The 132,069-nt window shown below is 40.5% G+C and overlaps 1 protein-coding gene, 1 long non-coding RNA gene and 1 other non-coding gene across 5 annotated transcripts; 2 read left to right on the top strand and 1 right to left on the bottom strand.

Moving 5' to 3' along the window:
- Window positions 1-58,149: 58,149 nt before the first annotated feature.
- LOC128565487 (uncharacterized) lies at window positions 58,150-76,657 on the bottom strand. Its single transcript, XR_008374267.1, has 4 exons — window positions 76,403-76,657; window positions 72,269-72,422; window positions 67,492-67,560; window positions 58,150-58,640 (listed from the first exon to the last, which is right to left on the bottom strand). It is a non-coding gene; the product is annotated as an uncharacterized LOC128565487 (long non-coding RNA).
- Window positions 68,567-68,671, top strand: LOC128566163 (U6 spliceosomal RNA). The gene has a single exon (XR_008374457.1). It is a non-coding gene; the product is annotated as a U6 spliceosomal RNA (small nuclear RNA).
- Window positions 76,658-76,834: 177 nt separating the features above from the next.
- Window positions 76,835-126,053, top strand: NUCB2 (nucleobindin 2). Of its 3 annotated transcripts, XM_053561890.1 has the most exons (16): window positions 76,872-76,959; window positions 81,046-81,244; window positions 81,865-82,018; window positions 91,707-91,897; window positions 92,460-92,603; window positions 93,774-93,881; window positions 97,726-97,852; window positions 111,879-111,982; window positions 113,540-113,725; window positions 113,910-114,000; window positions 114,850-114,908; window positions 115,012-115,104; window positions 120,811-120,900; window positions 123,747-123,917; window positions 125,460-125,538; window positions 125,946-126,053. In XM_053561890.1, the coding sequence occupies exons 5-16, from the start codon at window positions 92,460-92,462 to the stop codon at window positions 125,951-125,953; spliced, it is 1,260 nt and encodes a 419-aa protein (XP_053417865.1). In that variant the 5' UTR covers window positions 76,872-76,959; window positions 81,046-81,244; window positions 81,865-82,018; window positions 91,707-91,897; the 3' UTR covers window positions 125,954-126,053. The 3 variants fall into 3 exon arrangements, with proteins under 3 accessions (XP_053417864.1, XP_053417865.1, XP_053417866.1); XM_053561889.1 differs by lacking the exons at window positions 81,046-81,244; window positions 91,707-91,897 and having other exon boundaries at window positions 76,835-76,959; XM_053561891.1 differs by lacking the exons at window positions 76,872-76,959; window positions 81,046-81,244; window positions 81,865-82,018 and adding an exon at window positions 90,570-90,686.
- Window positions 126,054-132,069: the final 6,016 nt, after the last annotated feature.

Raw genomic sequence — 132,069 nt, 5'->3', positions numbered from 1 at the left:
CCAGCGTTTGCCGAGTCCACGCGGTGGATCAGGTGCTGTAGAGTGTGTAATTAGTAGCCTAACATGGGTTGTGTAAAGTCCTTGATAGCATGAAAAGCGCTCTTGGGTCGGTATCTCACTTGATCCTCACAAGGAAGATAGCTCCGTAATAACTCACACCTAGACGGCTCTTTCTGTTACAAGGTACTTTAACATGGAATCTCCATAATTACATAATTATAACAACTTCACGAGAATTTAATGAGATAATGCTTTTGAAGCGTTTACCCTTCAAGTGTTGGATTTAAAAATTACATAACCATGGGAAGTATATAGGAAAATTATACTTACAGAGGGTGACGCTGGGGCACAAAAGTGTTAGGGGCAGAGGCAAAATTCCTAGAGTTTTCCAACAAATGTTCATTAAGCAGTAAGAGAATGAGGCCCACATCTTCCACAGGCTCACAGCCTAATGTGGTAGAGTGCTTTAGGCTGCAATTCTCAGTTAAAAATATATATATTTTTAAATATATATTTATATATGTATATAAATATAATATATATTAAATATATATTAATATATATTTTTTCGGGAGGGTGGCACCTAGGGACGGAGAGAGAATATCCAGTGAATATGGAGTGAATGAAGCCCTCTAATCGCAGCAATAAGCATGCCTCCTCAGAGATGGGAAGATTAGATGGAGTTTCTTTTCTTCTTTTTTTTTTTTTTTACTTTGGATGAGTTTTTTTTTTTTTTTTTTCCTTTTTTTTTATTGTTGGGGATTCATTGAGGGTACAATAAGCCAGTTACACTGATTGCAATTGTTAGGTAAAGTCCCTCTTGCAATCATGTCTTGCCCCCATAAAGTGTGACACACACCAAGGCCCCACCCCCCTCCCTCCCTCCCTCTTTCTGCTTCCCCCCCCATAACCTTAATTGTCATTAATTGTCCTCATATCAAGATTGAGTACATAGGATTCATGCTTCTCCATTAGGAGTTTCTTTTCTAAAGAAGTATAGAAGCACGTATCTGAGTATTCCTTATGGCTGTGGGCATCAACTCTTGTATACCGACCCTTCCTACTCCTAGTTTTCTACCACCACCATCACCAGCACCACCCATCCTTTCCAGGCACACACTTTTCCAGGCAAGTTTTACACAATGTAGAAGAATGTCCCTTAGAAATCCACTTAGTTCCATAGCATTGTTCTGCTTTATCTTCTGATCAAAGGAGGAATTCCTGGAATTGGCAGTACTTTCACAAGATTAAAAGGGGTGGGGAAAGCGATTTATCTCAGGGTTGTTTCCTGGCTTCTGCTCCGGAACTGAGTGTGCCTTCAGGAAAGAAGGAAGAGGCCTTGAGAGAGAACACTCACGTCTTTTGGGAAGATTAGCTGTTTGACTTTTTTGTATCTTTCTTGTTTCTTTCTTTTCTTTTCTTTTCTTTCTTTCCTTTCTTGACTTTCTTTCCTTCTTTCTTTCTTTCTTTAGAGCCCTCGTCCTTGAATCAGTTCCTTGTTGCAATTCTGACTTCATTCTTTCATTATGGCTTTTGAGCATCTGATAGATACTTGGTAGGTTCTAATCAACTAGAAGGGTCCTTATAAGGTAAAGAGAAAGAAGTTTAATGATTCTTAAAAGCTGCATTCACAGATTTCCAGGTGTCAAGAACCGTGCCGTGGCTCACTCCTGTAATCCTAGCACTCTGAGAGGCTAAGGCAGGTGGATTCCTTGAGCTCACGAGTTGGAGACCAGCCTGAGCAAAAGTGAGATCCCATCTCTACTAAAAATAGAAAAACTGAGGCAAGGGCGGCGCCTGTGGCTCAGTGAGCAGGGCGCCGGCCCCATATACCGAGGGTGGCGGGTTCAAACCCGGCCCCGGCCAAACTGCAACAAAAAAAATAGCCGGGCGTTGTGGCAGGCGCCTGTAGTCCCAGCTACTCGGGAGGCTGAGGCAGGAGAATCGCCTAAGCCCAGGAGTTGGAGGTTGCTGTGAGCTGTGTGACGCCACAGCACTCTACCGAGGGCGATAAAGTGAAACTCTGTCTCTACAAAAAAAAAAAAAGAAAAACTGAGGCAAGAGGATCACTTGAGCCCAAGTTGGAGGTTGCTGTGAGCTATGACACCACAGCAGTCTACCCATGGTGGCAGCTTGAGACTCTGTCTCAAAAAAAAGAACCTAACAGGTAGGCCTCCCTTAGCGTATTTTATCTGTCTGGCAATAGCTTGTGAAGAAGATACTTGTGTAAGCAATAGGAACACAGACTTCTGGGAGACAGTTCAAACTGATACCATTGTCATTTGGAGCCTACTAGAACATAACTAGCAGCCTTTCTCCTATTACCTGTCTTCCACTGGTTTCAATTAATTGTAAGACTTAAAGGTAGAGAAAATGAATGAGGAAAAGGCATACAATTTTAAGTGTTCTAATCCTATCTTCCCACAGAGAATTTCACTGTACCACACAAGAAATGGGCAACCTTTTATTTCACTACAGGTAAAAATAGTGGCTGACATTTATTGAGTATCTGCTAAGGCCAGGCCTTATTCTTAGTGTTTTATGATTATTATTTCATGAATCTCTCTAACAACTTTATAATAAAGGTGCCATTATTATATCCCCATTTTGGTTCTGGTTTTTTGAGACAGAGTCTCACTCTGTTACTCAAGATTAGAGGGCCGTGGCATTAGGCTAGCTTCACAAGCAACCTCATATTGCTAAGCTCAAATGATCCTCCTGCCTCAGCCTCCTAGAATGCTAGGATTACAAGCATGAGCTACCTTACTCAGCCTTATATATTCATTTTATAGCTGAGGAATTTGAGGAACAGAAAGGAGAATAAATTGCCCAAATCACACAGCTTCTAAATAGTGGACCTGGGATCCAAACCTGGGTCTGAATATGGTATAGTCCATGTTCTTTTAACCTCACAATGCCCCAAAAAGACCATGGAGATTTTTTTTTTTTTTTTACTATTTAACTTTTATCTCCTGGATTTCTTTTTTTTATTATTGTTTGGGATTCATTGAGGGTACAAAGAATTAGGTTATACTGATTGGATTGGTTAGGTAAAGTCTCTCTTATAATTGTGTCCTGCCCCAGACCAAGGAGATTTTAACAGCTATAAAATACTATTGATAATTAGGGCGGCGCCTGTGGCTCAATTGGTAAGGCGCCAGCCCCATATACCGAGGTGGTGGGTTCAAACCCAGCTCCGGCTGAACTGCAACCAAAAAATAGCTGGGCGTTGTGGCAGGTGCCTGTAGTCCCAGCTACTTGGAGGCTCAGGCAAGAGAATCACTTAAGCCCAAGAGTTGGAGGTTGCTGTGAGCTGTGTGATGCCATAGCACTCTACAGAGGGCCATAAAGTGAGACTTTGTCTCTACAAAAAAAAAAAAAAAATGCTATTGATAATTAGCATTCCTTTTTTTCTTTCCCAGTGCTGTTTTCCCACCCCAGTAGGACTCTGCTCAATATTATACCACACAATGTAAAAGTGTGGTCTCGTGATATTTATTTATATACATATCAAATGTGATATATATATATGCCATGGAGTACTACTGAGCCATTAAAAAACAATGATCTAGTACCTTTTGTAACAACCTGGATGGAACTGGAGACCATTCTTCTAAATCAGTGATTCTCAACCTGTGGGTCACAACCCCTTTGGGGTCTCCTGTATATCAGATATTTACATTGCAATTCTTAACAGTAGCAAAATTACAGTTAATGAAGTAGCAACGAAAATAATTTTATGGTTGGGGGTCACCACAACATGAGGAACTGTATAAAAGGGTCGCGGCATTAGGAAGGTTGAGAACCCTGTTCTAAATGAAGTATTGTAAGAATGGAAAAACAAGAATGCCACATGTGCTCAATACTAACTTAGAACTAGTTGATCAACACTTACGTGAACATATGCAAGTAAAATTCAAGGAAAATCAAGTATGTGGGAGAAGGAGGAAAAGTTGGGTAAATTCACACCTAACTGATATAATGCACACATTCTGGGTGAAGGGCACACTTATAACTTTAACTTAAAATGTGCAAAAGCAAATTATATGACCAAAATGTGTGTACCCCTATAATATTCTGAAATAAAAAATGGATAAATTTGTGAAAAACGAAAAAAAAAAGTTGTGGTCTTTTGTGACCCCTAAGGCAGAAAGGCAGATCATCAAGAAATGACACTCAGATTCTTTTTTTTTTTTAAGAGACAGAGTCTCACTCCGTCATCCTCCGTAAAGTGCTGTGGCGTTATAGCTCACAGCAACCTCCAGCTCTTGGGCTTAGGCGATTCTCTTGCCTCAGTCTCCTGAGTAGCTGGGATTACAGGCACCCGCCACAACACCCGGCTATCTTGTTACAGTTTGGCCGGGACTGGGTTCGAACCTGCCATCCCCGGTATATGGGGCTGGTGCCTCACTCACTGAGCCACAGGCACTGCCCAACGCTCAGATTCTTAAATGTGCAATGATGAAAGGATGTAAAGTTTGTAAAAGTTTGTAGAAGAAATATGAAACGTTTGCCTTATAATTGATTCAAGGAAAAAAATACAGGGCTGCACCTGTGGCTCAGTGAGTAGGGTGCTGGCCCAATATACCTAGGGTGGTGGGTTCAAAGCCGGCCCCAGCCAAACTGCAACAAAAAATAGCCGGGTGTTGTGGCAGGCACCTGTAGTCCCAGCTACTGGGAGGCTGAGGCAAGAGAATCGCCTAAGCCCAAGAGCTGGAGGTTGCTGTGAGCTATGACGTCACAGTACTCTACAGAGGGCAACAGAGTGAGACTCTGTCTCTAAAAAAAATAAATACATACATTGAGCTCCTTTCTATATATGTCAGGCACTGTGCTCTGTTCTAAGAATACAGTGGTGAACAGGACAAGGCATATCTGCCCTCATAGAGCTTACAGTCCAATGGGGGAGAGAAACATTAAATACTTCATTGAACAATCATTTAATCTCAATTGCAATAATCGGTATGAAGGAAAACCATGGTGTTCTTTGATTTAGAATGGAAGGCAAGAAGGCCTTCCCTGAAAAGGTGACAGTGAACTGAGATCTAAATGAAGAATATGCTTATATTAATAAATTGAGTGAGAAGCCAGGCAACATGGCTCATGCCTGTACTACCAGAACTCTAGGATGTCGAAGCAGGAGGATCCCTTGAGCTCACGATTTCTATACCAGCCTGGGCAAGAGTGAGACCCCTGTCTCTACCAAAAATAGAAAAAATTGGCCAGAGTGGTGGCTCATGCCTATAATTCTAGCACTCTGGAAAGCTGAGACTGGCAGATTGCCTGAGCTCATGAGTTTGAGATGAGCCTGAGCAAGAGCAAGATGCCATCTCTAAAAATATAGCCAGGTGTTGTGGCAGGTGCCTATTAGTCCTATTTACTTGGAAGGCTGAGGCAAGAGGATTGCTTCAGCCCAAGAGACTGAGGTTGCTGTGAGCTATGTGATGCCACAGCACTCAACCTTGAGGGATCAGAGAGAGCTGGATATTGTGGCTGGTGCCTGTAGTCCCAACTTACTTGGGAGGCTGAGGCAGGAATATTACACCTTGAACCCAGGAGTTTGAAGTTGCCGTGAGCTAGGCTATGCCACGGCACTCTAGCCTGGGTAACACAGTGAAACTCTCTCTCTCAAAAAAAAAAAAAAGCCATAATAATCATAATGAATAAATAAATTGAGTGAGGATGGGAGAAAACCATACCAGACAGAGGGAACAGTGTGTGCAAAAACAGTGGGGGAGGAAGGAGCATGGTTCCGCTGAGGAACTGAAAGAGCAGTGTTACTGTCATACCAGGAATGGGGGGAAGTGACTTTAGAGCCTGTGGTGAGGAAAGCAGATCATGGTAGGCCTGGGAGGCTGACTAAGAATTGAGGTCTTTATTCTAGGAATGAAGATAAGGACTTTAAGTTCTCAAATGATCAGAGTTGCATTTTAAAAAGGACCGGGATGATAAGAGATTAGAGAAGAACCCAGTTTGGAAGTTATTACTGCTGTGTAGGGAACTGATGATGGTAACTTGAACTTTGGGTAAGACACAATAAATACATCCTGCCCTTGGAGATAGTCAAGTAGGGGAGAGTGACTTAGAAATAAGAATACTGTAGTGTGTTACAAGCATTACTATTAAGCCCAAATAACTTTGGAGGCTCAGGGGAAAAACAGAGGGAAGATGGCAGGTATTAGTTACCTATTGCTGCAAATCAAATTACTCCAAAATTTAGCAGCTTAAAAATATTTACTACCTTACAGTTTCTGTGTGTCAGGAATGCAGGCATGGCTTAGGTGGGTGTTTCTGCTTCAAAGTCTTGTATGAAAGCGCAGTCAAGATGTCAGCTGTGTCTCATCGGAAGCCCTGAATGAGGGGAGAGCCACTTCCAAGTTCACTCATGTGGTTGGTAGAGGGTCTTGATCACTCCCAAGCCCTCTCCTTAGAGGTGTTTCACAATGTGGCTCCTGGTTTCCTTCCTTCCTGAGTGACGAAGAAAAAGACCAGAAACAAAAGAGTGTGAGAGAAAGCGCCCTTGGTCTTTTTTAACTTAATCTCAAAAATGATGTCCTATCACTTATGCCATACTCTATTCATTAGAAGTGAGTCATCAGATCTAATCCACATTCAAGGAAAAAGGAATGCACAGAGGTGGAGAATACACAATGCTGCGAATACGAGGAGATGGAGATGGGTGGAGTTCATGCCAGTGGCTGCCTACCACGGAAGGTTCCACAGAGGAGGCAGCACTCGGAGTAGTTGTATTGGAGTTTTTTAGAGGCTTCTCAGTAGGAAAGGCGCTCCAAGAAAAGCAAAGGGCACGTGCAAACATGTAGAAGCATGAAAGGACGTCGTGTGTGTAGGGGTCTTCTATTGACCATTCCATGACCAGATGAAAGGGGCTTAGAGAACATCATTGATTTAGTTAAGGAAACTTTGAAAGTTTTGTCATTAGTTAAAAGGCAATACGTTTACTTCTTAAATTCTACCAACATAATTGTACCTTTGTGAAAAAATATGTATGTATAATACATACACCAGAACATTCACGGAAGCATCATTGTATTAGTTGCTAGGCCTGCCATAACGAAGTATCATGGCTGGGTGACGTAAACAATCATTTATTGTCTCAAATTTTGTATGAGATGAAGGTGCTAGCAGGGATATTTCTTTCTGAAAAATCAACTCTTTTTTTTTTTGAGACAGAGTCTTATTCTGTGGCCCTGGGTAGAGTGCCGTGGCATCACAGCTTACAGCAACCTCAAACTCTTGGGCTGAAGAGATTCTCTTGCCTTAGCCTCTGAAGTAGCTGGGACTACATGTGCCTACCACCCAGTTAGTTTTTTAAATATATTTTTAAGTAGAGATAGGATCTTTCTCCTGCTCAGGCTGGTCTCCAACTCCCAAGATCAAGCAATCTACCTGCCTCAGCCTAGAATGCTAGGATTTTTTTTTTTTTTGAGACAGTCTCAAGCTGTCGCCCTGTGTAGAGTGCCATGGCATTATCAAAGTTCACAACAACTTCCAACTCTTGGGCTCAAGAGATCCTCTTGCCTCAGGTTTTTCTACTTTTAGTAGAGATAGGGTCTCGTTCTTGCTCAGGCTGGCCTCAAACCCATGAGCTCAAGCAATTCACCTGCCTCGGCTTCCCAGAGTACTAAGATTACAGGTGTAAGCCATCGTGCCCGGCCTAAGGAATCAACTTCTGAGGACTGTCAGGGAAATATCTGTTCTAGGCCTCTTTCCTTGGCTTGTAGATGGGCACCTTCTCTTTGTGTCTTCGTATTATTTTCCCTCCTTAAGTGTCTCTGTCCAAATTTCTTCTTTTCATAAGGACACCAGTCGTATTCAATTAGGGCTTATGCTAATGATATCATTTTATCTTGATTACCTCTGTAAATACTTCGTGTCCAAGGCCAGGAGTTGGAGGTTGCTGTGAGCTGTGACGCCATGGCACTCTACCGAGGGCAATAAAGTGAGACTGTGTCCCAAAAAAAAAAAAAAAAAGTTTATCTCCAAGTAAGCTCACATTCTGCATTATTAAAGGGGTGGATTTACATGAATTTGAAGGGTTGGGGGACATAATTCAACCCTTAAGCATCACATGACAGAGAAAAGAGTGAAAATAACCTAAGTGTTCATCACTAGGGAATGTATTAAATAGGTTATGAGACGTCATAAAATGGAATACTGTGCTGCTGTTAAAAAGATGTACAAATAAGGAAAAATTTCAAATATGGAATAATCTCCAGTATATTTTGTTAAAGGAAAAATCTTAGTTGCTAAATAATCTGCAGCATGCCAGTGTTTATGTTTAAAAAAATAGAATGTGCTATAATAGTATAGGATACCTCTAAATAAATAAATAAAAGCAAAACATAAAATTAAGTTTAAAAAATCTCAAGGAAGGACTATCAACTTTCTTTTATGTGCTTTAGAAAAGAATATCAATTTGTGCATTATAAAAGTAATGTGGGTCATTACCCCATAGCTCAGGGGGTAGGGCGCTGGCCACATACACTGAGGCTGGAAGGTTCGAACTCAGCCCGGGCCTGCTAAACAACAATGACAACTGCAACAAAATAATAGCTGGGCATTGTGGCAGACACCTATAGTCCCAGCTACTTGGGAGGCTGAGACAAGAGAATTACTTAAGCCCAAGAGTTGGAGGTTGCTGTAAGTTGTGATGCCACAGCAAGCTACCCAGGGCGACAGCTTGAGACTCAGCTTAAAAAAAATAAATAAATAAAAAAAATAAATAAAAGTCATGTGTAGGATGAGATTCACAAGAGGAATAATCAACCTACTCTTTTCTCTTTCCACCCCAGAAATATCATAAAGAAATAGCTGTATCAGGTACTTGGAAGAGCAGCTAACATTTGCTGAGAGCTTGCTATATGCTAGACACTAAGAGATTCAAAGAACTGACTCATTAATCCTCATGACAACCTTATAAGCAACACTTATATCTCCCATTTTATAGATGTGAGGCACGAAGAAGTTAAATTACTTGCTGGTAGAGCAAGGCAAGCTGACTCCTGAGCTCTTAATTATCTTACCAGGCTGTCCTGGGGAATGCATTTCAATGGGTCTGATCATTTGTCACCACTTTAGACCTTTGAGAGTACAGACAAGAGTGAATAAGAAAAAACATACAATGGTATAGAGGTGAGTGTCAAATCCAATAACCAGGGATTTTCTTTTTGTCCAGAAAATCCTTCCTGGAGGTTTTTGTTGTTTTTTTTTTTTTTTTATTTTGGCCGGGGCTAGGTTTGAACCCACCACCTCTGGCATATGGGACCGGCACCCTACTCCTTGAGCCACAGGCACCACCCTGGAGATTTTTTTAACTTTTGTCCTATGGACCCTTTTGGCAGTCAGGTGATCTATAGATTACCTAATAAGAATAATATATTTATATACAAAGGTGAAATACAACTGGAGACCAATTATGTTAAAATATAGTTCTCAAAATATTAAATCAGCATTTGAGATGTAATATACATGCATCTTTCTTTTTTTTTTTTTGAGACAGAGTCTCACTCTGTCACCCTGGGTAAACTGCCGTGGCATCATCATAGTTCATAGCAACATCAGTCTCATGGGCTCTCATGGGTGATCTTTGTGCCTCAGCTTCCCAAGTAGCTGGGACTACAGGTGCCCACCACAATATCCAGCTAATTTTTCTATTTTTAGTAGAGACAGGGTCTTGCTCTTGCTTGAGTTGGTCTTGAACTCCTGAGCTCAAGTAATCCACCCATCTCAACTTCCCAGAGTGTCAGGATTATAGGCCTGAGCCACCATGCCAGGCTCATGATTTTTTATTAATGTATTCAAAATAAAAAATATCTAATCACAGGTTTAATGACTATCATAATTTCATAGTTGCATAGCCATAACTGATATTTCAAGGGTTTTTGTTTCCTTTTTAGACATGTTCTCACTCTGTCAGGCAAGCTGAAGTACACTTGTGCTTATGGGCACAAGCACTCTTCCTGCCTTAGCCTCCTAAGTAGCACCACAACAGCCAGCTGATTTTTAAGTTCTTTAGTAGAGGTGGGCTCTCACTATATTGCCCAGGATAGTCTCAAATTCCTGGCCTCAAGTGATTCCCCACCTCAGCCTCCCAAAGTGTTGGGATTATAGAGATGAGCCACTGCCCTTGACAGTATTTCAGGATATTTTAAATTGCTATAATGTAACATAGAAATACCTAGGATAGGATAGGCACAGTAGTGGCTCACACCTCTAATCTTAGCAGGAGGACTGCTTGAGGAATTCCAGGTTGCAGTGAGCTATCATGATGCCACTGTATTCCAGCTTGGGCAACAGAGCAAGACTTTGTCGCTAAAAAAAGTAACTAAATAGGGTGGTGCCTGTGGCTCAAAGGGGTAGGGTGCCTGTGAGCTGTGACGCCATGGCACTCTACCGAGGGCAATAAAGTGAGATTTTGTCTCTTAAAAAAAAAAAAAAAAGTTTATCTCCAAGTAAGCTCACATTCTGCATTATTAAAGGGGTGGATTTACATGAATTTGAAGGGCCGGCCAAAAACTGCAAAAAATAAATAAATAAATAAATAAAAGTAACTAAATAAAAAAAGAGAAATATCTGGGTTATCTGTTGGTGACAAAGTAACAGCTACTGTTAGTACAACTATGACTTATTTCCTACATTTGTGATGAATGGAATTGTTAAATTCCTTTTAGAAGTTAGTAAAAACGAAGATGTGACTTTTTCTTTCCATCCAAGAACATAGGCTCCCTGAATTCTAATCATGGATTTCTTAAGGGCAGAAGAGAGACCTGTGGACCCTGGGTTATGAATGCCTGCCAGCCAGGTAGGAGCAATTTCTGGGTATACTGCAGTGACCCAGTATAAGGACAAAAAAGTAGGTAAAGAAGAGACCCAGGAAACCGTCCAGGAAATCCTAGGAAGAGGGATTCAACAGCATTAACCAATCACCTCTTCCCTTAAGACTGATGATTAATAAAGGAAATGGAGAAATAAATGAATTAAAATTATTTCTGTGATATCTGAGTTAATTCTTTAAATGTATTCCTAACATTTCTCCAAATGCTGTGTACTAGTACATAAATTTTAAGAGTTAAATCATGGGCTGGGCACAGTGGCTCACACTTATAATCCTAGCACTCTGGGAGGCTGAGGCGGGTGGATTGCTTCAGCTCAGGAGTTTGAGACCAGCCTAAGAAATAGCAAGATGCCATCTCTACAAATAGAAAAACTGAGGCAAGGCAATTGCTTAAGCCCAAGAGCTCAAGGTTGCCGTGGGCTATGATGCCACAGCACTCTACTCAGGGTGCCAGAGTGAGACTGTCTCAAAAAAAAAAAAAAATTTAAAGCAAATTTGGAAAAACCCAGTTACAAGTAGATAGAAGTTTAATTTGATATCTTGAGGGTTTATAGCTTTGGGACAATGAGAGTCAGGGACCCCTTCTTTATTCTGTCACACCCCATCCCTAGTAGCTTCAAAAATGGTTGTCAGACAACAACAAGGACATCAGAGAAGAAGAACAATTTCAGAACATGTGTAAGATAACCCAAGGTGCCTGAAAATATCCTGAAGGTCTACAGTGCTGAGGGCCTGGATTAGCCCAGGCAGATAGTAACATAAGTAGTCTAACCAGAAAGTTTGCCAACTCATCCTAGAAAAAGTGCTATATATCTCATTGCTGAATATCCCTATAGTCACCTTCAAAGTACTCCCCTTGGGAAGCTATGCACTGATGCCAGTGCCTGGTCCACCCTTCAAAGTAGTTTTGGAATGCTTTTTCTGCAATGACCATCAGAGCTGTCATCCTTTGGCACACAAAAACATACAACAATAATATTCATGGAAACTGCACCTTAATACCACTAGGAAGGTTTGTAATAAAGACAATGATAGCTAACATGAATTGAATGTTTACTATTTATCAGCCACTGTTTAAAGTATAGTACTTTATATGCATTAACATATTTAATTCTGAAAGCAAACTTATGAGGTAAGTGCTATTAATATCTTCATTTTGTAGGCAAGAAAACTGATATGCTGTGACAATAAACTTTGAAATGTCAGTGAGTTAACACAATAGACATTTATTTCTCTATCACATTATAAGCCCAATAAAAGGTTGGATGTTTAGAAACCCAGACTGATGAAACAAGTCTGCTCTCTTCGTTACATCCAAGGTCACTCTGAAGTTTCTTGCACCAGGGCTGAAGGTGAAATATATCCAGTTCCACTGACCAGAACTCACTTGCCCATGCCTAACTACAAGGGAAGCTGGAAAATGTAGTTGAACTGTGGTCCCACAGAGAAAGGAAAATGGCTTGGTAACTAGCTAGCTAGTCTGTCATGCTAACAGATAAGATAAGATAACTTTATTGATTTAAGAAGAAAGTTTCAGTGGCACCCTTGGCACAGTGGGTAGGGTGCTGGCCACATATACCAAGGCTGGCAGGTTCAAACCCAGCCCGGGGCCTGCTAAACAACAATGACAACTACAACAAAAAAATAGCCAGGCATTGTGGTGGGCGCCTGTAGTCCCAACTACTTGGGAGGCTGAGGCAAGAAAATAGCTTAAGCCCAAGAGTTTGAGGTTGCTGTGAGCTGGGATGCCACAACACTACCCAGGATAACAGCTTGAGACTCTGTCTCAAAAAAAAAAGGAAGTGTCCTTTCTTTTTAAAATGTGCTCATTAGTGAACTGAAACCACTTTTATTTTATTTTATTTTTATTTTTTTTTGAGACAAAGTCTCACTCTGTTGCCAGGCTAGAGTGCTTGTAGCAACTTCAAACTCATGGGCTCAAGCGATCCTCTTGCCTCAGCCCAGCTGGAACTACAGGCGTGCACCACCACGCCCGGCTATTTTTTTTTTTCTTTTCTGTTTTTAGTAAAGACAGGTCTCATTCTTGCTTAGGCTGGTCTCCAACTCCTGAGTTCAAGGAATTCACCCACCTTAGCCTCCCAGACTGCCAGGATTACATGTGTGCCACTGTGCCCGGCTTTTGCAACTACCACTTTTTTTTTTTTTTTTTGAGACAGAGTCTCACTTTGCCACCCCCCATAAAGTACTGTGATACCACAGCTCACAGCAACTTCAAACTCTTGGGCTCAAGCAATTCTCTTGCCTTGGCCTCCTGAGTAGCTGGGACTACAGGCACCCACCACAACGTCTGAAACATCTTTATTTTTAGAGACAGTGTCTTACTATTGCTCAGGCTGATCTTGAACCCATGAGCTCAGGCAATCCACCCGCCTCAGCCTCCCAGAGTGCTAGGATTCCAGATGAACCTAGCCCTGAAACCACTTTTAGATGAACTTAGTTCATGCTCTTTTGTTAGGAAGGAAAAGATACCTATTTCTCTTTATGCTGTGGATATGTTATTATTACACTCAGCAGGCACTTGGTTCCTTCTACGTAATTACTATGTAATTATTGTCAGAAAGCATGGGTTGAGAGCAACTCTTGTTGCATTCAAATATTGTATATGGTAATTGTTCTTCAAAACTTAGTTGATTTATTGCCAAAAAATTTGGACAGCACATAAACTACATAATTATCTGGAAAGCAAATTTCTTTCTTTCTTTTGAGACAGAGTCTCACTATGTCGCCCTCTGTAGAGTGCTGTAGCGTCACAGCTTACAGCAACCCCAAACTTTCTTGCCTCAGTCTCCCAAGTAGCTGGGACTACAGGCACCCACCACAACACCCAGCCATTTTTTTGTTGCAGTTGTCATTTTTTTCCAGCTGGCCTGGGCTGGGTTCGAACCTGCCAGCCTCGGTGCATGTTGCCGGCACCATAACCACTATGCTATGGGCACTGAGCCTGGAAAGCAAATTTCTTAACTAATTTATTAAAGTGGTCTCTTAACTACTGGGGCCTAGAATGATCTTGACTACACTTGTATGGAAGAACTTTGGGGTCTGAGACATCTGTCCATATGTGTAAGCAGGTGCAGATCTATTTTCAGAAGAAATTCTTGACTTTGCACATGTAAACTTAGGCCCATTTCCAAATAGCAACAGGATGACTTTCTTTTTGAACTCACAATGTTAAGACTCCTCACTGCTCTGAAAGAATGTTAGTCCTACCTTCAGCTCCATTGACTGTCAAAACAATTATTAATCAGCAGCAAAAATCATTTCCATTCTAGTCTCTCTCCCTTCCTCCTCTCTTTCTCTTCCTTTTCTTCTTTTCTTTCCTTTCTCCCTTCCCCTTCTCTCTCCATCCTTCCTTCCTTTTTTCTTTCTTCTTTTCCTTTCTTTTAGATAGCATCTCACTCTGTTGCCCCAGGCTACAGTGCAGTGAAGTCAGCCTAGTTTATAGCAACTTTAAACTGGAGTCAAGGGATCCTTCTGCATCAAGCCTCCCAAGTAGCTGGGACTATATGCCTGGTTAGGTTTTTTAAACTAATTTATTATTATTATTATTTGTTTCAGAGATAGGGTCTTACTATGTTGCTAAGGCTGATCTTTAATTCCTCACCTCAAATGATCTACCCACCTCAGGCTCCCAAAGTGCTGAGGCCACCGTACCTGGCTTCTCTAGACATTTTATTTTATTTTATTATTTTTTGTTGTCGTTTTATTTTTTTGTTTTTTTTTATTTTTTCTTGTTTGTTTTTTTCTTTCTTTTCTTTTTTTTTTTATATTTCACTCTCTAGACATTTTAAATGTTATTCCTGATTTATAGTTGCTAGTGTATGCTGTGTAGCTGGATTGCCTTTGGACCCTTGTAAAATTGTTTTTGCTGAGTTTCATTTTTGTCTTCACTGAAGTTACTCATAAGAGATATCCCCAGGAATCTTGCTGTTGTGGTTATTGTAGGGATATTATGGAGGACTTTGACCATGATGTCACAGACTGATTCATAATTACAGACAATTTCTCTCAGATTTTATTATCAGGAAGCTGTATTTCTCTTCAGAAGTACTTTATATTTATCATAGACACAATGAATTTCATCACTGTTCAAATTTCTCTATTGCTTTATCCCAGGAAGCTCAGAATCAAATTAACAGCCCAAATCTAGCTATTGTCCAGGTCTGTATATCAGGCATTTTTTTTATATCATTGTAATAGATGGCTTTAGCTTATTTTCCTTCTCCTGCTTGCCTTTACTTCTCCGCTCCACCCCAATCACTTAACCCATTAATTTACTTCATTTTACATTTCTATAAATTACTTTTAAGCCTTTGGAAACACATAAGCTATATGTTTGAGCATGTGTTTGGGTGTATGTGTTATATATAAATGAATGCTCAAGGATTTGGAATAACAAATAAAAGGTATTGAACTACATTTCCTTATTGAATAATTTTCATAAAAATAAGTTTTGCTTTGGAATTCATGTTTGTTCCTTTCCTTATACTCTACTGCTTCTAACATTTGTCCTCCAATTCATTGCTTTTTCTTCAGCTATTCCCTACTCTTTCCATTCCTTATTGCCAAATCTTCTTCCAAGGGCCTCAGTACTTGCTGCTCTGCCAGCTTGAGTATTCTTTCCTGATGGGCTGTTTCTCATCAGCTCCTTCTTTTTTTTTTTTGAGGCAAAGTCTCACTCTGTTGCCCTGAGCAGAGTGCCATGGCATCATCATAGCTCACAGCCACCTTTGAGGCGCTGAGTTTGCTCTTGGGCTCAAGTGATTCTCCTGCCTCAGCCTCCTAAGTAGCTGGAACTACAGGTGCTTGCCACTACACTCGGCTGGTTTTTCTATTTTTAGCAAAGCCAGGGTCTCACTCTTGTTCAGGCTGGTCTCAAAGTCCTGAGCTCAAATGATCCACCCGCCTTGGCCTCCCAGAGTGCTGAGATTACAGGCGTGATTGTACCATCACACTCGACCTCATTAGCTCCTTCTTGATGGCTTCTCAGAGAGGGTTCCTAACCACTTTCTCTCTAAAGCTGACTTGTGTCCCTCACCTACCCTACTTCATTATTTTCTCTCTCAGTACCCTGCTTCTTTTCTTCCTGGCACCACCTCCTGTCATTGTTTTATTAGGGTAGAACCTCCACAGTTGACCATTTCCCTACATTGACCATCTCCTTAAGTGGACCTAATTTGCATGGACTAGACAGGCACCACATGTACATATCAGTACAATAGGCCTAATTCTTTATGTTGACCACCTGCATGTGTTGACCAGTTTGTTACAATGCCTTGGCTGGTCAACTTACAGAGGTTCTATTGAATTCACTTGGTACATATCTGTCTCTGCTACTACAGGGTGAATTCTTTTTTTCTTTTTTTTTGGGAAGAATCACTTTCCTCTTTTTTTTTTTTTATTAAATCATAACTGTGCACATTGATATGATACAGGGTGAATTCTTTGAGGGTAAGTACCATGTTGTTTTCTTCATCCCGGTCTTTAGATCCATAAATAAAGGGTCCAGCCTAAGAATTTCAGAAAATCTCTGCTGGCTCTTTTACATCCTAAGAAAGTCCCCTCCCCCCTTTCTTTGTTGTTATTGTTGAGACAGAGTCTTACCCTGTGGCTGGAGCAGAGTGCAGTGGTGTCATAGCTCACTGCAACCTCTCAGACTCAGGCTGTGGGCATCCTGCTTCCTTAGCCTCCTGAAGCCGCTGGGATTACAGGTACTTTCTGTGGTGCCTGGCTGGGTTTTTCATTTTTTTTAATGAGTCAGGGGTCTCACTCTTGCTCAGACAAGTCTCAACCTCCTGAGCTCAAGCAATCCTCCCACCTCAGCCTACCATAGTGCTGGGATTACAGGCACGAGCCACCTTGTCAAAGCAAAAGTTTCCTTTTCTGAACTCCCTGCATTTACTTCTATCTGACCACAATCACTCAGCACATTTAAAGGCTATCATTCCTCTTTGTTTCATGTTTTGGGATAGATTTGTTTTCTTTTTTCTTTCTTTCTTTTTTGAGACAGAGGCTCAAGCTGTTGCCCTAGGTAGAGTACCATGGCCTCACAGCTCACAGCAACCCCAAACTTTTGGGCTTAAGTGATTCTCTTGCCTCAGCCTCCCAAGTAGCTGGGACTACAGGCATCCACCACAATGCCTGGCTATTTTTTGGTTGTAGTTGTCATTGCTGTTTGGCAGGCCCAGGCTGGATTGTAACCTGCCAGTTCTGGTGTATCTGGCTGGCACCCTAGCCGCTGAGCTACAGGCGCCAAGCTTGGGATAGATTTCTTCAATTACATTGTAGGTTATTAATTACTTGGCTAATTGATTAGAGGAACACTGAAGGTATAGACAGTCAAATCTAGATTTTAGTAAGGAACTTAAATTGTTTCTTGTGATATGCAGAAGAGTGTAGAGACTTACTCAGAACTCCACAGTTGGTATAAAGATTATTATTATTTTATTAATTTTATTTTTTTGAGACAGAGCCTCAAGCTGTCACCCTTGGTAGAGTGCCGTGGCATCACAGCTCACAGCAACCTCCAAATCCTGGGCTCAAGCGATTCTCCTGCCTCCTCCTCCCAAGTAGCTGGGACTATAGGCGCCCGCCACAACACCCGGCTATTTTTTGGTTGCAGCCATCATTGTTGTTTGGCAGGCCCAGCCTGGGTTCAAACCCGCCAGCTCAGGTGTATGTGTCTGGCGCCTTAGCTGCTTGAGCCACAGGCACTGAGCCTGTATAAAGATTATTTTAATCTGAGGACATTTGAGATTCAACAGATACAAAAGGAAGCCTTCTCAGAAAGACAGAAAGAACACTAAAACCTGTATGGACAAATGTTATCACAAACTTCCTTTCCTCTCCTCTCCTGTTTCTTTTCTTTTTTTTTTTGAGACAGTCTCATCCTGATGCCCAGGCTGGAGTGCAGTGACATCATCATAGCTCACAGCAAACTCAAACTCCTGGGCTCAAGCAACCCTCCTTCCTCAGCCTCCTAAGTAGATGGGATGACAGGCATATGACACCATGCCAGGCTAATTTTTTTTATTGTTTTTCTAAAGACAGGGTTGGTCTCTAAACTTCTGGGCTTAAATGATGAATCTACCAGCTTTGGCCTCTCAAAGTGCTGGAATTAAGGTGCCCAGCATTATGACAGACTTTCTTATCTCCCATTTGTTCCTCCCTTACAAGTGCAATGATGACAGAAGGGCAAGAAGTAGAGATAGGAGGGGAGCCTACATTCCTGGAGAGAACTTCTCTAGGAATGAGAACTTCTTAGTTTAGGTATAAGAACTAGTGAATTCATGTCATGGGAAGGTATATTTCAGCTCACCCCCATATTTTTATTGAACAGTGTGAGAGAGACAAAAGTAGAATTAGTTTCCTTGAAAGGGTCATTCACTCAGCAAAATGTATTGGAGCATATTTAATCCCAGGTATCCTAAGAAGTAGGGATGGAGCATGAGTAAGAGTTGGTCCTGGCTCAGTGCCTGTAGCACAATGGTTACAGTGCCAGCCACATATACCTAAGCTGGTGGGTTTGAGTCCGGCCTGGGGCTGCTAAAACAACAATGACAACTACAACAAAAAATCACCAGGCACTGTGGTGGGCTCCTGTAGTCCCAGCTACTTGGAAGGCTGAGGCAAGAGAATCGCTTAAACCCAAGAGTTGGAGGTTGCTGTGAGTTGTACTGTGAGGGTGACATAGTTAGACTCTGTCTCAAAAAAAAAAAAAAAAAAAAAAAAAGAGTTGGTTCTTAGGCCTGGCACTATGGCTCACACCTGTAATTCTAATACTTTGGGAGACCAAAGGTGGATTGCTTGAGCTCAGGATTTTCAGACTGGATTGCTTGAGCTCAGGAGTTTGAGACCAGCCTGAGCAAGAGTGATACCTTCTAAAAAAAAAAAAAATAGCTGGGCATTTGGGCATGGTGGTGGGTGCCTATAGTGCCAGCTACTCTGGAGACTGAAGCAAGAGGATCACTTGAGCCCAGGAGTTCAAGGTTGCTGTGAGCCATGATGATGCCACTGCACTCTACCCAGGGCAACAGAGGGAGACTCTGTCTCAAAAAAAAAAAAAAAAGAAAAAGAAAAGCAAAAAAGAGTTGATCCTTGTTCTTATGTTATTGACAATTTAGTGGAAGCTGGGGAGGAATCCCTCTTAAAAAATGTTCTATCAGGCCTAGAATCAGAGATTCTAGCCCTGGATAGAAGCTGGACTCAGGGGTGGAAAAGAAAGTGAGTGAACATTTGTAGAGGGCTTACTGTATGTCAGACACCACACACGGGATTCATGTTCCCTTAAGACACTCAGATCCTCCAGGGGAGGAACATCATAGTGCTCTTGGGTTCCCCAGGGATCTGAGTACTGCTGTATAGCAAAAGACAATCAGTATTCCAAGTGGTTACTGGTATCATTCAAGTGACTCAATAGTAAAGAGAAGCTAGTATAATTCCTATGCTTATAAAAATTAATAAGAAAACAAAACTAAGCGAAATTATTTGCCAGAGGCTACTTATTGCAATTGTCGTCAGATCTGGATTTACACCCGGAATTTCCTGGTCTTAGATTCCAAAGCCACACCTCTCACTCCAGATACTTGACGTAACTGTAATTGTTATGTAGCCAGTCACGTAGGAGCGCTGGAATATCATAGCTACAACTATGTCACGTGTGATATGTAGTAAGAACCTTGATGAATGCTCTAGAAACTATTTTAAATATGCCACAAATTTTGTTTTCCGGACCTTACATTTGAATTGATTTTTAAAGCAGCATTTCACTTTAGATCCAGCAGGGGGAGCCAGGTCCATGTTGATTACATGCAAAACAAACCCCCATCCCCCCACCCCCCCATCCAAAACATTGAAAAAAGAGCAAACACAGCAAGGTGGCTCATACCTGCAATCCTAGCACTCTGGGAGGCGGAGGTGGATGAATTGCCCAGGCTCAGGAGTTCAAGACCAGCCTGAGCAAGAGAGAGACCCCATCTCTAAAAATATCTGGGTGTTGTGGGCGCTTGTAGTTCCAGCTACTCAGGAGGCTGAGGCAAGAGAATCATTTGAGCCCAAGAGTTTGAGGTTGCTGACACCACGGCACTCTACCCAGGGTGACAGAGTGAGACTCTATTTCAAAAATAAAATAAAATAAAAAAGGAACAAACAAAAACTGGAGGGGGGATGGGCAATAAATTTAAAATAATTTATCAAAGAAAAATATCTTCTAATTTCCAAAGTATTGTATTTCCACCTTCCTTTAGTGTTCCTAAGCAGCTCTTTCCTCTCTGAGACTTTAGGGCATAAATATGAAATCGACACAGGTCACAACACAAACGTTTCACTTTCCTGAATCCTTTTGACTGCCCAAAATGTCAGTGCAATTCATTTATTAAGCATTTATTGTTACCTACCCTGCCTTCTGGGCTGGGATGGGAGGGAAAATAGCCAGAGTAGGAAAGGGCCAGACTTGAGGGTGGGGGACAGTCAGGAGAGAGCAGCCATCTTGAGTAAGGGAGAAATCTTTGGATCTTGAACAGTTAATATTCCCTCAATCATGCGGGAACCTGGATTACAGACTGTGAGAATCATGTGTGCAAATAACAGATGCTGTGTGTTTGTAGCATTATCAATAGTATAAGAGAACATTTGAAATTAGGTAAGATAATTCTGGAAAGGTAATCTGATGATATGGGGTTTATTTCAAGAATGCTGACATCATAATATTAATAACTAGTTTTTGTGTAAAATAAATGAATATCTAGTATTTAACAAACACTTACAGCACTTGCTATATCCCACATGCTGTTCTAAGCATGTTACAAGGGTTAACAATTAATTGAATCTTTACACAGTCTGATTACTATCCCCATTTTCCAAATGAGAAAATTGAGGGAAAGTCAGGTTGAATAACTAGCCTCTCACACAACTTAAGAGGAGTGGAGTCAGGATTGGAATCCTGCCAGTTGAGCTCCAGGATCTCTGCTGTGGATCTGAATATTTGAAATGTACTTTCTTTATTTTTTATTTTTTTGAGACAGAGCCTCAAGCTGTCGCCCTAGATAGAGTGCTGAGGCATTACAGCTCACAGCAACCTCCAACTCCTGGGCTTAAGTGATTCTCTTGCCTCAGCCTGGGTAGCTGGGACTACAGGCGCCCACCACAACACCCAGCTATTTTTTGGTTGCAGTCGTCATTGTTGTTTGTCAGGCCCGGGCTGGATTTGAACTCGCCAGCTCAGGTGTATGTGGCTGGCGCATTAGCTGCTTGAGCCACAGGCGCCGAGCCTGCACTTTCTTTAATTCTCATCACTCTGAAGTCAGGGATTATACCAATTCTGTAGATGAGGAAAGAAACACAGATTAAGTAATTTGTCCAAGGTCACACAACTAGCAAGTGATAGAGAAAGGTTAAAACTCAAGCAGTTACACCCAACAGGTACAATGCGCTCATTCTGGGCGAAGGACACACATATAACTTTGACCTAAACTGTACAAAAGTGAATTATGTAACCAAATGTGTATACCCCTGTAATATTCTGAAACAAACAAACAAACACCCTCAAGCAGTCTGACATCAGAGCCAAGTTTTTGTTGTTTGTTGGTTTGTTTGGTTTTTGTTTTTATTTTATTTATTTATTTGTTTATTTATTGAGACAGGGTCTCTCTCTGTTGCCCAGGGTAGAGTATAGTGGTATCATTATGGCACACAGCAACTTCAGACTCCTGGGTTAGAGCAATCCTCCTGCTTGAGCCTCCCAAAATTCTAGGATTACAGTCATGAGCCACTGTACCCACTTGTTTTGAATTGTTGATAATACATTCAAAATGGTTCAAAATTCAAAAGAACTAAAAGATTTGTCTGCTACCAGAAATCTTGCTCTCTCCCTGAAACCAATATTAATGATTTTTTATCTATCTTTCTAGACACAAACAAAAACATGTATACATTATTTTCCCACTATTACATAATCTGTGGTGTATTACATACACTGTTCTGCTTTTAAAACCTAATGACAGGGCAGCACCTGTAACTCAGTGGGTAGAGCACCAGCCACATACACCCAGGCTGGCAGGTTCAACCCCGGCCTGGGCCAGCTAAACAACAATGACAACTGCAACAACAACAACAAAAATACAGCTGGGTGTTGTGGTGGGCACCTGTAGTCTCAGCTACTTGGGAGGTTGAGGCAAGAGAATCGTTTAAGCCAAGGAGTTTGAGGTTGCTGTGAGCTGTACAGAGTTTCACTCTATTTCAAAAACAAAACAAAACAAAACCCTAATGGTATATCTTTTGAATAGCTTCATATGATTTTTGTGTATGAATAAAACTTCTATTTTTTAACTAGTCCCTTACTATTAAGGTGGTGTCCAATCCTTTTCTATTATAAGCAACAAATAGAAACTCTAGTGTATATGTTATTTCCCAAGTATGAGCCTATCTGTAGGGATAAATTCCTAGAACACATTTGCCAGTGAGAGATATCTAAATCTGTAATTTTGATAAAAGTCATCAAATGGCTCATAGAGCCAGTACTGATATACCCTCCTGTGATATAAGAGTATCTATTTCTCGGGCGGCGCCTGTGGCTCAGTGAGTAGGGCGCCAGCCCCATATGCCGAGGGTGGTGGGTTCAAACCCAGCCCCGGCCAAACTGCAACAAAAAAATAGCCGGGCGTTGTGGCGGGCGCCTGTAGTCCCAGCTACTCGGGAGGCTGAGGCAAGAGAATCGCGTAAGCCCAAGAGTTAGAGGTTGCTGTGAGCCATGTGATGCCACGGCACTCTACCCGAGGGCGGGACAGTGAGACTCTGTCTCTACAAAAAAAAAAGAAAAAAAAAGTATCTATTTCTCCATCCTTTCTCCATCACAGTGTGTTAAGTGAAAAATTGTTATCTCAGTGCAGGTTTAACTTTCCTTTCTCTTATAATGAATGAGATTGAACATCTTTCCATGTGTTTAAAAATCATTTACATTTCTTTGTTTTTCTGTGGACCATTTGATCACAATCTTTGATCATCTTCCTACTGTGTTATTGAGATATGTGTGTGTGTGTGTGTGTGTGTGAGTCTATGAATAAGGAAAGAGCTGGGCATAGTGGCACACCCCTGTATTTCCAACTACTCATGAGGCTAAGACAGGAGGATTGCTTGAGGCCAGGAGTTCAAGATTATCATGCGATATAATCATGCTTGTGTATAGCCAATTCCCTCCAGTGTGGGCAATAAAGTGAGACCCTATCTCTAAAAAAAAAAAAAAGAAAGAAAAAGAAAAGTACTAAGTGTTTGAATGAGTGTCTAGCTCTTGGCCAAAAAGCTATGTATGATTTTTCAGGCACAACTATAGGCAATTACAAAGGCTTTACCTGGCAGGCCTCACAAGCCACACTGCTCCCACTGGCATGATCCACAGCCACTGCACTGTAGTCTCTGAATGGAGCTGCCTCAAGGACTCCTCTGGCTGGCCATGGTCTTAGCCTATCTGCAGTGGTAGACCAGGAAGCTTCTTTCAGAGGGTCTTATTTGAGGCTTCCTTTAGGGGCCTCTGTGGAGGACTCCTTATTGGCAGAGATAAGTCCCCTCCACCCCCTCCAGGGAGAGGTTGGAAAACTTCAAGACACTTTCTGGGCTAGGCATAGTGGCTCATGCCTATAATCCTAGCACTCTGGATTGCCTGAGCTTACAGGTTCCAGGCCAGCCTGAGCAAGAGTGATACCCCATCTCTAAAAATGGCACTCTACCGAGGGTGACAAAGTGAAACACTGTCTTTTTTTTTTTTTTTTTTTTTTGTAGAGACAGAGTCTCACTTTATGGCCCTCGGTAGAGTGCCGTGGCCTCACACAGCTCACAGCAACCTCCAACTCCTGGGCTTAAGCGATTCTCTTGCCTCAGCCTCCCGAGTAGCTGGGACTACAGGCGCCCGCCACAACGCCCGGCTATTTTTTGGTTGCAGTCTGGCCGGGGCCGGGTTTGAACCTGCCACCCTCGGTATATGGGGCCGGCGCCTTACCGACTGAGCCACAGGCGCCGCCCGAAACACTGTCTTAAAAAAAACAAACAAACAAACAAACAAAAAAACAGGAGAAGACATTTTCTGGTACTGAGTACTTTCCCACTCTGACTCAGTACTTTTCTACTTCTAGCCTGCCCTCCCTCCCAGGGTCCATAAAACCGCAGAAGCCATTATTCAGGTTTCCCTTGACAAGGAGACAAGCAGACCCCCCCATGTCTGTGCTGATTTCCTGTGGAACAGGAGGAAGGTGGTGCTTTCTCCGGCTTTCTCCTCTTGCTTACACTGACCTGTAAGTGATTGAAGGCTTGACTGGTACTTTCATTTTTGGCTTATTGCTTTTTCATTGGGTACTCATATCCCTGGCAGCTCAGTTCTCTCCAGCTGAGCCGAGCCTGCGTGCGTGCATGAGTGTGTGTGTGTGTGTGTTTAGGTCTCCAGGACACAGCACTTACACTGTTAAATCAGGTTTGCTGGGCTCTTAGTTCTAAAATAGAAAGTTTCACATCCTGAGAATCTCCTCAGTCCTGGGGAAAACCAGGACAGTTAGTCACCGTATGTGAAATTATACTCCTGGAGTGAGCACATCAACCCCTGACCTCTGCAATCAGGAGGAAATATGAAAAAGGAGACTCAGAAACTATAAGGCAGAAAAGTGTGATGAAAAATGCATGAACAAAGGGCTGTGGGAATTCAGGTGGAACCGAGGGTGGGAGTTACAAGGAAAATTGAAGCAGAAGCTTTCAGCAAGAAGGTTTTTTATTTGTTTGTTTGTTCTTCTCTGTTTGTCTTTTTTTGAGACAGTCTCACTCTGTTGCCCCAGACCAGAGTGCTCTGGTATTATAGCTCACAGCAACCTCAAATTCCTGGGCTCAAGCGATGCTCTTGTCTCAGCCTCTCAAACGGTCACAATACCTGGCTAGTTTTTCTGTTTTTAGTAGAGACAGGGGTCTAGCTCTTGCTCAGCCTGGTCTCCAACTTGGTGAGCTCAAGCAATCCACCCACCTTAGCCTCCCAGAGTGTTAGGATTACAGGCGTGAGCCACTGCAGTTGACCCAAAGGTAAACGTATTAAAATAGAAGTGGTTTGAAAAGAAAGATGAGTGTACCTAGATAACATTCTTCAATTGCAGACAAACTCATTCTGTGCTGACTGGAAAAAATAAATATCATGGGTATGTAGGATGCTTACTTCATAAAGTAATTGGTTTACAGTTTGACACCTAATTAAAAACGCATCATCATTTTCCAGGCTGGTGTGCACCTTAGTGGACAAAATGTATGTAAAACTGTCATGGTGCTCTTCCTGGATCAATCTCTTTTCTTCTTGAACTTTGTTCTTTTTTTCTTTATTTTATTTTATTTTTTTTGAGACAGAGTCTCAAGCTGTCGCCCTGGGTAGAGTGCTGTGGTGTCACACTCACAGCAACCTCAAACTCTTGGGCTTAAGCAATTCTCTTGCCTCAGCCTCCCAAATAGCTGGGATCACAGGTGCCTGCCACAATGCCTAGCTATTTTTTTTTTGTTGTTGTTGTTACAGTTGTCATTGATGTTTTAGCTGGCCTGGGCTGGGTTCGAACCTGCCAGCCTCAGTGTATGCGGCTGGCTCCCTACCCAATGAGCTACGGGTGCCACCCATTGAACTTTGTTCTTGAATCAAAAGGTAGTTTCAATGTCCAGCATAGTGCCAGGCACGTGCTTAGTGCTCAATTAACATTTGTTGAATGAGGCCAGGCATGGGGCTCACACCTGTAATTCTAGCACTCTGGGAGGTGGAGATAGGTGGATGGCTTGAGCTCAGGAGCAAGCACCAAGATCCTATCTCTAAAAGTAGATGGGTGCTGTGGTGCGTGCCTGTAGTCACAGCTACATAGGAGGCTGAGGCAAGAGGATAGCTTGAGCCCAAGAGTTTGAGGTTGCTGTGAGTTATAACACCTGCCAATCAACCTCAGGGCAACAGAGTGAGACTCTCTCCAAAAAAAAAGAAAAAAAAGGAAAAAAACCCAAAGAACCAAGACAATGATACATTAGGAGTCTGATCAACAACATTTTAACATACCCTCAGGTTCTATAGCTATTAGAAGTTTTACAATGTGCTGCTTTGAAAATGGGGAGAGAGAGAGGGAGAGAAAGAGAGAGAGAGAGAGAGAGAGAGAGAGAGAGAGAGAATGTAACTAGCATTAGCCACCTGCCAGGCCCTATTGTCTTGGTTCTTAAACCCTTCACCTTTCAGGCTGAATTGCTGGCTCTAACAAAAGGCTAAAACTGGCTGGTGCCTGTAATCCCAGCACTTTGGGAGGCCAAGGCAAGTGGATTGCCTGAGCTCATGAGCTTGAGACCAGCCTGAGCAAGAGCGAGACCCTGTCTCTAAGAAATAGCTGGGCATTGTGTCGGGCACCTGTAGTCCCAGCTCCTTGGGAGGCTGAGGCAGGAGAATTGCTTGCGCCCAAGAGTTTGAGGTTGCTGTGAGCTGTGACGCCATAGCACTCTACCCAGGGCAACATAGTGAGACTCTGTCTCAAAATTAAAAAAAAAAAACAACAACTCTCCTTCTGCCCTCCCCCAACAAAGTGAACAGGGCATCGCTTTAATAATAAGTGTCCCAAGGGTGGTAGCTATCATTTATTCATCTTTGTTTTCTCAATTTGAGGCAGGAAGCTAGACAGCACTCAGTAAATGGAGACTCATACAACTGGATGAAATCCTACAAATCCTTTTCTCAGGACAGGATTTGTTTTTGTATCCTCCACCAGGAGAAACAACTCTTCTGATCTAAGAAGGCTATCTCTATGGAGACAAACCATTTATTGAGTATGCACGGTGTCCACATACTATGTTAGACTCTTTAAAAAACATTATCTCATTTAATTCTTTTTTTTTTTATAGAAGTTACTCAGTTCTTTCAGCAACATTTATTGTTATGCATCCTGCTCATTTAATTCTTATTGGTACCCTATATAGTAGATATTGATTATTATCCCCAGTTTAAAGTCAAAGTACTCGAGGTATAAGAGGTCAAGATTCTTGTGTAAAAATACAGAGTGAGAAGCATAGCTTGGATTTGAGAGAGTAAAAGTCTACCCTACCATTCATCAAGCTGAGAAGACAGACACAGAAAAACTAGATAACACTAGCTGCAAAATTGGCAAGAGTCTTAACGTTTCTTTTTTTTTTTTTTTCCAGCTGGCAAGAAGCTTAACGTTTCTTTCTGAGGCACACTGAGCTCATAATCTTTTTTTGAATGACGACCACTTTCTTACTGATAAACCTAAAATCACAGGCTATCAGAAAGTTGAAATTGTGAGTAAAAAGGAAATTTCCTATTTTTGCCTAAAGATTCTAGGTCACTTTGACATTGAGGAGCTGTCTTGATTTCCAACCCTTTAGGTACAGACTTTCAGATAAGTTCTGGACACAACATTCTCTATCTTTACTTCGTAGTATCCAAGGAAACAGATCCCTTGGTCTATTTTTTTTTTTTTTTTTTTTTGCTGGGGCTAGGTTTGAACCCACCACCTCTGGCATATGGGACTGGCGCCCTACTCCTTGAGCCACAGGCGCCACCGATCCCTTGGTCTATTAACAGTCTCAACCTAAGTAACTGGTTTACAAATAGCCCTGTTTCACTTCCCTCAATTATACCTTAATTTTACCCTTTCCCAAATGCTTTGTCTGATGAGCTACCCCTGGCTTCTGTGGCGCAGTGTCTCTTTGGTAGCAAGAAGTCAATTAACCTGACTTTGTCATCTATTGGCTTGATCCTGGTGGTCTTAGGTTGATTGGGCCAGGACAAATTTGAATCCAAATTTGCCTATAGCAGAATTTCATGTTTAAATGCCAGGTTATACTGGCAATTAATTTATACGTCGTATATATTGTCAATGCCCTTCAGCCAAAGACCACCAAAAACAACTCCTGTAGTTGAACAAGTTTGATTTATTACTCACTACAGTACACAACACAGGACATTATGAGGCAGCTCAGTAAAACCAATGCCCTTTTACTAATGGATTCATTTAAACTCAAGCCTTGGTTGGGTAATTTTGAGAAAGGTACAAAGAAGAGGTGGTTCACTCTGGATTGGGTGTTGTCAGAAAGCAGGGACAATTCAGTGATTTGATATCTCAATCAATCTTACCCCTGGACAAGCCAGATTAAAATGAGGCTGGAGCTGTAATTAGTAAGGAGCTCTGGTCACTCATTGGACAAGAGAGGAGGATGTTTGGTGTTTTGTGCCTTGGACAATGTTTATACTTTCTCTGTGTTCAGACATGATTATGGAGTCACTAAGGGGTTTGGCGGTATACCCAGAGATGAGACCAGCAGAGGTTCAGGCCAAGCTTTTTTTTTAAGAGACAGAGTCTCCCTTTATAGCCCTGGGTAGAGTGCCGTGGCATCACACAGTTCACAGCAACCTCCAGCTCCTGGGCTTAAGCGATTCTCTTGCCTCAGCCTCCCAAGTAGATGGAACTACAGGCACCCACCACAACGCGCGACTATTTTTTTTTTTTTTTTGCAGTTCGCCGGGGCTAGGTTTGAACCCATCACCCTTGGTATATGGGGCCGGTGCCCTACTCACTGAGCCACAGGCACCGCCCAAGGCCAAGTTTAATGAAAGGGAACTGAGACACACGTGGGCAAAGGTGGCAGCGGTACCGAGAGTGGTTGGGGGCTTGTTTTTATAGTGGGCGTAGGGGAAGGGAGATTCCACAGGTTGCTGGAAGGCTTTGGCAGGCTTGGGCCTTTCTGGTGGAACTCTTAGGGCAGAGCCAGGTAGGCCTTTTGTTCTGGGAGGGGAAGCGGGAGGAGAAGGGTTTAGGCACCTAACAGCCTTGTTTTTGTCTTAATTTGTCATGGTCACAGGGTGGCCTTGTCTGCTGTTGACATTTTGTAAAATAGTGTGTGTTCAATTGGAGAACATCAAGACCTACCTATGAATACCAGGCCAGCTCACAGTGACACAAGGTCCAGCAACTGCATATACCAGGCCACTTCCTGAATATCAGAGGATGATTTTTTATTTCTCAATACCTACATATATGTATGTATGTATGTGTGCACATTTGTGTACATGTATACTGTTTATCTCTATTAAAAATTACCCTGGATCGAGTTGGAGGACATTACACTTAGTGAAGTATCACAAGAATGAAAAAGCAATACTAATACTAATATGAACCAGTAGACAAATACATGCCCACACAAGAGGAAAACACAATTAAACTCAAGTTGGGGGGAGGGGTGAGAGGGGAGGAAGGAGGAGGATTGGAGTGCTCTCACCCAATAGGCACAAGGCAGGGAATATGGCTCACCTCCTGGGTGAGGGGCAGGACTACAACTTGGACTCTAAATAACCTAATCACCTGTGCCCTCATATTAATCTACAAAAATTTCTTTTTAAATTCCAACTCTAAAATTCAAATAAAAGCAAACTGATACTCGGAATGTTTCCATTTAATTTGGAATGGTATATGTATTTGCGGCTTGGGCATGGGCTATATTTTGTTTTGTTGTGTGTTTATATATTTATGCGATAAATTCACATGGTTAAATATTTTTTTATACAGAGAAATGTCCTCTGTTCTCATGGACAGAAATGTCTGCTCTCTCTCATCTGTTCAATTCCCACACTCTCACAATAGGTAACTATTATTCTTAGTTTTTTAATATCTTTGCAGAGATATTATTTACATAGATAATACATAGGAATGTGAATACGTTCCTTTCTTGTTTTTCTTAAACTTCAGGAGAACAAATAAGTGCACAGTTTTGCATCTTGCTTTTCTGTTAATACATCTAGAAGATCTTCCCGTATCAGTTCATAAAGAGCTTCCTCTATCACATCTTAGTTTCTTGGATAAGATCAAGTGCATAAAAAGTTTCATCATTCTCAGGGTAGTTTTGTTTAAACTGTAATTTGTTTAAAATGTACATTTTATCTGTTTTTAGTCTTTTGCTGGCACAAACATTATTACAATGAATACCTTTGTACAGACATCACTTCACACATGGAGGGGCATACCCTTAGAATAAGTTCCAAAAAATAAATTCTTGTACCAAAAAGGCATGTATTTGTAATTTTGATAGATATTGCCAAATTAACCTCCAGTGGAGGTATAGAAATTTTCAGTTTTATCAGTGGAGTAAGCAAATGTCTGTTTTCTTACAGCCTCAGCAACGTTGTGTTATCAAACTTTCTGTTTTCTTCTAGTCAGGTGCTAGAAGATAATATTTCAGGGATCTTAATTTGTATGTCAATTATGTGTGAGGATGAGTTCCTTTTTTTTCCAAATCAATTTTGTGCTTTTATTTATTTTATTATTATTATTATTATTTTTTGAGACAGTCTCACTTTGTTGCCCTCAGTAGAGTGCTATGACAGTCACAACTCACAGCAAGCTCAATCTCTTGGGCTTAAGCTATTCTTCTGCCTCAGCCTCCCAAGTAGCTGAGACTACAGGCGCCTGCCACAAGGCCTGGCCATTTTTTAGAGATGAGGTCTGGCTCTTGCTCAGGCTGGTCTCGAAATTGTGAGCTCAGGCAATCCACCCATCTCAGCCTACCAAGTGCTGCGATTATAGGCATGAGCCACCGTTCTTGGCCCTGTGCTTTTATTTATTTATTTACTTTGAGACAAAGTTTTGCTCCATCACCCAGAGTAGAGCTCAAACTCTTGGGCTCAAGTGATTCTTTTGCCTCAGAGTCTCATGCACTTGAGACTACAGGTGCCAGCCACAATACCTGGCTAGTTTTTCTATTTTTAGTAGAGACAGGGTCTCCATCATGCTTAGGCTGGTCTCCAGCTGAGTTCAGGTGATCCACCTGCCTCAGCCTTCCAGAGTGCTAGAATTACTGGCATGAGTCACCTCACAAGATCCTCAATTTTGTTCTTCAAAGGTACTCAGGGATTCTCCTACCCTGCAATTATTCCAGTCTGCCTATGTTTTTTTTTTTTTGTTTGTTTGTTTGTTTGTTTGTTTTGAGACAGAGTCTCACTCTGTCACCCTTCATAGAGTGCAGTGGGCATCATAGCTCACAGCAACCTCAAACTCTTGGGCTCAAACAATTCTCTTTTCTCAGCCTTCCAAGTAGCTGGGACTACAGGTGCCCACCACAATGCCCAGCTATGTTTTTTTAGAGATGGGGTCTCTGTCTTGCTCACGCTGGACTTGAACATGTGAGCTCAGGGAAATGCACCCACCTTGGGCTCCCATAGTGCTAGAATGACAGGTGCGAGCCACTGTACCTGGCCTGCTTAAGGTTTTTTAAATTTTATTTTTTATTAACAAATAATAATTGTACATATTTGGAGGTACATGGTGATGTTTCGATACATAGAGCAATAAGATCAGCCTACAGATCTAACTCAGGCAAGTTTACTTAGAGATTCCTACAGTACAGCTAACTTTCTCTCTTTTTGTTGACTTTTTAAAATTTCGTATGTCAGGTGACTACCCTTTGCTTTCTAGAAATAAGCAATTTTTTCCCTTATATTTAAAATGTTTTCAACCTGATGCACCCTTATTTGATTAATTTAGGATTTCTAATTTTGTATCCCTATGAGTCCATATGCTTTTTTCTTTCTTGTTGAAAATAAAAACCAAGGTACTATTTGACAGAATCTTGAAGGAAAAAAAAAAGAATCAATGGAAAAATAGCCACTCCAGATTTTAACTTCCACTCCCATACAACTGTGATACACTTGGGCATTTTTCTTTTTTTTTTTTTTTTTAAGTTTTTTTTTTTTTAATTGCAGTTTTGATTTGATCGGGCGGGTTTGAACCCACCACCTCTGGCATGTGAGGCCCGTGCCCTACCCCTTTGAGCCACAGGCACCACCCTGCCTTGGGCATTTTTCTTTCTCTCTTTCTCATATGTGTCAGTATTTGTCCAGATGCATAATATTATTTACAAATATTTGAAATAATGGTATATATTCATTTTCATAGTCTGTTCTTTTTTTTTTTTTTTCAAACAGGGAACAGTGTCTTGCTCTGTACTCCCAAGTTGGAGTACAGTAGTGTGATCATAGCTCACTGTAGGCTTGAACTCATGGATTAAAGCAATCCTCCTGCCTCACCACCACACTTAGACTTGGATAATTTTTTTTTTTTTTTAGAGACAGAGTCTCACTCTGTTGCCCTTGGTAGAGTGCCATGGCATCACAGCTCACAGCAACCTCCAGCTCTTGGGTTTAGGTAATTCTCTTGCCTCAGCCTCCCAAGAAGCTGGGACTACAGGCTCCCACCACAACGCCCAGCTATTTTTTTGTTGTAGTTTGGCCAGGGACAGATTCAAACCCACCACCCTCAGTATATGGGGCTGGTGCCCCACTCACTGAGCCACAGGCACCACCTTGTTATTTTATTTTTGTAAAGACAGGGTCTTGCTATGTTGTCCAGGCTGGCCTCAAACTCTTGCTCTCAAGCGATCCTCCTGCTTCAGCTTCTTGAGGTTATAGGCATGAAAGCCATAGCGCTCAGCCAGTCTGCTCTTTCTGTGTAACTTTATATGATGTCCCTTCCTCTGTTAAAGTGTAATTTTCAAAGATTTAAAAGTTTGACTCCATGCAATTGTAAAACATGTGTCATGGTAGGCAGCCTCTAAGATGGCCCCAGTGATTTCTACCTCTTACTGTTCTTGTTCTTGTGTGAATCTCCTTCCTTTGAGCATGGGCTGCATTAATTGACTGGTTTCTTAATCTGATTTTTTTTTTTTTTTTTTTTTTTTGCAGTTTTTGGCCTCTGCCAGGTTTGAACTCACCACCTCTGGTATATGGGACCAGCGTCCTACTCCTTTGAGCCACAGGTGCTGCCCTATTGACTGGTTTCTAATTGTCAAAGAGGAAACACTTTTCCTCTACCCTTTTGGATTCCATACTTGGGTATAGAAAATTAAATTGACAAAAGAGAGATTAATAGGAAAAAAGACAACTTTTTATTCACATATATCCATGAAAGCACAAAGACAGATGCAATCCCAAAGCCTTCAGCATTGAAAGCTTATATATCATCTTAATAGAGAGAAAGAAGATGGAGAAAAGGTATCTGTGGGAAAACAAATGACTTTTAGAAAAGATATGTGAGCCCTTAAGGGACAGAAAAATGATAGTTTTGTCATAATCATATTTAGGACATCTCTTATTCTAGTGCCCACTGCTTGTCTCCAGTGATAAAGGTCAATCTTCTCTGGTTTGAAAACTCCTCAGGAGAGAGTATATGACAGTTTAGTTCTTTTGGGAGGCTCTGCTTGTAGGCAGATAAAGCCGCTCCTTTTATCTGTGGATTCTCAAATTTCTTCAGGTCAAAATAATTTATATGCCACATAATGTATTCCAGACCCCTTTATAAAAATAGGACTTGGCAAGCCGGGCGCGGTGGCTCACGCCTGTAATCCCAGCACTGTGGGAGGCTGAGGAGGGAGGATTGCTTGAGCTCAGGAGTTCGAGGCTTGTCTGAGCAAGAGTGAGACCCCGACTCATGAAAAAAAATGGAAAAACCCAGCCGGGCGCCGCGGCGAGCGCCTGTAATCCCAGCGGCTTCGGAGGCTGAGGCAGCAGGATGCCCACAGCCGGAGTCTGAGGTTGCAGTGAGCTACGATGCCATTGCCCTCTGCTCAGGGCATAGGGTAGAACTCTGTCTCGACAAAAAAAAAAAAAAAAATAGGACTTGGCAGAATGACTATGCCACTCTGGCTTTTGTCTGGCACATTCTCTGTCTCTTTCTTTCTTGGATCTCTCACTTCTTAGAGAGGCCAGCTACAGTGTTATGAGGCAGCCTGTCACCCCGTGGACAGGCCACATGAGTGAGTTTATGGCAGATCTGGGCCTGCCAACAGGCATGTGAGTGAGCTTGGAAGCAGATCCTTCCTCAGAGGAGCCTTGAGATGGCTGCTGCCTCATGAGCCACCCTGACCCAGAACCACCCAGCTAAGCTATCTGCGGTTTCCCTGGCTCATAGAAACTACGAGGTAATAAATGTCTCTTGTTATAGCCATTAAGTTGGGGTGTTATTTGTTATGAAGTAATAGATAACTAATATAGTTATTAATAAGACTCATTAATAAGAGAATCAGGGGCGACGCCTGTGGCTCAGTGGGTAGGGCACCGGCCCAACATACCCAGGATGGCAGGTTCAAACCTGGCCCCGGCTGAACCGCAACGAGAAAATAGCCGGGCATCATGGCAGGCGCCTGTAGTCCCAGCTGCTTGGGAGGCTGAGGCAAGAGAATCGCCTAAGCCCGGTAGTTGGAGATTGCTGTGATCTGTGATGCCACGGCACTCTACCGAGGGCCATGTCCCTTCCTCTGTAACCTCTGCCTGTGACCTCTGTCTCTACAAAAAAAAAAAAAAAAATCAGTAAGATTTTAAGGAACAATTCAAGTGAGAATTTGAAGAACAAATAGAGAGAGGAGCAATTAGGAATGCGGAAATGAATTTGCTGAAGATGCAAATGTGACTGATATAGGGCAATAAAATGTAATGTTTTCTACAGAGTAGAAATCAATTATATTTCTATCAGACAAAATTTACATGCATTTCTATGGACAAGAATCATTTGCATTATCCTCAGTTTTCTACAGCTTAATACTTGAAGTAAAATAGCCCAGTTAGAAGAAGATAATCCAGGGTGCACATCCTTGTAGAATCAAATTATCCCCAGATGGTCTGCTAGATGATGCCCAGCATTACACTGAAAGGACACCAGTAATCTCTTAGGCCCATTTTCAAAACTTGGCCGATTTGTCTAGACACCTCATTATGCAAAGGCTTTACAATGACCATAGTTAATAGCTGTCTGCTACTGAAGTAGCCTAATTCTAAATACAGTAAAACCTCTGTAAGTTGACCACCCCAGGGACGGTAACAAACTGGTCAACACACGGAGGTGGTCAACATAAGGAACTAAGCCTACTGTACTGATCCATACATGTGGAGCTTGTCCAGTCTATGAAAATGAAATCAGCTTAAGGATGTGGTCGACATGGGGAGGTGGTCAACTATGAAGGTTCTACTGTATTTTTGTATCACTAAATGTTAGGTTGTTTCCAGGTATTTTAGTTTGTTTACTATGTTAGAAAGCATTTTGGTCTTATTTTATGTAGATAATTGTACTTTAGTGTTGCAAATGATGATTATATGAATTTTTCCTTAAGATATATCCCCATGGTGGATCAAAGCATAAAAGCAGCGTACCCTTCAGTGTCCTCCAGAGACTAGTTACCACTCTCTCCCCTGCCTGATTTCCATCTGGGTTCCATCCTGGTTTCCATCCATGCACTAGACTACCAGAAGATTTTCTCTCCTGGTCTTCTCTCTCCTGTTCTTCTTTTTATTTTTTTAATCTTTTTTATTATTATTTTTTTTTTTGTAGAGACAGAGTCTCACTTTATGGCCCTTGGTAGAGTGCCGTGGCCACACACAGCTCACAGCAACCTCCAACTCCTGGGCTTAAGCGATTTTCTTGCCTCAGCCTCCCAAGTAGCTGGGACCACAGGCACCCGCCACAACGCCCGGCTATTTTTTGGTTGCAGTTTGGCCGGGGCCGGGTTTGAACCCACCACCCTCGGTATATGGGGCCGGCGCCTTACGGACTGAGCCACAGGCGCCGCCCCCTCTCTCCTGTTCTTCTTCTTCCTCCTTCCTCCTTCCTTCTTCTCCTCCTCCTCTTCCTTCTTCTTCTTTTATTGAGATAGAGTCTCACTATGTGGCCCTGGATAGAGTGCCGTGGCGTTACAGCTCACAGCAACCTCAAACTCTTGGGTTCAAGTGATTCTCTTGCCTCAGCCTCCTGTAGCTGGGACTACATGTGCCCACCACAATGCCTGGCTACTTTTTTTCTTTCTTTCTTTTTTTTTTTTTTACCAGGCCTGGGCCGGATTTGAACCCACCAGCCCCGGTGCATGTGGCCGGCACCCTAAACACTGGGCTATGGGCGCTTAGCCCTGCCTTTCTTCTTCTAATTGTTCTGTGACCTCTGCCTGGAATGTTCTTTCTTTTCTTACCTAGGCTGAAGTTTCACTGACGGCTTTCAAGGGGTTCACAAGCCTCTTGTTATGGAATGCAGAAGTTTATGTATGCATATATGTGGTTTCTCTGGGGGAGAAAATCCAGAGATTTAATTAGCTGCTTAAAGGGAGCCTCTGGGATTCTGAAGCTCCAGGTCCATCTCTTACCCCTTCGAGCCTTACTAATCTTTTCCTCTCTGGGAAATACATGTATTTTACCAATTTAGCTTTGTACCAATACATCATAATGGCTTCATGGGTGTTATTTTGTTTCTCTAAGTTTTAAGACAATTTTTTTTTTTATTGTTGGGGATTCATTGAGGGTACAATAAGCCAGGTTACACTGATGGCATTTGTTAGGTAAAGTCCCTCTTGCAACCCTGTCTTGCCCCCAGAAGGTGTGGCACACACCAAGGCCCCACCCCCCTCCCTCCATCCCTCTCTCTGCTCTTCCTTTCCCCACCCCTCCTTCTTTCTCTCTCTGCTCTCTCCTTCCCCCACCCCCACCGTGACCTTAATTGATGTTAATTATCCTCATATCAAAATTGAGTACATAGGATTCATGCTTCTCCATTCTTGTGATGCTTTACTAAGAATAATGTCTTCCACTTCCATCCAGGTTAATACGAAGGATGTAAAGTCTCCATTTATTTTAATGGCTGAATAGTATTCCATGGTATACATATACCACAGCTTGTTAATCCATTCCCGGTTTGGTGGGCATTTAGGCTGTTTCCACATTTTGGTGATTGTAAATTGAGCTGCAATAAACAGTCTAGTACAACTGTCCTTATGATAAAAGGATTTTTTCCTTTCTGGGTAGATGCCCAGTAATGGGATTGCAGGGTCAAATGGGAGGTCTAGCTTGAGTGCTTTGAAGTTTTTCCATACTTCCTTCCAGAAAGGTTGTACTAGTTTGCAGTCCCACCAGCAGTGTAAAAGTGTTCCCTTCTCTCCACATCCACGCCAGCATCTGCAGTTTTGAGATTTTGTAATGTGGGCCATTCTCGCTGGGATTAGATGGTATCTCAGGGTGGTTTTGATTTGCATTTCTCTAATATATAGCGATGATGAGCATTTTTTCATATGTTTGTTAGCCATTTGTCTGTCGTCTTTAGAGAAGGTTCTATTCATGTCTCTTGCCCATTGATATATGGGATTGTTGGCTTTTTTCATGTGGATTAATTTGAGTTCTCTATAGATCCTAGTTATTAAAATTTAGTCTGATTCAAAATATACAAATATCCTTTCCCATTGTGTAGGTTGTCTCTTTGCTTTGGTTGTTGTCTCCTTAGCTGTACAGAAGCTTTTCTGTTTAATGAAGTCCCATTTGTTTGTTTTTGTTGTTGTTGCAATTGCCATGGCAGTCTTCTTCATGAAGTCTTTCCCCAGGCCAATATCTTCCAGTGTTTTTCCTATGCTTTCTTTGAGGATTTTTATTGTTTCATGCCTTAAATTTAAGTCCTTTATCCATCTTGAATCAATTTTTGTGAGTGGGAAAAGGTGTGGGTCCAGTTTCAGTCTTTTAAATGTGTATATCCAGTTCTCCCAACACCATTTATTGAATAGGGAGTCTTTCCCCCAAGGTATGTTCTTGTTTGGTTTATCAAAGATTAGGTGGTTGTAAGATGTTAGTTTCATTTCCTGGTTTTCTATTTGATTCCAAGTGTCTATGTCTCTATTTTTGTGCCAGTACCATGCTGTCTTGACCACTGTGGCTTTGTAGTACAGCCTAAAATCTGCTATAGTGATGCACCCAGCTTTATTTTTATTACTAAGAACTGCCTTAGGTATACGGGGTTTTTTCGGGTTCCATACAAAACGCTGAATCATTTTTTCCAAATCCTGAAAGTACGATGTTGGTATTTTAATACGAATGGCATTGAATAGGTAGATTGCTTTGGGAAGTATAGACATTTTAACGATGTTGATTCTTCCCATCCATGAGCATGGTATGTTCTTCCATTTGTTAATATCCTCTGCTATTTCCTTTCTGAGGATTTCATAATTTTCTTTATGGAGGTCCTTCACCTCCTTTGTTAGGTGTATTCCTAGGTATTTCATTTTCTTTGAAACTGTGGTGAAGGCAGTTGTGTCCTTAATTAGCTTCTGATCTTGACTGTTATTGGCATACACAAAGGCTACTGACTTGTGGACATTGATTTTATTTATTTATTTATTTATTTGTTTATTTTTTTGGTTTTAGGCCAGGGCTAGGTTTGAACCTGCCACCTCTGGCATATGGGGCGGACTCCTTGAGCCACAGGCGCCGCCCTATTTATTTATTTATTTATTTCTGTATTTATTTTAATAACTACTTTTTATTTATTTTTTTTGTTGTTGCAGTTTGGCCGGGGCTGGGTTTGAACCCACCACCCTTGGTATATGCGGCCAGCGCCCTACCCACTGAGCCACAGGCACCGCCCTGGACATTGATTTTATATCCTGAAACATTACTGCATTTTTTGATGACATCTAGGAGTCTTGTGGTTGGGTTTTTGAGATTCTCTAAGTATAAGATTATGTTGTCAGCAAAGAGGGAGAGTTTGACCTCCTCTGCTCCCATTTGGATTCCCTTTATTTCCTTGTCTTGCCTAATTGTATTGGCTAGAACTTCCAGTACTATGTTGAATAGTAAAGGTGACAGAGGACAACCTGGTCTGTTCCAGTTCTAAAAGGAAAAGCTTTCAGTTTTACTCCATTCAGTAAAATATTAGCTGTGGGTTTGTCATAGATAACTTCAATCAGTTTTAGAAGACAATTTTTTTTTTTTGAGATGGAGTCTCCCTTGGTCACCTGGGTTACAGTGCCATGGCCTCAGGTTAGTATATGGCAACTTCAGACTTCTGAGCTCAAGGGACCCTCCTGCCTTGGCCTCACAGAGTGCTGGGATTACAGGCATGAGCCACTGTGCCCAGTCCAAGAACAAATATTTTTAAATGGTGAGCAGAAGGAATGAAAGGAAGAGGTGAACAAATTAGAGACAACATAGAGAAGGCACTTACAATGCTGTTTGATAGATTTGGAACACAAAAAATGGTAAATGTTATTGTTAATTATTCTAATGCTTATCAGATAGAGGCCAACTAAGGTTTGAAACCTGGCTTTGGTATTTCCTAGCTGTGTGATCTTGGGTGAGTGGCTTAGATTCTCTGTGTCTCATTTCTTTCATCTATAAAATAGGGATAATGAAAATACCTAATTCAGCTCCACCCTGTAGGGTGGAGAAATCAGCAGAGTCCTCCAGTTTCCATCTCATATAGCTGTACCAGCATTGTGATTAACATCTCATACCCCAGAAGATCGCCTGTTGCCCAGACAATATCCAGCAAGGTATATATACTGCGTTGTTTTTGCTTTTGGTTTTTTGCTTTTTTTTTAATTTCAACATTTGCCCTATAGATTTTTCTTTTCTGTTTTTTTCTCTTTCTTTTCTTTCTTCATTTTTTTTAGTTTAAATATAATTTTCCATTATTGCCCTTTTCAACAATTAGAATTTCATTTTTGTTAGTGTTTCTACCCCTACTATTTGGTTTCCCCCGCAATTTTATCCCATAAAGCTTTCTGTTTGCTTGTTTTGGTTTGATTTATAGCATTTTTGCCTTTTCTCTCTACTTGGTGGGGGTGGGGTACTGTGTTCGAACAGATTAGCAAAGAGCTGCTGACCTCAAGGGAACCACCCAACCCAGCACCCCTGGAGGTTGGAGTTTTTTAAGGTTGGGTCAAAGTACCCTACTCTACACCTATATTGCTTCTGTCTTCCTCTTTCTGTGCCTCTCTTCTTTTTGTCAACATTCCCCTTTACCTACCCCTTCTTTTTTCTCTTTTTTCTTTCTTTTTTCCCTTCTTGCTCTTCAACTTTGTCATCCATCTGGTCCTGTACCAAAAGGACTCATCAAATCCCTAGTCCAGAGGCATGGCAACTTAGAGATCAAGGGAAGTGAAAGGAAAATTAGGGCAAGGAAACAGATAAAGGAAATCACTCATGAGTAAGAATCTCCAGAAAACTCCTGGCAACATGAAAAACCTGTCCAGAGCAACTGCCCCAAAGGACGGTGAGGTAGGTACTGCAGAGGATTCCACCTATAAAGAAATGTTGAAAATGACAGAAAGGAAATTTAGAATACAGATGAAGAAAACAATGAAGGAAATCATGGAAAAAAGGAAACTGCTGATAAATAAAGTATTAACTAACCAAAAGGAAATTCAAAAACAGAATCAAATAAGAGATGAATGATATGAAGAATATAGAAAGGATATAGCAGAACTTAAGGATTTTAAATATACAATAGAAAGTATCAACAACAGATTAGACCATGCAGAAGAAAGAATCTTGGAGGTAGAGGACAAAGCTCTTGAGATAACTCAGATAGTTAAAGAGGCAGAAAAGAAGAGAGAGTGAAAGCAGAACGTTCACTGACAGAATTATGGGACATTATGAAGCATTCAAACATACGAGTTATAGGTATCTCAGAAGGGGAAGAAGAATGCCCCAGGGGAATGGAAGCCTTTCTAGAGAATATTATAAATGAAAATTTCCCAAATATCACCAAAGATTCTGACACACTCCTTTCAGAGGGATATCGGACCCCAGGTCACCTCAACTCTAACTGAGCTTCTCTAAGACAAATCGTGATGAACCTGTTTAAAGTCAAGACAAAATAAAAGATTCTTTAAGCTGCCAGGAGTAAGCGCCAGTTGACCATCAGGGGCAAATCCATTAGGGTGATTGCAGACTTCTCTAATGAAACTTTCCAAGCAAGAAGACAATGGGCATCTACCTTTAATCTTCTTCAACAGAACAATTTCCAGCCCAGAATTCTGTACCCTGCTAAGCTAAGCTTTAAAATTGACGGAGAAATCAAATAATTATCTGATATACAAACACTGAGGAAATTTGCCACAACTAGACCAGCTCTACAGGAAATACTTCAACCTATTCTACGCACTGACTGTCACAATGGATCAACAGCAAAGTAAGAACTCAGAAATTAAAAGACAGAACCTAGCTTCCACACTGATGCAAAAGATAAAACTAAGCAATGGACTCTCACAAAATAAGATGAATAGAACACTACCACACTTATCAATTATCTCAATAAATGTTAATGGCTTGAATTCCCCACTGAAGAGGCATAGATTGGCTGACTGGATTAAAGAACACAAGCCATCCATTTTGCTGTCTGTAGGAAACACATCTAGCTTCAAAAGACAAATTAAAACTCTGATTAAGGGTTGGAAGATAATTTTTTAGGCAAATGGAATTCAGAAGAAAAGAGGAGTTGCAATCTTATTTTCAGATACATGAGGATTTAAAGCAACTAAAGTCAAATAAGTCAAAGATGGTCACTTTATATTGGTCAAGGGAAAAATACAATAAGAAGATGTTTCAATTCTAAATATTTATGCACCCAATTGAAATACTCCCAGATTTTTAAAACAGACCTTATTCAGTCTGAGCAATATGATATCCTATAATACCATAATAACAGGGTACTTTAACACTCCTCTTACAGAGTTGGACAGATCCTCTAAACAGAAATTAAACAAAGATATAAGGAACTTAAATGAGACCCTAGAACAATTGTGCTTGATAGATGCATATAGAACATTCCATCCCAAAGATAAAGAATATACATTCTTCTTATCACCTCATGGAACATTCTCCAAAATTGATCATATCCTAGGACACAAAACAAACCTCAACAGAATCAAAAGAATTGAAATTTTACCTTGTATCTTCTCAGACCACAAGGCACTAAAGGTGGAACTCAGTTCCGACAACAATGTTCAATCCCACACAAAGGCATGGAAATTACACAACCTTCTGTTGAATGACAGTTGGGTTCAGGAAGAAATAAAAAAGGAAATCATTAACTTCCTTGAGCATAACAACAATGAAGAAATAAGCTACCAAAACCTGTAGGATACTGCAAAAGCATTTTTTTTTTTTTTGGTAAAGACAGAGTCTCACTTTATGCCCCTCCGGTAGAGTGCCGTGGCATCACACAGCTCACAGCAACCTCCAACTCCTGGGCTTAAGCGATTCTCTTGCCTCAGCCTCTTGAGTAGCTGGGACTACAGGCGCCCACCACAACGCCCGGCTATTCTTTGGTTGCAGTTCAGCCGAGGCCGGGTTTGAACCCGCCACCCTTGGTATATGGGGCCGGCGCCTTACCGACTGAGCCACAGGTGCCGCCCCGCAAAAGCAGTTTTGAGAGGAAAATTTAATGCTTTAGATGACTACATTAGAAAAACAGAAAGAGAGTGCATCAACAAACTCACAAGCCATCTTATGGAATTGGAAAAAGAAGAACAATCTAAGCCTAAACCCAGCAGAAGAAAATAAATCTCCAAATTAAATCAGAGATCAATGAAATTGAAAACAAAAGAATCATTCAGAAAATTAATGAAATAAGGAAAAAATAAAGAAAAATACATAAACCATTGGCCAGACTAACTAGAAATAGAAAAGTAAAATCTCTAGTAATCTCAATCAGAAATGATGAAGGGGAAATAACAACTGATCCCACAGAGATACAAGAGATCATCTCTGAATACTACCAGAAACTCTATGCCCAGAAATTTGACAATGTGAAGGAAATGGATCAATATTTGGAATCACACCCTCTCTCTAGACTCAGCCAGGAAGAAATAGAGCTCCTGAACAGACCAATTTCAAGCACTGAGATTAAAGAAACAATAAAAAATCTTCCAACCAGGGCAGTGCCTGTGGCTCAGTGAGCAGGGCGCCAGCCCCATATACCGAGGGTGGCGGGTTCAAACCCAGCCCCGGCCAAACTGCAACCAAAAAATAGCTGGGCATTGTGGCAGGTGCCTGTAGTCCCAGCTGCTCAGGAGGCTGAGGCAAGCGAATCGCGTAAGCCCAAGAGTTAGAGGTTGCTGTGAGCCATGTGACGCCACGGCACTCTACCCGAGGGCGGTACAGCGAGACTCTGTCTCTAAAAAAAAAAAAAAAAAAAAAAATCTCCCAACCAAAAAATGCCCTGGTCCAGATGGCTTCACACCAGAATTCTATGAAAACTTCAAGGAAGAGCTTATTCCTATACTGCAGAAATTATTCCAAAAAATTGAGGAGGGAGGGATCTTCCCCAACATGTTCTATGAAGCAAACATCACCCTGATACCAAAACCAGGAAAAGACCCAACTAAAAAGGAGAATTTCAGACCAATTTCACTAATGAATATAGATGCAAAAATTCTCAACAAAATCCTAGCCAATAGATTACAGCTTATCATCAAAAAAGTCATATATCATCATCAAGTAGGCTTCATCCCAGGGATGCAAGGCTGGTTTAACATACACAAGTCCATAAACATTATCCACCATATTAACAGAAGCAAAAACAAAGATCATATGATCCTCTCAATAGATGAAGAAAAAGCATTCGATAAAATCCAGCATTCTTTTTTAATTAGAACACTGAAGAGTATAGGCAGAGGTGTCACATTTTTGAAACCGATCGAACCTATTTATGACAAACCCACAGCTAATATTTTACTAAATGGAGTAAAACTGAAAGCTTTTCCTCTTAGAACTGGACCCAGACAAAGTTGTCCTCTGTCACCTTTCCTATTCAACATAGTGCTGGAAGTTCTAGCCAAGACAATTAGGCAAGACAAGGAAATAAAGAACTTCCAAATGGGAGCAGAAGAGGTCAAACTCTCCCTTTTTGCTGACAATATAATCGTATACTTACAGATCCCCAAAGACTCCTGAAAGTCATCAAAAAATACAGTAATGTCTCAGGATATAAAATCAATGTCCACAACTCAGTAGCCTTTGTATACGCCAGTAACAGCCAAGATCAGAAGCTAATTAAGGACACAACTGTCTTCACCATAGCTTCAAAGAAAATGAAATACCTAGGAATACACCTAACAAAGGAGGTGAAGGACCTCTATAAAGAAAATTATGAAATCCTCAGAAAGGAAATAGCAGAGGATATTAACAAATGGAAGAACATACCATGCTCATGGATGGGAAGAATCAAGATTGTTAAAATGTCTATACTTCCCAAAGCAATCTACCTATTCAATGCCATCCTTATTAAGATACCAACATTGTACTTTCAAGATTTAGAAAAAATGATTCTGTGTTTTGTGTGGAACCAGAAAAAACCCTGTATAGCTAAGGAGAGTTCTTAGTAATAAAAATAAAGCTGGGTGCATCACCATACCAGATTTTAGGCTGTACTACATAGCCACAGTGGTCAAGACAGCATGGTACTGGCACAAAAATAGAGAAATAGACATTTGGAATCGAATAGAACACCAGGAAATGAAACTAACATCTTACAACCACCTAATCACTGATAAACCAGAGAAGAACATACCTTGGGGGAAAGACTCCCTATTCAATAAATGGTGCTGGGACAACTGGATATCCACATGTAAAAGATTGAAACTGGACCCACACCTTTCCCCACTCACAAAAATTAATTCAAGATGGATAAAGGACTTAAATTTAAGGCACGAAACAATAAAAATCCTCAAAGAAAGCATAGGAAAAACACTGGAAGATATTGGCCTGGGGAAAGACTTCATGAAGAAGACTGCCATGGCAATTGCACAACAACAAAAGTAAACAAATGGGACTTCATTAAACTGAAAAACTTCTGTACAGCTAAGGAGACAACAACCAAAGCAAATGGACAATCTACACAATGGGAAAGAATATCTGCATGTTTTGAATCAGACAAAAGCTTGATAACTAGGATCTATAGAGAACTCAAATTGATCCACATGAAAAAAGCCAACAATCCCATATATCAATGGGCAAGAGACATGAATAGAACCTTCTCTAAAGATGACAGATGAACGGCTAACAAACACATGAAAAAAATGTTCATCATCTCTATATATTAGAGAAATGCAAATCAAAACCACCCTGAGATATCATCTAGCCCCAGTGAGAATGGCCCACATCACAAAATCTCAAAACTGCAGATGCTGGCGTGGATGTGGAGAGAAGGGAACACTTTTACACTGCTGGTGGGATTGCAAACTAATACAATCTTTTTGGAAGGAAGTATGGGGAACCCTCAAAGAACTCAGGCTAGACCTCCCATTTGATCCTGCAATGCCATTTCTAGGCATCTACCCAGAAGGAAAAAAAATCCTTTTTTTTAAATTTAATTTTATTTTTTTTGGCCGGGACTGGGCTTGAACCCACCACCTCCAGCATATGGGACCGGCACCCTACTCCCTGAGCCACAGGTGCTGCCCCGGAAAACAAATCCTTTTATCATAAGGACACTTGCAGTAGACTGTTTATTACAGCTCAATTTACAATTGCCAAAATGTGGAAGCAGACTAAATGCCCACCAACCCAGGAATGGATTAACAAGCTGTGGTATATGTACACTGTGGAATACTATTCAGCCATTAAAAAAAATGGAGACTTTACATCCTTTATATTAACCTGGATGGAAGTGGAACACATTATTCTTAGTAAAGCATTACAAGAAAGGAGAAGCATGAATCCTATGTACTCAATTTTGATATAAGGACATTAATGACAATTAATGACATGGGGGTGGGGTCAGGGGAGAGCAGAGACAGAGAAAGAAGGAGGGAGGGGTGGGGAAAGGAAGAGCAGAGAGAGGAAGGAGCGAGGGGGTGGGGTCTTGGTGTGTGCCACACCTTTTGGGGGCAAGACATGATTGTAAGAGGGTCTTTTTCTTTTTGCAGTTTTTAGCTGGGGCTGGGTTTGAACCCACCACCTCCAGCATATGGGGCTGGTGCCCTACTCCTTTGAGCCACAGGCGCCACCCTTGTAAGAGGGTCTTTACCTAACAAATGCAGTCAGTGTCACCTGGTTTCTTGTACCCTCAATGAATCCCCAACAATAAATTAAAAAAAAAAATCCAACTATTTCCAAACAATTTAACAGTGATTCCAAATAGCACTGAAAAATATTTCTAAGAAAAAAAATCCCTAATTCATAGAACTCCTGTGATAATTAAATGAGATAGTGTTGAACATTCTGAATGGCAGAACGTATATAGTAAATGCTTAAGAAATGGTAGCTGTTCTTTCAGATTAAAGCACTTTCACCTATGTTTTCTTTCTTTCTTTCTTTTTTTGATACAGAATCTTTCTATGTCACCCTTGATAGAGTGCTGTGGCATCACAGCTCACAGCAATCTCAAAGTCTTGGGCTTAACTGATTCTTTTGCCTCAGCCTCCTGAGTAGCTGGGATTACAGGCACCCGCCACAATGCTCAGCTATTTTTTTTTTTTTTTTTTTTGGTTGCAGTTATCATTGTTGTTTTAGCAGGCCCGGGTCAGGCTCGATCCCACCACCTTCGGTGTATATGGCTGGAGCCCTACTCACTGAGCCATGGGCGCTGAACCTTGCCTATATTTTCTAACACAAAGACCCACTTGTCATTTTTTAGTTCTTTTAATTGGAAATTTTCAAACATAGAGAAAAGTAGAGAAACTAGTATAACAAATCCTTGGGTACTTACCACCCAACTTCAACAATTATCAATACATAGTTTTGTTCCAACTATTAACATATAACCTCCCACCTTTCCCCTAAACTTGGATTATTTCAAGCAAATTCTGGCCAGCATATCATTTTCTTTAGTAATTCTCTTTTAAAAAAGAAAAACTCTTTAAGAATTTATTAACTCACTGTAGTAGGAAGATGAATTGAGGCTCAGCGAAGTAACATTTTAAAGAGATCTAGCCAGTAAGTTTATTAACCAAAATTCAGACACAGGACAATCACAATCTGTTTTCCTTTACCTTGCCATTTACTGACTGACACATTTACTGACTGAGACAAATACTCAGGATCCGAAGGTTAGGCAGCAAAACTCGAAATTCCAGTAATGAATCTTAGCATTTTAAATTTTAAAAAGAAGTCAGGATAGAATAAAAAGCATAGTCATTCAACATTGAGCTGTAAGAGACCCACAGATTAAATTCCTTTGAATTTACTTTTTTCTGGCTGAAAGGATTGATCTGGATCTTTGAAGACATGAAGCATGAAGTGTGAAAGCAGGGCTCCAGGCACCAATTGTTCAGATTTTTGTGCACAGTGAATAACTCAGAAAAATGCCCCCTTGCTTCAGCTTCCAGTACTGAAACAAAGCCTTAGCCCTTGCTTGTGGGTTGTCACACTTTTAAAAGGCTGTACTATGTTCCTGGCACTATGATTATTTAAGGGAAGAATATACATGCACAAACAGCACACAGAGAATTAAAATTAAATTGCTGGGCACCATGAGTGCTCTCAACTAATATTAATCAATGATGTTAAAATAAGAGTAATCATAAGGATAAGACTGACACATGACATAGGAACCAGATGCAGGAGCAAGAAAACAAGTCAGTCACATGTCTATAAATAATACCTTGCAAAGCAGGTTTGGAGCTTGCCTGAGGAAAAGGCCAAGGAAGTGGTATGTACATTGCAGGACCTAAAACCATAGGTTCTGAAGCTGGTTCAATTCTGACCTCCACTAGGAGGTAGCATAAAGTAAGTTACTTAATGTCTCTGAGCCTCAGTTTCTTCATTTGTAAAATGGGAACCATAGTACCTATTGCATAGTGTTGTTGTGAAGATTAAATAAGATCATATGACTAGTCTATTGGTTTGAGCCACAGGTGCTGCCCTCGTCTATTGTTTTTTGTATGTTTACTTGTTTTGGTTTGGTGTTTTTTTTTTTTTTTTTTTGAGACAGGGTCTGGCTCTGTTGTCTGGGGTAGAGTGCATCATAACTCACTGCAACCTCAGAATTCTGGGCTCAAGCAATCTTCCTGCCTTGATGTCCCAAGTACCTGGGACTACAGGTGTGTGCCACCATGCCTCGTGAGGCTCTGTCGCAAAAAGAAAAAATAAAATAAAATAAAAAAATAGAGAGACAGAGTCTGATAGACCCTAAACTGGCAGCTATAATGGTATCATCATGTCTGTTACAGGGAAAGCTAAATTTGAATTAGAGGACACTTACAAGCCATACTCAGATGTGGGTTTGCTGAGATAAGGGACAGGCAATGCAGAGCTTTTGAGAGTATCATATCATATATATATATATATATATATAGAGAGAGAGAGAGAGAGAGAGAGAGAGAGAGAGAGGGAGACAGAGTCTCACTTTGTCACCCTTGGGTAGAGTGCCATGGTGTCACAGCGCATAGCAACCTCCAGCTCTTGGGCTTAGGCGATTCTCTTGCCTCAGCCTCCTGAGTAGCTGGGACTACAGGCACCCGCCACAATGCCTAGCTATTTTTTGTTGCAGTTTGGCCAGGGCCGGGTTCGAACCCGCCACCCTCGGTATATGGGGCCAGCGCCCTACTCACTGAGCCACAGGCACTGCCCAAGAGAGTATCATATAATATTTTTGAAATTTTTTACTTCCTGATCTGAAAAATAAGAGAAATAAATTACAATGAATGAAGTATGTGAAACTTAATGATAGAAAAGATTAAAATTCATCTGCAAGCTTTAGATGAATGGTATCATACAAAAATAAAGTACAATGTGTCAGAGGAAGCTCTTTTTATTAAGGTGTTAATAAACAATCAATTATCGGGTGGCGCCTGTGGCTCAAAGGCGTAGGGCACTGGCCCCATATGCTGGAGGTGGCGGGTTCAAACCCAGCCCCGGCCAAAAACTACAAAAAAAAAAAATAAACAATCAATTATCAAAAAAACTCCTTCACATTCTGAAAGCTTACCCCCTACGTTTTTCCTTTCACAAAGAAAATCCCGTTATAATTCTTAAGTCCAAATAAAGACATTTTAGTATCTCCCTTTTCTGCATGCTAAACGTCTTGTTGAATTATAAAATTAGAAAAATTTCAACTCTCAGATGTTTTACTCAATTTTTTGGTATCCCACAAATAATATTTAAAGCTGTTCAGTTTTTTTGAGGGGTTTATTTCTTTCTGATGGATCATCAATGAAAACTGTTTTAATTATTATAACCTCAAGCTTACAGTAAAATCTTGTAATGCTTCAAAGCAAATCACAACAAATCTGAGAGCTTTATTTTCTTTATGGGGAATTGTGTAAAGGAAGAACTGTGTATTAAGCTAAGCACAATGTTGTTTGTTGCTATATAATAAGAGGCACACAATGGCTTAGGGTGTAGCAAAAAGCAGAGCATAATTCTTCATCACATGAGCCTGACTTTGATCTCAGCTAGATATCTGATCTTGGCAAACCACTTTATTAATATTAGCCTCTGTTTTCTCCTCTGTAAAATGAGGGATTGGGCTAGTTGGTGTCTAGTCTCAACATTCTGTGATTTGATAGAAACCTGCTTTTGATTGTGAGAGCATCAGAAAGTATGTGTCTTCAAAAACAGTATCAAAAAGTAACGGGGGACCCAGAAGGGAAGCAACTAGACAGTGGTATTATAGAGCAGAGCTAGGATTAGACTCTGAAATGTCGGACTTCAAGCTAGAGACACTTTCCACAATATCATATGGCTTAAAATTCTTTCCAGAGATAAATTTCCCTGCCATAAATATGAAAATGTACCCGAATAAGCCACATGAGACATTGGGCTAACATAACTTCCTTTAAGGAAATAGTTGTTTTGCTGGGTGGCTTAATGTAAGTCATAACTAACAATTGTGGTCAGAAATGTCAATGTAATTATGCTAGGGAACCACATGAAAACAGGTCAAGTTCTCATGCACAGAAATAATGGCTGGTGTTAAGATCACATAGTGCTAATCCTCCTGGTGTGTGAGTGGCCGGAGGGCAGAGACCATGCCTGGCCCATCTCTGTGGTTAGCAAGGCCGGGAGGCACACAGCACTTAGGAGATCCTCTGATTAGTGCAGAGCCTTGTGACAGGAGAGAGGCAAAGGAGCAGTCTTAGGGAGGCAAACTGAAAATTGGTGCATCTTCCAAGGATGAGGCAGGCCAGGGAAGAAGGTCTTAGAGTAGTGGCAAAACATAAACCAGCCCTCTGCATGGGTATGTAAGTAGAGATGTCAGATATCCTCATGAAAATTTCCATACCACTAGGGATATGAAAGGGAGTGATGGGGAAAAAATACAAATCCCATATGTGATTTTTTTTTTTTTTGAGACAGAGTCTCACTATGTTGCCCTTGGTAGAGTGCTGTGATGTCACAGCTCACAGCAACCTCCAACTCTTGGGCTTAAGTGATTCTCTTGCCTTAGCCTCCCAAGTACCTGGGACTACAGGCATCCGCCACCATGCCTGGCTATTTATTGTTGCAGTTGTTATTGTTGTTTAGCTGGCCTGGGCTGGGTTCAAACCCGCCACCCTCGGTGTATGTGGCTGGCACCATAACTATTGTGCTATGGGTGCCGAGACCCATATGTGATTTATAAATATGTCTTGTCCCTCCCCACCCTCTTCCTTTGAGAAAGTCTTCAAGTTACTTAAATACTTAACATTAGTGTATCTGAACATATTACTTGAAAATGGATAAACTACATGGTGAAATTATTTATACTAAAAAGCTCCATGATTGCATAATATTCATTTAGCACTGAATATATTCATATATTCATATAGCATTTAACACTGCCAGGTATGTTATAAGTACTTTCAAGTAAATATTAAGTCATTTAATCCTCATAACAACTCTATAAGTATTATTATCTTTATCTCACATACGAAGAAAGTGAGGTACAGAGAGATGAGAAAGTAACTTGCCTGAGGTCATACAGCTAGTAAGTAGGAGAGGCCAGGCAGTTTGCCTTGAGTCTATGCTGCTAACGATTAGGTTTTGCTTGAGAAAGGGCTGTAGAGTAAGTGGTGAGGGTGGATATTTGTCTTGAGAGCTCAGCTTCTAAGCTCATTTCCTATGTTAGGAGAATCTTGGTGAGACTTGAGAAAGATAGTCATTTCCCATTTTACAAGCTGAAAACAGCAGATGTTCATTTTCCTGGCACATGCACTAAATAGTTTGAATCATAAGTCAATGATCAAATGAGGGGGGCCCAGAAAATCCTCTCTGGAGGCAGTGGTAGGTGCAATGGCCAGGGTGCTGGTGTTGGTAGGCTCCACAGGGAGAGTAGGGTGGAGTGGTTGGGAGAGTGGGTTTGCAGGGAGACAGCCTAACTTTGAACCCTGGCTCTGACCCATGAGTGGGAAGCCTAACCTCTCTGTGCTTCAAATTTCTCATGTGTAGCATAAGGGTACTTAAGATGTCAATTGCAGACCTGTATTGGGAGGCTACTCTGTTCCAGGTGCCATGTTTTACCTCTGTCCTGCTGGATATTTTCCACAGCAATCTGAAGATAATACATATGATGAAACTGATGCCCAGAGAGGGTAACTTGTACAAGAACAAGCCACTAGAAAGTGAGGAGTTTAAGTAGACATAATTCAGTAAATTCTCAAAATTGTCTAAAGAAAGTTCACTATACCTGGCTGTCTTGATCTCAGTAAGCCAGCCAGCAAAGGTTTTCATGGCCCAGTTGCTCAAGTCAGCCCCATCCGATGTGTTACTGATTCAGGACAAGGTGGCACCATGACCTGCCGCCTTAGCACTAGAGGTATTGATGCTGCTGCGGATGGAGGAACCAGCTTGCTGGAAGGGCCGGACACCTGTAGAGGAGACACTGGCACCTTGCTGTCTCCTCCACGTGCACTTCTAGCTGGTCAATTTCATGGATGGCACCTTGCTATCTCCTCCAGTGCCCTTCTGACTGGTGGATTTCATGTCAGTTTCCAAGGCCTGAGAGTTCATTGGACAGCTGGCTGTAACTGACAAGACCCATGCCCTAGCCGAACAACCCCCCCTGCCACTATATAAACCCCTGAGCAGAGAAAGCCAGAAGACAGACCTAGAAGAGGGAGCAGGAGAACTTGTTCCCCTCCTGGGTTCTCTCTGCCAGGAGGTTTGGTTTTTGTAGTTGTAATTTTTGTGTCTGTGAATAAATCCTGACTTAGCACTGATCCTGTGGTCCATGATTCATTCTTCAAATTGCGGAGACCAAGAACCTGAAACTCCGGTATCATTACCTTATCAGAAAAAACATCTATCAATAAAAATATAATTAAAAGCAGAAAGCATACAGAAAAATAAATCTTTAAATTTTTCACTCCCTTGGCAGGGCATGGTGGTTCATGCCTAACACTCTGAGAGGCCAAGGCAGGTGGATAGCTTGAGCTCAGAGGTTCAAAACCAGCCTGAGCAAGAGTGAGACCCTGTCTCAACTAAAAACAATAAAAAAACTAGCCAGGTGTTGTAGCAGGTGCTTGTAGTTCCAGCTACTCGGGAGGCGGAAGCAAGAGGATCACTTGAGCACGAGAGTTTGAGGTTGCTGTGAGCTGTGAGACCAGGGTACTCCAGCCTGAGTGACAGAGTGAGACTGTGTCTCAAAAAAAAGAAAAAAATTCTTTCCCTGTTTTGGTCATGTTCACACTCAATACTCTTCCTCCTCAGAGAGCAACACCCTCATCTCCTCTTGGAACGTGAAAGAACCCAGGCCTAGTTTGTGTGGCTGAAGACTCTTCTGTCCCTAGCCTCTCCTTTGACCGGTCTTTTTATTTTATTTTATTTTATTTTTTATAGAGACAGAGTCTCACTGTACTGCCCTCGGGTAGAGTGCCGTGGTGTCACACTGCTCACAGCAACCTCTAACTCTTGGGTTTACGCGATTCTCTTGCCTCAGCCTCCCAAGCAGCTGGGACTACAGGCGCCCGCCACAACGCCCAGCTATTTTTTTGTTGCAGTTTGGCCGGGGCTGGGTTTGAACCCACCACCCTCGGCATATGGGGCCGGCGCCCTACTCACTGAGCCACAGGCGCCGCCCTAGACCGGTCTTCAACATTCTTTCCAGCAGGAAAATTTTGGTCTTTGAGCATTGATTTTTTCATCCTCTGTCCTATGCTCTTTTCCTCTTCTACAACATAGAAGTCTGGAAATCTATGGATAGAGAGCAGGATAAAGGGAAGGTTTTGTATCAATACATCAATAAATTTTGTAGTTGACACCCAGGCAGGATGTGTACAGCAACATAGGAATTTCACAGACAGCTAAGACCAACCACCCTTCAGAATGCAAGGCTGTTTTATTACCCTTTGTTACTTATTACCCCATTAATGGTATTTTGCTTCTCTGTTTCTCTATGTATCTTTTCATATCTGCCCTTTCTGCCAACTAGTGACTATTTCAACATTTACTCAAATTTCAAATAGTCAGCCAGATTGTCTTAGTTAACTTTTTTTTTTTTTTTTTTTGGTAGAGACAGAGTCTCACGGTACCGCCCTTGGGTAGAGTGCCGTGCCCATCGACCAGAGCTCTGACTACTGAGCCATCTCACAGGTCACAGGCCAGTCTATGGGTTTGTGGTTCCTGCATCAAGTCCCATGTTTTGTCCAACTGTAGCCACTTCTGTTTATGCAAGAACACATTTTCTCGGCTGTCACATCTTCCTTTAGCACAGTGTGAGAAACAGTTTCTTTAGAAAAAGACAGTGGCGGGCGGCGCCTGTGGCTCAGTTGGTAAGGCGCCAGCCTCATATACCAAGGGTGGCGGGTTCAAACCCGGCCCTGGCCAAACTGCAACCAAAAAATAGCTGGGCGTTGTGGCAGGCGCCTGTAGTCCCAGCTACTCGGGAGGCTGAGGCAAGAGAATCCCTTAAGCCCAGGAGTTGGAGGTTGCTGTGAGCTGTGTGAGGCCACGGCACTCTACCGAGGGCCATAAAGTGAGACTCTGTCTCTACAAAAAGAAAAAAAAGAAAAAGACAATGGCACTATGGGAGGTTGAGGCAGGTGGATTGCCTAAACTCAGGAGTTCAAGACCAGCCTGAGCAAGAGTGAGACCCCATTTCTACTAAAAACAGCCGGGCACCTATAGTCCCAGCTACTTGGGAGGCTGAGGCAAGTGGATCACTTGAGCCCAGGAGTTTGAGGTTGCTATGAGCTGTGATGCCATGGTACTCAACCCCAGGGCAACTGAGTGAGACTATGTCTCAAAAAAAAAAAAGGACAGTGGGTATGAACTAGGGAAATAAAGCAGCAGGGGATGTGTGGATCTCTTCTAGGGACTGCAGCTTCATCCAGTTCCCAGAGGTAGCAGTGGTGGCAGATCCAGTGGCAGGCAAGGCATCTGTGTTCATCAGATCAGCTCTACAATGTGAGTTGGGGCTTGGTTTCTGACTGGAGAACCCTTTATCCTGGGGATTCTATGAACCACCAATATCATTTTAATCAGGTTCTTTTCTGCTTAACTTATTTATTTATTATTATTATTTTTTAAAAACAGAGTCTCACTTTATTGCGTTGGGTAGAGTGCTGTAGCATCATTGCTCACAGCAACCTCAAACTCTTGGGTTTAGATAATCCTCTCACCTCGGCCTCCCGAGTAACTGGGACCATAGGCACACGCCACGATGGTTGGCAAATTTTTCTATTTTTAGTAGAGATGGGGTCTTAATCTTGCTCAGTCACTTACCAACACAGGTTGCTAGCCCCTGAGCTCAAGGGATCCAGAGTGCTAGGATTACAGGTGTGAGCCACCATGCCTGGCCTAATGGGTAATATCTTAACTTGTAATTCTTTGCTTAGAATTACAAGTTAAGAGTGACTAGCATATGTGGAGTGACTAGCATAGGTCTTTACACAGAGTGATCTTATCTTCTAATAGTCTTCAATACACATATTTATCTAACTCTTCTGGGGATCATGCTCTTGAAGTCTGAGATACAATCTGCTCTTGTACAAAGCCACAGCTCCATATCCTTTAGATTAAGACTTTGCCAAGAACTCCAGGGGCCATTCACTCTTGCATATGGGAACTTTCCCAGATCTTTTATCTCCCTCCAAAGATAAAAGAATGTTCTTGGGACCTAGGCCTATAGTGCAGCTGCCTTTCTTGATCATATTGTCTCACGTCAATCAAAAGCCTATGGAGTCACTTACCAACACAAGGAAAAGGCAATACCAGACACTACAGAGTTTTCATAATTTTAAGGAACTAAGTTTACTGGGCTGGCACAGCTATGCTATTCTCCAGCATACCTGACTTGCTCACAGCATAGCTGTCCAGGGACAGCTTACAAGTCTGAGCACCAGGAGTTGCTCAGGCTCATACCCTCTGGCAAAACAATTGCTGGGTCTTTGGCTATCTGAGTTACTACATTTGTAGGAAGCTGTGGCAGCATCCAATGCTCCCTTGAAGGCTGTCCTCTCCCTACTGGACTGTCCTCTCCTTACTGTGTCCTAGAAATGGCTCTGAACAGAGCTTCAGAGCTTGCTGGACAGGGCTTGATGGATGTCCATGTGTGCTCTTACCTTGCCTCTTTCTTTGTCATGTAAGTGTGGTAAATACTAGAAATAGTGCAAATACCAAAAGGCAGGTGAGGAAGGTATCAGGCATTGCTGATAAATAAGTCTGCTAAACCAAGATCATTGGTGAATCCCTGTGTTTCAGAAGCTGGGGGAGTACACAGGAGAAAAGGTCAGGGTGAAGGAAAAGATTGGGGATATCCTGTTAGGGAAGCCAGGGGAGGAGAGTGTGCCAAGGTGAGCTGCCAAACAGCAACACGTGCTGCCAAGAGGCCCAGAAGGATAAAGATTACAGAAAGGCTGGATGTAATAAACTGAAAGGTCAGCAAGAGGTTACCTCCCAAAGTGCTGAGGAGGGCTCTGAGATAGGTCAATCAAGGAAGACTTCCTGCAAAGGACTACTTTTGAATTCTGCCTCAACAACGGTAAAGAACATGAATTGATAGAAAAGCGAGAGGCTCTTGAAAACTGAGAAAACTTGGCGTGTAAGTGAAAGGTTTTGCTGCAGAGGAAGATGCATGAAACAATAAGAAAAACAATGGAGCTGGTGAGGTTGGGAAGGGAGGCAGCAGCTAATACCAAATCTTCGAAGCTCTCATAAAGAGTTTGTTCTGGCCGGACGCAGTGGTACGTGCCTGTAGTCCCAGCTACTCGGGAGGCTGAGATAGGAGGATCACTTGAGACCAGTGGTGAACTCCCAGGAGCAGGGGGCCACCAGGTTGCTTAAGAGGGGTGAACCGGCCCAGGTTGGAAACAAAGCAGGTCAAAACTCCTATGCTGATTGGTAGTGGGATCATGGCTATGAATAGCCACTGCACTCCAGCCTGGGCAACATAGCGAGACCCTGTCTCTAAAAAAAAAAAAAAAGAGTTTGTTCTGGTATGTAGGTATTTTGAAGTCACTATAGAATGCTTTTGTGTTTCTAATTCCAGTGATAAAATGACTATATTAGCCCCCCTCTTTATTTTGGATGTCAAATGATCCTTTATTGAAACATTTTCTTTTATATTTCATTTTTTTGCAGTTTTTGGCCAGGTCAGGTTTGAACCCACCACCTCTGGTATATGGGGCCGGCCCTCTACTCCTTGAGCCACAGGCACTGCCCCTCCTTTGTACTTTTTAACTAGCCAGGTATTTCACAATACCTCTATTGATGTCATCTATGATGTCATGAGGGGGCGGTTATCAATATTGCAGACCACCAACTGGGCTGTCCTCAGGATCTCTTTAATGGTTCCAGAGAGTTATCTAGCTAAAGATCAGTGCTGCACCTGTCTGGCAATGTTGACAATCTCATCAAAAGTAATATTTCTGTTGCAATGTTGTTCTGTTTCTGTCTCTCAGTGGTTCCTTGAGGGCTTTGATGATGAAGGCAGAGGCAGAAGGTACCACTTCAAACTGGGCCTGTCTGTTCTGGATAGTCAGTTTCACTGAAATTCTCAGACCCTTCCAGTCACCCAGTTGCCTTGGCAATGTCATCACCAACTTTTTCAGGAGATAAACCCAGGGGGCCAATCTTGGGGGCCAGGGCAGACATGACACCAACTTCGCCACCAGTGCACCTCAGGTATACCCAGGCCGTGTGGGCTGCCGGGCTGTGGCCGGTCATCTGGTCCTCCCTCCCCATTTACATGTGGGCAAAGTGAGGCCCAGAAAGGCTGAGCAGCTAGGTCAGGACGGCACAGCACAGAAAGGCCTCTGGTAGGTGGCGGCTTAAGAGTCCTACATGGGAAAGCTTTGCACACTTGGCAGGGGCCGCAGAGAGGAGGGAGGCTGGAGGCTCTGTCCTGCAGGCCCAACACAGAGCACTGACTTTAATCTCATTGGGGTCGCCCTTAGGTGGCATTCTGGAGGTGGCTGGAGTCAGGTGAAACTGGATTTAGGACTACCAAAGAAAGTTGCCCCTTGGCCTCCTCGGAGCAGAAAGCCAAAAGGCAATAGCCCCTGGATACATTTCACAACCCCTGGTGAATGCCTGAAACCACTGAGCTCTATATATACAGTCATATATCACTTAACAATGGGCATATGTTGTGAGAAATGCGTTGTAAGGTGATTTCGGCATTGTGTGAACAACATAGAATGTACTTGCACACATCTGGATGATTGATCCTATTGCACACCTAAGCTATATGGTACACAAACCTATGCAGTGTGTTATGGAATACTGTAGGCCACTGTAGCACAAGGGTAAGTATTTGTGTATCTAAACAGAAAAGGTACGGTAAAAATACAGCTAAAAGATAAAAAGTGCACGTGTAAAGGCACTTATCATGGGTGGAGACTGCAGGACTAGAAGTTGCTCTGGTTGAGTCTGTCAGTCAGTGGCGAGTAAATGTAAAGGCCCAGACACTAGGGTACACTGCTGTAGACTTTATAAACACCATACACTTAGACTACACTAAATTTATAAAAAATATTTTTTCCTTTAATAAAAAGTTAACCTTAGCTTATAACCTTATTTTACTTTATGAACTTAAATTTTTTCTTCTTTGCTTTTTTCCTCATTTCTTTTATTTTGAACTTAAATTTTTAAAAAACTTTTTTTTTTTTTTTTGATACAGAGTTTTACTCTGTCACCCAGGCTGCAGTGCAGTGGTATGATCACAGCTCACTGCAACCTCCAACTCCCAGGTTCAAATGATTCTCCTGGTTCAGCCTCTGAAGTAGCTAGAACTACAGGTGTGCACCACTGCACTTGACTACTTTTAAAATTTTTTGCAGAGATGGTGTTTTGCTATGTTACCCAGGCTAGTCTCAAATTCCTGCCCTGAATGCATACTCCCTCCTAAGCCTCCCAAAGGGCTGGGATTACAGATGTGAGTCACCACACCCAGCCCCTCAGGGGAAATTTTAATTACATAAAATATCCATCATGGCCCCATTCCATAACCTTTTGACCTAGTAGATTTCTACATCTATTTATGACCATTCATTTGACAAATATTTATTAAATGTCTTTAGATTGCCAGGACTCGGACACACTAAAATACTGCCTTTAAATAACTCACAATCTTTAATTCTATCAAAAGAGATTGATAAATTATAAAAACTACTGCAGTATGATGATAAATTTAATAATGAATTCTTTAAAGTTCTTTGGGAGCCTGAGAGAGAAGTTGTCTCTTAATACTAGGACGATGTGGTTAGGGGGAAGTAATTTCTTGTCAGTTTGAGCCAAGGCATGTGGGTGTAGGGATAATAAGATGCTTTAGGGACAAATAGTTGATAATGTTATAGATACTTTGGAGATATCATGGTTTATACAACTTGAGGGGAATAAGATTTGTTCTAAATCTGATCCAAGGATGTTTGACACCAAAGATATTTGGCAACAAATATGTAATAAAATTGTGAAATATCGGCAAATTTTCTTGGAAAGTATTTTATGAATCAAGTTTCATTGATTCATAAGTTTAATTCCTTGTTTAATGCATGGACTGAAAAGCTCTTGAAGATATTGTAGGGGCATCAAAACTCCACTTCCATCCTGTTAGGATTCTGGCTGGGCCTGGAAATCAATACAAGACAGATTAACAGGGGAAAAAAGCATACAAATTTATTTAACACAAATTTTATAAGGCATGGGGGCTCCCATAAGGAAATGAAGACCCAAAGAAGCAGTTAGACTCAATCATTTATGCTAAATTGGACAAAGAGTAGTGAACAGTGAAAATGTAATAAGGCAAATATGCTTGAACTAGGGTAGCTAACTGGGTAAAGAAGTGACTAGGAAGATAAAGGTTAGTGTAACAAAAAAAAAAAATTTTTTTTTTTGTACAAAATTCTTTCCCTGTTCTTGAAAATAAGAATGCTACTTTATAGGGAGGACACCTTTCACATGGGAATTTCATCTTTTGCCTTTTTTTTTTTTTTTTTGCACTTTTTGGCTGGGGCTGGGGTTATGAACCTGCCACCTCTGGCATATGGGACCGGCGCCCTGCTCCTTTGAGCCACAAGCGCCCCCCCCCCCATCTTTTGCTTTTAAGAAACAAAATGAAGGTCAGAGTTATCTTCTTGTACCTGCTGGGTTTAAAAAAAATAATTTTAATTCAAAGTAGTCGACATGGCAGGGCAGAATATTCTAGGGTGCCATAGTCTTAACTCTCTCACTCTCTTCCCCTGGGTAGAGTGCTGTGCCATCATAGCTCACAGCAACCTTAAACTCCTGGGCTCAAGTGATCCCCTTGCTTCAAACTCCCAAGTACCTGGGACTACAGGCGCCTGCCACAACGCCTGTCTAGTTTTTCTATTTCTCATGCCTTCACAATTTTATTATGTATTCGTTGCCAAATATCCTGGTTTCAGGCTGGTCTGGAACTCCTAAGCTCAAGCAGTCTACCCACCTTCAGCCTCCCAAAGTGCTAGGACTACCTGTGTGAGCTGCCATGCCTGGCATCTTAACTCTTTCAACATAACGGGGTCAAATTTTCTCAGAGGACAGCGTGGCAGGATCAGAATACTCTGGGGGTTAAAATATCAGCATGTAAATATTCTGCTGCTTCTGTCCTTGTCACAATGACTGACAAGTGAAGGGCTATATTCCTTCCTATGTCATAGGGTTACCTTCCCCTCCTATAGCATATCTCCCAACATTGCCTCCCCTCTTTGTTATATGAAATTCCCCAAACCAGTCACAAACTTAAATGTCCACAGTACATGGTGGATAAAATGAGAAAAGTGAGGACCATGATAAACTAAGAGGACCTGCTTTGTCCAAAGAAGAAAGCTGTTGCTTTGCTCCAGGACACTATTGCCAGGTAGGAATGCAGGTCAAGCGTTATCAGAATAGCATATTCGAGAGAAGCCAGAAATCCTGACTTTTATTATAGAAATTTTAAATTTCATATTGTAAATGGGGGAAAAGTGCTAAACTTTGTGTGCAGGCCAACAAAACATGTCTATGGGCCATATTCTACCCCTGGGAAATAGTCTGTGATCTTTTTTCTAAAACATGCACAATTTTCTATGATATCACACTTGAAAGAATGAATGACTGTTCATTCTCTTATGACATCACTGATCATATACTTCCCAAATATGGACCCAACTCTCCTTCAGTTATGCACCACCCACTGGTGATTTCAGAGTTTGATCATCCCTTTAAGATGTCAATTTTTACCCCTCTATTAGTGATATCATGAGCTCTATTAGCAATCTTCCTCTCCAGTCTTGAAGGTTGCTTGGCTACACCTTTATGATGTCATGGATTGCCTTAACACCTTGGAATAACAACTCATTCTTCTATTCCACTGTAAGATTTTGCTCATCTCTGGGTGTCATCCCCCTGTGACATCATGTGTTAACCTCATCCCAGGACTGCAACCTGGGATGGGAAGTGGGAAGATTTAATCTTTATGGCATCACAGAAAGATAAGGTTGTTTAGGTAAGTTCAGTATGTCATCAAAAAATGTCTGCATTAATAGCGCTTTTGAAAAGAATCATAGTTGGGTGCCATACCACATGCCTGCAGTCCCAGCTATTCAGGAGGCTGAGGTGGGAGGATGTAATGTACTGGGATTGCACTTGTGAATAGTGACTGTACTCCAACTGAGCAACACAATGAGACTCTGTCCCCCCCCAAAGAAGAATCACAAAATTAGAGAAGGATGGCTAAATATGTGATTTAGATCACTTTAAAGTGAGTAAAAAGTGTAAACTCTGTTTTCCAATATTTCAGGTCAACTTTTGTCATAGTGAAGAATTATAGGAGCTCTCTGAAGAGATTGCTCACTCAATATACTGTCAATTCCTTAGGAGGTGGTAAAAAGTTACCATGTTTTTCACTTCATGGAAAGAAAATCCAGATATTAGGAAACAAAATTTATGTAACTGATCACTGCACAGTCTAAGGTCTTAGAAGGAAACAAAAATTATGAGTGTAGCACACAATATTTATTTGATAGTGTTCCTAACTGCAGCATGAGTGAACTTTAGTCTCATCTAAATTCTTATAGTCCATGGAATACATGGTTTGGGATTTCTCCTACTTTGTTTGTTTCTGAGATATTGTTCTTTTTGTCTTGGGTTTTTTTTTCCTTTTGTAAGCTTGCCAAGAGGGAGTAGGATTACTGTCCTTAGGATATTATGAAGCTATTTAGGTAGGGATAGTTTAATTTTTAAAGTAAGGGACTCTTGAAACTATGGCTATTGTAACATAGATCTAGATTTACTGTTATTAACATTTATCTCTTATAAGTCGGTCACTGTAATATCAGCAGGTGAAGGATAAAATTTCTGTTCTTTTTCTAAAGGAAAAAAATACAAAACACTATGAGCACCAAGATAATTAGGTGATTTTTCTTTCATTCATCCGACAGGTATGTATTGATTGCCTACACTACACATCAGACACTGTGCTAGGTTCTGGGAAATAAAGCAAGTATGGTCTAAAGAGGCAGACAAGAAGCAGTTAAGGAAAAAAGCACATCCCTCCTCCCCCCAATACACTACCTGTATTAGAGAGTAATGGGAGGGAGGTGGGAGAAGGGAGTCAAATTACTATTTATTTCTTTTTTTTCCCTTTTCCCCCTGCCTCGATTTCTTTGCAAAGGGAAATTACTTTAGACTGAGTGGTCAGAGAGGGTATTCTGAGGCAGTGGCACTTGACTTCCAGTGAATGAGAGAATCCAGCCCTGTGTGTTCTTGAATGTTTACTGCAGCACAATTCACAATCGCAAAGATGTGGAACCAACCCAAGTGCCCATCAATACACGAGTGGATCAATACAATGTGGATAAATAATATGTATATCAGGGAATACTACTCAGACATAGAAATGGTGAATACCTTTTATAATAACTTAGATGGAAGTGGAGACCATTCTTCTAAGTGAAGTATCACAAGAATAGACAAACACACACCACACGTACTCACTATTAAAATGGATCTAATTGATTAACACCTCCCTGCCTATTTGGGAGTAAAATGCAACAAAAAGCAAGCAGGTGGGAAGGGCAAGGAGAGAGGGATAAATTTACACCTAACGGGTACAATGTACACTAGGTACCAGGTGAGTGGCACCTTATATCTTTGTATACAAAGCAATTCTTGTAACCAAACAAAATTGAATACAAAAGCAATTCATGTAACCAAAACATTTGTGTCCTCACAATATTCTGAAATAAAATAAAAATAGAATCCAGTGATGCAAAGTATAGGGGAAATGCTTTTTGCTTGGTCAAAAGCTTTAGGTGGAAATGGTTTCAAAGAACAGAAAAACCAACATAGTTAAAGTATAGTGATTGTTCGGTAGTGAGAAATGAGGCTGGACAGAAAGATAGGAGACATCATGCAATGCCTTGGCAGACACACTAAGGGGTTTGGATTAGAAATTTTGTTTTCAAGTAAAGTAGTGCTATGTTTTAAAGGATTATCCCAACTGCTGTGTGGAGAATGGTTGGATGGGAAGGAAAACAAGAGCGAGAAGAAACAGAGAAACAGAGGGAAGAAAAAACATGCCAGGGCGGGAGGAAGAGGGGAGGAGGGAGGGATTATGTATTTTGGATGTAGAATCAACAGAACCTGCTGGTGGCTGGGTATGTTGTATGAAGAAAAACAAAGAATCAGAGATGACTCATAGGGTTTTAGTTTGAGCAACTGGATGCATACTTTTGCTGAATGAGAAGGGTAGAGAGAGTGCTGAGTATGTTGTCTGGGAAGCAGATGCTGAGACAAAGGCTTATCAGGGGATAATACCTGTACAGGAAAAGAGGTAGAGGCAGATTGTGCAGGGAGAGTTTGCCGATAATGATGTAAACTTGACAGTCTGTGTTAGCCCAATAGGGAACTTCAGAGCAAAACCCGCCAGTTAGAGGTGTTCTGTGTGGGACTAGACCTGTGTACTACCACCTTGCTGGAAACCTTCCCAAGATTTTAGCTTCACACCAAGAAGAGTATGACTTTGGCTTTAAAGCTGAAGTGGAACTTAAAGCAGGTAACAGCCGGAGGATGTCAGCTAACCACATTCCTCAGAGCTGGGCAGCTGGTCCTTTCTTGAAGGGGGATCTGAGCATCACATCTTCATGTCTCCCACAGGGAACCAGGCAGGAAAAGATCAAGAATTTAGTTGTAGGCTTGGCACCTGTAGCTCAGTGGCTAGGGCGCCAGCCACATACACCGGAGCTGGTGGTTCGAATCCAGCCCAGGTCTGCCAAACAACAATGACAATTACAACTGAAAAATAGCCGGATGTTGTGGTGGGCACCTGTAGTCCCAGCTACTTGGGAGGCTGAGGCAAGAGAGTCACTTTAAGCCCAAGAGTTTGAGGTTGCTGTGAGCTGTGATGCCATGGCACTCTACCAAGGGTGACATAGTGAGACTCTGTCTCAACCCCCCCACCCCAAACAGGCAGTGTATTGATTTGGCCTGAGGGCCATTGTTTGCTGACCCCTCATCTAGACCTTAATAAATCAGTAAGTCTTGACTCCCATGTAGAGTTTACCATTGAGTTTTCTCAGTTGTGACTACTTACTGCCTTGGTACTCTACCCAGGGTGACATAGTGAGACTCTGTCTCAAAAAAAAATAAATAAATAAAAATAAAAAAGAATTTAGTTGTAGACAAAAAAGGGAGCCAGGCCTTGTAGTGGGCACCTGTATTTCCAGCTACTAGGAAGGCTGAGGCAAGAGGATTGCTTGAGCCCAGAAGTTTGAGGTTGCTGTGAGCTATGATGACATCATGGCACTCTACCGATGGTGAAAAAGTGAAACTCTGTCTCAAAAAAAAGTAGGGTGATAAGATACTTATTAATTAGATTATCCATTTATCGGATATTTACTGAGCTTCCACAATAGGCCATCCAAATGGAAATGTAGATAGTTGGAGACAGTCTAAACTTCCTAAGAGAGGTTTGGGCCAGAGACACCTGAGAATTAGCACATACTGTACAGGTATGTATTAATATGTATGTATATGGTCATGGGCTGTGATGTATATGGTCATGGGCTGTTTGGCATCATTAATGAGAGACAAAATGACTCTTAACGTGGAGAAGTAGCACTTCTCTAGGGAAGTGTTTGGAAGCAATTTGAGTTGTCACATTGATTGAACAAAGGGCACAGCACTGGCATTTAGTGGGTAGGGTTTAGAAATAGAAAACATCTTGCAATGCATGGGAAATCCTGCCCAGTGAAGAAGTGCCTCACACAAAAATACCATTAGTGTCCTTGTGAAAAGATTGGCAGTAGACAGAGATGAGGTCCTAGAACCAACCCGTGGGAAGAAGCTGCCAAAAAGCTTAAAAAGAAGCATCTAGAATGGCAGAAAGAAAATTAGAAAAAAGTGGTGTCAGATGCCAAGAGAGGAAAAGTGTTTCAAGGAGAGAAGTTAGAAGCAAACAATGCTGCTGAACAGCTGGGTAGAATGAGGTCAGAAAATTGCCCATTCAAGGGTGACCTCAAAAAGAGCAATCCCAGAGAAGCAGTGGAGAGGAAAGTCAGACTGCAAAGATTGAGAGTGAAAGACAAGTGAGCACTGGAAGGAACTTCTTCAATGGATTTGAACAATGAAAGGGAATCTAAGTTGGGGGGTGATTTGGGGTCAAGGAAGAGATTTTATTTCCAACACCACATTATGAGAGGTTTAAAGATATAGAAAAGTTGAAAGAAGTTTGCAGGAATATGACTAAGTTTTCTGATTAACATTTTATTCTACTTGCTTTATCATATCTCTTTATCTGCAAGGAAGGGAATTTTCAAAACATGGAAGTTGCTCCTTTAGAATGTATGCCTGGTATGTGATTCTACAGCCAGAGGAAGACTGATCATATAGGAAAGAAAGGGAATAGCAAAATGAAGGCACGACGTTCTTGAGAGGTGAGAGGAGTGGAATTCAGAGCATAGGTAAAGGGACTGGATTTTGTTTTACAGAAAGAGGAAACATGTACAGAATCATGTATGTTTGTGGATTCGATATATGGTAGACATAGCAAACGCCGGGCTGTTGCCTAAATAACGACTACACTCTCTTCTTATTAACAAAACCCAAAATTTAATGTGGGGGTGGCACTGTGCTGGGGCCCAGGGAATCAATCATAATTGGTCTAAATCAGTCATAACTAGGGCATTACCCTTTGCCAGACACTAACTTTTCTGTCATACCTTTAGCTAAGAGAATGGTCATATAATGCATTTCTAGTCAATGGAACTTAAGGGCCAGTGGGGGTGTGTGTGGGGGATGTTTCTGTGAAAAATTTTCCTTTGCTGACAAAAAGGAGAGGAGATTTCTCAAATAAAAGTTCCTTTTGCTGCCTCCTCCCCACCACAATCCCTTACCCCATGTGTTTCCTATTTTTGAACCATTCATGCTATTAGGAAGTATGACAGCTGTCTTTCAACCTGAGGCAATAAACCTGAAGATGAAAAGCTGGAGCTAAAAAATGTAGAGGCTGTGATGGACCTACGTAGCAGGTGAGCCAACTCTGACAATTGCCTATATCCAGGCTTATTTTTATCATAGAAAAATAGACTCTAGCTCATTGAGTCCTCTGTAGTCAGGTTTTATGTCACTCTAGCTGAATGTAGATACAGAACATGAAGGAAACATGGTGGCTGTTACTTTTTTTCTGTTGGAACACCTCTCCCCAGCTTGATTCTGATTACAGATTCAATTCTTCAGGCCACAGGAGTGAATATCTGACCTAAACAGGACTAGATTCTTTCTTTCTTTTTTTTTTTTTTTTTTTTTTTGTAGAGACAGAGTCTCACTTTATGGCCCTCAGTAGAGTGCCGTGGCCTCACACAGCTCACAGCAATCTCCAACTCCTGGGCTTAAGCAATTCTCTTGCCTCAGCCTCCCGAGTAGCTGGGACTACAGGCGCCCGCCACGACACCCGGCTATTTTTTTTTGTTGTTGCAGTTTGACCGGGGCCGGGTTTGAACCTGTCACCCTCGGTATATGGGGCTGGCGCCTTACCGACTGAGCCACAGGTGCCGCCCAGGACTAGATTCTTTCTACTGAGAATTTGAAATAATCAGGAATACCAACAGACAGAAGGAAATAACCAAATGACAGCTTCTAAAAAGAAAGGCCCTCTTGCCCCGGGATTGTTACCATACTCAAAGTCTGTCTATGAGTTACTAACACCTAACATTCAGTAGGTAGAGACCATGGATGCAACTAATGTCCTATAATGCACACCACAATCCCCACAACACAGACTTATAAAAATATCAATAGTGCTTCTGTTGAGAAGCTCTGTTTTAAAACAAGAGTTACTTAATTGATACAAGAAGATTTCTTAATTCTCTCTCTCTCTTTTTTTTTTTTTGTAGAGACAGAGTTTCACTTTATGGCCCTCGGTAGAGTGCCGTGGCATCACACAGCTCACAGCAACCTCCAACTCCTGGGCTTAGGCGATTCTCCTGCCTCAGCCTCCCGAGTAGCTGGGACTACAGGCACCCACCACAACGCCCAGCTATTTTTTTTTGTTGTTGCAATTTGGCTGGGGCTAGGTTTGAACCCGCTACCCTCGGCATATGGGGCCGGCGCCCTGCTCACTGAGCCACAGGCGCCGCCCAATACAAGAAGATTTCTTAAGACACAGATTTAGGGTCACTTGCTAAAAATGAATGGGAAGGAACGATGTGAGGTTTGAGGAGCAAGGAGAGGCACAGAATGGTCATTGAGGGTGTGAGAGAGGGAATACGACAGAAAAACATTGGGGATTATTGGGCAGTGGTTAGTTAGGGCCTGTCTGAGATTGGTAAGTGTTAGTTTGAGACATGAGTCTAATGATTTTTCTCCAGTCATGCAGAGCTGGACAAGGAGAAGGTACATGGTGGGTTCATTCAAGGCTGCGTTTTTATCAGGTGAGAGCAAGAGACAAAGGAAAGAAAAGGAGTTGTTGTTTGCATGGGAGTAATTTAACTGATGAGCCAGAAGAATTAAGCTGCATAATGAGGGAAGAAATGCTGAGAGATGATTGACAGGGTCAAGTGGATCCAGGAAACGTAAGTTTTGGGGTATACTCCAGAGCAGGGGTCCTCAAACTACGGCCCATGGGCCACATCAGGTGGTGTGACAGTATTTGTTCCTGTTTTGTATTTTTTTACTTCAAAAAAAGACATGTGCAGTGTGCATAGGAATTTGTTCATGGTTTTTTTTTTTTTTTTTTTTAAACTATAGTCCGGCCCTCCAATGGTCTGAGGGACAGTGAACTGGCCCCCTGTTTAAAAAGTTTGAGGATCCCTGCTCCAGAGCTTGTCAGAAATACAGACTTAAAATGAAATAAATAAACAAACAAATACAGAGTTTCAGGCTTCCTCCCAGACCTACTGAATCAAATTTTCATTTTGATAAGATCCTCAGATGATTTGTATGCGCAGGAGAGATTGAGAAGCAGGTTGGCACGGCAGCTCACCTCTATAATCCTAGTACTCTGGAAGGCCAAGCTGGGAGGATGGCTTGAGGCCAGGCGTTTGAGACTAGCCTGAGCAAGAGTGAGAAAAAACAGAAAAATTAGCCAGGAGGGGTGGCGCAGGGCTGTAGGGAGGCTGAGGCAGAAGGATCGCCTAAGCACAGGAGTTTGAGATTGCTGTGAGTTATGACAACGCCACTGCACTTTATAATTGGGGTGACAGAGAGATACCCTGTTTCAGAAAAAAATAAAATGGAATAAAGTGAAAAATAAAGATTGAGAAGCAATGGATTAAAGGATTTGATGAAGATAAAGAATTTTTTTCACTGAAGCTACTGAGAATATGATCTTGGGTGAATTATCTAGATCAGAGGTTAGTTATTGCTTTTCTGTAAAGGACCAGGGGTTCTGTCATGATTATTCAACTCTGCCACTGTAATACAAAAGCAGTCAGAGACAATACATAAACGAATATATGATGTGTGTGGCTATGTTCCAATAAAACTATCTATCAAAACAGGCAGTGGGCTCAGTGCCTGTAGTTTAGCAGCTAGGGCGCCAGCCACATACACCGGAGTTGGCGGGTTCAAACCCGGCCTGGGCCTGCCAAACGACAACAACTACAACAAAAAAATAGCCAGGGGTTGTGGTGGGCATCTTAGTCCCAGCTATTTGAGAGGCTGAGGCAAGAGAATCACTTAAGCCCAAGAGTTTGAAGTTGCTGTGAGCTGTGACGCCTCGGCACTCTACCAGGGCAACACAGTGAGACTCTCTCTCAAAACAAATAAACAAAACCTCCCACCCAAAACAGGCAATGTATTGATTTGGCCTGAGGGTCATTGTTTGCTGACCCCTGATCTGGACCTTAATAAATCAGTAAGTCTTGGCTCCCATGTAGAATTTACCATTGAGTTTTCTCAGTTGTGACTACTTATTGCCTCCTGGGAGTAAGTACTTCTCTCTCTCTTCCTTTTTCTGAACACAATAAATGCCTTTTAACTAATGGGCCAGCTGATGTTCTGTGGGATTCTAAAAGAGGAAGTAAGGAGACAAACTAAAGTACAAGCAGCCAGAATCTGTGCTTGCTTTGGCAGCCCTTATACTAAAATTGGAATGATACAGAGAAGATTATCACAGCCACGGCTCAAGGATGACATAAATATGCGAAGCATGCCATAAAAAAAAAAAAAAAAAAGCCAGAATCTCCTTGACACAATTTCCCCCAACTAGAGTACCAAGAGATTCACACCAGCTGTTCCTCTGGGGTTGTTTCACTTTTATTTTCTCTTGGTTTCTAGCAAACTCATTTTGAGTTTCCTTTGAGCCAAAGGAAATCAAGGAATTTTCTAGGAATAAAGGAAATGAAGGGATCTGCTAGGAATCAGGGAAATCAAGAAATCAATTACTTAGATCAAGTTGAGCAATAGAGCCTTGAGGGAAGTGGCAGCCGTAACCAGACAGGGTTTCTTAGCTAATAGGGCTGAGGTGGGGGTGGTTAGAGTGGGGGAAAAGGAAATAAACTCTACTGAGCATCTTTTTTCTAGCACTCTACATATGGCATGTGAATCCTTACAGAAAGTGTAGTATTACAATTCCTAGGTTACAAATAGAGAAACAGACCAATATTTTATTAAACATTAATATAGCACTTTGTGTTAGGCGTCTTTGAACTGCTTTACAAATATAAAATTTAATCCTCATAGGGCAGCGCCTGTGGCTCAGTTGGTAAGGCGCCGGCCCCATATACTGAGGGCGGCAGGTTCAAACCCGACCCCGGCTGAACTGCAACCAAAAAATAGCTGGGTGTTGTGGCGGACGCCTGTAGTCCCACCTACTTGGGAGGCTGAGGCAAGAGAATTGCTTAAGCCCAGGAGTTGGAGGTTGCTGTGAGCTGTGTGATGCCATGGCACTCTACCGAGGGCCATAAAGTGAGACTCTGTCTCTACAAAAAAAAAAAAAAATTTAATCCTTATAACAACTAGAAATGTGAACTATTATTTTCTCCATTTTACAGATGGGAAAGCTGTGCTGTGGAGAGAGCTTTGCTGGAGGATATTAGTTGTATTGATTAGACTGGATTTAATGAAACTACCTTTTTTTTTTTGAGACAGAGTCTCACTCTGTCGCCCTGGGTAGAGTGTTGTGGCATCACAGCTCACAGCAACCTCAAACTCTTGGCTCAAGCAATTCTCTTGTCTTAGCCTCCTATGTAGCTGGGACTACAGGCGCCCACCACAACACCCAGCTATTTTTTAGAGACGAGGTCTTGCTCTGGTTCAGGCTGGTCTGGAACTTGTTAGCTCAGGCAATCCTCCTGCCTCGGCCTCCTAGAGTGCTAGGATTACAGGTGTGAGCGATCATACCTGCCCCCCCCCTTTAATATCAGAGATTTATTAAAATATTTGCCACTGAAAATGGAAAATGGGGGGCAGGCGTGGTGGGTTACGCCTATAATCCTAGTGCTCTCAGAGGCTGACGTGGGTGGATTACGGGAGCTCAGGAGTTTGAGACCAGTCTGAACAAGAGCAAGACCCCATCTCTACTAAAGACAGAAAAATTAGCTGGGCTTTATGGCAGGCACCTGTAGTCCCAACTACTCAGGAGGCTGAGGCAAGAGGATTGCTTAAGCCTGAGAGTTTGAGGGGGTTACTGTGGGGTATGACATCAAGGCACTCTAGACTGAGGCAATAGAGTGAAATTCTGTCTCAAAAAAAAGAAAGAAAAGAAATGGAAAATGGCAACACCCTAATGAAGCTACCTTGTTCAAGCTTTTAACTATTATACCTCTCAGAAAGATTCACTTGTTCCATAAAATGTGCCAGGCCTAGTGTTAGGTAACTAGCTTAAGACTAGGCATGTGTATTCAACTCTGACTCCAAAGCCTGTGCTCTTTCCTCATATAAGAAACTATGTTTCTTAAACTTTTTTTTTTAAATGTGAAACTTGGTCTGTCACCTAGGCTGGAATGTAATAGTGTGATCAGCTCACTGAAACTTCCACCTCCCAGGCTCCAGCTATCCTCCTGGCTCAATCTCCTGAGTAAATACAACCTAGAAATGCATCCCACCATTCTAGGATAATTTTTTTTTTAAGTAGAGATCGGGTCTCACTATGTTGTCCACACTACTCTGGAACTCCTGGGCTCAAGGGATCTTCCTATCTTGGCCTTCCAAAGTACTATGATTATAGGAATGAGCCACTATGCCCAGCCAGGATTATGTTTTTCAACTCTTCTCCCAATTTTGGATTTTACTTATCAAGTAAAGTGACATTTCTTTATAAGACCCTCAGATGACAGCACGTTTCCAGGGCTTACTATTAACATTGCTATTGAAAGCTTGGTGCTTGTCCCTGAGGCTAAATGAAAAAAACAAAAGCAAATGAGGGCAGAATACTGTCCCAAAGTACCACTGTCCCAATCAGAAGCAGAAATTTGGACCTTTTAAAGGGAGGGTTTTCAATTTCAATTTCAGGGTATTGTTCAATTACATCAGGGTTCTGATGTAATTTCCCAGGTTTCCATATCTGGGAAAGATCACCTCTTGGACCTTTAGATCTACAACTGGACAATTCTGGACTCAACCGGACCTTTCCATTGAGCCACCTCCTATGTCCAAGAAAAGACACTCCCTTGCCCCTCTCAACAACTGGTCTGAGGCAGGGATGCAGGTTTAGTTTTCAAAAAAGGGTAAGGGAGGGCCTGTAATCCTAGCACTCTGAGTGGCCAAAGTGGGTGGGTTGCTTGAGCTCAGGAGTTTGAAACCAGCCTAAGCAAGAGTGAGACCCCATATCTACTAAAAAACAAACAACAACAACCAAAAAACTAGCTAGGTGTTGTGATGCATGGTCTATAGTCCCAGCTACTTGGGAGGCTGAGGCAAGAGGATCACTTGAGCCCAAGAGTTTGCGATTGCAGTGAGCTATGATGATGCCATGGCACTCTACCTGGACCAGGGGTTCTCAACCTTACTAATGCTGCAATGTATTTTCATTGTTAAAAAGGGGTCGTGATCCACAGGTTGAGACCGCTGACCTAGACTTCGTCTCAATTAAAAAAAAAGGTAAGGGGGGTTTAAAGAGACAGAAAACATTTCTACCCCTTTCCAGGCTTTTCCTTCTGTTACAACATTACAGTTTTTCTCTAGCACAAAAATCTTTCTTAAAATAAGAGCTGCTGTTCTCTGCTTTATATGCACATGACATTCTGAAATATTTTCCTCAGTTCTTTCTCCTGTCTACTTAAAGGAAAAAAAAATACTGAGGCAAATTGAGGAGCATAAAATGGAAGCACAAATCTTAGAGAAGTCAATCTGAGGAAATTTTTAGTTCTCTAAAAGGCCAATGAAGTTTTACTTTTTCCCAGCAAAAATCATGCCAAGATAGAAAGCAAAGAGAGATAAAACATTTAAAAAAGGGGTTTTAATTGACTGAAACAAGGATAAAATAAAGCAGGTCTCCTATTCAATTTGTCTGGTTCTAACAGAAGTCTTTTCCAATTATGCATGCAGATGAATTATTTTAGGCATTTCAGAGAACTCCCACTTTGGCCATTGCTGTTTAAGACCATCCTGGGTTAGGCAGGTCCACTTGCCTTGATATTTATAAGAGGGTGCCCCATAAGTGTTATATGTAAGTCCAGCTATGTTTCTAAAAGAGTGCTCAGATGTTGAAGCTTGATTTCCCACAATTCAGGAACTTCTCAAAAGCGACCAAGGCCAGTGATGTGCTGCTTATGAGCATCACTCCTCTAGGTGGCACTCGAGAGTCATGCATCTCTTACCTGTCAAGGGGTAGCAGAGTGCTCTGGGTGTGGAGGATCAGACTCTAACATATTATATCCATCCAGTTATATGTTCTTATGGCGAGGAATGCCTTATGAGGCTGTTTCACATCCTGGCCCACAGCCCTGACACTTCCACAAAGTCTCCAGTCACCTGGAATGGGTCAGAAGGAGCAAACTGCCTCTTTTCTTTGGGACAAGAGAACATAACCTTCATACACTTTTCACTATGTAACTAATATAAATTGATCACAAATGAAAAGCAAAGTCTAAATTTCAAACAACAGAAAATAACTGCAATCTTAAAAGCATGCTGTGTAAGCCAGGGGAGGTGGCTCATGACTGTAATCCTAGCACTCTGGGAAGTGTAGGTGGGTGGATTGCCTGAATTCAGGAATTCATGACCAGCCTGAGCAAAGTAAGATCTGAGAACCTGTCTCTACTGAAAATAGAAAAACTAGCCAGGTGTGGTGGTGCACGCCTGTAGTCCCATCTACTCGGGAGGGTGAGGCAAGAGGATCACTTGAGCCCAGGAGTTTGAGGTTGCTGTGGACTTTGACTCCATGGCACTCTACCCACAGCACTCTACCAAGGGGGAGACAATGAGACTCTGCTTAAAAAAAAAGAAAAGCTATGTAAAATGAAACCACTAGTGCCAAACTACCAGAACCTTGACCAAAAACCTTTGCTGTGAGACTGTGTGTGATTTTGACCTAAACCTAGGCAGAAAAACCTAAAACCAAACCTTCTGCTGTGAGGCATAGGCAGAAATAAACAAAGGCAGTTTTTCTCCATGTAACCCAACTCTTTTACCCACAAAGACAAAAACCTTCCATTCTAAAAAGGAAAGTTTTGAAAGAATAGCCAAAATAAAATATAGACCTTTAAACAAAGAGTATCAGGGGTCCTCAAATTTTTTAAACAGGGGGCCAGTTCACTGTCCCTCAGACTGTTGGAGGGCCAGACTATAAAAAAAAAAAACAAAAAACTATGAACAAATTCCTATGCACACTGCACATATCTTATTTTGAAGTAAAAAAACAAAACGGGAACAAATACAATCACACCGCCTCATGTGGCCCGCGGGCCGTAGTTTGAGGACCCCTAGATTGAAGACAAATACAATGGGTTTGTGTTGGTACCAAGCACCACTTTCACAGAGAAACACCAGGTGATTGGGGAGAATCACTCTAAATCTTACAGATTTATGCCTGACATGTGTACCTAAAGAAAAAAAAAAGAAGAAGAAAACTGAGGTGAACTTAATGTAAGTAGAAAGCTTATTTGGGCCAAATTTGAGGACTATAACCCAGAAGCACAGATTGAAGTCGCCTAGAACATATGTTCTGATTACCAGCATTGAAAAGTAGGGTTTTCATTTTTGTTTTTAGAGAAGGGGTCTATGTTGCCTAGGCTAGAGTATAGTGGCTATTAAGCAGGCACGATCCCACTATTGGAAGTTTTCTCTGTTTCTAACCTTGGCTGTGTCACACCTCCTTAGCAAACTGGCCCCCTCCACCCCCCAGAAGGTCACCATATAGATGCCGAACCTAGAGTACAAATCTGGTTGGCATGGCACACTACAGCCTCAGAACTTCCTGAGTAGCTAGGACTACAGGTACATGCCACCCCACCCAGGATGAGTGGGTTTTTAAAGGAAAAGAAGAGGCAGTTCCTAAGTTGTTTACCAAGAACTTACATTAAAATAACATGAGCTGCTGGTTGGCTATACATTGTTCTTTGTATCAAGCATTGCAGGAACATGAACATACTGGGTGAGGCAGCTAGTCACAAAACGAAAAATGCCTTTAAACAACTGCCCCTGGAAATGGCTAGGGGTTTGGGGGAGGGAGGCGGCATAACTGAAGTCCCATACTCCTGTCTCTCCGGCAGATATTTTGCATGCCTGTCTTAGCTCAGACTGCTCTGAGCTATTTTTCTTTTCTCATGCCTAATCTTGCATTATGTTGTTTTATCATTGTTTGCCTTTTCTTGTGTTTTCATTTCCCTTCACTCCTGAATATTGCTGAGAATGTCCTCATCACCAAAGCAGTGTTATCTTTTTCATTATTTTGTTGGAGTAATCCAGCCTTTTAATTTTTCAGGTTTTATTCATCTCCTTGGATTGCTGTGAATAATCCAGATATACTATTACCAGGTGTCTCAGGCTTTACCTTTAAAGGATCTATTCTAAATTTTAGTGCCTAATTCAGGTACTATATTTAGCGGTATTAGATAATAGGTAGTAAAAGTGGAAAAGATAGTCCCTGCCTTCATTGTGCTTACAGTCCAGTGTTTTCTACAGTGTTGGGGGGTGGTATCTTCTCCTGATCTGCCACTACCAATTGTTACTAATGATACAGAGCCAATACCTAGGTTATGGTCCTCCAGAAGGGCAGAAATGGCAGCCCCCATCAGAACAGAGATCAAGGTACCAACTTACCTTCTCTCCCATAAGCCTGCCAAGAAGATTCATGTGGCCCACATAACCTTTGACCTGTACAAGTTGAATCCACAGGACTTTGTTGACTGCATGAACATGAAGGCAATTTTCTATGATACATACTCCCTTTCCTATGATCTCCATTGCCACGAGGCCAAGCGCATTGTGAAAGAAGTTCTCCACTGGGCTCTCTTCAGCAGGCAGGCCACAGGCCATGTGCTGCTTGGCATCTCCTGTTAAGTGTGGCAGCTCCTTGATGCCTCAGAGGGAGAGCAGCCCCCCAAGGGCAAGACCTCATTCCTCATCCCAACCTGTCTGAAGATACTGCAGTGAAATCTCAAGTCCTTGGAGGCCTTCTCCAGGCAAGGACTGGTCTGGGGACCCTATGCTTAACTGGTAGCACCTGCAAGCTTGGCCACTTCTTTTTACCCCTCCCACACCATACAGGACCAAGGGTGAGGAATCAGGAGGAAGGGCTGGAAACCTAGGGTGGGCTGGCCAAAGGAGAACTTCATGTTCCTGGCATGGCCCACCTCCTTCCTGCCCAACATAGCTTAGCTGACCACCATTGGTCTCCAGTAGGCTGTGGCATGAAATTTGCCCCTTTGCAATCTGTCTTCACAGGCTACACTTTCATGATACTCCCTACCTTTTGACTCCTCTATCTCGGAATTCTCCTGAGTGAATTGTCAAGCTCACCAGTGTATGCTATTAAGAGAGTTTACGATAAATTATTTATAGCGATGAAAAACAAAAACATTATTTCCCATGTTTTTAAAATTGAAATTTAGTTTTCCTAACCTCTGGAATAGCCTTTCTTTTTCTGTTGCCTTTATTCTCCAATCTATCCCTGGCTGTGACTATTTTCCTTACATTTGCCTTTGCTAGTAAGCCTCCACAGAAGCAAAGCTACGACGTTCTTGGGCTTTCATGATAAGGTAGATAGGTTGAGATCTTGATTTAAAGAAAATGGACAAGTGCTCTCTTCTCCCGAACCTCAAAAAGGAGCTTAACCTTGAGGTACTGGGTTAAGTATGTGGTTAAATGGTATTAGTAAAGATAACTAGTTTTGAAATCCAAAGACCTGAATTATAGCCCCAACTCAGCCATAACCTGAGAATGGGTAAAATTTATTGAACTTAGAATGTTCCATTTTTCTATTAATTTATTATGCTGTAAATAGGAGGCAACTATTATCTTCGTTTTTCAGTCAAGGAAACAAAGATGCACAGCACTTAAATAAACTTGCCCCAGTCATAGAGTTAGCGGCAAGTAGAGTCCAGTTTTGCAACAGAAGCAGTTTGGATCCACCCTGGTGCACTTAACCACTACCCTGTATTCTTTCCTAAGAATAGACGCTTCCATTGCTACTATGCGGCAAGTTCTGTACTGCTTTGGGTTAATGTCACGTCATCCAATCTTCACTAACAACTATAAAACCCGTTTCTCAGTTGAAAAAACTAATTGGCAGACTCAAGCTTTGAGACTCCAAAAGCTTTTGTAACCCTCTAGTCGCCCATGCACATCTTTGAGCCTGTTTCCTCATCTTTATCACGAGGGTTTTGGAGTAGCTGCCTCAGTTCTATGTGGGAGATGTCCGTAGATGGGAGTGAGATAAGGCGGGGTAAGTATAATCGAGGCACAGGGATGGAGGGCCCAACATAATGGGTGTGGGTTGCGGTTACACTTACGAGTAAGATTCCCGCCAAAGTGGAGGTCCTGGGTGGTAGATCTGAGCAAGGCCTGTGGGTAAGAATGGGTCTGACAGCCCTTCTCTGACCCGGGCGGGCGTTGCAAGGCGCGGGTCAGCGGCCAGGAAGGAGGCGATACCTGGGGTTCTGCCCGAGTTTCGGGACAGAACCTCACCCGCCCAAGTCTTGCTCCACAGGCTTCTCCAGGAGAGCTAGGGAAGGAAGAGGCGCGGCTTCCTCCGCGCGCGTCGCAGAGCGCCACGTGTCTCCTGGCTTAGCCTCCCCGCGGCTCTTTGGCGTCGGCGTTCCACACCGCCCGCCTCCATGCTCGAGGGCACGGCCTCGTCCCCGCCCCCGCCAATCGGAGCCCTCCGCGATCCTAAGCCGGACCAATCAGCAGTTCCCAGGGGGCGGGGGTTGTCGCTATGGTAGCAAGGAGGCGGGCGCGCGCGGCCGGCGGCGGGACCGAGCAAAGCCGTGGGCCCGGGGCTAGGGAGACCAGTCTGTGCACTGTGGGCAGTCAGCGGGCGGAGCCTCGCGCGCCGAGCCCGGGCAAGGTAAGGCCGGCGGCCTCCAGGTGGGTGCGGCTCGGCGTGGCGAGAGGCTGGAGCAGGTCCCGAGATAAGGCTGAGTTCTTCCCCTGGCTTGCCAGGGCAGTGAGGATGGCTGGGGCCGCACAGTGGGCGGGCGCGGGTGGAGAGAGGGTTCCCGGCTCCAGCCTGAGGCACGGGGTTCCCCTGCTGGGCTCTACTTGCTGCAGGGCACCCAAGCTTTCTTCCGGGCGGACGAGGAGGGGGTGGCACTTGGACGGGAGCAGGCAGGGGGTAAGTGCAGGACCGAAACCAGGGCGAGGTCCAGCCCGGTCTTGGCAGGTCTGTGGGCGAGGGAGGTGTCCACCGGTGAGGAGGGCATACCCACCAATTCCCGGCTGATGATGCCCCGCGCCGCGTAGCAAAGCTAGGCCCGGGAATCCTGCCCTTCTGCCAGTTCTGTTAAGCCAGCAGCCTCTTGATACTAAGGAGAAAGTTGGTGCCCGTCGTGGTTTTCTTTTTCATTAAGTGACTGATTAGCTGCGAGGTGAGCCCTTTTGGTTTTAGCGGATGAGAAAGAGAGTACTTCCTCATTGCACCTGCTAAGTGGTAACTCAGGGTGAGCAAATGTGTTTATTGTGGTCGGTGTTGGCAGCTGTCTTAAATGGTAATTATTGTACAATATCAGAGAGAAAAGAGAGGATATGAGGGAATGAGAATGAACATGAAAACGTGAACCATTATTCTGAGTTTTGGGAAACGTAGCTCTTGAAATTCTGTGTCCACTAAACTCAATTAAGTAATGTACGTTTTACACAGTTAAGTGGTGCGACCCAAGCCTTTTACCAAAGCTCCCTTTAAGCACTAAAAGATAGTCAATTTTGTTTGAAGGCGATGTGGACTCTCCCTACAGGGGAGTTTTTAAGAATTGATTACTTTAAGGAATGTTCTCGTTTTACAGAACTTGAACAGATTAGATTCATCAAATGTTGAACAAATAAATGTTTCAACAAATGTTCCTCAGTTAATAAGGTCAGAAATTAAAATAAAATCACAGAAATTTGTAAGTAGAAATGAAACCTCAATATTTCTTTCATTATTAGGGTGAAGATGGAAATTTTCTATTTCTCATCTTGGTCTTCAGACTCTTCATGATGTGGTCTAACTTTCTAGTCTTGAGTCAAAAAGTCATCTCTGTTTCCTTGTGGTTACCCATGCTGTTCTCTGTCTGCTAATTTTACCCACTTTTTAAGGGTTGAATCTGTGTTGTGTTTACTTTTCTTTGTGCTCCCAAAATTCTTAACTGGTACTATTCATATCACACGTTTTGTATATTGCATTTCAGCATACTTTTTGCCAGGTAGGTTCATGGTCTGTAAAATACCGGTTGAAATGAAATGCACAATTAAGATAATTAGGGTACTGTTCAAAATACAAACTATTAATTATGGGCACTAATAAAGACTATCAATAGCACAGCCAGTTTCATTATATTTTTGTTTCAGGATATATTGTGAATCTCTGTAGATATGCCAAACTAATTTTGCATTATTTAGAATAAAATTAAAGTTTTCCACTAAGTAATCTTTTGATGGCTGGAGAATAGAAAATCCTTTTTTTTTTTTTTTTTTTGAAACAGAGTCTTACTATGTCACCCTCAGCAGAGAGCTTTGGTGTCACAGCTCACAGCAACCTCAAACTCTTGGGCTTAAGCGATTCTCTTGCCTCAGCCTCCCAAGTAGCTGGGACTACAGGCACCTGCCACAATGCCTGGCTATTTTTTGGTTGTAGTTGTCATTGTTGTTTGGCAGGCTCGGGTTGGGTTCAAACCTGCCACTCCAGTGTATGTGGCTGGCACCCTAGCTGCTGAGCTACAGGTGCCGAGCCATAGTAGTCATTTCTTGTCCTTGGGAGATTCATTCCAAGACACCCAAGTGGGTGCCTGAAAGTGCAGAGAGTGTAGGACCCTGTTTATACCTTGTTTTTTGCTATGTATATGTACATACTTATGATAAAGCTTGATTTATAAATTAGGCACAGGAAGGGATTAACAACAACAATAATAAAATTGAATAATTTTAACAATATTCTATAATAAAAATTATGTGAATGTGATCGCATAAATGTCAAAATGTCAAACTGTACTCCACCATGGGTAACTGAAACCACAGAAAATAAAATTGCAGATAAGGGAGGACTACTATACTTAAGAGATTATTTCTGATCTCAGAATTCTCTGATTCTAAAATTATATATCAACCTAATGGAAATAGAAATAGCGGTTGTATGGTTTTATTTTTGGCAGCACTTTTTTTTTTTTTTTGAGACAGAGCCTCAAGCTGTCGCCCTGGGTAGAGTGCTGAGTGTGACATCACAGCTCACAACAACTACCAGTTCCTGGGCTCAATCGATTCTCCTGCCTCCACCTCCCAAGTAGCTGGGACTACAGGCGCCTGCCACAATGCCCTGCTATATTTTTGGTTGCAGCTGTCATTGTTGTTTTGGCGGGCTGGGCTGGATTCGAACCTGCCAGCTCAGGTGTATGTGGCTGGCACCTTAGCTGCGTGAGCCACAGGTGCCGAGTGTGCCCGCACTTTTTGACATTGTATTATTGTTATCTGAAGTACAGTATATGTAAATAGCAAAGACGTTGTCATTTTAATAAATATTTATTGAATGATACAGATACGTAACAGTGTCTGGGTTTTTGTTCTTTGTCTTTTATTTTTGCAGTTTTTGACTGGAGTCGGGTTTTGAACCCGCCACCTCTGGTATATGGGGCCAGTGCCCTACTCCTTTGAGCTACAGGTGCCGCCCCAGTCTTTTTTTATTTTTGAGTCAAAGTCTCACTCTGTTGCCCAGGCTAGCATGCAATGGCTTCAGCCTAGCTCACAGGAACCTCAAACTCCTGGGTTCAAGTGATCCTCCTGCCTTGGCCTCATGAATAGGTGGGACTACAGGCACCTATCATATGCTTGGCTAATTTTTTCTATTTTTAGTAGAGAAGGGGGTCTCAACTCTTCCTCAGGCTTGCTTTCAAACTCCTGAGCTCAAGCGATCCTCCCACCTTAGCCCTCCCAAGTGCTGGTATAATAGGCCTGAGCCACCTTGCTTGGTCCCCTGTAAGAATTATGACACTGACGGTAAGCAACAACCCAAGTCTCCTGCCTCAGGATACTGGCTTGGAGAAAGAAACTGGAGTCTCTTGCTACAGCTCTGTATTAATGGTTAGGAGGAAGAGACAGTGTTTTTTCATGTTGACTGTGTCACACTGACTGTACTGTATTCCTTTTATTGGTCTATAGCTGCATGAGTGGAGAGCTCAAATGTGGCCTCAAGGTCATTTTTGACTTTTAAAAGTTGTATGTTAAATTAATCTTACTTTTTAAGTTCTGTAACTTTGAGTATTTTATTACACAGCAAGTTTTTCATATTTCGTATTTCAAATCATACACAAGTTTCAGATTTCTCTATTTCATGACAAGAAAAGGCATTAGTATTTATCGAGCATTTGCTATTGTCATGCAGTGTGCTAATTATTTTGTATTTATTCTTATTTTCATGCCATCAAGCAACCTGTGAAGAAGTTATTAGTTCAGTTTTATAGGTAGGAAAATCAGGACTGATAGAGTGCCATTGCATTATAGCTCACAGCAACCTCTAACTCTTGGGCTCAAGCTATTCTCTTGCCTTAGCCTCCCAAGTAGCTGGGAATACAGACATCCACCAAAATGCTTAGCTGTTTTTAGAGATGGGGTCTCAGTCTAGCTCAGAGCTGGTCTCGAACAGGTGAGCTCAGGAGATCCTCCTGCTTCGGCCTCCCAGAGTGCTGAGATTACAGTTGTGAGCCACCTCGCCCAGCCAAGACCTGGTCTCTATTTAAAGTAAAAAAAAAAAAAAACTAGCTATGTGTTGTGGTAGGCACCTGAAGTGCCAGTTACTTGGGTGGCTGAGGCAAGAGGATCACTTGAGCCCAAGAATTTGAGGTTGCAATGAGCTACAATGCCATGATCCTCAATGCAGGGCGACAGAGTGAGACTCTCCCCCCAACCCCCCATCCCCCCACCCCCACCAACAAAACAAACAGAAAAACAAGTTTGTTTTATATTTTAGAGGGAGAGAAAGAGAAAAGGAGAGAGAAACAGCATGGCATCTCAAAGAAAGAAGGTTAGTCTGCCAGCCCTTGAGGTCAAGGGACCAGCTGAATTTAAGGGGGACCAAAAAAGTAACTGCAGCCAAATTTACAAGGTGTTACGAAAACTGGCCCATCTGCTTTTCCTCTCCGGAAGGAGGACGACATATCCTACTGTTGGTACTGGACTCTCAGGAACTACTCGAGGCTTAAAGGAACAAATTCTAAAGACAAAGGAGCTAGGGAATGTAAAGAGAAGAATTTACATTTCCTTTTGGTCTGCTGAGCTCTTCTGTAGTTTGTGAAAAATCCACAGGGATGGGGGAGGAGCTGCTAGCAAGAGAAAGAAAGGAGGCAGAGAGATTTTAGTCCATATGGACAAACTCTTGAGTTAATAATTTTTCTATTATTTCACCGTAAAGACCGACCAGCCTTGTAATTTAACAGGAAAAATTACCTTCTATCTTTAAGTCTTCTTACTGAGAAAAATAAGCTTTCAGTCTGAATTCCTCTTACTAAAGAAGAGAGCAATGTGGTAAAACTTGAGCAAAATAAATCAGTATCTTTGTTTATTCTAGTCTTTGATTCTGTTTATTTCATGTATTCTCTCTGTCCTCCCCATAGGAATATGATATAATTTAGTCTCTGTCCACATCATAAAAATTTGATACTTTTTCTTTTCATAGTGTGTGACACTTATGCCATTTAACGCTATATATAATAAGGCTAAATTTATGTTTATATTTAATGTGTCTTTTACTTCTTTCTCCCCCCCGCCCATCCCCCCCACCCCCATTTAGAACCTGTTAGGAGTCAGTTTTTTATGAAGAACATTGGGCTAGGAGCCAAAACTCACCTCTTTGCTAATTTGATATTGTGCAAGTTCTCTTAACCTCTGTGGATCTCAGTTACTTCATCTGTAAAAAGGAGATAAACTTATTCACTGGTCTGAAGGTAAGTACTCAGTTAAAATTTGCATTTGGTTCTTAAAAGCCCACCACTACTATTACCACTAACAAAACACAAAAAAGGAAAAAGCAAAAAGAGACTTAATGGTGGCTAAACACAATATTTGTTTTCTTATATAAAATAATACTTGAAATAGACAGTCTAGGGTAGATACAGTGGTTTCATGAAATCAGAGACCTAAGCTGCTTTCTTTTCTTTGATCTGCTATTCCTAAGCTGTTGCCCTGGTCCTCACAGTCCAAAATAGCTGTCAGAACTCTAGCCATCACAGCCAAGTTCCACACAGCAAGGTACAGGCAAAGAAGGAGGCAGGCTTTTTCTTTAAGGAGGCTTCCTGGACCAAAGCTCAGTTTATAAGGAAGCATAGAAACGTAGCTGGATGTATGGCTGCCCTCAATAAAATTGGGCTTTTTTTTTTTTTGTAGAGACAGAGCCTCATTTTATGGCCCTCTGTAAAGTGCTGTAGCATCACAGCTCACAGCAACCTCCAACTCCTGGGCTTAAGGGATTCTCTTGCCTCAGCCTCCCGAGTAGCTGGGACTACAGGCACCCGCCACAACGCCCAGCTATTTTTTGGTTGCAGTTCATCTGGAGCCGGGTTTGAACCTGCCACCCTCGGTAAATGGGGCTGGCGCCTTACCGATTGAGCCACAGGCGCTGCCCTAAAATTGGGCTTTTGTTACAGAGGAGGAAGGGAAGATTTGGATGTCCGCAGGCAAGTAGAAGTCTCTGCCATAGTGTGGATTTTTTTCTCTTTCATCTGTGAAATCTGTAACCTATGGTAACCATTCATACAAGCTTCAGTAATCTGCTGTGACACAGCTTTGACTAGAGAAGGAAAAAACCTTCATTTAATAAATTGTGTTTCTGTTTTTTACTTTCATTCCTTAATTCATTATAGAAGGCTTTCTGTCTTGTCTGGGGATTTGTTTGGTTATTTTTTAAAATTACCTATAAATGCTTTATAGATGTTTGCTGTGCAATTTATGGTTGTGTTAAAAAGCACTAACATTTATTGAGCTACTTACTGTAAGCAAGGCATTAAAATGACAGATAAGTTATCCCATGGGTATCACATAGCTAATCATCAGGAAGTAAATTTATGTTGAAAGTACATAATATCCATCTCAAGGTACATTTAAGTTTAGTATGGTCACACGAGGCTTACTTTTGCTTTCCCTGCTAGTTAAAATGTAGATGGTATTTTTTTTGACCACTTCACTTTTACTTGTCTTGAGATTTTCTCTTACTATTAGCTCTTGCTTAAATCTTATTTCCTTCCAGACTTTTCTTTATAAATATTGTGTAAATATACCCTATACTTGTCATGTATAATGGTTCAATTGTTACTATTTCTATTACAAAAGTGAATTGAAATATGAGGTCTGACAGTTCACAAACTCATCCTAGAAAAAATGCTACATACCTCATTACTGAATATCACTACAGTCATCTTCAAAGTACTCCCCTTGGAAGCGATGCCCTGACACCAGTGCCTAGGAACTCTTTTTCTGGGCCATCAAAGCTGGTGTTGTATTGTCCTTGATGACCCTGATGTTATCAAAGTGTCTTCTTTCAACATTTCCTTTATTTTGGGTAAAGAAAAGTCATTGGGGGCCTGATCAGGTGAGTAGGGAGGGTATTGCAATTCAGTTATTTACTGACTAAAACTTCCTCGCAGACCGTGCTGTGTGAGCTGGTGCATTGTCATCATGCAAGAGCCATGAGTTGCTAGCCAAGATTTTCAGTTAAGATTTTTCTCTTTCTCTATTGATGTTTACTTGGTCTGCGATGCCTCTCACAGTCTGTTAACAATTTTGACATACAAGTGAGCAAATTTTTGCAATGTTTCTGTCAGTTCTCATTCCTGGCCACCCTGACCTCTCTTCATCAGTAATGCTTTCTCACCCCTCAGAAAAACGATTACTCCATTTGTACACTGCTATTTTCTTCATGGCATTACCCTCATAAACTTGGACTGACATGTACCCAATTTCACTTCCACTCTTGCCATGTTTAACAAGAAAATTACAAATGTTTCTTCATAGCTCTAATTCAAGCTCCCAAATTCTCACAAGGGTGCACAAAACATGCAAAGCAATAATGAACGCCACTCGGCAAGACACTGCCACACATTGATGTGAACACAACTGTGAGACACTGATACACCAAGGTTATGAAACCTGACCAAGTTGCTCCTGTAGTGCTGCCAGTGTAAGAGCATGGTGGCACGTTCATGAACTGGACTGTCAGATCTTGTAAACAGCTTTGTTATCAGGTTTCAGTGCTTGTCCCTGTAGCACAGCAGAATGACATACAACTTGAGGAAAAGAAAGAGAAGTTTATTAATTTGCTGGTAAAAGATGGTGGCAGACTTGAATCTTAGGAAAAAAACATCATCCTAACTATCAGCAGATATACCGAGCTTTTAAAGGGGGTGTTCAAGCTGCAGCCTATTGCTGTTTAACTGTAGCTGATGGTCATGACTGACCTCATCTCCATCTCTTGAGTAGAGGATCTGGTGACCTCTGTCCGGAATATTCCCTTGAGCCATCTCCTGTGGTCCAAGGAACACTCCCCTGCTGCACTGATGACTGGCCCCTCTGATAATTGGCCTTGAACAGGGATGGAGGTTTTAATTCTCAAAAGAGTGAGGGGGTTTTAAAAAGACAGCACATAAAACATTTTCACTCTTTTTTAACCTTTTTGCCTCTTTTACAGCTTTAGTAAAAGGAAACTGAAATTCAGGGAATGGAAATTGGAGTGAGAAAGAATCTGAAGATTCAGTCAGTCTTTTAGTCTGTATCTTAAGGAGCAAGTTACAATTTTATTTCTACAAAGTGTGTATGTGTCTTTGCAAGTTTAAAAATTTTTTTCTTATATCCTTTTGCTGCTTATCTAATAGCCTACCTTCCTCACTAGATTGGAGCCCTGTGAGGATAGGAAGTCTATATGTATCTCACTTACCTTTGTCCTTCAACATAGTATCTGGTACATAGTAGGTACTTAAGACATAAATATTTGTTCAATAAATAAACAAATACAACTGATTAAAGAAAACATACTTAAGCCTTAAATTGAAAAGGAAGGGCGTTGTGGCGGGCGCCTGTAGTCCCAGCTGCTTGGGAGGCTGAGGCAGGAGAATCGTGGAATCCCAAGAGCTGGAGGTTGCTGTGAGTCCTGTGACATCATGGCACTCTACCAAAGGCGGTAAAGTGAGACTGTCTCTACAAAAAAGAAAAGAAAAAGAAAAGGAAGTGGAACAAGTGGGTTGAGAGAGGGAGAAAAAGATACATGAGGATAGAAACTATTTACAAAGCAAGAGAGAGACAGTGTTTCAGCTTTCTGTACTCTTCTCATCCTTCTTATCTATGACTGTTATTTTTAACTGTTTACAGGTTATCTTGCCCCACAATCAAAGCAGGAGCCCATCACCTGTGCATAATTTGTATAAATAGTGACACGGTCCCACAGCTAAGAAATCTGCCTCTTATCTATGATTGTTATTTCTAACTTTTTTCAGGTTGTCTTGCCCCACAATCAAAACAGGAGACTGTCATGTTTGCTTAATTTGTATAAACACTGACTGATGCCACAGCTAAGAAATCTGCCTCTATGTATGAATGGGAATTTTGATTTGGTGGAGCCAGGGGAAAGATAAGTTTCCTTTTAGGACATGGAAATCTAAGGAAATTGTTTTGTATCTACTGAATCGTAGGAGGAACTTAAGAACTGTGCTTTCTCAGTAATTTTTTGCTTGAGGATCCAGTGCCTCTGGGGTGAATGCCTTCTGTGCTGTTTTGAGATGACTGTGTGACTTAGAATTTCATATAATCCTGCTTTAGAGAGGAAATTATCAGCCTCTCCTGGCAGTTTGGATCACTACTGTTTCATCATAGTTCACCCCAGTGTTTCCTCTGTAGTTCTGTATCTTTCTTATGAAAGAGGGTGATAAAGAAAAGGAGATGGCCATTCTCAGGACCTGGTGGAGGCAGGAAAGTGAGTTGGTCTCTCCCTTCTTCCCATTGCTGCTCCTTATTGCTCACCTACCCGTCCCTCTTGTGTGGGTATTTGTAGAGTTTGCAGTTGATGAAAATGTGTAGACCTCTGACACGTTCGACATTACCTTGTTATTTAAAGAGATTTTTGTGTCATTACTTTTCTACCTAATGTGCTAGAACACTTTCCATTTCTTTAGTTAAGATAACACTTGACATTTATTGAGGCCTTAGTAAGAAGTAAATGTTTAAGGGGATTGTCTTAGTTGTGTCTAGAATGAACACTAACAAATTAGAAACTAGGAGAGGAGAGAAAGTATATTAAAGACATTCTACATTAATCAAAAACAAAGCAAAAAAGGAGAGGAAATAAATATTAGAGGCAGGATTAATGGAAAGCCCTATAGAAGGTGGTAGATTTAAGATAAATCTATCTTAAATCAAGATAAATCTATCTTATCTCATTCAAGATGAATATCTTTAAGAGTCCTTTGATACATGTGTTAAGCCATACCATTAAGTGCCATATAGAAAAAGTGCTGCCAATTAAACTTTGGCACTGTGCTTTATTACAATTCTATTTTATGTTTAGATTAATTTAGACATGTTACAGATTTTTCTCACATGACTTTTGTGCACACATAAATTAAAAGTGAAAAAAGTTGATTAAGGTATTCCTAAGACCTCTTCACATTCATAGTGTGAATCTTTTAAAACACCTCCTTGAATTGTTGCCTTTATTTTCCCATACATTGTTCTCTCTGAGGAGAGGGAGAGAACAAACAGCTCCTTTGCCTGGGGTTTTCTTCCAAGCCTCAACACTCATTTTGCAAGCTTCGAAGCTGATGCTTTTTTCCTATCAGAGGATGAAATGGAAAATTTTCAGATTTATGTTATTTCCTCAAACTCTCCTTGTTGACTGGAAAGCTCTGGGCTGGCAGTTGTCCAGACATGGCATCAAGAATAACACCAAGTCATCTTACTTTGCAGGCAACCTTTTCTTCACCTGTTCAGACATACTGTTCTTGGAATGCATCAAGAACTAAACACACACACTTGGCAGATTATGCAGGGCTCCTCAACATTCAACCAGATTGTCCCTTGCCAACTCTGGCTGCCTTTTTAAATGTATACACTAAATGATCTTTGGAAGATCATTTTGTAGTTTAAAATTTAATAAAGCAGCAACTTTTTGGCCATAGGCATTTATGATAGTGTTACTATAATATGTTGTTTTCTGGCCCATTCTCTTATATTAGTCTCCTTACACTGTTGACATTGACATTAACATACTATTTTGAGGCATGTAAAAGAACATCAGGATTTTGTCAGCATTTCCTATTGACTAAACTCAGCTTTATTTTTTTCTTTAAATTACATATGGCTGGAATTTATGCAGCTTCTGTTCAGTATTAGCAGGAAGTTTCTTTTTTTTTAATGGTTATTTGTATTGTATGTAGTGGGAAGTTTCTGACAAATTGACTTTCGCTTTAATGATGCCCAAGTCCATCAGTTTAGCCTCACATTCTTTGAAATTTTTTATTTATTGGAGGCATTGTCAGTTTCTATTGCTTTCATCTGCCTTGTTTGGCTGCTAATAGGTAATCCTCAAGGGTTTCTGTAACAGAATGTAACAGCTTTGTGTACTTGCTGGTTATTTTCCTGCCTAAAGTCAGGTAAAGCACTTCGTTGTTCCTTCATACGAAATAATAGGCTGGGCATGGTGGCCTGTCATCCCAGCACAGAATTTCAGAAGGCCGACATAGGAGGATAGCTTGAGGCTGGGAGTTTGAGACAGCCTAGGCAACATATAAAGACCATCTCTACAAAAAATAAGAAAAATCAGCTGGGGGTGGTGGTAGTGCCTGTAGTCACACCTCCTTGGGAGGGTGGCTCAGGAGGATCCCTTGAGCCCAGGGTTCAAGGCTGCAGTGAGCTATGATCATACCTCTAGACTGCACTCTTAGCCTGGATGACAGAGCGAGACTGTGTCTTTAAAAAAAAACAAAAGTAAAGTTACTGTTATTCCTCTAACATCAAATATTTTCTTCACTAGTATCCCCTGTTTTGTTTCTGTGCTTACAAAAGAACTTTTCGTTTTAATGCCAAGTCATAGCTTAATATCTTTTTGACAATATTTAAAGTGGCAAGTACCAGTAATGCGAAACTCAATCTGAAGTTATGATAGTAAGCATAACTATAATAAAATTATGCACGTACAAGTAGTAAAGACTATATCGCTGTTGCCATGCAGCCAATCACAATTTTTTTTTTTTTTTTGAGACAGATCTCACTGTGTTGCCCAGGGTAAAGTGCCATGGTGTCAGCATAGCTGACGGTAAACTCAAACTCCTGCCTCAGCCTCCTGAGTAGCTAGGATTTCAGGAACCTGCCACGATGTCAACTAATTTTTTTATTTTTAGTAGAGACCGGGTCTCGCTCTTGCTTAGGCTGGTCTTGAACCCATGAGCTCAGGTGATCCTCCTGTCTTGTTCTCCCAGAGTGCTAGGATTATAGGTGTGAGCCATGGCACCTGGCCTAGCCATTCACAATTTTAATTTTTGAGATGTTAAACTGAAGAATTGTGCAATCTTAGAATTAATTAAGTACAGTATCAATTTAATTAGATGTATAATAAACAGGGTAAACAATCCATATAGAAAATAGAGATTGTTAGCATGGATAAAAAAGCAATGTGCGTGTGTATGTGTATATATATTTACACTAATCAAAAAAAACCTGGTTTAGTATTAGATAAATGAGATTTTAGGCCAAGTTGAGATATAAAAGTTACTCAAATGTGATAAATGGTTAAATTTACCAGAAAACTAGAAAATCTTATATACATCTAATATTTAAATAAAAATTGACAGAATTATAAGGAAAAACAGTTAAATTCAAAATCAAGCTGTAAAAATTTTCCATGCTTTTCTAGTAATTGTAGAAAAAGCAGAAAAAGTTATTAAAATATAGAAAAGTGCATAATTATGAAAAATTTTAAAGCAAGGCTGGTAAAGTGATGGCTTATAAATTGTATTCTTTTTTAAGTTTTCACATACTTTATGTTTGGATTTTTTTGTACTGTTTGTACTCTTTTTTTAAAAAAAGCTATGATTCGCATGTCATAAAATTCTTTTAAAATGTTGGTTTTTGGTGTATTTATAAGGATCTATGACTCTTCACTGTCTAATTTTTTTTTTTTAATTTTGAGACAGAGCCATAAGCTGTTTCCCTGGGTAGACTGCTGTGGTGTCACAGCTCACAGCAACCTCCAACTCCTGGGCTTAAGCGACTCTCTTGCCTCAGCCTCCCAAGTAGCTGGGACTATTGGTGCCCACCACAACATCTGCCTATTTTTTGGTTGTAGTTGTCATTGTTGTTTGGCAGGCCCCAGGCTGGATTCGAACCCGCCAGCTCTGGTATATGTGGCTGGTGCCTCAGCTGCTAGAGCTACAGGTGCTGAGCCACTATCTAATTTTAGAACATTTTCATTACCCCCAAAGAAACACTATACTTATTGGCACTTATTTCTTACTTTCCCCTTCCCCTACCAGCAGCCTTAAACAACCGCTAACTTTCTTTCTCTATGGATTTGCTTATTTTGGATGTTTCATATAAATTGAACTGTATGATATGTGTTCTTTTGCTTCTGGCTGTACTTGCTGTTAATCAGTTCTATATTTATTTGTTTGTTTATTTTTTGGAGAGAGGGTCTCATTCTGTTGCCTAACTGGAGTGCAGCAGTGTGATTTTACTGGACGCCCCAACTCCTGGGTTCATGCAATCTTCCTGCCTCAGCTTCCCGAATAGCTGGGACTATAGGTGTACACCACCACTGTCTGCTGTATTTGATTTTAAAATAAACAGACTTCTTAAAAATCTCAGTCTTTTGTACATTAAAATTATCAAAAAGTGAAACAGCTTTTGGCTTCGAAGTGGCAGTCACAATTCATTGTCTCTTTCCTGCAGAAGTTAAAGATAAATCCAGTTTGCATAGAACGCAAGTCTCATCATCCATAAACCTAAATTTGAGGAGCTTTGTTTCTACTTCCACAGAAGCAAGGTCTAAGTTTGATCAGGTCCAAGTTTAATGTTTTATGTTTTGTTTCCAAAGTGTGAAGCTTTCCTTGCTTTTTTTTTTTTTTTTTTGAGATGGAGTCTCTGTCACCCTAGGTAGAGTGCCATAGTGTCATAGCTCACAGCAATCTCAAACTCTTGGGCTCAAGTGATCCTCTTGCCTCAGCCTCCCAAGCAGCTGGGATACAGGTACTAGCCACAATGACTGGATAGTTTTTTTGTTTTTAGTAGAGATGGGGTTTCACTCTTGTTCAGGCTGCTGTCAAACTCCTGAGCCCAAGTGATCCACCTGCCTCACCCTCCCAAAGTGCTAGGATTATAGGTGTGAGCTGGTGTGTCAGGCCCATTTTATCTCATTTTTATTGTATCTGGACGTGAAATTTCCTTGGTAGTTGATTTTTGTTGTTGTTGCTGTTTGGCTCTGTGACTCACTACTACCCTGTTTCCCCGAAAATAAGACATCCTCCGAAAATAAGACCTACTTACAGGAAAGATAAGACGTCCCCTGAAAATAAGACCTAGCGCATCTTTGGGAGCACACCTTAAAATAAGACACTATCTTATTTTCTGGGAAACAGGGTATGTAACATAAATTAAGCTTTGTAGGTGTTGTGTCTCAGTTCCCCATATTTTAAAATGAGGATAGTAATATTTGTTTCACAAGGTCACTGTAAGACTTAAAATGAGTTAATTATGAAAAATGTGTTTAGCATTATGCTTAGTACATAGTGAACACTCTATAGATGGTTTCTGTTGTTATTTATAAGCCTGGTATCAATTAAATCTTTATGAACCATACATTCAGTGCTTTAGAGTAGCTTCCCCGAGACTTTCAGTGACTTTTTCACGGCACGGTGTTAGGAGACACACACACACACACACACAGTGTGAACAAACATATTCCTCTCTTGACTTGCCTTCCTGTTTATAGTAGATGTGGCAGAAGAGTGGGAATACAGCAGAAGTGACCAGAACACATAGGGGAATGTGGAGAGATGAGAAACTTCATTTATTGCTGGTGGGAATGTAAAATAGTCCAGTTGCTTTGGAAAGGTTTGCAAGTTCCTCAAAAAGATAAGCATAGAGTTATCACACTTAACCCAGCAATTCTACTGATAGGTATATAATCAAAAGAATTGAAAACACATAAACACAATAACTTGAACACAAATGTTCAGTACGTCATTATTCAAAATAGCCCGAAGCAATATCGTGTGACCATCAGTACCTCTGATTTTGTTTCAGTACCACTACATTCTACTCAATATTTTATTGACCTATTTATTTGAAAAAAGATCTTTAGTAAGTGACTATTGGCTATGATAAAATAATTTAACATGGTTAAGAGAATATTTATAGGTAGTTATTTGTCTCTCTTAATCAACTATTCATAATTTATTTTCAAAATTAGGTCAAAACTAAACTAAATACATGTGGAAATAATTTTGACTTCCTTATATTTTGAGAAAAAATACGCAGTTTTTCCCCTCATTTCCTAAAAGTGGGCTTTTTATTTATTAAAAGTTGGGCCCCTCATTATCATTATTACTAAAAACTTTGTATATCATAAAGATGTTTGCACTAGATTGTTTATTGCAGCTCAATTTACAATTGCCAAGATGTGGAAACAACCTAAATGCCCATCAACTCAGGAATGGATAACAAACTGTGGTATATGTATACCATGGAGCACTATTCAGCCATAAAAAAGATGGAGACTTCACATCTTTTGTGTTAACCTGGATGGAATTGAAAGCACATTCTTAGTAAAGTATCGCAAGAATGGAAAAGCAAGTATCCAATGTACTCAGTACTAATAAGAAGCTAGTAGACAATCTAATATACACTTACATAAGAGAAAAACTCAATTCAATTCAAGTTGGAGGGAGAGGGGAGGAGAGGAAGGGATTGGTGTGCTCCCACTTAATGGGCACAATGTAAGGGTATATGGCACACCTTTTGGGTGTGAGACACAGTTAAAAAAGGGACTCTACCTAACAGATGCAAATGTTATAACCCAGTTGTTTGTACCCTCACATTAAGCCGAAATTAAAAAAAAAAAGCTTTTGTAATTAACCAAATGTTTTCTTATATATAAGCAGTTTAAACTTTAAAATTTTGTTTTCTATGTTTTAAATTTTGGCCGAAATACATTTCTCCTCTGACTTTTTTAATGATGTATTTTAAATGCTTTTTGGGTGAGTTATAATTTCTTTTTCCCCATTTCTTAGAGGTTTTTTTTTTTGGTATTAATCCTCGAGATTGAATATGTTATTAATGTGACATTGGGAATGCATGCATACAGTTGTTTTAAAACATTTTTTCTGGACTTTAATTATTCCTTCATTTCAGATGAGGTGGCAGACCATCCTACTACAATACTGTTTTCTCTTGGTTACATTTCTCCTTACTGCTCTGGAAGCTGTGCCTATAGATATAGACAAGACAAAAGTACAAAATACTCACCCTGTGGAAAGTGCAAAGATGGAACCACCAGTAAGTGAAATGGGAGGAATTATAATTAAAATATTACTAATATTTGTTCTGAAATACCAATGGGAAGGGTATTGGACAAGCATATGCTGTTTAACATTAGACAATGATAGTAACATTAGACAATTTAATATAGTTAATGTATTAGATAGTACACAGAAGAATTAATCAAAATACATTTTTTTCTTTTTCTTTTTTTGAGATAGCCTTAAGCTGTTGCCCTGGGTAGAGTGCTGTGGCATCACAACACACAGCAATCTCCAACTCCTGGGCTCAAGCGATTGTCCTACCTCTGCCTCCCAAGTAGCTGGGACTATAGACGGCCGCCACAGTCCCCAGCTATTTTTTGGTTGCAGCCATTGTTGTTTGGTGGGCCTGGGCTGGATTTGAACCTGCCAGCTCAGGTGTATGTGGCTGGTGTCTTAGCTGCTTGAGCCACAGGTGCCGAGCCTCAAAATACATTTTAGAGTTCTTTTTTTTTTTTTGGCCGGGGCTGGGTTTGAACCCGCCACCTCCGGCATATGGGACCGGTGCCCTACTCCTTGAGCCACAGGCGCCGCCCTCAAAATACATTTTAAATGTAGAGCTAAACAGCCAGTAAAACACTGTGTTATGTTTAAAGGATAGATGACGATGAGGAGAAACCAATTAATATTATTGGTTAAATCTTCATTGTCTAAAGCAAATAGAAAATCTACCTTTATGTAATGATGAAGCAGCATTGTTTCTGATAAAAAACTTTTTTTTGTTTTGAGACAGAGTCTCATTATGTTGCCCTCGGTAGTGCCGTGGTGTCACAGCTCACAGCAACCTCAAACTCTTGGGCTTAAGTAATTCTTTTGCCTCAGCCTCCCAAGTAGCTGGGACTACAGGCACCTGTGACAGCGCCCAGCTATTTTTTGGTTGTAGTTGTCATTGTTGTTTGGAGGACCCAGGCTGGGTTCGAACCCTCCAGCTCCAGTGTATGTGGCTGGCGCCCTAGCTGCTGAGCTACAGGTCCCGGGCCAGATAGAAAACTCTTTATTTGAGAAATAGAACTTTTTTACTTTGTTGAAACTATCAAAGTGGATATATCTTCAATGCTATTTTGCTAGAAAGTGTTCAGAATTAAGATCTTTAGATTTAGACGAGGAAAAACTTAAGAAGCATTACTGTTTGTTTCTTAATTTGAAGGATACTGGACTTTATTATGATGAATATCTCAAGCAAGTGATTGACGTGCTGGAAACAGACAAACATTTCAGAGAAAAGCTCCAGAAAGCAGACATAGAGGAAATAAAGGTAAATGTCATTAAATAATTATTTAGCAAACAGTGCTGGGGATACTTAGTTCCTTAAGTGGTGGGGATAAGATGAAACTTATTCCCAGCACTTAAGGAACCCTGAAGCTAAAATCACATCCAGAAATAGGTTGTTAGGATGGATATATGATCAATATATAACATATTGTAGAAATGTAGAAGACAGGCACATAATCTACCATAACACGGTGGGGACAAGTAGGAAACCATGCTTCCTGATAGAGATTCTGCCAGAGTTTAAAGATGTCACTGAGAAAAGGAGAGGGACTGGGAGGCGTCCCAGACTGAGGTGCAAGGGTTCTGAGACAAGAGGTAATGGGAAACTGGGCTCCCTCCAAAGTGGAAGGTGGAAGCCATGAGTGGCCGAAAGATGAGGTTAGAAAGAATCTTGGTGTAGATAACAACAGGTCTTACGTATCATGTTCAGGGGCTTGGGTCATGATCTGAGAACAGCAGGAAGCTTTTCAAAAGTTTAGAATAGATTAGTTAGGTTCTGGTGTTTTAGTCAGGTCCAAATTAACAGAATAGATAATGGGCTATATTTTATGTTAATAGGAGAAGTGTAACCATTTACCTCTGTCCTAAGAACCCTGTTAGACACAATCCTAGCTTAGATAGCTCTTTAAAGTTACAAAGATGTGACATGAGGGGTTATTTTAAAAAGCCTTTTGGAGGGAAGTGAATCAGTTTAGCTGGGTTTATCATACATGGAGTGAGCAAAATTATTTCCAGTTAATTTTGAACTTACAGTTATGCTTTCTAAGACAGTTTTGTTATTTGCTTACGTTAACCTTTTGTTTGTTTGTAAATGTCCTAAAAAATGATCTTGACTTCTTCTTGAATCAGAATTAGAAACCTGTGTTTAAAGGAATCATTCTGGGTCAAACATCTTTTTTATTTGAGTCTCTGTCTCTAGTGTGGACCTTTTGAAAGACTAACTCTCATCAGAGTCTGGTGTCTGTTGAAGCTTTTGGATGATTTTTGGTTCACAGCTCTCCTCTTGGAAACTATAAACTGGTCTGGGGAAAAAGTAACAGTGTTAGTTTGATCATTCCCCTGAATTGTCTTTGAGGATAATCTTATTCTTACTCTGAGAGATTAATTTGAACTGTGGTCCTAGTTTCCTAGGATGAATGATATTTAATGTAGAACTCTCAATGTCTCCTATCCCCTGAAATTAGAATTAAGAAATACATTATTTGGGAGCAATATAGAGAAAATGGATCATGAATATCACTATATAGAGATATTCAGGGTAAAGAAGACAATTAGCTTCCTGGCTTAGTGCAGGGAGTAATTTTGTAATTGTCTTCCTTTCGCAATTAATTCCTATTTCCTATAAAGGGACACCCCCCCCCCCAAATAACCAAAATGCAGTTGGACAGTTATCCAATGAAAAAGAAATAAGAATAAAAATAGACAATAAAATCCAAAGCCAACCCAAATCATCACAAATAGCCAAGCAAAGACTCTTGTATCAGGAAAAAGTTAAAAAAAAAAAAAGTTAGAATTTGCCTTTTCCATTTTAGCCAAGCATTTTTGGAAGGAGAATTATACGCCCAAAATCCCCAAACTGCAAGGAGCATGGCTTTGCCCTCACTGCTCCCCTGAATGTACTCTCTTGAAGAGTGTAAGTAAACACCATAACACCTTTTATTCATCATCTTTTTTTTTTTTTTTTATTATTGGGGATTCATTGAGGGTACAATAAGCCAGGTTACACTGATATTCATCATCTTACTGGGCTCCTTTATTTTATCTCAGAATTTCTTAGATTTTAGGGTTTGTTAAAACATAATCCTGGGCCCTGCATTTCTAAAGTTCCCAGGAGAGCTGCAACTGATGCTTCCAGTTGGAGATGACACTTTGGCAAACTTTGTTTTATCTGAATGTTCTTTCCTTGAAATGTATATACTGCTTTTTTTGCTTCTATTACAGTGTATTCTCCTGGTTCTTCCGCTAATCACGCATTTATGAAAAAAGTAATCAGAAGGAGACAACCTCAAAAAGATGAATTTTCTTTTTTTTTTTCCTTGGGCTTAAGTGATTCTTTTGTCTCAGCCTCCCAAGTAGCAGGGACGACAGGTTCCCGCCACAACGCCCGGCTATTTTTTAGACTGTAGTTGTTGTTTGGCGGGCCTGGGTTGGATTCAAACCTGCCAGCTCCAGTGTATGTGGCTGGAGCCAAAAAAGATGAATTTTCAAAGGCTATTTGTATATGTAATAACTAATGCTTAAAAAAAAGGCCAAGTTACGTTTTTTAAAAAATAACTTTGTTTAGTTATAATTTATTAGTATAAAATTCACCCTTTTAGGGCGGCGCCTGTGGCTCAGTCGGTAGGGCGCCGGCCCCATATACCGAGGGTGGCGGGTTCAAACCCGGCCCCGGCCAAACTGCAACCAAAAAATAGCCGGGCGTTGTGGCGGGTGCCTGTAGTCCCACCTGCTCGGGAGGCTGAGGCAAGAGAATCACTTAAGCCCAGGAGCTGGAGGTTGCTGTGAGCTGTGTGAGGCCACGGCACTGTACCGAGGGCCATAAAGTGAGACTCTGTCTCTACAAAAAAAAAAAAAAAAAAAAAGAAATTCAGGCTTCTCTTGGGCGGCGCTCATGGCTCAAAGGAGTAGGGCCCCAGCCCGATATGCCAGAGGTGGTGGGTTCAAACCCAGCCCCAGCCAAAAACTAAAAAAAGAAAAAAAAAAAATTCACCCTTTTAAAGGCATATAATTCAGATAATTCAGTGTTTTTAAAAGTTTTTATTTATTTTTTTTAGTATATCCAGAGTCATATGATCATCAACTCTGTCTAATTTTAGAACATTTTCATTATGTAAAAGAAAATTCATTAAGCAGTGACTCCTAATTACTTCTTTCTCTTCAGCCATAACAAATCTACTTTCTGTGCAGATTTCCCTGTTCAGGACATTATATATGAAAGAAATCATGCAATATGTGGTCATTTGTGACCAGCTTCTTTCACTTAGCATAATGTTTTTAATGTTTTCAAGGCTTATTAGTGTTGTACCATGTGTCAGGATTTCATTACTTTTTATGGCTGAATAATATTCCATTGTATGGATACACTGTTTTCCAAAGTGGCTGTGCCATTTTATAACTGAACCTTTTGAGTTTCTTCTTTGTACTTTCTATTTCTTTTCCTTTTTTTAATTCTAATTTTTTCATTTTAAAATTATTCTTTAGAGACTGGGGTCTCCGTATGTTGTCCAGGCTGGTCTTGATCTCTTGGGCTTAAGCAATTTTCCTGCCTCCCCCACAGTGCTGGAATTATAGGCATGAGTCACTGTGCCCAGCCTGTTTGTCTAAATTATATACACACACACACACACATAAATACACATATGTGTGTGGGTGTATATATATATTTTTTTGAGATAGTGTCTCACTTTGTTGCCCCAGTAGAGTGCTATGGTGTCATAGCTCACAGCAACCTCAGACTCCTGGGCTCAAGCAATTCACTTGCCTCAGCCTCCTGAGTAGCTGGGATTATAGGCGCCCACCACAATGCCCAGCTATTTTTAGAGGTGGGGTCTTACTCAAGCTCAGGCTGGTCTTGAACTCGTGAGCTCAGGTAATCCACCAGCCTCGGCCTGCCAGGGTGCTTGGATTACAGGTAAATTATATATTTTTAGACATCTTGATTTTAAAGTTACAAACTGAATCTCTCGTAAAATAAATGTTTTTTATAATATAAAATTTATCTAAATTGGTCAAAAGTATTTATCACTAATTTATTATCACCTTTTTTGTACGTTGTATCCAGTCTAAAAATGAATGTAATAGATAAAACTAATTTATTTTGTTAACAGAGTGGGAGGCTAAGTAAAGAGCTGGACTTAGTAAGTCATCACGTGAGGACAAAACTTGATGAACTGAAAAGACAAGAAGTAGGAAGGTTACGAATGTTAATTAAAGCGAAATTGGATTCCTTTCAAGGTAAGTGCTAAAGAAAAGACAGGAAAATTTTAGTATTTGGTTGTTTAGTTTACACGTGGTTATTTGTGACCAGCTTCTTTCACTTTAGCATAATGTTTTCAAGGCTTATTTAGTGTTGTAGTATGTGTCAGGATTTCATTTTTTATGGCTGAAATAATATTTTTTTCTTTTATTTTGAGACAGAGTCTCAAGCTGTTGCCCTGGGTAGAGTGTTGTGGCATCATAGCTCACAGCAACCTCCAACTCTTGGGCACAAGCAATTCTCTTGCCTCAGTTTTTTCTATTTTTAGTAGAGACTGGGGGTCTCACTTTTGCTCAGGCTGGTCTCAAACTCATGAGCTCAATGCACCCGCCTTATCCTCCCAGAGTGCTAGGATTACAAGTATGAGCCACTGCACCTGGCTTTTTTTTTTTTCTTTTCTTTATTTGTTTCTTTTTTTTTTTTTTTGAGAGAGAGTCTCACTTAGTTGACATGGGTAGAGTGCTGTGGTATCATAGCTCACAGCAACGTCAAACTCTTGGGCTAAAGCAATCCTCATCTCAGTCTCCCAAGTAGGTGGGACTATAGGCACTGGGTAGTTTTTTGACTTTTAGTAGAGATGGAGTCTTGATCTTGCTCAAGCTGGTCTTGAACTCCTGAGCTCAAGCAATCCATACACCTCAGCTTCCCCAAGTGCTAGTCTTATAGGTGCTGAATAATATTTCCTTGTATGGATCTATTGTTTTCCAAATTGGCTGTATCATTTTACAGTTGAACTTTGTGAGTTTCTTCTTTGTGCTTTAATTATGCTTTTCTTTTTCTTTTCCCTTTTCTTTTAATTTTAATTTTTTCATTAAAAAAATTATTCTTTAAAGAAAGTGGTCTCCATGTTGCCACGTTTCTCTAGTTAAAATGTTAGAATTAATTTATTTTCTCTTAATTTTTAAAATTTAATTTTTTGAATTGGTAATACATTCACATTATTCAAAAATCATAATGATTTTAGTTTTAAATAATTATAGCAATGAAAATGAAGAATCAGGCTGGGTGCAGTGGCTCATGCCTATAATCCTAGCATTCTGAGAGCTGAAGCAGGAGGCTCCCTTGAGCTCAGAAGTTTGAGACCTTTCTGAGCGAGGTAGGTCTGTACTAAAAATAGAAAAAATTAGCTTGCCATTGTGGTGGGCACTTGTATTCCTGGACTCAGGAGGCTGAGGCAGGAGGATCGCTGGAACCCAGGAGTTTTTTTTTTTTTTTTTTGAGACAGAGCCTCAAGCTGTTGCCCCTGGATAGAGTGCCTTGGCATTACAGCTCACAGCAACCTCCAACTCCTGGGCTCAAGCAATTCTCCTGTCTCAGCCTCCCAAGTAGCTGGGACTACGGGCACCCACCACAATGCCCGGCTATTTTTTGGTTGCAGCTGTCTTTGTTGTTTGGCAGGCCCGGGCTGGATTCGAACCCACCAGCTCAGGCGTATGTGGCTGAAGCCTTAGCTGCTTGAGCCACAGGTGCCGAGCCACCTTTTTCCCTCTCTCTGCTCTTCCTTTCCCCACTCCTCCCTCCTTCTTTCTCTCTCTGCTCCCCTTCCCCCACCCCCACTGTGACCTTAATTGTCGTTAATTGTCCTCATATCAAAATTGAGTACATAGGATTCATGCTTCTCCTTTCTTGTGATGCTTTACTAAGAATAATGTCTTCCACTTCTATCCAGGTTAATATGAAGGATGTGAAGTCTCCATTTTTTTTAATAGCTGAATAGTATTCCATGGTATACATATACCACAGCTTGTTAATCCATTCCCGGGTTCATGGGCATTTAGGCTGTTTCCACTTTGGCGATTGTAAATTGAGCTGCAATAAACAGTCTAGTACAAGTGTCCTTATGATAAGAGGATTTTTTTCCTTCTGGGTAGATGCCCAGTAATGGGATTGCAGGATCAAATGGGAGGTCTAGCTTGAGTGCTTTGAGGTTTCTCCATACTTCCTTCCAGAAAGGTTGTACTAGTTTGCAGTCCCACCAGCAGTGTAAAAGTGTTCCCTTCTCTCCACATCCACACCAGCATCTGCAATTTTGAAATTTTGTGAAGTGGGCCATTCTTGCTGGGGTTAGATGGTATCTCAGGGTGGTTTTGATTTGCATTTCTCTAATAGATAGGGATGATGAACATTTTTTCATATGTTTGTTAGCCATTCGTCTGTCTTCTTTAGAGAAGTTCTATTCAAATTTTTTGTCTTTTAAAACAGTTGCTTAATTCATTACTTTTCATACTTTTTTTTTTAAGACTGAGTCTCATACTGCTTCCCAGGATAGAGTGCCATGGCCTCAGCCTAGCTCATAGCAACCTCAAACTCCTGGGTTCCGGCTCGGCGCCTGTGGCTCAAGTGGCTAAGGCGCCAGCCTTGGTGTGTGCCACACCTTTTGGGGGCAAGACACTATTGCAAGAGGGACTTTACCTAACAAATGCAATCAGTGTAACCTGGCTTATTGTACCCTCAATGAATCCCCAACAATAAAAAAAAAAAAAGACAAAAAAAAAAATACCAGAGGAAACAAAAAAAGCACAGAAAGAAAATCTATTAGAATAATTTCCATACATGGAATAGAAAAATTTTCAGAGCACTATCCCTGCAAAAGTACCAGATCCAGGCGGTTTCATCAGGGAATTCTGTCAGACCATTAAAGAGTAGTTTGTCAATTCTATTTTAAACTCTAACAAGGCATAGAAAAGAAGGAAAGCTTCCACATTCTTTTATATATTGATGTCAAAACCAAAATTATTGTATCTCAAAAGAATATTATTGCATATCAAATGGATTTATTTTAGGAATGTAAGATTGACTTCATATTAGGAAATCTAACACTGTAAATATCATATAAATAGACCTAAGGTGGAAAAAAACTAAAATTTTGATACAGCATAAAAATAAGTCATAAATAAAGTCAAAGGACAAATGATAAATTGAAATAAGTATCAATCCTGTATTCTTTTAATTTTAGACTATTTAGATTAAATAGCTATGATGTAGAATTTTTGAGATGTGAGGATAGCTTGCACAGTTCATAGTCGTCTCATATAACTGAAAGTGCATTTGAAAAATTTAGCACCCATTCTTAATTTTGAAAACATAATAAGATACTAATCATAATAGGTACTCTTATAACATTATCAGCTATCTCCAACTCAGCTAACTCATACTTAGTGGGAAAACAAAGACAATGATGCCAACTATAACTAATACTAAATAACATTGTTTTTGAGGTACTAGTCAAAACAAGTATACAAATAAAAAAAATTGGAGGTAAAGATAGTGGGAAGGAGGTGATAAAACCATCTCTGTTTATAGTTAATGTGACCATATGCTAGAAATATCCAAAATAATCAACTGAAAAACTTAACTATAAACAATAGAAAAATTCAGCACGGTAAACTTAATCCATAGAAATAAATACTTTTCATGTACAAACAACAGTTAGAAGATATAATGGAAGATTCCATTTACGCTAGCAACAGAGATAAAACACACAGAATAACCCTATTCAGAAACGTGTAAAACTCACAGACTAAAATTTTATTTTTTAATTAATTTATTGATTTTGTTTAGAAGCAGGATCTTGCTCTGTCACCCGGGCTGGAGTGCTGTGACATTATCATAGCTCACTGCAACTTGGGACTGGTGAGCTCAAGTGGTCCTGTATGTCAGCCTCCCAAATAGCTGGGACTATAGGAACAAACCACTATGCCTGACTAATTTTTTTTTTGGTGGGGGGACAGAATCTTACTTGGTCACCCTTGGTAGAGTACAGTAGCGTCTTCCCTCCTTCCCTCTTTCCCTTCTTCTCTCCCTCCCTGCCTTCCTCTTACTTTGTTGCCACTTGGTAGAATGCCATGGTGTTACAGCTCACAGCAACCTCAAACTCTTGGGCTTAAGCAATTCTGTTGTCTCAGCCTCCCAAGTAGCTGGGACTACAGGCATCCGCCACAACGCCGAGTTATTTTTAGAGGTATTGCTCTGGCTCAAGCTGGTTTTGAACTCATGAGATCAGGTAATCCACACGCTTCAGCCTCCCAGAGTGCTAGGATTACAGGTGTGAGCCACTGGGCCTGGCCTTTAGTTTCTTTATTCTTATGTAAGCAAATGCAAATAAAAGTTCTTATTTTCCTTTTTATACAAAAGATAGCATATAGTATACATTTTGTGCTTTGCTTCTCTTTTAATAATATATTTTAAAGATCTTTCTGTATTAGTACATAGAAACCATCTCATTTTTTTAATAGCTGCATAGGATTCCATTATGTGGATATACACATATCATAATTTATTTAATCAGGCCCTGTCAATAGACATTTGGGTTATTTCTACTGAACGATCTTATACAGACCACTATGTGTCCAAGTAAGATTATCTGTAGGTTAATTTCCCTATAGTGAAGTTGCTAAGTCAAAAGATTCATGTATTTATAATTTTGATAGATATTGCCACATTTGCCTCCATTGAAGGGTATCAATACACATACCCATCAGCAATAATTCCTCACAGCTTTACTAATAGTATGTGTCATTAAACTTTAGGAGTTTTAGGATTCTGTTACATGGTATAATAGTGTTCTTTAAATATGTATTTCTCTTATTTTGAGTGATGTTAAGGGTCTTTGTATATATTTTACTCTCTGGTTATATCCTTTATGACTAAGTCTTACAAAAAAATCTTTTCTTCATAAGTAAACCTCCCAGTATGCAATGCCTTAGTAAGAATTCAGTGCACGCTTGTCTGGGCGGTGCCTGTGGCTCAGTCGGTAGGGTGCCGGCCCCATATGCCGAGGGTAGCGGGTTCAAACCTGGCCTCGGCTGAACTGCAACCAAAAAATAGCTGGGCGTTGTGGCGGGCGCCTGTAGTCCCAGCTACTCGGGAGGCTGAGGCAGGAGAATCGCTTAAGCCTAGGAGTTGGAGGTTGCTGTGAGCTGTGTGATGCCATGGCACTCTACCGAGGGCCATAAAGTGAGACTCTGTCTCTACAAAAAAAAAAAAAAAGAACTCAGTGCACGCTTGTCTGAGCTAAATTTAGTAGTTCTTTACTTTCTGGCATGACAATATGTTCCAGTTTCATCTTGTATCTACTATGTCCCAGCCCTGGAATCAACCATTTCTCTGAGGAGCCCTTTTTTTTTTTTTTTTTTAATTGGCAGTTATAATATAGAGCAAGGCCTGGAACCAGGTATGCTCCTTATTACTGGAGTATATTTTCTTTTTGGCACTTTTGTGGGACAGAGCTAGGAAATATATATAAGTGTGTATATATATTTATGCATATGGATATACATACACACACTTGTATATACATGTGAAACGTGCATATACATATTACATGTACATATTTTAGAAATCCTAAATTCATACAGAAAGCTAATTCCAGTTTTCTCCACCAATTTCCTTCTTGCCTTCTACACTTTAATATCTGTATATTCCTTCTTCCAAAGTGAGAACTCTGATTTCCTACTTCAACACATGTACCTGTTTCGCTCAATTCTGTAATATAGCAGAAATAATCCAGAATGACTTCACCCATTTAACTACACTTAAATTGTAGTTTGTTTTTCAAAAATAAAAAAAAAAGTTGATGTTTCTTTAAAAATGAGTCATAATTCAAATCAATTTACTTGCATTACATTTTTTTTGTTCCATAAAGGATTCATTGGAGCAGCCGACTAAGAATTCCCTCATATAAATACTAGAGCCATTCTTTTTAGAAGTTCTATTATGCTTAAGTCTTTATTTATTTTACTTTTTATTTTATTTATTTATTTTTTCTTTATTAAATCATAGCTGTGTACATTAATGCAATCATGGGGCACAATACACTGGTTTTATAGAACGTTTGACACATTTTCATCACACTGGTTAACAAAACCTTCCTGGCATTTTCTTGTTATTGTGTTAAGACATTTATATTCTACATTTACTAAGTTTCACATGTACCCTTGTAAGATGCACCACAGGTGTAATCCCACCAATCACCCTCCCTCTGCCTATCCTCCCCACTCCCTCCCTTCCCTCTCCCCCTTTCCCATATTCTTAGGTTATAACTGGATTGTAGCTTTCATATGAAAGCCATAAATTAGTTTCATAGTAGGGCTGAGTACATTGGATACTTTTTCTTCCATTCATGAGATACTTTACTAAGAAGAATATGTTCCAGCTCCATCCATGTAAACATGAAAGAGGTAAAGTCTCCATCTTCCTTTAAGGCTGCATAATATTCCATGGTGTACATATACCACAATTTATGAATCCATTTGTGGATCGATGGGCACTTGGGCTTTTTCCACGACTTAGCAATTATGAATTGGGCTGCAATAAACATTCTGGTATAAATATCTTTGTTATAATGTGGTTTTTGGTCTTCTGGGTATATACCTAGTAGAGGAATTATAGGATTGAATGGCAGATCTATTTTTAGATCTCTAGTGTTCTCCAAACATCTTTCCGAAAGGAATGTATTAATTTGCATTCCCACCAGCAGTGTAGAAGTGTTCCCTTTTCTCCACATCCACGCCAACATCTCTGGTCTTGGGATTTTGTGATATGGGCTCATCTTACTGGAGTTAGATGATATCTCAAAGTAGTTTTGATTTGCTTTTCTCTGATGATTAAGGATGATGAGCCTTTTTTCATATGTCTGTAGGCGTTGTGCCTGTCTTCTTCAGAGAAGTTTCTCTTCAAGTACCTTGCCTAGCCTGCGATGAGATCACTTGTTCTTTTCTTGCTTATACATTTGAGTTCTCTGTGGATTCTGGTTAGTAAACCTTTGTCAGAGACATGACCTACAAATATCTTCTCCCATTCTGAGGGCTGTTTTCTTGCTTTACTTACTGTGTTCTTGGCTGTGCAGAAGCTTTTTAGTTTGATCAGGTCCCAGTAGTGTATTTTTGAAGCTGCTTCAATTGCCTGGGGGTTCCTCTTCATAAAATACTCGCCCAGACCGATTTCTTCAAGGGTTTTCCCTGCACTCTCTTCTAGTATTTTTATAGTTTCTTGTCTTTTTTTTTTTTTTTAGATTTGTGGTTCTGTTACTTTATTCTAAAGAAAAGTTTAAGATTTAAAGTACATTATTTTATCTCACTGGCATCATTTTTTTTTTTTTTTTTTATTGTTGGGGATTCATTGAGGGTACAATAAGCCAGGTTACACTGATTGCAATTGTTAGGTAAAGTCCCTCTTGCAATCATGTCTTGCCCCCATAAAGTGTGACTTACAGTTTCCTGTATTAAGTTTAAATCTTTAATCCAGTGAGAGTCTATCTTAGTTAATGGTGAAAGGTGTGGGTCCAGTTTCAGTCTTCTACAGGTTGCCAGCCAGTTCACCCAGCACCATTTGTTAAATAGGGAATCTTTTCCCCACTGAATGTTTTGAATTGGCTTGTCAAAGATCAAATAATGGTAAGTAGCTGGGTTAATCTCTTGGTTCTCTATTCTGTTCCATACATCTACCTCTCTGCTTTTGTGCCAATACCATGCTGTTTTGATCACTATCGATTTATAGTATCATCTGAGGTCTGGTAGCGTGATTCCTCCTGCTTTGTTTTTATTTCTGAGTAATGTCTTGGCTATTCGAGGTTTTTTCTGATTCCATATAAAATGAAGTATTATTTTTTCAAGATCTTTAAAGTATGACAGTGGAGCTTTAATAGGGATTGCATTAAAATTCTATATTGCTTCAGGTCGTATGGACATTTCAACAATGTTGATTCTTCCCAGCCATGAGCATGGTATGCTTTTCCATTTGTTAACCTTTTCAGCTATTTCTTTTCTTAGAGTTTCATGGTTCTCTTTATAGAGATCTTTCACATCCTTTGTTAGATAAACTCTCAAATATTTCATCTTCTTTGGCACTACTGTGAATGGAATAGAGTCCTTAACTATTTCTTCAGTTTGACTATTGTTGGTATATATAAAGGCTACCGATTTATGAATGTTAATTTTGTAACCTGAGATGCTGCTGTATTCCTTGATCACTTCTAAGAGTTTTGTAGTAGAATCCCTAGTGTTTTCCAGATATACAATCATATCATTGTGAAGAGCGAATGTTTAATCTCTTCTGACCCTATATGGATACCCTTGATAGCCTTTTCTTCCCAAATTGCGATGGCTAAAACTTCCATTACAATTTTAGTGGCAGGCCTCTAGGCTCAGAGATCTTTTTTCTTTTTGCAGTTTTTACTGGGGCTGGGCTTGAACCCACCACCCCTAGTATATGGGGCAGGCACCCTACTCCCACAGCCACAGGTGCTGCCTACAATTTTAAAGAGCAGTGGAGACAGGCAACCTTGTCTGGTTCCTGATCTGAGTGGAAATGATTTCAATTTAACTCCATTCAATACGATATTGGCTGTGGGTTTGCTGTAGATGGCCTCTATCAGTTTAAGAAATGTCCCTTCTATACCATTTTTCTTAAGTGTTCTGATCATGAAGGGATGCTGGATATTATCAAAAGCTTTTTCTGCATCAATTGAGAGAATCATATGGTCTTTGTTTTTTAATTTGTTTATGTGCTAAATTATACTTATAGATTAACGTATATTGAACCAGCCTTGAGACCGTGGGATAAAACCGAATTGGTCATGATATATAATTTGTTTGATGTGTTGCTGGATTCTGTTTGTTAGGATCTTGTTGAATATTTTTGCATCTATATTCATTAGTGATATTGGTCTATGCTTTTCTTATCTTGTTGGGTCCTTTCCTGGTTTGGGGATCAGGGTGATGTTTGCTTCATAGAATGTGTTGGGTAGTCTTCCTTGTTTTTCTATATTTTGGAACAGGTTGAGTAATATAGGTACCAGTTCCTCTTTAAAGGTTTGGTAGAATTCTGACGTGAAGCCGTCTGGTCCCAGGCTTTTCTTTTTAGGGAGATTTCATATGGTTGATGCTGTTTAGAACTTGATATGGGCCTGTTCAACATTTCCACTTGATTTTGGCTAAGTCTTGGAAGGTGACGTGCTTCCAAGAATTGGTCAATTTCCTTCAGATTTTCATATTTCTGAGAATAAATTTTCTTGTAATATTCATTAAGGATTTTTTTAATTTCTGAAGAGTCTGTTGTTATTTCGTCTTTGTCGTTTCTGATTGGTGAGATTAGAGATATTACTCTTTTTTTCCTGGTTAGGTTAGCCAAAGGTTTATCTATTTTATTGACTTTTTCAAAAAACCAACTTTTTGATTTATTGATCTATTGTATAATTCTTTTGTTTTCAATTTCATTTAATTCTGCTCTAATTTTGGTTATTTCTTTTCTTCTACTGGGTTTGGGGTTTTTCTTCCTTTTCCAGTTGCTTGAGATGTCCCATTAAGTTGTTAACTTCCTCTCTTTCCGTTCCCTTGAGGAAGTCTTGCAGTGCTATAAATTTCCCTCTTGACTGCCTTTGCAGTATCCCAGAGGTTCTGATAATTCGTGTCTTCATTGTCGTTTTGTTCAAAAATTTGGCAATTTCCTTTTTAATCTCATCTCTGATCTAGCTATCATTCAGCATAATGTTATTTAACTTCTATGTTTTTGTATGAGTATGCAGGTTCCTGTTGTTACTGAGCTCAACTTTTATTGCATGGTGGTCCGAGAAGATGCAAGGAATAATTTCTATTCCTTTAAATTTACTGAGATTAGACTGTGACCTAAGATGTGATCTATTTTGGAGTATGTTCTGTGGGCTGATGAGAAGTATGTGTATTCAGTTTTGTTGGGATGAAATGTTCTGTAGATGTCTGCTAAATCCAAATGTTGGATGGTTAGGTTTAAATCTAAAATTTCTTTGCTCAGCTCTTATTAGAGGATGTATCCAACATTGCCAAAGGAATGTTGAAATATCTGACTATTATGGAGCTGGAGGAAATCAAGTTGCTCATGTCTGTTAGAGTTTCTCTTATAAATTGAGGCACATTCTGGTTAGGTGCATAGATATCAGTAATTGAAATCTCATCATATTGAGTATTACCCTTAACAAATATGAAGTGACCATTCTTGTCCTTCCTTCCTTTTCTTGGTTTAAAGCCTATTGTATCTCCAAATAGAATTGCAACACCTACTTTTTTCTGATTACCATTTGGCTGAAATATGGACGATCATCCTCTCACCCTGAGTCTATATTTATCTTTTAAGGTAAGATGTGATTCTTGTATGCACCAAATATCTGGCCTGAGTTTTTGTATCCAGTCAGCCAACCTGTGCCTCTTTAGAGGACAGTTTAATCCGTTTACATTAATGGAGAATATAGATAAGTCCGGTAAAATTTTGGGTATCAAGTTTTTCCAAAGTCCAGTGGACATTTTAAATCCTTTCGCCACTGTGAAAGTTGGAGTTTGATCAAGTTTCTGAGTGAGTTTACTTTTGTGGTAGAGGATTGGGCTGGTCATTATGGAGGATAGGTCTGAGAATATCCTGAAGAGCTGGTTTGGTTATGGCAAATTTCTTCAACATATGAATGTCATTAAAGTATTTAATTTCTCCATCATAAATGAAACTCAGTTTAGCTGGATACAGGATCCGGGGTGAAAGTTATTTTGTTTTAGGAGATTAAAAGTCGATGACCACCCTCTTCTGGCTTGAAAAGTTTCAGCAGAGATATCTATAGTCATTCTAATATTCTTCCCTTTGTAGGTAATGGATTTCTTACGTCTGGCTGGTTTCAGAATTTTCTCCTTCATATTAACTTTAGCGAAGTTAATTATGATATGCCCGGGGGATGTGTTATTCGGGTTGATTCGTGCTGGGGTTCTGAAACTAACTGCTATCTGAATTTCAGAATCTCTTGGCATGTCTGGAAAATTCTCTTTCATAATTTCATGGAGAAGAGCCTCTGTGCCTTGCGAAGCCACTTCATAGCTTTCAGGGATTCCCACCAGGCGGATATTAGCCTTCTTTGAATTATCTCAGAGCTCTCTGAGAGAATGATCCGTTTTTGCTCTTCATTTATCTTCCCCTTTGAGAGTTTGGGAGCATTCAAAAGCTTTGTCTTCAACATCAGAAATCCTTTCTTCTGCTTGTTCCACTCTGTTACTGAGGGATTCTACTGTATTTTTCAGATCTTTGAGGACTGCAAATTCTTGCTTCAATGTGTCAAAATCTTTGGTGATTTTGTCTTTAAATTCGTTGAATTCTTGAGACAACTTTTGAATTTCTCCTCGAATTTCTAATTCCCACTTTTGAATTGCTCCTTGAATTTCTAATTCCAAATTTTCCTCCATTCTATTAATCTTGTTTGCAATCCAAATTCTGAATTCGTTTTCTGACATCTCAGCCAGCTGTTTATGAATGGGATCTTCATTTACATCTGCCATATCTTTCCTTGGGTGGGTGGGGGGTTGATCTATTCTGATTTTTCTGCTGATTCCACCCCATGATTATTTTACACCGTTTGACTTTTCCCCTGGAGCTTTGTCAAGGACCCATACAGTGCTACGGCCTGAGAAAGTGGGGACCTGTTTGGTGTGGTTGGGCTAAGTGGCTCTGTACTGTTTTCAGCTGGTCTCTGTGTGACCCTAGTGAAACAGTTAGTCTGGGTTGAAGTCTCAGCTGTGGAGAAATACCAGCAATTTAGTCACCCCACCCCCCACAGGTAACAATTGGAAAAGGAAAGTCAATCCTTCCTACTACCACACACCCAGGGCACCACTTGGATAGTCCTCAGGCAATTGGCTCAGTCCAAAAGGTCCAAATCAATTGTCTCAGTCAGCACCTATCTCAGGTGGGAGAGTTTAAAAGGTCTCTGGCTATTAGATCACAGGGGTCTGCTGACAACTCAAATATGACTTGCTCCGGTGCTCCATGAAGTCAGGAGGACCCACCCAGGAAATAGATTAGTCTGGGAAGGTTGATACCTCCTTCCCCACCTTGCACCTCTCTCACACCCAGTCACTGATAACCCCGCGGGGCTGTGACCCAATTGGCTCCAATGAGCAGATACTCCAGGGGTTTGCACTTTGCCTGAATCACAAGGAAATCTATGTGTGCTCAGCCAGGCCGCTGCTCTCTGCCTCTATCCATTAGGGGGAGGTGAGGCATGACAACCTTGGGTGCTTGATGGAGGCTGGCAGGTTTTCACTCAGTTCCAGCCCGACCCTTGATTGATGTTACTGACAGAACAGAACAAGTTTGTGGGAATTTGTTTCTGTCCCTGCTAAATTCCCTTGCAGAAGAAAAGCTGTTTTGAGTTCCCAGAACCTGTGCCTCAGGCCCTGTCTGTGCTACTGTGCAGTTTCAGCTGTTAGTATTCACAGCACGGTTACCTGTCAGATCCAGCCTCTGCCTGCCCTTCCTTGTTTAAGCTGATGGTCCCCTGGGGCCTGGGTGCATCTTAGGCTCAGTAAAGTGGTCTTCTGGGTCAACCCCGCCGTGGGAATCTCCCGGCTCTGCGTGTGCGTTTTCTAGTCCTCGAGCTCCACCCACACCGGAACCGCCCTAGGCAAACCCTTTACTCACAGGGCCTGCATTTCCATCCCAGATCTGTTCTGTGGTGGTTGCCACCTGAGAATATGCCTGGCCTCCTCTGGTTGCCCAGAGAGACAGGGGGTGTGACTTTGGAATATCTGGGTGTGAGCCTTATTGTTGGCAAAAAATGGCTGCTGTTCTGCGCCTTGAGGCACCGCCACTCTGGCGTGGTTCCCTCTCAGCCGACTGTCCTCTCCTCACTCCCATGCCACAGAATTAGCACTGACCAGCTGCAGTCCAGGCCCTGTCCACACCCCTCAAGAAATCACCCAAGAATCTGGACTCCTGGAGGCCAGGCCTCCAGACCTCAGAGTGAGAGTGGAGGGGAGTGCTGGGAGCTCAGAATTGCAGGTAGAGAATATATACAGTTTTATACAGTTTTATGCCTGGCAGGAGAACACCATGGCACCCTAGTACGGGAGGTAGGTCCAGTTTTTAGAGGGTCTCTCCCGTGGAGTATAGTGGGAGGACCTTTGAACTCTGCTCTAGCCGTTCTCATGGGGGAGGGGACTCCCGTCTGCTTGGTGATGGATATTGTACCTTTTGTTTGTAGCGGTCGCAGCTCACCTCAGCATGGTTGGTGTGCGTTCTTCAACCTTCTCTCTTGGTGCAGCTCTAATCCACCAGGTTACTTGCTAAATTTCTGTCCTTTAACTCTCCTTCTGGATGGGAGCCTCTGTGGAAAGCTGGCTTCAGTCAGCCATCTTGTCAGATTAACCTTATTTATTTTTTTTTTAGAGACAGAGTCTCACTTTGTCACCCCCGGTAGAGTGCCATGGTGTCACAGCTCACAGCATCCTCCAGCTCTTGGGCTTAGGTGATTCTCTTGTCTCAGCCTCCTGAGTAGCTGGGACTACAGACGTCCACCACAACGCCCGGCTATTTTTTTGTTGCAGTTTGGTTGGGGTCAGGTTTGAGCCTGCCACCCTCAGTATATGGGCCTGATGCCCTACTCACTGAGCCACAGGCGCAGTGAGGCCTTTAATGAGGGTACTATATTAGAGGGTACTAATTAAGCCTTTAATGAGGGTACTATATTAGAGTTTATCTGAGTGATATTTATTACTTTAGTTTAAGTAATACAAAAAATTGTTATTATGTTGGTAGTTAGCCAATCTTTCTAGATATAACATGAAGATATATTTAAGAGTGTACCAAAAAATGTATACACATACTAAGAGATACTATCTGTGTATTACTTTTTGAAGTTGAATCAAAGGTACTGTTACTGGGTCAAGTGTACTAGACATGCTACGCACATCCATTTTACCTGCAATTCATTCTCTTTTTGGGAATGATCCATTTTTCAACAAGAGCTCTTAAAATATATATACTTTTTTTTGGCACTCCCATATATTAAATTGTATTCTGTTCTCTAGTGAAGGATATTACCTTTGCCTAATATGTATAATGTTCTAAAGGGAAAAATGAGCCCTTAATCTAAAACTTTGAATTTTCTTATAAAATCCTGTAGGAATAAATATGGATGCTTTTTCTCATTGTATCAGTTATACTAATGTTTCTAAATTCTAGTAATTGATCATTTATAGTTTTCTCCATTTCTTTTAGATGTAGGCATGGACCACCAAGCTCTTCTAAAACAATTCGATCACCTGAACCACGTGAATCCTGACAAGTTTGAATCCACAGATTTAGATATGCTAATCAAAGCAGTAAGAATAATTCTAAAATGTGCTGTCTTTATTGTGCCTTTGAGGTTTTGTAATTTGACAAGTAAACCCAATCAAATAGAAATACAACTTTCATATATTCTCTAGAATATTTTTAAAGGGAAGCATTTTAACTCTTATTAGTATAGATATTAATATGGACATACAGATCTCTTAGTCACAATTAGAATATCAAAAAGTCTGTAAATGTTGAAAGCTGTCTTGAATTAACCAGTTATACTAATGCTATTTATAGTTTTTGTTTAGGCTGCTTAGTATGTGTGTTTATAGATTTCACTAAAAACAAAAATATTTTTTTCTTTTTTGAGACAGACCCTCGCTCTGTCACTGGAACTAGAGTGCTATGGCCTTAGCCTAGCTCATAGCAACCTCTAGACTCCTGGGTCAAGTAATCCCCTGCCTCGGCCTTCCAAAGTGCTAGGCATACTCGTGTGAGCCACCACACCTGGCCATGAAATACTAATCTGTTTGATTATAGACACTGCAGGGATGTTCTGTAATATGGCATATGTCTCATATTCTCTTTCTAAAATCTAGACAATTTTGAAACACATCTGGCCTCAGGGATTTTAGATAATAGTTTGTAGATCTCACATATTATGTATGAATGGAGTTATCAAAATAGATGTTCTTACCTGCCTATTATTAGATTTAGTTAAATGATCAGAAATCATACTTGATTTGGCCAAGCATGGGGGCCCATACCTATAATTCCAGCACTTTGGGAGGCCAAGGTGGGAGAATCACTTGAAACTAGGAGTTCAAGACCATCCTAGGGAACAGAGCAGGATCCACTAGCTACAAAAAATAAAAAAAATTAGCTGGGCATGGTGTTGATGCGCGCCTGTAGTCCTAGCTACTTGGGAGGCTGAGGCAGGAGGATGACTTGAGCCTGGAAATTGGAGGGTGCAGTGAGCTATGACCATACCCCTGTACTCTGGTATGGGTGACAGAGACCCTGTCTCAAAATAAAAAAAGAAAATCATTCCAGTTTTTTACACTGTACAAATTTGACACAGTCTCTTTATTATTAAAAAAAAATCAATGTAGGTGTGTCACATGGTAGGAGAAGGAGCTAAGAGGGAGGAGTGGTGCCAACCTCTTTTAAGGAACCAGTTCTTAGGTGAACTAATAGAGTGAGACCTCAGTCACTGTTACCGTGGGGAGGGCACCAAGCCATTTATGAGGGATCCACTTTCATGACCCAAAAACCTCTCACTAAGCCCCACATTCAACACTGGAGAACAAATTTCAACATGAGGTTTGCAGGGGGTCAAACATCCAAACCATATCAACATGTTTATGTTGGGGAACTGTGTAAAATAAAGCTGGCTTTGAACCTTTAGCTTCTTTGAGTACCTAAGTCTCTGGTAATAATAATGACTAAAATAAAATGATGGATTTAAAAACAAAAGTCCAGTATTTTTTTTGCCCTCCTACACTACTTCTTCTAGAGAGTAGACTATATTCCAGAATGGCTTTATGTATACTTTTCAAACACATCTTTTTATTTAATATAAATGCAATATTGCATTCTAGGCGACAAGTGATCTGGAACACTATGACAAGACTAGACATGAAGAATTTAAAAAATACGAAATGTTGAAGGAACATGAAAGGAGAGAATATTTAAAAACACTGAATGAAGAAAAGAGAAAAGAAGAAGAATCTAGATTTGAAGAAATGAAGAAAAAACATGAAAATCACCCCAAAGTTAATCATCCAGTAAGAAATGTGACTGTAAAACCATATTTAGATGAAGATACTTCTTTGTATCAGCAGAATTTTATCATGTTATTAGTAATTAAATGTTGATTCTTAATACTGCAGAATTTCTCAAATTTACATTTTGAGTTTCTATATATAGATTATATTTTGTTTTGAGCAGTTTTTAAAAATTGGTTCACAGGGAAGCAAAGATCAACTCAAAGAGGTATGGGAAGAGACTGACGGATTGGACCCTAATGACTTTGATCCCAAGACATTTTTCAAGTTACATGGTAACAGATTTGATACAAATGTTATTAATATTGATATCTGTTTTGTGAAGAAATTATATTTACTTTTAATTGATTTCTGCTAAGGTCTGCTTTTGAATTCTGTCGATAATAAATGTTTAAAGTTTTTCTAGGGTAATATGATAGTCTATTTCACATTGATCTGCAGTGTAAAATTTTTTTGGTTAGTAGTTGTGTCTTTATGTGGACTTTTCGTCATTGTATGACTTACTGCAAGGTTTTTTGTGAACTGAAGGAAATTCTGTGACTAGCTAGGTTATATCTGGTAGGCTTTAAACTATAATATTAAAATTTACTTTTTGCTCTTTTTTTTGAGACAGAGTCTCCCTATGTTGCCCATGGTAGAGTGCCATGGTGTCACAGCTTACAACAACCTCAAACTCTTGGGCTTAAGCAATTCTCTTGCCTCAGCCTCCCAAGTGGCTGAGACTACGCCCTCCACAATGTGTGGCTATTTGTTGTCGTTGTTGTTGCAGTTGTCATTGTTGATTTTGACTGGCCCGTTCTGGGTTCAAACTTACCAGCCTGGGTGTATGTGGCCGGTGCCCTACCCACTGAGCTACAAGCGCCGCCTTACTTTTACTCCTATAGCATATTGCTTTATTTTATATTTTTGGAAAAAATTGGTTATGTTTTCCTAAAAACTGATTATGAATTATAAATACAGAATTGGTATCAGTTGGGCTTATGTGAAGCTTCATAAAAAAGAAGAAACCATTTTCTGCATATTGACACTTCTTGTCAGTGCTAGCTTTGCAAACCATTTGTAAATAATTGTATTTTAATTGTATTAAAATCTCCAGTTTTACATTTGTAATTGTTAAACTTCAGATGTCAATAGTGATGGATTTCTGGATGAACAAGAGTTGGAAGCCCTATTTACTAAAGAGGTAAATTAATTTGTTAAATACTTAGTATTCTTTTTCTCTCTCTCTCTTTATTCCTTCTACTAACTTCTTTTTCTTCATGTTGGTTTTAAAATTTTCTTTTTAGTTGGAGAAAGTATATGACCCCAAAAATGAAGAGGATGATATGGTAGAAATGGAAGAAGAAAGGCTTAGAATGAGGGAACATGTAATGAATGAGGTATGTTTTAAAAGTTTGAGGTTATGTGTGTCACACTTTAGGGGGGCAAGACATGATTGCAAGAGGGACTTTACCTAACAATTGCAATCAGTGTAACCTGGCTTATTGTACCCTCAATGAATCCCCAACAATAAAAAAAAAAAAAAGAAAAAAAAAAAAAATAAAAGTTTGAGGTTATATGTTTATTCTATGGATTACTTGATTCCTACAGTAAATCATTCTTTTTTTTTTTTTTTTATTGTTGGGGATTCATTGAGGGTACAATAAGCCAGGTTACACTGATTGCAATTATTAGGTAAAGTCCCTCTTGCAATCATGTCTTGCCCCCATAAAGTGTGACACACACCAAGGCCCCACCCCCCTCCCTCCATCCCTCTTTCTGCTTTTCCTCCCCCCATAACCTTAATTGTCATTAATTGTCCTCATAACAAAATTGAGTACATAGGATTCATGCTTCTCCTTTCTTGTGATGCTTTACTAAGAATAATGTCTTCCACTTCCATCCAGGTTAATATGAAGGATGGAAAGTCTCCATTTTTTTTAATGGCTGAATAGTATTCCATGGTATACATATACCACAGCTTGTCCATTCCTGGGTTGGTGGGCATTTAGGCTGTTTTTTTGGCGATTGTAAATTGAGCTGCAATAAACAGTCTAGTACAAGTGTCCTTATGATAAAAGGATTTCTTTCCTTCTGGGTAGATGCCCAGTAATGGGATTGCAGGATCAAATGGGAGGTCTAGCTTGAGTGCTTTGAGGTTTCTCCATACTTCCTTCCAGAAACGTTGTACTAGTTTGCAGTCCCACCAGCAGTGTAAAAGTGTTCCCTTCTCTCCACATCCACGCCAGCATCTGCAGTTTTGAAATTTTGTGATGTGGGCCATTCTCACTGGGGTTAGATGGTATCTCAGGGTGGTTTCGATTTGCATTTCTCTAATATATAGAGATGATGAACATTTTCTCATGTGTTTGTTAGCCATTCGTCTGTCATCTTTAGAGAAGGTTCTATTCATGTCTCTTGCCCATTGATATATGGGATTGTTGGCTTTTTTCATGTGGATTAATTTGAGTTCTCTATAGATCCTAGTTATCAAGCTTTTGTCTGATTGAAAATATGCAAATATCCTTTCCCATTGTGTAGGTTGTCTCTTTGCTTTGGTTATTGTCTCCTTAGCTGTACAGAAGCTTTTCAGTTTAATGAAGTCCCATTTGTTTATTTTTGTTGTTGTTGCAGTTGCCATGGAAGTCTTCTTCATGAAATCTTTCCCCAGGCCAAAATCTTCCAGTGTTTTTCCTATGCTTTCTTTGAGGATTTTTATTGTTTCATGCCTTAAATTTAAGTCCTTTATCCATCTTGAATCAATTTTGTGAGTGGGGAAAGGTGTGGGTCCAGTTTCAGTCTTTTACATGTAGACATCCAGTTCTCCCGATACCATTTATTGAATAGGGAGTCTTTCCCCCAAGGTATGTTCTTGTTTGGTTTATCGAAGATTAGGTGGTTGTAAGATGTTAGTTTCATTTCTTGGTTTCCTTTTTGTTTTTTTTTTTTTGTAGAGACAGAGTCTCACTTTATGGCCCTCAGTAGAGCGCCATGGCATCACACAGCTCACAGCAACCTCCAACTCCTGGGCTCAAGCGATTCTCTTGCCTCAGCCTCCCGAGTAGCTGGGACTACAGGCGCCCACCACGATACCCAGCTATTTTTTGGTTGCAGTTCAGCCGGGGCCGGGTTTGAACCCACCACCCTCGGTATATGGGGCTGGCGCCTTACCGACTGAGCCACAGGCGCCGCCCTCATTTCTTGGTTTTCAATTTGATTCCAAGTGTCTATGTCTCTCCTACAGTAAATCTTTCTATAAAAGGAAAATAAATACACAGAATAGCCATGTAATTGGATTTTACATTTTTCATCCAGAATATTATCCCAGATTCTCTTAGTATAAATAGTAACTATTCTAAAAGATTAAGATGCTTTTTCTTAGCAGTATAAAACTTTTTTTTGGTTCTGAAAAACAATGAAGTGCAATATTTGATATTTTTAATATTTTCAATATTTGATATTTTTAAAGCCTATGTTGCTTTCACTAAAAACACCCTAAACCTCAATACTTTAATGGGTTGTAGCAACAAATATTTATTTCTTGTTTACGTGACATAATCTTTAAAGGTTGACTATAGCTAGATATGGCAGTCACCTTTCATTTTCTTAATCTATGCTGAATGTGCTGTAGCCTCCACCAGTCCACTGAAACTTCTGTCAGATGACCTTTCTCTTATTAAATCCAGTGTCTTCATCTTATGTGACTCTTTAGCAGCATTCAGCATGGTTGGATGCCTCCCTTTTTCTTGAAATGCTTTCATCACTTGGCTGAGCCTGGGTTTTGAGCAGGGCTGGGGTTGGCTCTTCATGTCTTCTCATTCCCAGGAGTGACTGCATCTTATCTTGGAGGACCCCAAGCCAAACCATTTATTAGTATTTGAGAATTATGCTCACCTCTGACAAACCTCAGGTCTACTTATATCCCTTTGGCTTAGGTGTGTCCATATCAAGCCCCACGTCAGGGAGGAGGGGATGTATACCTCTCACAGGATCGTTCAGCAAGTCACGTGACACTGGCTGGGGATGTAACATCCTATTACAGGAGGGCACAATAGTTGGGAATAATAATCCAGACTACTTCATAGTCCTAAAACTTTAATTTTATCCTTTTCAAAGCAATGACCATTTTTTTCAATTTGAATTGTTCAGCAAGTTTTATTTTTCCTCTGATTTACGTGTCCAGACAAATATAGAAAAGGTCATTTGCAAATAGACTGATGATTACCTGAGTACATCATTTGTCTAACTACTACTAAACAGATAGCCCTGTTGTGTCCTGCTGTATTGGAGCAAAGGGATGTGGCTGGAGATTCACATGGAAGCATGCTCACTGGTCTCACTCTGGTCTTAGGGTCACAAATCACTATCAGGCCCTTTGCTTGGAGATTCAGCTGTATTTCCTGGTATGTTATTCCCTGGTCCCAGAGTCTTACAGTTTCACATATTGTCCCTTCTTACACCTTCACCATACTTCTTTTTCCTCCTTTGCCATGACCTTGCCTCTCATTTTACTGAGAAAACAGAAGCAATTAAGAGAATTACTTCATCCTGCCCCTAACTATATCTACCAAGCAATCTGTATCTCTCCCCGTTTATTTTGCCTTGCCTTCTGTTTGCAGTTGTTGTCACTGTTCCCACTGTGGAGGAGGAGGAGGTCTCGTTTAGTGTATATCCTATTTGAGTATTTTGTTCCTGCTCTGACCACTCCCCCCATCAGTGTTTTCCATTCTTCCAGATCATTTTCCTTTGGAGACAAACACAATCTCATATCTTCCACCTTAAAAAACCCCAAACCTCTAGTTATTGCCTCATTTCTCTGCTTCTCTTTACAGCAAAACTATTCTATAGAGTTGTCTGTTCCTTCTCTTCCTGATAGTCTTCACCTTTCGTTTTCTTAATCTGTGCTGAACATGCTGTAGCCTCCACCAGTCCACTGAAACTTCTCCTGTCAGATGACGTCTATCTTATCAAATCCAGCGTCCTCATCTTACATGACTTCTCAGCAGCATTCAATGCAGTTAATGCCTCCCTCTTTCTTGAAATACTTTTTTCACTTGCCTTTTGGAAACTACTCCTCCCTAGTTTCCGCATACCTCAGCACTCTCTTCGCGCTGATCTCTTCTGGCTGTTTCTCCTCTTCCCAAGTTCTGTATGTTGCCCTGGGCCTATCCCTTGGTCATATTCTGCTTTCCATTTTCATTCTTTCCTCAGAGGGTGCTATGGAGTCCCATGTCTTTCTTTCTTTCTTTTTTGTTTGTTTAGCAGGCCCGGGCTGGGTTCTAACCATCGAGCTATAGGCTGACTACCTCCCCAAATGCTCTTTAATGGCTATGCCATGTAGAGCCCCAGCCGCCATGTCTTTCTTTATATAGCTCAATATGCAGGGGAATTCAAAATTTTTATCTCCAGCTCTCTACTTTCCCTAAGCTCCAGGCTTATATCTGTTTGACAGTTCCTCTTGCATATTTAGTATATATCTTCTGAAGATACAGCTTTGTTCCTCATGCTCAGCTTTCTTTGTTTTCAGCAAGTGAATCACAGTTCATCCAGTTGCTCTGGCTAAGTCATCCTTACTTCTCCTTTACTCACATCCTATATCTAATCTGTGAGATATAATATTTCATTGGTCATTCAAACAGATGCTGAATTTCATCTCTTCTCCTCACTTCCACTTCTGCCAACCAGGTCAAAGCCCTTCTCCTAACTGGGATCTCTGCTTCTGTTCCTTACCCCTCTGTAGTTCCTCTACACAGCTGGCAGAGTAAGCACTTAAAAGCACAAATAAGGCCATAGTACTCCCTTGCTCAGAATATTTCAGTAGCTTGCCATTTCACTTAGAATATGATCCAGAATCCCTCCTCTAGCCCAAAGGGCATGGCATGTCTTTATCCTTGCCTTGTTCTCTGACCCCACGTCCTGTGACTCACTCTACCATGGCCACCTGGCTTTCTTCATGTTTGCCTTTTATCAAGCTTATTCCTACTTTAGGGCATTTGAACTTAATATTTCTACTTCCTGGAATGCTTCTTCTCTAGATCATCACATGGTCTAACTTCCATCAGGTCTGTGCTCAAATGTCTATTCTTCAGAGCGACCTCCATGACCTTCCCATTTAAAATATGTGCCTTTCTTTGCAGTCCTTGCTCTGCCTCGCCACCTTTTTCTTTTTTGAGACAGAGTCTCACTCTGTTGCCCTCAGTAGGGTGCTGTGGCGTCATAGCTCACAGCAACCTCAAATTCTTGGGCTTAAGTGATCCTCTTGCCTCAGCCTCCCAAGTGGCTGGGACTACAGGTGCCTGCCACAACACCTGGCTGTTTTTTTTTTGCTGCAGTTTCTCATTGTTGTTTTAGCTGACCTGGGCTGGGTTCGAATCCGCCAGTCTGGATGTATATGGCTGGCGCCCTATCTATTGAGCTACAGATGCCACTTGCTCCTCTTCTTTCTAAGCAAAAACTCTGATATAGACATCATGCACAGGGTACCTGAAATCCACTGGTTTGCTTCCGTGATTTCACATGAACATTTGAGCTGTTAATGCTCTATTGACTGCTTGTATTCCAAGTATCAAATGAATTTCTTTGGTCATTATACATAGTAGAGGGCACCTGTTAAATAAAATTAGCCACAGCCATTAAAGAGCATTTGGGGAGGTAGTCAATTTCAGTTTTTGATTTAGTTAATTGTTTTTAAGAAAAATGTTGAATGCATTTTAATTTAAACTTTTTCTCTTGGCTAAAATCATGCTCTGGCATGATTATTTTTCTTACCTAAGCACTTGGCTTCAAGAAGGATTATACATATTAAGGTGAGTGAGAAAGATAACAGCAGCTTAACCAGTCAGATCAGCTGACTCAAACTTGTTGATCTTTAGGATAGTAGGTATATCACATATTTTAAAATTTGAATTATATAGAAGGGAAAAATAATCTATATTCTGATTCTCGTATAATTTTGAATGTTCTGGATTTTTTTCCTCTAGTTTCTTGGATGTTAGATTATTTCTAATTGCTGTATGTTTCTGTAGTCACATCTGTTACAAGGTAGTTGCTAGTGTCTAATATGAGAAAGATTATTTTATATTACACATACTTTTTCTTTTAATCAGGTTGATACAAACAAAGACCGATTGGTGACTCTTGAAGAGTTTTTGAAAGCTACAGAAAAAAAGGAATTCTTGGAGCCAGATAGCTGGGAGGTAATGGAACCAACCCCGAATGGGATATCTGATTCAAGAAATTCCATGTCAGTCTGTTCTACCCATTATGCATTTATAGTCTCACTGTCTTGTTTTCTTTTCTTTGCCTTTCTTTCTTTCATTCTTTTCTTTGCCTGCCTTTCTTTCATTCTTTTCTTTGCCTGCCTTTCTTTCTTTCTTTTCTTTTCTTTTCTTTTCTTTCGAGAGTCTCACTTTGTCACCCTTGGTAAAGTGCTGTGGTGTCACATCTCACAGCAGCCTCAACCTCTTGGGCTCAAGTGATCCTTTTGCCTCAGTCTCCCAAGTAGCTGGGGCTTCAGGTGTCTACTATAATGCTGGCTATTTTTTTGTTTGTTTGTTTGTTTGCTTAGCAGGTTGGGGCTGGGTTTGAACCCACCAGCCCCAAGCATGTGGCTGGCACCCTAAGCTATGGGCACTGAGCTACGAGCACCCCCCATCTTGTTTTTTTATATAAAATTTTTATTATAAATAACTTAATTTCTCAGAAAATGTAGAGCATTTAATTTCTTATCTGTAATCACATGGCATCTATTAGAAGTCTTTAAAAAATTATACTTTTTTCTAAGATAATATTCATTATCAAAAATTAGAAATATAAATACATTTACTTATTCATTCATTTATTTTTAAAGATGAGGTCTTACTCTGTTGCTGCCCAGTCTGGAGTACAGCAGCATTGTCATGGCTCACTACAGCTTTGAACTCCTAGGCTCAAATAATTCTCCTGTCTCAGCCTCCTGAATAGCTAGGACTGTAGGCATGTGCCATCATGCCCGACTAATTTTTTTTTTTTTTTTTTTTTTATGCCTGACTAATTTTTAAATTTTTTTATAGCAATGGGTTCTTTCTGTGTTGGCTATATTGGTCTTGAACTCCTGGCTTCAAGCGATCCTCCTGCCTTGACCTTCCAAAGTGCTAGGATTACAATGAGCTATTGAATCCAAACTTTTTTTAGTTAATAATATTTCACAAACATTTTCCAATGTCATTCTTCAAAAAACATGATTTAAAAAATGACTACTAAACATATAGTTGTAGTATAATTTATATAACCATTCCTCCAGATTTAGATATTTTGGGTAAATTCCAGTATTTTAATGTAACAATGCTGTAATTACTATTCATTTGTTCATGCATTTTTGGGGCAATCTATGATAATTTCTCTGGGTAGAATTATTCTCAAGATTTATAAACATTTTTTTTATTTTCCCAGTATATCATGCCAAATTGCTCCAGAAAAGTATACCAATTTGTATTACAGCCAACTGTACAGAAATGAGTGCATGCACTTTAAAATAGCTGAGAAGTACCAACCAAAATAGATGAAAGAAAAACATTATCTTTTTCTACATTAAAAATAAAAACATGACCATTTAGATTTTTGATTGTCCAGAAAATAGTTTGAGATAGGATGACCAACTATGCTACTTTACCTGGGACTGAGAGGTTTTCCAGGATGTGGAACTTTTCTAGGTGGTCTTCCCAGAAATATTTGGAGAAGTCACCCTCTTTTGTTTTTTGTCTAGCATGTGAAATGTTTTTGGACTTTGGAGAAGAAGAATGCTAAGATTATTTAAACATACATTCCCCTTTAGTACATCTGGTAAACTAGAAGATCAATAGATACTGTAATTACATACTTTTTTTTTCAAGACAAGGTCTTACTCTCTTGCCTGGGCTAGAGTGTAGAGCATCATCATAGCTCATTGCAATCTCCAATTCCGGGGCTCAAGCAATTCTCCCACCTTACTTGAGTAGCTGGGACTACAGGGGTGTGATGTTACACCTGATTAATTTTAAATGGAGAAACAGATTCTTGCTATGTTGCTCAGGCTGGTCTTGAACTTCTAGCCTTAAGCAATCCTCCTGCCTCAGCCCTCCAAGTGTTAGGATTATAGGTGTGAACCACCATACAGGGCCAATAGTCATTTGTTTATATCTAGCTGTCTATATATATTAAAACTCATGAGTTAAAAAAAAAATAACACTCATGAGTTTATACTGATATCTCCTATTTCAATCCAGCACCTTCAGTTTCAACACAGAATTCAATCTTTTGTTCCTTCCATGTTTTGTGTGAAACTTAAGTCCCTTTTCTACAAAAATATTACACTTTTTGCTCAGTCCTAGAATGTACAAGTTTCAGAATTGCTAATTCATACATTTGCAAAATAATAATTTGTTTAGATTTGTTGTTTTTGTTTTAACCTGAAGGCATAGTCTAAATATTGTGATTGAAAGTTACTTGGGTTAGCTCTCCCCCTTTTGTGGGTTATCTTATTCATTTAAAATAAAAGTACTGGGTGGCGCCTGTGGCTCCAGGAGTAGGGTGCCAGCCCCATATACCATAGGTGGTGGATTCAAACCCCGCCCCAGCCAAAACAAAACCAAAAAAAAAAAAACCTGCAAAAAAAAAAAATAAATAAAATAAAGGTACTATTTATTTGCTTCTGATTTTTTAATTTAAGTTTTGGGATTTTCCTGGTCTTATGAAAATTGTTCTTTTCTGAGTATGTGAAATATTATATTTTCAAAATGGAATCTGTACAAAAAGGGTATTTTATTCTTTTTCACATTTTCTTTCTTTTTTCTACCCAGTTCTCACTCGTGGCCCCTAGTAATCAATTTCATTAATCTTCCTGTTTTTCCTTTTGCTCAAATGAATACATAAACATATATTTTTTATTTCTCCTTTCTTGCCCAAAGATACAATACGATACTCTTTTGTACTTTGTTGATGGTAGAATTTTAAAGCTGAATCAGACCTTATTGTTATATTTTTGACATTATTCTTTTTTCTTTCTTTTTTTTTTTTTTTCATTTAGACATTGGATCAACAACAGTTCTTCACAGAGGAGGAGCTAAAAGAGTATGAAAATATTATTGCTTTACAAGAAAGTGAACTGAAGAAGAGGGCTGATGAGCTTCAGAAACAAAAAGAAGAGCTACAACGTCAGCATGACCAACTTGAGGCTCAGAAGCAGGAATATCATCAGGTGGTATTTTGTAAAAAGATTAGATGTTAAAAGGAATATTAGGTGCTTTGCTGAAAGCCTGAGTTTTTGTAATATATTTCAAGGTACTACTAGTTATAGTGTTTTCTTTTCTTTTTTTATGTGTAAATCCACTATTCTGAAATAACAAGCAAGACAAACAAGAGGCACCTCACCATTATGCCACAGCTACCTCTCTGCATCCTTCCTTTCTACCATGATACCAATAAATAAGTTTCTCAGCCCCAACTAATTATTAGAACCTCCTCCCCACTTTTTTTTTTTTTTGAGACAGAGCCTCACTCTGTGGCCCCAGGTAGGGTGCAGTAGCATCCTAGCTCACAGCCACCTCAAACTTCTGAGCTCAAGTGATTCTCTTGCCTCAGCCTCTCTAGTAGCTGGGACTACAGGCAACCACCACAACGCCTGATTATTTTAGAGATGAGGTCTCACCTTGACTCAGACTGGTCTCAAACTCCTGAGCTCAAGCATTCCACCCACCTCAACCTCCCAGAGTGCTAGGATTACAGGCTTGAGCCACCATGCCGGGCCCCCATTATTTTTAAAGTTCATTGTAGCTCTAGATCTCTGTATTTTCAGCTCCAGCCTCCAGTATGACACGGGGAGTGGCCCTATGTGCAAATATACAAAATAATACTCCTTCTCGACTCCTTCGTCTTTCTTTGCTCCCTCTTCCTTCTCTGTTCCTTCCATTCCAGGCACATGCTCCTTTTCTCCTCCCTCCTTTGTTGGACTCTCCTTGTGTCTATCTTTGTCCAACTGATCTCCTTTCCTAGGATCAGCCCTAACCTGAGCTGGGCCTGCAGCTGCTGGTTCTGCTGTCTGGCAGCTTTCAGGTGCTCCTGGGTCTCCTACAGCTCCTGGAGGGCCATCTTAGCTGCTGTTGGGTCCTGAGCTTTTCTCTTGCTGGAGCTACTCTGTGCCCTTGGCCTGCTGCCGAAGCTACCTGTACAGCAACCTCTCTGACATCTGAGAGGGGGCCGCATACTGATACAGGAAGATCAGATCCTGATCTTGCTCCTGTTGCAGATCTTTGCCTCTTCATTGTTCAGCTCTGCCTGCAGAGACCCTGGACATGAGGACAGGTGGTGCCCTGCTTCCAGATTCTGAGCCCATAAACAGGAGTGGGGTGTTGAGGTTCAGGCGATTTTCTGTGTTCTAGGTTCTTGATGTGCTCTTGGCTGAAAAATGACCAGAGCATTCTTGCCCACCAAAGCAAGGAAAACATGAAACAAAGCTTACTGAGGAAAAGAAAGGTAGGTTTATAGAACAAGAGCAAGATACAGGTTTACAGAGCAAGATAGGTTTATAGACACCAAGTTCCTTTCACAACAAAGGAAAAGGCCAGTATTTTCAGTTTTAGTATATTTGGAATATTAACCTTTACTTTCTCCTTTAGAATTTGAATATCTTTGTTTTAGAAAGCAATTTTCAGTTAGTTTGTTGTGCTTTGTCAAAGGTCATGCATATGATACAAAACCAAATAATGCTTACTTCTAAGACTTTTCTCTTTTCATTCACCAGGTCATACAGCAGATGGAACAAAAGAAATTACAAGCAATTCCTCCATCAGGGCCAAATGGAGAATTGAAGTTCGAGCCACGTATGTAATTTTGTGTATTTGTTTAGAGAAATTAAACCATTGTATAAATGAAAATGTACATTCCTTACAAATATAATTTCAAATCATTAAGAGTTATGGTTCTTTCTTATATACATTTGTAGAAATAGAGCCATTTGCATTACAGAAAAAGGAAAATGCTCCCAAAGTTTTATGTATCAGCAAATTTTAAATATTATGTCACTTGAAAGTCATATTTTAGTGAAATTATTTATTTTAACATTATTCATAATTCAAATCAATTATTGATTGATCTTACCAGAGGATGTGTTTTTTAAATTGTAATCTATGATTAGCTAAGCATATTTAAAAAAATAAATTTGTATATGAAATAACATTTTGAATAAAGAAAGATACCTATAAAATGAGAGCATATTTTCTTTCAACAGACATTTAAAGTCCGAACTCCACAAGAACTTGGAAGAAAGCTGTTAACTCAACATCTATTTTATCTTTTTAGCTCCCTTCCTTTTTCTCTGCTTAATAAATATTTTAAAGCATATTTGGAGTAAAGGAAGATACTTTTAAAACAAGAGCACTTTTTTTGGACACTGATATTTAAGAATTGAAGACTACCAGAACCAGGAAGAAAACACACTCACTCTCTCCTCTCACATTTATACTTCCTTTCTTTTACTTGTTCTCCTTTCACAATTTAATTAAGTGGCCTGATGCCATAATTTAAAGAAACTGTCAGTAACTATTTAAGTGAGAACCTCTGTCTATTGCTTTTAAAATAAATGGCTCTCACTCATGAAGGTAGATGATGAAGGCAGATGATCTTTTATAGGTACTTATCATCCCCTTTCTCAATAAAAGTCTCTTTGATATTAAGAATTCTTCTGAAAAGGCCATAGTGTTTTCTGGCAACATTTTCCTGCTTTTAGCAACCTTAACTGTTAGACATTCTTCAACTGATTAGCTTTTGCTAACACTTTCAGTCATTTTTTCATTCCTTTTTTTTTTTTTTTAACTCTATCATTTGAAATTAAGTTTTACTACATATAACAGAAAAAACAAAGATAACAGAAGTTTAAACTCAGTAGGAGTTTTTCTGTCTTACAAGAAGACATCTAGAAGTAGGTAGTTAGTGTTCAGGTTTTTTCTGCTCTGCTATCCTCAGTGTGTGATTTTTATTCCCTTGCTACTTCATTCTCACTGTCCAAGATTGCTGCCCCTGGCAGTGAGGAAGGCCAAGAAAAAGGAATGTCCCTCCTTGAATCAGCTTCCTTGCAGTCAAATAAGTGCAGCAGCACTTGCCCTTATATCCCATTGGCCAGTACTGAGTCACACAAGTGGCCAGATAGCTGTCAGGGAGGCTGAGAAATCCATGTATCTGGCTAAAAGTTAACATCCTTTTACGAAGGAAAAAAGGAAGAGGAATTCGTGGTAGGCAACTTTCAGTTTTAACCCCAGTCAGCCTTGTTTGCTACCTAAATCTCTATGTACAGTATTGTTTTGAAACAGGAAACCTTTACTTTCTCCTTCCCAAGGAGAAACCACCAGTAATTCAATCCATTATTGCATAGCTCAAAGACCATGTTATCTGGTGACATGTCTCCTCATTAGGATGTGGCTTATGTTCTGGTCATCTGCACACTAAAGACAAATTTTCTGCCCCCAGCACCCCAAATGCATCACACATAGTTGGAGGAAAAAACTGTAGTAAAGCTGACCTTTTAGGAAAGTGGAGAACTGAAAACATAGCAGTTATTGATCCATAGCTATTAAAAAGTTCTGGTTGGCAAAAATACCATAGTAAAGTTATAGCTCATGAATATATTCTTTGGTTTGTCCATCAAACAACTTTTGATTCACCTTTCTAAGAGGAGCTCTTTTACCTGATACTCTCAGGGGCCCTTAGTTTTGCTCTCTGGAAAGTTTTTATTGTTCATTAGTTATTAAGGATGCATCTGAAGGGGTATTGAAATATGTGCCCTCCTTGGAGGATGGATCACTTTATCAGGTCACTTCCTGTTACTGTGGGCTTGGGGGGCTCAGGGATTGTTTCAGATAGATAAGAGCCCCTGGCTGTTGCAGGCAAGATTTGGGTTTTTGTTATTATTTTATTTTGTTTCTTGGCCAAATGGTTCCCTAGAAACTTAATTGGTTTCTGATCGTTTTCTTTAGTTATTTCCATGAGTTGAACCACAGTCAAAGACGTAATTTTTAACAAAGAACCTCATCATTTACCTGCCTCTACTCTCTCAATCCCCTTATGTCTTAATGGGTACCTATTTGAAATCCTTTCAGACTGTAGGCTTGGATGGGATGGCAACAGTCTTATTCTGAGCTTTTTTCCTAGGCTCTTGTTACTTGGCAAAAAATTCTTTTATTTATTTATTTGCAGTTTTTGGCCAGGTCTGGGTTTGAACCCGCCACCTCCGGTATATGGGGCCAGCGCCCTACTCCTTTAAGCCACAGGCGCCGCCCTTGGCAAAAAATTCTTAAGGGAAAGTTTTGTATTATGGACTGAGAGCAATTCTTCCAGCAAAGCTATATTCCCTTGCAGTTCTGCAGACTTGTTAGCCTTAGCCCGAAGCACATTTCTCTTACATGATTTTGGGGAAAGACATCAGAAGCAGCCACAGTGTACTAGCTCTCTGTATTTTACCAGTACTTCCTCTGATACCTTCAGCTCAGTTGGCAGGAAGTCTCATTGCCCAAAGCCCATTGCCTTGTACTCCTCAACTAAGTCAACCCCATATTAAGGACTTTTTACTTGTTGCACCTTACTTCTAACTACGAATTCTGTACAGGTCAAGATTCTTGGTTATAGGTATTAGATTTTTCTTTAGCTATTAAATAGAAAGGGATTAATTAGGAAGTATAGATAGTTCACAGAATCTTTGGGAGGGCTGAAGAAATGGGCCTAGGCTGAACTAGGAACTGCATCACCTGAGTGGGCATCAAGAAGTTGCCTGTCAGATCAGGAAGCTGCCTGCTGAATCTGGGTGCTGTGAACAGTGGTCAGCTCCAGAGCCACAACTCCTCTGCCATGCTTTGTGTCAGCAAAAATGGATACCTCCTGTCTTGCCCCTCTCCATGTATAACTTGGTTCTGCGTAAAAGTCTCAGGTGAGTGCATCTGATTGATTGGACCAGCCATATCTGAAACCCTAGCTGCAAGGGACTTGGGAAATAGAGTGCTTACCTTGCCTACTTCTCTATTACATGAATGCATGTTAAAAGCTGCTGAATGAACCAATCTACTCTAGCAACTCATAATTTTACATTAAATTTCTCTTAACATAAACAATTTTTAAACTGTTCTTATTTTACAATTAAATAGTCATTGACTATTACTCCAAACATACTTGAGATTTTTTTTCTTAAATCATGGATCCAAAAATTAAATACAGCAATTTAGAAAAGTTCTCTTTATATACATCTTTTAAGAACCCATAAAAACCATTCAACATAGTAATAGTGCTATTTTTTTTTAAGAGATAGAGTGGAATTTCTATTGTGTAAATTGTAGGCAATTTGGAAAAATGGTTTGGAATATCCTTTTGTTGATGATTTCTATCTGTGACCAGAAATGGTGAGATAAACATTTTTGGGGAGGTTAAACAATTGTTTAAAAAATTTTTATTTTCACATACACGTGTTCATTTATATGTGGGGTTAAACATTTTTTGATGGTGAACTGGGGTTAAATCAAAAAGTAATTGAAGGAGATCTTAAGAGCAATTTCTTTTTCTTTTTCTTTTTTTGAGACAGAGTCTCATTCTGTTGGCTTAGGCTAGAGTGCAGTGTAGCCTACAGCAACCTCAGCCCCTCAAATTCCTGGGGTCAAAAGATGTTCCTGCCTTAGTTTCCTGAATAGCTGTGACTATAGGCACCTGTCGTAAGGCCTAGCTGAGTTTTCTATTTTTAGTACAGGTGGGGTCTGGCTGTTATTCAGGCTCAGTCTCAAACTCCTGAACTCAAGCCATCCTTCTGTGTTGGCCTCCTTTAGTGCTAGGATCATAGATGTGAGCTACTGTACCTGGCTAAGAGCAATTTCTTGAAATGCTTTTTTGGCATGAGCAAATAAGGGATGAATATTAATGTAGAAATAGCCCACAGTTTCCAGCAAATAGTCGTAATTTTTATTATTTAGAAAATAATTATTAAGCCTAAAATTATTTACGGATTTAAAAAAATTCAGTTTTTGTGAGAACTGGGCATCAGTGAGTGAATATTTCTGAGAAAGTTGCAAATAATAAGTATTCTTTTTTTTTAGAGACAGAGTCTCACTTTGTCGCCCTGGATAGAGTGCCATGGCGTCACAGTTCACAGCAACCTCCAGCTCTTGGGCTTAGGTGATTCTCTTGCCTCAGCCTCCTGAGTAGTTGAGACTACAGGGGCCCGCCACAACGCTCAGCTATTTTTTTGTTGCAGTTTGGCTGGGGCCGGGTTCAAACCCACCACCCTTGGTATATGGGGCCAGTGCCCTACTCACTGAGCCACAGGCACCACCAAATAATAAATATTCTTTTCAACTCTGTTAGAAAATATTGGTTTTGTTTTATATCATTCATATTTCTTTAATTATTAAATACTCTTTGTAAACCAAGACATAGTTGTAGATGAGTTAGTTGTATATATTAGTAATTTTTTTTGTTTGACATGTGAATGTTCATGAAACATGTAAATTTTATAGTATACTGAAGTACAAGTTAAGTATTTCTTCTTCAGAATTCTTGGGATCAGAAATGTTTTGGATTTCAGAATTTCTCAGAGTCTGGAATATTTGCATTATACTTTTACTTGTTCAGTGTTCCAAGTCTGAGAATTCAAAATCTGAAATGCTCCTCTGAGCATTTCCCTTGAATATCATGTTGGTGCTCAAAAGTTTTCATATTTTGGAAAATTTCAGGTTACAGATTTTCAGATTTGAGATACTCAAACTGTATATTTAATTAAAATTGGATTTTAAAAGATGATAGTTTTTTAGAATATTTAACTCTGACTAAAGGCCTCTGCATTTTGGAAATAGTAGTGAAAAATCCTCTGAGACGTGGCTATATATTTTTTAAGCTAAGTTTGCTTAAAATAGCATTATTATTTATCTGTTGATTGAACAGATTTTTATTGCTATAAGCCTAAAAGCAAACCTGTCTCTCACATGAAGAAAATATGAAAAAAATGTTAGTAGTGACAAAGTGATTTTTAAGGTAGCCTAATTAATTGAAAGAGGGTAAGAAATCTATTTTCCTTAGAGTGAAATTTTGGCAAGCCCAGTTCTGGTTAGTGCGTACATCTGAATCTTTGGTGCCTATAGTCCCAGCTACTCCAGAGGCTGAGGTAAGACAATCGCCTAAGCTCAAGAGCTGGAGGTTGCTGTAAACTGTGATGCTACAGCACTCTACTAGAGGGTGACAAAGTGAGACTCTGTCTTTTAAAAAAAAAAAAAAAAGAATCTTTATTTATAGCTGTGTAGCACAATCAAGAAGAAATGGAAAAAGAGTCAGAGTTGGATGATGAGATTCATCATCTTCATGTAAGATTTTTTATCCCTTGAAGAACCTGCTAGAGAAATTCACCTTTACCTTTAATCACTGGTGCCTCAATTTAATGCTTTTAAAATTCATCTGCTTTTTTTTTTTTTAACAATTATTCATCCATTTATTATTTACATGTATTTCAGCTTAATACTTGTGACTTGTGTAATTTTTTTTTTGTTTGTTTTTATTGTTAACTCATAGCTGTGTACATTAGTGCAATCAAGGGGTGCAATGTGCTGGTTTCATATACAATCTGAAATATTCTCATCAAACTGTTTAACGTAGCCTTCATGGCATTTTCTTAGTTATTGTATGTAGACATTTGTATTCTGCCTTTAGTAAGTTTCGCCTGTACCCATTCTAAGATGCACCATAGGTGTGGCCCCACCCATTACCCTCCATCCACCCTAAACTCCCCCCTCCCTTCCCCTTCCTTGGCCCTTTCCCCATAGTCTTGTGCTATAGTTGGGTTATAGCCTTCATGTGAAGGCTATAATTTAGCTTCATAGTAGGGCTGAGTACATTGGATACTTTTTCTTCCATTCCTGAGATACTTTGCTAAGAAGAATATGTTCCAGCTCCGTCCATGTAAACATGAAAGAGGTAAAGTCTCCATCTTTCTTTAAGGCTGCATAATATTCCATGGCATCCATGTACCACAATTTGCTAGTCCATTCGTGGGTCGATGGGCACTTGGGCTTCTTCTATGACTTAGCAATTATGAATTGGGCTGCAATAAACATTCTGGTACAGACGTCTTTGTTACATTGTGATTTTTGGTCTTCTGATTATAAACCTAGTAAAGGAATTATAGGATCAAATGGCATGTCTATTTTTAGGTCTCTAAGTATTCTCCAAACATCCTTCCAGAAGGAACGTATTAGTGTGCATTCCCACAAGCAGTGTATAAGTGTGCCCTTTTCTCCACATCCACGCCAACATCTCTGGTTTTGGGATTTTGTTATGTGGGCTACTCTTACTGGGGTTAGGTGATATCTCAAAGTAGTTTTGATTTGCATTTC

Source organism: Nycticebus coucang, chromosome 14, assembly GCF_027406575.1.
Source record: "Nycticebus coucang isolate mNycCou1 chromosome 14, mNycCou1.pri, whole genome shotgun sequence".
NCBI classification, from domain to species: Eukaryota; Metazoa; Chordata; class Mammalia; order Primates; family Lorisidae; genus Nycticebus; species Nycticebus coucang.
The sequence above is the reverse complement of the archived record's forward strand: the minus strand, read 5'-3'. Positions and strand labels throughout refer to the sequence as shown.

Bases quoted from the DNA above. Each gene is read 5' to 3' on its own strand.
- NUCB2 (XM_053561889.1), top strand. From the start codon at position 92,460: ATGAGGTGGCAGACCATCCTACTACAATACTGTTTTCTCTTGGTTACA. The intron at 93,882-97,725 runs GTAAATGTCATT...TTTTGTTAACAG, and splicing joins CAGACATAGAGGAAATAAAG to AGTGGGAGGCTAAGTAAAGA. The intron at 97,853-111,878 runs GTAAGTGCTAAA...CATTTCTTTTAG, and splicing joins GAAATTGGATTCCTTTCAAG to ATGTAGGCATGGACCACCAA.